The sequence below is a fragment of the Artibeus jamaicensis genome, unplaced genomic scaffold, assembly GCF_021234435.1.
Source record: "Artibeus jamaicensis isolate MK-2021 breed Jamaican fruit bat unplaced genomic scaffold, CSHL_Jam_final contig_465, whole genome shotgun sequence".
Classification (NCBI taxonomy): domain Eukaryota; kingdom Metazoa; phylum Chordata; class Mammalia; order Chiroptera; family Phyllostomidae; genus Artibeus; species Artibeus jamaicensis.
This window is the reverse complement of record NW_026521843.1, coordinates 3361204-3500595: the sequence shown is the minus strand read 5'-3', so window position 1 is coordinate 3500595 and position 139392 is coordinate 3361204. Positions and strand designations below refer to the sequence as shown.

General features: G+C 55.3%; 4 protein-coding genes across 7 annotated transcripts; 1 reads left to right on the top strand and 3 right to left on the bottom strand.

Annotated features, from left to right (window-relative positions):
- Positions 1-28199: 28199 nt before the first annotated feature.
- On the bottom strand, positions 28200-33290 carry RRM2 (ribonucleotide reductase regulatory subunit M2). The gene is made up of 10 exons (XM_037151829.2): positions 33040-33290; positions 32877-32951; positions 32431-32574; positions 32039-32155; positions 31443-31576; positions 31170-31264; positions 30910-31043; positions 30005-30109; positions 29808-29921; positions 28200-29726 (listed from the first exon to the last, which is right to left on the bottom strand). The coding sequence occupies exons 1-10, from the start codon at positions 33166-33168 to the stop codon at positions 29574-29576; spliced, it is 1200 nt and encodes a 399-aa protein (XP_037007724.1). The 5' UTR covers positions 33169-33290; the 3' UTR covers positions 28200-29573.
- Positions 33291-55301: 22011 nt separating this feature from the next.
- On the top strand, positions 55302-65456 carry CYS1 (cystin 1). Its single transcript, XM_037151781.2, has 3 exons — positions 55302-55840; positions 61695-61747; positions 63843-65456. Exons 1-3 carry the CDS (start codon positions 55526-55528, stop codon positions 63946-63948), a joined length of 474 nt encoding a protein of 157 aa, XP_037007676.2. The 5' UTR covers positions 55302-55525; the 3' UTR covers positions 63949-65456.
- Positions 65457-69827: 4371 nt separating this feature from the next.
- On the bottom strand, positions 69828-78826 carry KLF11 (KLF transcription factor 11). Its single transcript, XM_037151794.2, has 4 exons — positions 78617-78826; positions 76767-77036; positions 74713-75643; positions 69828-72263 (listed from the first exon to the last, which is right to left on the bottom strand). Exons 1-4 carry the CDS (start codon positions 78656-78658, stop codon positions 72067-72069), a joined length of 1440 nt encoding a protein of 479 aa, XP_037007689.2. The 5' UTR covers positions 78659-78826; the 3' UTR covers positions 69828-72066.
- A 17801-nt stretch (positions 78827-96627) lies between these two features.
- GRHL1 (grainyhead like transcription factor 1) lies at positions 96628-133862 on the bottom strand. 4 transcript variants are annotated; one of them, XM_037151853.2, is made up of 16 exons: positions 133721-133862; positions 130412-130598; positions 127683-127753; positions 125146-125536; positions 124043-124119; positions 121943-122099; positions 121649-121760; positions 120431-120525; positions 106254-106412; positions 104576-104663; positions 103213-103352; positions 102320-102357; positions 100750-100841; positions 100315-100400; positions 99226-99290; positions 96628-98222 (listed from the first exon to the last, which is right to left on the bottom strand). In XM_037151853.2, the coding sequence occupies exons 1-16, from the start codon at positions 133738-133740 to the stop codon at positions 98108-98110; spliced, it is 1893 nt and encodes a 630-aa protein (XP_037007748.2). In that variant the 5' UTR covers positions 133741-133862; the 3' UTR covers positions 96628-98107. The 4 variants fall into 4 exon arrangements, with proteins under 4 accessions (XP_037007748.2, XP_037007750.2, XP_037007749.2 ...); XM_037151855.2 differs by having other exon boundaries at positions 104612-104663; XM_037151854.2 differs by having other exon boundaries at positions 125146-125530.
- Between the last annotated feature and the right edge of the window lie 5530 nt (positions 133863-139392).

Genomic DNA, 139392 nt, shown 5'->3' with positions numbered 1-139392 from the left:
AGGGTGCAGGAGGAGAAAAGGGCTCACCTGCCCCCGAGGACAAGTCCCGGCTCTGCCTCCGACTAGCTGTGTGGCCTTGGGTGAGTTAATCAGCCTCTCTGAGCCCGCTTCTTCATCTTAAAATGGAGAAATAGACTATCTGCCTCAGGCAGCTATTAGGAAGATTCAACGGGACCAAGGGTGCTGAGGGCCTGGCAGGCGCTAGAAACTAAATAAATCACAGTGGTGTTCATTTCAGTGGTGGCAGGGGCTGTAAATATTGTATTAAAGCCCAGATGGCCAGTGGGGACCGAGGGGGAGGATTACTTCCCATCCTGGGAGGAGTCGGGCGGGAGTGAGGAGGACAGTCCAGGTGGGGAGCGTGGGGAGCAGGACCCAGGGGGCCCGGAGGCCTGGGGCCCCCCACTTTCCATGCAGTAAGAGTGCCGAACCCTTCCTGGGGGGGAAGCGGACGGCTGACATTTGAGGCCAGGGTTGAAAATACAAATGGGCCTGGCTCGCCGGCTTCCTGCATTATGCAGCCACGGTAAATAATGAATGACTTGGAATTTTTTTTTAACCATTTGGTTACTGATTTCTGTCCCAGATGTTGAAAATACAACAGTGTTGCCCTGGCTGGTGTGGCTGAGTTGGTTGAGCACCAACCAGCAAACCGAAAGGTGACCAGTTCGATTCCCAGCCAGTGCACATGCCTGGGTTGTAGGTTCAGTCCCAGTCGGGGCACCTGCAAAAAGCAACCAATCAATGTTTCTCTCACACATCAGTGTTTCCCTCTGTTTTTTCCCCCCTCCCTTCCCCTCTGTCTAAATTAAAAAATCTTGAAAGAAAGGAAGGAACGAATGAAGGTTAAGAGACTCTGTGGTTCAGAGACTGATTTAATTACAGTCATCTCCAGACTGAGACGTTATTTTCTGTTGCAAGCAAGCGAGCAAGTTTCCAACAGATGCAGCCAGCTTCTCCCGGAGGCAAGCTGGGCTCACGGGCTCTGTTCACTTCTGCAAAGGCCTCGGTCTCTGCAACAGGCCGCACACACCTGCATTTCCCCAGGTAAAGAGAGCCGATTGCGTCCACCCGTAAGCTTCATGGATCCGGCCTCTGGAGGGGAAGGGGAAGAGAGCCAGCGTGACCTCTGCCCAGGTCTTCAGGCTCCACCGCCAACTGGAGCGTGGTCGGTGGGGACCCTCTCGGAGGGAGGCCGGTGGGGTGAAGCGCCTCCCTTCCCTGGAGAAGTGCCCACAGTCCTGGGTGAGCCAGAGGGATGGGATCTCCTAAGGGACCCTAATAAAGACTTCAGGGTCACCGAAAAAGTTTGCATGGGAATATGTTATCGGCAGAGTGACCTATGACCTTGGGTGCCTCTAAAAATAGTTAGGAGGCCGTGACCTCCTGCCCCAGGAGCTGAACTCTTGTGCGAATCTATGTTCACACAAAAATCAGTACATGAATGTTCACGGCAGCTTTACTTGTAACCAGCACAAGGTGGAAACAGCCAGCTGTCCTTTAGCCGGTGAACAGTAAACACACTGGCACGTCCATGTCGCTGAACCCTGGTCACACCTGTCAGCAATAAAGAAACAAACGATCGACCCCCACAAACCCGGGGCGGATCTCCAGAGAACTCTGTCGAGCGCGCAAAGGCAACCCCAGAAGCTTCCATTTACGCACCGTTCTCAGGATGAGATGGAAGCGTGAGATGGAGAACAGACTGGTGGTCGCAGCCGTGCTGGGAGGGAGGGCGTGTGTTCGCAAAAGAACACCTGGTGGTGTGAAACTGTCGGTGTCTTTTTTTTTAAATTGATTTGAGAAAGAGGGAGAGAGGAGTCGGGGGAGGAAGAGAAACATCAAGTTGTCGTTAGACTTAATGACGCATTCACTGGTTGATTCTTCTATGTGCCCTGACCGGAGATCTAACATGCTGTCCACTATTTTTTAAAAGATTTTATTTATTTATTTTTAGAGAGAGGGGAAGGGAGGGAGAAAGAGAGGGAGAGAAACATCAGTGTGTGGTTGCCTCTTGCGCGCCCCCTACTGGGGACGCGGCCCACAACCCAGGCTTGTGCCCTGACTAGGAATCGAATCGATGACCCTTTGGTTCGCAGGTCGGTGCTCAGTCCACTGAGCCACAGCAGCCAGGGAAGCTGCCCACTGTCTTGACTGTAGTGGGGGAGCCACAAAGCTACACAGGTGACAAGATGCCTGAACTAAACACACACACACACACACACACACACACACACGGAGGAAACTGGGGAACCTGAAGGAGGTGGGTGGGTTGCGTGATCGGTACACTGACTGTCATGTTGCCTAGCATTTTGCAAGATGTCACCATTGGGGAAACTGGGTAAAAGGTTCACTAGAGTCTGGCTGCTGTGGCTCAGTGGGTTGAGCACCAGGCCACGAACCAAAAAGTTTCTGGTTCAATTCCCAGTCAGGGCACATGCCTGGTTGCAGGCCAGGTCCCTGGTTGAGGGCGTACAAGAGGCAACCAATCGATGTCTCTCTCTCTCTCTCTCATGCTGATGTTCCTCCCCTTTCTTTCTCCTACCCTTCACCTCTCTCTAAAAAATAAAAAAAAATCTTTTTTTAAAAAGAGCTTTACTGGATCTCTCCGCCTTGTTTCTTGCAACTGCACTGAATCTGCAATTATCTCCAAATAAAAGATTTAACCTGAAAGATTCGTGATGAGAATGCCGAGTGGACAGGGCAGACCCACCGAAATGAACAGTATGATGACCGTCCTGTGCGCAGACCTCAGAATGAGCGCCACCGACTCATGCCAAACAGCAGCCCCACCCACGACGCAGCGATGCCACTCCTGACGTATCCCCAAGACAAATGGGTGCCCGTGACCTCCAGGAGACAAGGGCAGGGCTCAGAGCTGGCCATCGGGACCAAGCTGCACGCCATCCATAGTAGAACTAATGGACTGAGTTATGTTTAGCCGAGCAAATCCTTAACGTGGCAATTAAAACGTGCAGTCCTGCACTCTGCAAAACGCCCGTGCATCCCTCTCCCCGCTAGGATGCCCCCGCACATCCCACACCTCCCAGGACGCCTGCCTAGTGCCCCGTGTGGGGGCTGTTGCGCTCCCATTTTGCAGATGAAGAAACAGCGCAGAGAGTGTAAGTCACTTGATCACAGTGTGACTCACTGTGATTACAGTGTGGGGACCTCACACTGTAACAAGTGGCAGAGCTGGGTTTGAACCCGGGCAGCAAGGGTGCAGGTGGTGAGCACCCCCAGGCACAGGTGGAGGTAGGAAGCAAAGTGGGGAGGGGGCGAGAGTGGAGGACAAGGGGAAGGGGGCGAGGAGGCCCGAGCATTTTGGACCGGTGTCCTGAGCACGTCCTACCCCCCAGGCAGTGCTGCAGGCCCCCGGCACGGTCAGGACGGCCCAGGGACATCCAACCTGTGTTATCGCCTGGGACCTGAGGCTTGATTTAATGTTCTGTGGTAACCATGTTGAAATTCTTAATTTTTGAACAAGGTGCCTACCTTTTATTTCGCAAGTGATGTCCCCAATCCCAAATGCAGCAGTGAAGAAAGGACCCCAAGTGTCCCCCTCCCCGGGATCACGGTCCAGCAGAGGCTGGAGCCTTGGGATGGGGGGAGGGGGTGGGAAGGGCCATCTGCGGGTCTTTCGGGGAGGACTGGGGAGAGGGCCTGGCCTGGCCTTTAAAGCAGGGAAGGTGTAACTCAATTCTGTTTACAATTTCATTTCTGGAACGATCTATTGGCCCCACGAGCATTCCGCTTACAAAATTGAACTAAAAACAAAAGGGCATCGGCTGGGTCTTCCCTAATGTCTGAGCTGAGCCCAAGCCCGTAAATCACTGACAAGCAGGGCAGGAGGGGGCCCAGCGCTGTCTGGCCGCCGGCCCCAGGGCCTCCGGCTGGAGTGGGCAGCGGCGCAGCAGCACCCTCGTGGCCGAGTGGGTGCCGGCGCAGGGCTGGTTGTGGGCTCTGCCCTCCCCACAACGGGGTGGGGGGAGGGATCAGCTCCCCCGTTTAGAGCCTCAACTGGTCCAGGGTCCTGCAGCGAGTGAGGGGTCAGGGCAGTCCAACCCTGGTGTGTCTGGCTCCAAAACCCAGGCCTTACGAACTCACCACGTCCCTTCTTTCAATATATTGGTACTAAAGTACAAACTAATCCCCTGCAGGAGCCGCCTGGCCCCCCACCTTTGGGACTTGGCGGATGGGGGTGCTCCGCCTGGGGCAGCAGCCTTCCTGCCCCCCAAAACCCCCCACCAGGTTTTCTTCCCTAGCCTTCAGCTACCACTGAAGCTGCCTCCCAGACCTGGGCTGGGTGGGGGCCCCCATAGCTCCGTGTGCTCTGGGCTCCCTGAAACTCTGCAGGGCTGGGGTTCCTGTTTTGTCTGCCCGGAGACCTGGGCCCAGACGGCGCCCGACACACAGCTGCCCCTCAGTGTGTTGACCGAGAAAAACAGCTCGGATGTAATGGGCCCTGGGCAGGCATCCAGGGCAGCTCCAGCCTCAGCCTGCTGACCTGCTCCGTCCTGACCTGAAGCCCAGGACAGCTTGACCATGGCTCCCAACTGCACCTTCGCTCAGCCCTTCCAACATTTACGGGTCACATTTAGGGAGCCTGGGTGCTACCTGGTTTTTTCACTGACAGGCCCCTGTTTATGATGGTCAGAGAGGCTTGGGGGCTGGGCCGGAAGGCAGACCCAGGCCTGACACCTGCCAGGACAGGCGGGTGCCACACACAGGTCAAGGCCTCGCCTGGAGTCCCAGTGGCCTGCCGGCCGGCTCCCTCCCCACCCTATGCGGCAACCTCCCTGGGGTCGCCTCAGACCAACAGGGACTTGCTTTTTCTTTCTCCCGAGCTCTCTCCCCTATTTTCCCGTTTAATCCCCTCACAGCTGTGGGGGCTCTAGGATCACGGTTACCTAAGAGGAGGCTGGGCCAGGCTGCCAGCCGGCAGCAGAGGGGCCAGGTCTTCGTGCCAGGCGCTGCCCTGCTGGGGACTCGCTGCCCGGGTTCAGTGCTCCCTGTCTGGGGCCTGTGCTCCCTGCCTGGGCTCTGTGTTGACCCCACGGCAGGCTCCTATGCCGGCTCTGGACAGTGGGTGCTCTAATTGGCCTCTCTCGCCTGATGAGGCCTGGGCCCCACCTCCCGAAGCAGCCGGCGGCCCAAGTTGCTGGCTTTTAAAGCAGCCTTCCTTCTGGCCCCTGGTCCCAATCAGGTGCTCATCTCCTGGACTTGCAGGGGCTGCAGCTGGGAGGGAACACGGGCCCAAGGCCCAGCTCTCTCTGCTGATGGAGGCAGCGGGAGCCTCCGAGTCCCGCTCAGCAGGGAGGCAGGGGCGGGCAGCAGGGAGGGAAGAGAGACCCAAGCCTTAAACGGCCCCCTCACAGCTGGGGCCTGTGTCTGTCCCCATTACAGCCCCAAACTGACAGCAGCCACCAAGGGCAGCCGAGCTAATCAGCAAGCCAGACATTTCCTTGGCATCATCCCCCCACCCACCGTCTTCTCCCTCTCTCTCCTGTCTCCCTCTCTCTCTCACACACCAGACAGGAAAACAAGACTGAACATACTCCATCTACACTGCAGGCCGGGGGCTGCCTGGCTCTCTCCCTGCCGAGATCAAAGCCAGCGAAGGGGTCACTCAGCAAACTGGCCAATGACCTCTTCCTGGGAGGGAGGACATTTGTTTCCGAAAGGGACGAGCCGACTCCTGAATTATGACATATTTATGTTCTGTGTCTCCTGCCACCTGCTCAGGCTGAAAAACAAATTCCAGGTTCCGACCTTGGAGAAAACGGGATTGTTAATTGGGAAAACTGCACACGGGTCCTTCGGGAAGGTGGAAAGTCTGACGAGGGACCCTGGCAGGTGCAGGAGTCTGGCGTCTCCTGAGCGCCCGTCCCCCCTTCCTGCCGGAAGGTCCTCCTGAGCTGGCCCGGAGGCCTGCAGGCCAGGGCCGGCCTGGTCTGGGCCCCCTGGGCACCACCATCCGGAGCCCACCCAATCTCTGTAAATCTCTGTTCCCCACCCGGGGCCACTCGGGCCGGGAAACCTGGCTGGAGTCTCCCTCTTCTCCCAGTTCAGGCCCCTGGGGCCACGTGTCGTCCCCCCCCCCCCGCAGCCTCAGCCTCCAGGCTCTTGCGACTTCCCCTCAGGAATCCAGGCGTGAAACCCTGCTCTCCTTCAAGCTCGGAGATCTTGAACTTGGCGTTCACTCACACGCAGGTTCTGGGTGTCGAGGGGACTCAAAGGGGAGTTTGCATGAGGCTGGGCCAACCGACCTCCTCGCCCGCTGCCCGGGGCGTGTTGGCCTCTAGCCCACCTGCCCAGGCCCAGCCCACCGTCATCACCCTGGCCTTTTCATCACATGCTGTCCCTGCTCTGTCCAGTTGGTGCCAGTGACGCCTAGGCCTCCACAGGACCCAGGAGGGCGTGTTTGGAAATCACGTCCCCTTCTTAAGAGCAGTTCTGGGCCTGGTAGGCTGCCCGCTAGCTCTTTTCCTGTTGTTGCGCTTCTGTGACTTCAGAGCAGTGCTTCAGCTTCAGGACGTATGAAGGGGAACAAGTGCCCAGACCCAGAGGCTGACTCCCAACCAGCGAATGCCCTGCGGGGCTGCCCCGAGGATCCACATGCAGCTGGACGCCTTGGCCGCAGAGGGGAGCGTGGGCTGGGAGGGTGATCGGGTGGGGGGAGAGCAGGACCCGTGAATAAACATGGCGGGGCGGGGGTCTAGGAGGTGGACCCCCCAGGCCGGCCTGGAGGTCCACAGCCTTAAGAGCTGCCTGAGGGGAGAAGCAGGGGACAGTGGTAATGGGGACCGGGGACCCCCCCATGCAGACCCCTCCAGGGCTGGCGTGGAAAGTATCTTAAACTAAAAACATTTGAAATTCGACACGGAAACCAGTATAATGATTACGGAAGGGAATGGGGGGGGGTAGAAGAGGGTGAAGGGTGATAAATGGTGACGGAAGGAGACCTGACTCGGGGCGGTGAACACACAATACAATAGACACATGATGTAATATAGATTGTATGCCTGAAACCTATATAATTTTATTAACCAATGCCACCCCAATAGATTCAATTAAAAGAAAGGAAAAATGTGAGCAGTAAAATGGCAACAAATACATAGCTATCAGCAATTGAATCTAAAAACAAAATAAACGGACAAGCAGAACAAAAACAGACTCATAAACACAGAGACCATTTCGATGTTGCCAGATGGGCTGGGGTTGGGGGCTGGGTGGAAAAGCGAGGGGCTAAGAAGCGCAAACTGGTGCTCACAGCGCAGTCACGGGCTGCAAAGTGGATGGAGCATGGGGGATGGAGTCCATGACATTCTAATAACTGTGTGTGGTGTCCGGTGGGCACAGGATTTCTCAGGATGATCGCTCAGCGAGTTATAGAATGTCTAATCACTGGGGTGCACTCCTGAAACTAATATTGTGTTTTACGTCAACTGTAATTTAAAAATAAGAAATAATTTTAAAAACCGTTCGCGATTCAACAGGTGCAGAAAGGAGCCCTCCGGGAGTTCCCTGAAGCTGAGCGAAGGCGGGCGCTCTGGAAGGGAGGCTGCTGTAAATCCCCGCCCCCCGGGAGCGCCCGGGAAGCCACCGAGGCCTGCCTGCAGAAAGACACCCCGCGGCCGCCTTCCCTCCCGTGGGCGCCCTCCGGGCCCATCGGCCTTCCCCAAAGCCTCCCTCCTCCCCGCCCCTCCTGGGTTGGGTGGGGATACCACCACCTCTCTCCAGTGAGCCTCACATGGAGATGAACACACTTTATCTTTCCTCCTGCTTGGCTGTCACCGCCCCTCGAGTTCCCAGGTTCCAAACGCCACCCCCGAATCCATGGGGACAGTCTTCCTCTCAGCAGTCACGGTGTTGCTATGACAGCTTCTAAGAAAGCCTTGAAGACAATCCCTCTGGACAAGCAGACATTTGGCCCAAGGGCTTCTCAAACCCCTGCCGCAGAGATGGCAGCCAGCATGGCCTCGTGTGGCAAGAGCCACCGTCACCTTCAGTTTGGGAAATGAAAAGGGCAGGCCATGAGGGTTTGAGCCGGTCAGCCTGCATCGTCTCTGGGGCTGGGGCTTCCCAGCCCCGCCTCCCTGCAGGGCAGGGAGCTGGGCCCTGAGCCGGCCGGGCTCCATCTGTGGTCAGCAGGGTGGGCCTCAGTCCCCAGCACCACCCAGCGCCAGCAGGCCTCAGTGCCTTCAGCTGTAAAATGGGATCCTAATTATCCACCTTGTGGGTAGTTGGAGGATTACAGCAGATGCGGACGCCGAACACCTCACCCACTTGCTACACCACACGCAGTGAGCAGCTGTCATGTCCCTGCTCCCCCCGAGATGAGGCTCATTTAGTTACAGGCTACAGCCTGGCGTTGGGAGGACGCAGAGCCTGATAGGAGCCGGCTGGCCGCCAGGTCTGCAGGTTAAAGGGAGGCAGGGGTGGGAGCGGTGAGGCCAGCTGGGCCAGGGAGAGGGGAACGGCAGGGCCCAGGAGGAGGGCTGCCCCCACCGAGGGTCTCTGACAGGCCCCAGCTGCCTCTCTCCCTTCAAGCCACCCTGTCCCGCCTCCAGGTCTCACTGCCCCTGCCCCCAGCTCTGCAAGTCCTGATTAATTCAGAGGACTAATTTTAATCAATTAGATGAAGTATAAAATAACTGTTCTGCTCTGCTCAGGAAGTGGGGCTTGTTGTCCTTAAGGCTTTATTGAAAAGGCATTAAGATGAAATTGTGTGTTCCCAGCAGGTAGGCAGTGCGGGAGGAACTGCTGAGGAGGCTTGGGTTGGACACGGCCCGGCAGAGCAAGCCCCCGTCCGCCCCACGCCACCCCTGCCACTGGGCCAAGCCCCAGCCAGAGGGAGCTGCAGGCCCACACACACGTGCACACACCCGCAAATCTGCCCCACCATGGGCGCGGTGACCTGTGCACAAGGCAGCGGCCGCCATTCCTCGTGGGCTCGGCTGCCTCTCAGCCTCGGTCTTGTAGGACAGGCCGCTCGTCCTGACAAGCTGTGAGCACCTGTTGGCTCAAGCCGATTCCAGAGCCTGTTGGAAACCATTATTTCATGGAGGCGCTACAGTGTTTGTGTCCCTGTGTCCAAAACGAGGACCCGCAGTCAGGCTCAGCTGGCCGGGTGGCACAGTGGCACCTGTAGTCAGCCTCACCAATGGCTCCCATGGAGCACTGCTCTGGGGGGTGTCACCAGGGTGAGCGCCGGCCCAGAAGTCAGGGACACAGGCTGAGTCCCAGTGCTGAGCCAAGTGGTCCTTCTGGGCCTCAGCGTCTCCAATCAGAGCCAAAGGGCCCCTCTCTCCCCAGGAAAAATACCTGCAGCCGTCTCCTCGGCTTGACCAAAGCTGATGCCTGCTCCAGCCGAGCGGGAAAAACGGTTTTCTTGTTGACTGGAAGACCTGACTCTTTCCTGGCCAAGATGACCACATGTCTTAAAGTGGCCATGTGGTCAGCACAAGGCAGGCACACCTGCCGGAGACCCTGCCTGAACCTGCCGTGTGACCCTGGGCCCAGTGTCCCGCCGTCTGTCCTCGGGCGCTCCAACGAGGCCCGGGACTTGCTGCTCTGGAGGGGCGCACCCTCCCCTGCATCAGCGCTGGGCTCCTCTGGCAGGCCGGGTGAGTAGCCTGCCGCTGCACCTGGCTCGGCCTGAGCTGGGAGGGGCCTCGGGCATGGCCACCCTACCCGGTCCCAAACAGCTGGTGCCCTGCCAGGTGTGGCTCAGGGAATTGAGTGCCAGCCTGAGAACCGATAGGTTGCTGGTTCGATTCCCAGTCAGGGCACACGCCTGGGTTGTGGGCCGCGTCCCAGTTGGGGTGTGGGAGGCAACTGACTGATGTATCTCTTGCACATCGATATTTCTCTCCCTCTTTCTCTCCCTTTCTTTCTCTCTGAAAATAAATAAATATTTTTTTACAAAGGAACAGCTGCCAATGGGGTGAGAGATGGGGTCTCGGTGGCAGACTGTGGAGGGGGCTCCCCTGCAGCAGGGCCCGGGGGCCAGAGCTAAGCAGGTGATTCCGAGCGAGCTTTGTTCCCACACAAAGGACCTCTCAGAGAACTTCAGAGATGCTCCGCTTCCTGGCTGATTAGATTTCTTTTTTCTTTTTTTCCAGAATAGGAGTGTGAACGCCAGGCTGAACCTGCCTAATTGTGCCTGCCTGCGAAGGCTATTCAGAGAGACCGTTCTTGGAAGAAAATCAGGACAATTAGCTCTTGGCTGCGGGTGGAGGGGAAGCAAGCTAATCATGGTGAAGGTCAGCCTGTTCCCAGGGGGACCAAAGGGCACAGACTTGGGAGAAGAAATGGGAAGAAAGAGGGGCACCTGCGGGGCCTGCCTGGGGGGGTGTGCCGGGGGAACAGAGCAGAGTAGGGCTGGGCCTGGGAGGGCCGGGCAGTGCTCCCCTCTGGCTGTGGGGGTTGGCCGGGTGGCCATGGGCAAGTCACTCAGCCCCTGGGGTCTCAGTTTCCCTGAGTCTGCACAAGGAGCGAGCACTGTGCACAGTGAGCAGACGGTGCCCATTCATCAGGGAAAGGAGCAGATGGTGCCGGTGGCTCGGGCTGGAGGAGGAGCCCCCGTGGCCAAGTGCAAGGCCTGCCCTCCGGCCCCTTCAGCCCTCCCCACTGCTGCTCCCTGCGCTCTGCCTGGACCGGAGGAGAATTTCTCATTCTAATTCAAGTGCTTCATCGGGCTTCCAAGTCGTGGGGGTGGAAATCGAAATCTCAGCTTTGCCTCCTCTTAGCTCTGTGACAATGGGAACGTTCCTAGCCTCTCTGAGTCACGGTTTTCTAACTAAACCCGTTACAGTGCTGTTAACCTAAAAATAAAAGCCCAGAGCGAGAGGCAACAAGCATTTATCTGAGATCCACGCGAAGAGCTATTCAGGAAGCACCAACTCAGGCAGAAGCCCAAACAGTGTTTTGATTAGAGGCAAAGCAAAAAGGCATTTATGAGGACGGGAAGGAGCACAATTACCTCCACAGAAGGAAGGCGCTTCTCTCGGGCAGCTAAGCTAACAGGGCCGCTAATCCTAAAGAACGTGTTCAATTTTCAGAGCTCTCGTCGCCAGCCCTGCAGACGTGATAGCTGCAAGCCTATTAGCTCAGCAAGCAGTCGCTGGGGACACAATGCTGCTTTAGGGGGTCCTGCCCCATTCCCACATCCCGGAGGCCTGGGGGAGGGTCAGATTATTTTTCACAAGGACCTTGTGGTCTGACACCCAGTCAGTGACACGTGCTCCTTGTCACTGCTGCAGTGTCAGGAATACAAAGGACATAGAAGCTCATTTTCTCATAACCGAAGTGTGTCTGTGGCTATTTGGTCAATAATGTTTCTAAATATAGCATGTGCTTTTACTACCTTTCTTTGAATGGAGCCCAAGGTGCATATTCCAATATTTGTTTCTTTTTTTCTTTTCTAAAGATTTACTTACTTTCAGAGAGAGGGAGCAGGAGGGAGGAAGAGAGGGAGAGAAATACTGGTTGTTTGCCTCTCGGACGCCCCCAACCTGTACACGGCCTGAAACCCAGGCACCTGCCCCGACTGGAATCAAACCTGCGACCTTTTGGTCCGCAGCCCGGCGCCCAATCCATTGAGCTGCACCAGCCAGGACCAGTCTTGTTTGCTTTAAGCAGAGGCAGTGGACGGCTGTACCCGAGCCCAGCCCTGGGGCCCGGCCCCCAGTCTGCATCCAGGGCCACCGCTTACCGCGTGTGTGTGATGACCACTCGGACCCACCGTTCCCTTATTTCTCGCCGTTTCCCAGGTGCATCGTGGGGCCTAAGCCCATCGATCCACTCAGAACGGGGACTGGCATTTAGTGAGCGCTCGGTAAATGTTCACCTCGTCGTCAGTGTTACATGTCACGGCTCAGAGTCACACTGTAGAGCCCACCTGTGCCGGCAGGGGGGTGGGCTCAATCTGTCCCCATGAGGCTGAGGGGGGGCAGGGAGAAGCTGGCCCAGGTTCCACCCGAGCTCAGGGCAAGGAGAGCAGGCCGGCATCTGCCTGGGTTGGGCCACACTTGGGCCACGCTAGTTGTTCACTGCTTTGAATGCCACCCCCGGGCAGAAGAGACAGACCCTCACAGCTGCCTCCAGAGGCAGGGGCTTCGCTGACAGGTGTGGGCGTGGCCAGAGCACAGGGCTGAGGGCTGGCCCAGCTGTGCTGTGAGGAGCTGGTGCCCCCAGGGCCGCTCTGCCTGCCTCATCTTTTCCAGCCCAGGGGCACGGCTGTGCCACAGTGGAGAGGAAGTGTCCTCATTTTACACTTTTACCCTTTCCCTTCTCGGTGGAAGGCTGTGTGTGTCGCACGCTCAGAGGGGCAGCACCACTGGACCCTTAGCCATCTTCAGCCCCTGCTCTGCAGGGCGCTATGGGGATCCTCACACGTTTCCCGGTCAGCAGATCAAGAAATTCCGGCCACAAGCAGGGCTGACAGCAAATGTGGGCCCCCCACTGAACGGCCCCCCCCACGGAGCGGCCCCTGTGGCTGACGTCCCCACTTGGCCCTTCTCAGAGCTACGCTGTCAGGCAGCTGATACAGGCCCTGGGAGTCCTGTCCTGCAGGGAGCGGGGCTGGTGGACCGTGGTCCCTAAACCTTGTTCCCGGCCCGGGCACGTGTGGAACTGACCCTGAGCAGAGACCTCAGGTGGGGAGGCCTCGGCGTCCTGAGAGGTGGACATAGGAGCGGACTCTGAGCAAACACCACCAGCCGAGGGGGCTGCCCTCTGGAAGAAACAAGGAATGCAGCGCTCACCCCCCGAGGAAGGAGCTGGGGGGGTGAAACGTAGACCTGGCCCCTGGGACCTGAGTAAGGGACACCCAGGCAGCTCCCCTCACTGATTCGGCCCCCAGGGCAGGTGATGAGCACAGTTCACAGCACTCCAGCCACTCACACGTGAGCCGAGGATGTCTCCACTCACGAGGAACACGGTTCTTGCCCTATTTGGGGCCACGGACCCCTTTGAAAATGTCCCCCACCCCCACCTTACCTCTCAGTTCCAGATATACATAAAAATAAGGGTGGGATTTGGTCCCCACCCAAAACTGACATCCATCTCAGGCCCTGGCCGGGGAACTCAGGAGGTTAGAGTGTCCTCCCAATAAGCCAAGGCCACAGGTTCGATCCTTGGTCAGGACACAGACAAGAATCGACCAATGAATGCATCAGTAAGTGAAAAACAAATCGATGTTCCTCTCTCTCTCTCTCTCCCTTCCAAAAAATAAAATACCCGACATTCATCTTTTGGCCCGAGTGTGATATAAACGACCAATTCGTGGAAGGAGCCAGGAGACTGTCCCATCCAGAGGGCTACAGCCCCCGCGCCCGGCTCTCGCTGGCTCTCAGAGGGAAGGTGCCCCGACGCGCCCGGATGCACTCTCCCGAGCTGCCGCAGGAGGGCGCCCCTTGAAAACGCAGAGCGTCGCTCTACTGGAGCTGACCGGCCTCGCTCAGGGCAGACCCTCAGCCCCAACTCCGGTGTCATGCGCTAAGCGGGTTATTATTTGAGTTTAAATCAGCCTAAATTGTCAAGAGGCCCTAGTACTGCAGACAGAGAACATGAGCTCAGTGGGGCTGAGACCACTACTACAATGCTGTTCTAACCTCGTCCTCGGTGAGGCCGGCAGAGGGAGGAGGGGGCGTGCCCAGTCCTGGGCGTACTTTGCACGGGTCTGTCTCTTCCCCACCCAGGGTGCAGCAGGCAGGGAGAGGGCCAGTCCCACCACCCAGACCTGCAGCAGATGCGCTGAGGTGGGAGAGCTGCGGCCAAGACCCCCTCGCCCCAGTCTCCCAGAGGCAGGCAGTGCTGGGGCGGTGGAAACTGTGCCGTGGGTGACGTACGGAGCACGGGTTCCAGTCCTGGCCCAGCCACTTACATGCTACGTAACCTCGAACCACAAAGGTGGACAGCAGCCCTTTTCTGGGCCGTCCCCTCAGCAGCCCGCTGAGGCCCGCTGTTGCCAGGTTGCAGAGGCAAGAACGGAGCCCACAGGAGTCAAATGACCTGGACCCCCTGAGCCTTGCGTTTTCACCCATCCGGAAAATCAGTGTCGCATGCCCACTTCAAAGGGTTAACTATGGGGACATTATGAAAATGACTGGCACAGAGCAATGATGCTCTTTCCAGAAACGCATCCACTCATTCGCCACTCTTTTCATTCACTCAAGCACGCGTGTGCTCATGCATTTGTTCACAATAGAGGGCCAGCCGAGGTGCCTGAGATTCCAACGGTAGGCGGTCTCACAGGTGGAGGCATCACAGGCCCCCCTAGTATCGCACCTCACCTTCCCCGCCCCTCCTCACGTCAAGCCCAGTCCCTGCGGGGGAGGGGTGGGCAGAGCAAGGAGCAGGGTGGAGCCATCGGCCCTCTGCCAGGGCTCTTCATAATTCTAAACAGGGAACCAACTCGTATGTCAGCCGGGAGGGGAGCGAGCAAACTGGGGCGCCCAGCGGAACCCTCTCTGTGGTGAGTGCAGCTCCCCACGGTGAATCAGTCCCCCACAAACATGATGCTGAGCTGAAGATGCCAGAGTGGACTTCCTGTGACCTGGTATCATTATGGTACCTGACCAGGTGAGCCCTGTCTCAGGGGACAGTTGGGACACGGCCACGGCCCTGTGCGGGAGGGGCTTCCTGGTGCCCAGGGGTCCCTTTCCTGATCTGGGAGCTGACACCCAGGTGCCTCCGCTTTGTGGAAAGTGTTGAGCTCCCATATGTAGTTTTCTGCGCTCTAGTATCTGGATTAAAAAACTGTCCGTGAGACTCTCCAGGGAGGGGCAGACGGTGGGACACCTGAGTGCAGCCGTCGGGAGGGTCGGGGCTGGACAGTGCCTGGGCCTCAGTGGGAGACTCAGACGGGGAGGAGGAGGCGAGGGCCAAGCCGTGGGGCCCGCTGGGGCCTGGGGGTCAGAAAGGGAAGAGGACACAGCAGAGGGGAGAGAGAAGGAGGGCCAGAGATGCAGGTGGGAACCCCAGAGGCCATGGAAGCTTCCAGGGGCACATGCTGCCAGCAATCAGGGAGGAGGCTCTTTTGGACCCAACACCACGAAGGTCACTTGGTTTGAGCATTTCGGAGGTGAGGAGGGGACAAAAGCCAGACTGCGGCCAGCTGCAGAGAGAAGACAGGTGAAGGAGGGGCCAAGACCTGAGGAGCCCTGCTAACCCTTCCAGACTCAGCTCGGTGGCAGGGCCCCCAGGAACCTTCCCCACAGCCCTCTTCCTTTTAAGGCCCCTTCACCGCAGTCACCACTGCTGTCCCCGCCACGGGAGCCGGGTGCTCCCCAAGGGCAGGGACGGTGCCTTTGCCACCCGGGCCTCCCCCACCCCCCCCACGCAGGGGGTGCTTCAGAATTCTTAGCTCCTCTCTCCCCCTTTCCGATGGCAGAAGGGAAGGCTGAGACGTTCCCAGAATCCCGTTCTCCCACAGAATGAATCACCCCTCCCCAGACAATTGTTGTTTTCGTACCGCAGCGAGGTTCTTCGTATTACATAATGATGAGAGCTAATATTGCATTAATTGGGTTGTGAATTACAGTATTTGTATTGTCACAGTCATTAACTCAGTGATTGCAATTTTGTTTTAATTTAATCTAGCTCCTTGTGCATTCTGTCAAAACTTCCCAAAACAATGTAACCCAGAATTGCATTTCAGAGCAGACTAAATACCAAATTTAAAGAATTTAGGAAATCTGGCCTGCGGCCACTGAGCTCCAGAGTGAGAAAACACATCAGGTGCAGACAGCTGAGCCCGGGCCCGGCCTGTACCCCACCCTCCCACATCTAGACCCCAAGGGCCTCAAGAACAAGAAATGGGGGGCTGAGGCTGGAGTAGCTCAGTTGGTTGGGCATCATCCTGCAAACCAAGAGGTTGCCAGTTCGATTCCTGGTCAGGGCGCATGCCCAGGTTGCAGGTTCAGTCCCTGGTGGGGGTGAGTGTAAGAGCCAACCAATCTATGTTTCTCTCCTTCTCTTCCCCTCTCTCTGGAATCAATAAAGTAAAAAAATTGTTTAAAGAAATGAGGAGGATAGTCCGTGTGCCCTTCAGGGATCAGGGCTCAGAGTGCAGGGGACTGACTCAACCCCGGCACCCTGCAGGAAAGGCTGCCTTGTCCCAGGCTGCAAGGCTGGTGAGAGCTGGGGGTGGCTGGACCCAGCAGGTTTTCCTTCACTGAGTCTCGATCTCTGTGCTTAAACTTGACCTTTTGTTTCCTAAGCTGCCGGTGGCACAAACTGGCTGGTTGTCCTTTGAGAGCCTCTTGAGGCACATGCACCCCTCAGCTGACCCAGCTCACTGCTGTGCCAGTGCCAGCATGGAAGACTCACATTGGCCAGACTCCCAAGGCTGATGTATAAACCAGGGCTGTATTTCCCACCAACAGGAGCAACTGAGCTGTGACAAGGACTGGACTGCTTCCCCCAGAGAAGCAGTCTACCTTCGTCTACCGCCCCTGCCCTCTCTCTGGACAGGGTCACAAGGCCTGGGAGTCCTGCAGCACCAGGCCCAGCGCCCTCCCCACCTGGCCTCCACGTGGTTCTCCTGCCCTGCACCCTGCAACGGTGTGGGCCGTCCAGCAGGTATCCCCCAGGCCAGGCCCAGCAGCTCATGGCTCAGCAGCTGCTGATGGCCAAATAAAAATTAGAGGTGTTGAAGCAGAAAAGAAATATTTCGACCTAAAATAGAAGTGGGGATGGAATCAGAAAAGGTGGAGGAAAATTCCAGAACCCAGCTGTAGTGTGGGGTGGGGCCCAGAGAGCCTGACTGCCCCTCGCTTTACAGTAAGGAAACTGAGGCCGGGAGGTAAGGGCCTGAGCTGGGCCAGGTCTGGCTCGGTTTGGCCCCGCCCCCCACCCCCACCACCATGTCCTCTCCTCTCCTCTGGTGGCCTCGTAGCTCACAGCTGTTGAATGGACAGAGGGACCAGGACCTTCCATCTGCAGATCAAAGCCACAGAGAGAAGACCCCGTGTGGGAAGTCTCACATAGCCAGGTTGCAATTTAACACATGACACTCGGATATTCAGCACATTTAGCATGTTTATTTCTCTGTAATTGATCTTACCATTTTCCCAAGACTCCGCTCGGCTGGAGAATGTAAACTTCCCAATGTCAGAAACCCCAGAGGGACGGCCTTGCAGCGTGAGCACCGCAGAGGGCTGGTGTGTCCTGGTGCTCTGTTCAGAAACCACCTCAAAGGGCCCTGACCAGGGAGCTCGGGCAGTTAAAGCGTCCTCGCTATACATACATAAGCAACCATACGCCAAGGTTGTGGGTTCTATGCCGGGTCAGGGCACACAGAGGATCCTCAACCAGTGAGTGCATAAATAGAACTAATTGATGATGTTACTCTCTCTGTCTCCTTCCTCTCTCTAAAAATCAATCAATACATTTTTTAAAAAAGAAACCAGCTCAAAGAGAGTCACGTGCAAAAGATAAGCCACGACCCCTCCCGCACACCATTAGTTAACTAGACGACGATCACAGGCCGAAACACAACAGTGGAAACTGCCGAGCTCCCGGAAGACACAGAGGAGGAACCCTCACAATCTGAGAGTCGGGAAGAATTTCTTAACCAGGACACACCAAAGACAGACTATAAAAGAGACCAAAAAACCCTAGTAATTGAATGCCACCAAAATTTAAAAGCTTTTGGTTTTTGAGACACTGAAGAGGGAAGGCAGAGACTGGAGAAACTATTTACAAACCACGTGTGTGACACAGGACTCTCGTAGTAGAGAGCCCAGTACCACGAGGGTTTGCAGGGAGGATTAACCAAAGAAGATCTGCGCGTGGGAAATAAGCCCACGAGAAGAAGCGCAGTGTGTTGGTCAGTGGTGAAGTGCACGCTAGAACCACAGGGGTACCCCGGACACCCACCAGCACAGCTGCCGTGGAAAAGACCAGCTGGGCCAGGCTGTGAAGCAACCGAGCGGTCCCCCCACCCCCGTGCTCAGGGACACGTGGAGGGCACAGTGACTCGGGAAACAGTTGGGCAGTTACCTAAAGAGTTCACCACACACACACACGGTATCAGCCGCCCCCTGCTCCCCCGCATTTCCCTCACTGGGAGGAAAGCACCATCCGCCACAGGCCGCCATGTGAACTGCCACAGCAACCTTGTGCACAACCACCCCAAAGGGACAGTGACCCGAATGCCCTGGAGCTGGCGGCGCATAAATAACCGTGGCGCCGCTCGGCGGAGGAGCGCTCGGCACCAAAGGGTGAGACCTAGCCCTACGCCGCCGGATGGACTTCCAAACAGCTGTAGTGGGAAGAAGTCAGATGAAAAAAGAGGCCATGCGCTAGTTCTGTTTATAGAAAAGCCTAGAAAATGCAAACTGACCTGCGGTGGCAGACGGCAGATCGGTGGTCGCCGGGGGACAGGAGGACAGTAAGGAAGGGCCTCAGGGAGAAGTGACACAGGGACACACGGAGACGGGGCGATGGGGATGCTCAGCGGTGGTGATTGTGCTGCTAGTTTCAGGAGTGTGCACGTGTGTCAAACTTAACACGGGCACGCATTAAACAGGCACCACGTACTGTCGGCACTTACACCTTGATGAAGCTGGGGGAAAAGAAATCACTCCGAAGCAACAGGGAGAAAAATCTCAGTAAATTCCCTAAAGCAGGAAGTAAGAGACGTAGAACATTCTCTACTCTCTGCGCAATCAAAGGGGAACTGCATGACTAGCTGCAGAGGGAAGACACCGCCCTCTGGCGGCGCGGGGCGGAAAGGCACGTTCTGCTGACTCGAAGTCTGAGAAGCAGCAGAGACCCGAACTGCAGGGTAGGTCGGCACAAGAGTAACGAAACACCACGTGTCACATTCCACGGGGCCGAGCCAAGGTGGTCCTCGAAGGAAAATCCACCGTCTTCAAGACGCCTATTTACATAAACAAACTGAAGAAAAGGAGACCGCTTATGTGTCCAAAGGAAAAAGTTAGAAAAGAACAAAATCAACCTAGACAAGCAGAAGGAAAGAGAAAGCCCTGCATTAGGAAACCAGGGCCCAGGCACTAGCTCCACGGCTGAAGGTGCCTGCCAAGCCCCTGCCAGTCTTCCCCACCCGGCCCCACCCCTTGGCTGCCCCACCCCTACTCCGCCCAGCTCTCCTGCCCTCCCAACCTGGCCCACCTGAGGGGAGGGGGAGGCCCCACCCAGCTGCGGGAAGGGATGGAGGCTGCCGAGATTGAGGGGCTGCAGGCCTCCAGAGCCTGTCACTCAAGCGCTCGCGGGCTGATGGAGCCAGTGAGGCCACGCCCACCCCACCCTGCCTTCCAGAGTAGGATCCCAGCCCTTACTGCACTTTAGGACTCCCCGGGGCTTTAGACACGCCGGACCCAAGCCCCTTCCCCAACATCGATGCCTGTCTCTCCGCTTTGGTCATCTAGTTGCAAAGACCAGGAGCCCCCGGAGCAGAGGCGACTCAAGACAAACATCACTACAGGTGGGCGTGGGGGCGGGTCTGCGGTTGAAACCCCAGCTCTGCCCTTTGCCAGCTGTGTGACCTCCCTGAGCCCCAGCGTCCTCGGGTATAAGAAGTGATCCTCCCGGAAGATGGGCAGGGACCCGCGGTAATAATGTATGTCACCGTGCAGCTGCGCGCATGTGCCTAGGAGTATGCCTAAGGGGGCTGTCGCCACCACCCCTCAGCTACCTCTGATTCCTGCAGAGCGGACAGGGGCTCCAGGACCACCTGCCATCTCTGGGGGCTCAATGAAGCCAGGGGGAAGGGCTGAGGCGGCCATGCCAGAGCCAGCAGAGGCTTGGCCCAATCACACAGCACCCCGAGAACACAGGTCCAACTCCACTTCCTGTGTGGAACGCTGGCTCCAGGCTCCATGGGCTTGGTCCCAAAGATGTAATTTCTATTTTGATCCCATGTGACATTTAATGAAATGACTTGCAGTCCCCCCACGCGGTGTCTGAGTTATGAAACTACAGCCTCCGGATCCCCAGCACGGCCCACAGTAACAGGCCCCTCCTGGGGCTTCGGGAGCTGCCCGTGTCTCCGAGGAACCCGCCCTCGGCAACAACCTCCATCCATGTCGCTTCCCCATGGGGCATCGACAGCAGCCTCTGCCTGGGACCCTGCCTCCGGCTGCCCCGCTCCAATCCAGCTCTGTTCAGAACCACTCAGGGGGACAGAAAAGCAATGGAGGGGGGTGCAGACAGCATTTTTAGAAAAACAAACGAAACAGAACAGACTAGAAAACAGGGGAATGCCTTGCACGTGGAAAGAGTGCTGCCGCGTCGTCACGCTGGCTGTGCGTGTGCACATGAGGTCTCTGGGAAGGGAATGAAAGATGAAAGAACGCAGCCCTGTCCGCCACCCTCGTTCCTCAGAAACACATGTGGTCATGCCACTCCCCAGCCTGGCACTGAGAGCCCCTCAAGACCTGGCTGGCCCTGGTGCACCCTCGCCCCCGACCCTCCCCACTAGAGAGCAGGGGGTCCAGGCAGACCCCCTCGGTGCTCAGCTTCCTGAGAGTGTGACGACACTGGGGTCATCGTTAGGTGACCCCACTCTGCCTCCTTTGGGCTAGGATGAGTTCCTGGATTCTACGGAAGCAAAGATATAAATTTTGGAAGCTTTCTGGAAGCTTTCGGTCCAGAAGAAAGCAGAGGCCTTCCAGTTTCTCAATATTCAAAATGGGAACCCCACCCATATGCTGGAACGGCTTGTCTGGGTCGCTGAAAGGCCCGGACCCTAAGACCACCCAGTGCTTGGGGCCGAGCAAGCTGCCAGGCCCCAAAGCTGACTGCTGCCAGAAGGCAGGCAGCTCTCTGCAGCTGGAGCCCCAGCCCCAGCCCCAGCCCCAGCCATCCCTGGGACCACAGGACCACCAAACAGCACCCTGCCGGCAGCTTCACGAAACTCACTTCCTACCATATCCTGTGCACGTCCGAACAAGCACGGCTTCCAAGGAAAACTGAAAAAGAAATAAAGTGTCCGTTCACTGTGGATGTGAGACCTCATCTCTGACCTTGGAGGACCCAAGGAGCTGCCTTGGGTGCAAGCGGCTGTCTCATTCCTCTCAGAGTCTGGGACGGGGCAGGCAGCCCGGCCCAGAGCTGGGGACACGTGTGGAAGGAGGAGCCAGAGTGCCCCAAGGATCTGCCCTCGGTTCAGGTTCCGGCCGGAAGGCCTGACACCCGGGGTCACAGACAGTCTCCCAAAATCCCTGTGGGTGAGCAGTGAGGCAGGACGGGAAGACGTCAGCCATTCGGTTAGCACCGGCGGCCACTCACAGCGAGTCAGGACAGGACAGGACAGGACAGGGAAGGAGCCGGATGAGGAAGTGAGCCCCACTACCAGCCATGCCTCAGGGGCCACGTGTCTCCACAATCACCAGCCCGCTCCCTCCCCAGCGGAGTGACCGTGACCGGGCGGAAGCAGCTTCCCGGAGAGCAGTCACTCCCTCAGGCATTCATTCACTCATCCTCTCACTCACTCATTCCTTCAAAAAACATTTTCGGGGAGAATGCCGAGTGCCACACCCAGGCCAGATGCTGGCTGATGATACTACGGGGACAGTAGAGCCTCTCACCTCTGGGACTCACAGCCTGGAGGGAAGGGAGGTCAGAAAAGTGACAGACGTGACCCTGCATGATAGTCCCTGGGAGCAGGTACTACTGGGGGCGCCCGGGGCAGAGGGGACCCCTAGTCAGTCTTGCTGGGTTTTGGGGAGGTGCCTAAGGAGGTGACCTCGGGGCTGAGACCTGAAAGAGCAGGAGAACGAGGACGGTGGTAACCCAGGTGAGATGCCCACTGGAGCTCCACCAGGATGGGGCTGCCCTGGAGCGCCGTCTGGGAGTGGGTCAGCAGCTCCCCCTCCAGGCCACATGTGCAATAGCAGATCCCCGCTGTGCCCCGCTCAGCCTGCTCCGCCCCCCGTTTCTGACCTAGTCCCCAGAGCTGGGGCTGCCATTCACTGAGCAAGGAGACAGCAGACAGGGAGCACGCCTGGGGCGCAGTTCGGAGCGGTGTCTGTGGGACACTCAGGTGAAGACGTCTCCTTGATTGTTAGGTCTGGCGCTCAAAACCTGCATTGAGGACACAGTTGCAGTTCCACAGACAGCGGGGAAGAGGCTCTCGGGGAAATCTCTGCAGAAGCCGAGAGAGGAGGGGGGCGGCCCAGGACAAAGGATGCAGAGGGGGCGCCAGAGCGCTAGGTGTAAGCCAGGCAGGGTGTGGGATGGGGGAGCCAGGTGGGTGCGGTGAGAACAGAAGCGGGAACACTGGCCACAGGGCGCGGCACGATGGACGGAGGGACGTGAAGGTACAGAGCGACACCGGAGCGACTCTGGGACTGGGCTGCCCCACTCCCTCCCCTTGCCATCTGTGTGACCTCAGGCAAGTCACTCACCCAATCTGTGCCCCAGTCCCTTTCCTATAAAGATCTACTGTGAGAGTATTCGAAAAATGCTTAGGGCGGTGCACGGTGAAAAGAAAGCAAAGCGCCCTCTTGGGGGCAGCGTCAGCGGCTGTGTCTGGGAGGAAGCCAAACGGCGGGAACTGAGACTTGAGGGTCTGGAGGAGGCGGCTGGAACCACTGACTCCTCCCAGAGCAGAGGGCTGGCTGGGCGGGACACTCGGCAGACTCTAGGGGAACGGAAGCTGCCTTTGGAGAGCGAGAACCAGGAAGGATGAAGAGAGAGAAACGAGAACCGGGTTTTCGGAAACCTCCGCGGGACCCGCGCACACCCCGCACCCGCCTGGTAGTCTGGCACCGCCAGCGCACATGTCCGGTAGGAATCTTCACCGTACTACCTTCTCCCTCCTCCCTCTCCTGCCGCCTCCCCACCCCCAAATTAAACCATTCGGGCCCAAACTGAGTGGCTTCCCAGGAAAGTGGACTCTCAGACCCGACCCCACCAGGATCCCTGGGGTAAAGGAGGGGCGTGACTTCTCCCCAAGTTCCCTCGTGCCCCCTGGGCCCCTGCCTGAAACAGGCTTTCCTCTGCTAGCCGTGGGTCTGTCCCCACTTCCTCCTCCAGTGGCCGTCCTCAGAGAGCCACCCTGGACTACCCCCCCCCCCACGGAAGCGCGCGTGCCCTTCCAGTGTGCACCCCCCTGCCTTTGCTTCCTCGAGCCGGGGCACCATCCGACTTACTGCACCCCTGCACGCAGCTCAGTCGGCGCATCTCTGGGTGGGTTTCTGTCTCTCGGTCCACGGGGGCTTGGGCTTCAGCAGCGTCGAACACTGGTCACGAACCTTTCCCTGGGCACCTGGGCAGGGCAGATGCAGAAGGGGCTCTCAGAGCTACATGAGTTCATGTCCTCCCAGCCCCAGCCTCAGCCCTCCTGGCTGCTGGGTCTGCTCACCTGTGCTCACTGTCTACCCTCCCACTCTTCCTTCCCAACAAGAACAGATGGGGTCCTCTGCCCTCCATCCCGCCCTCCTTCCTGTGGCCTTGGGGCACGTGAACCTGCACAGACTGCTCCCTCAGCTCCCTGAGCCGGCCCCAGGCCCAGCTCCCTCCAGCCAGCCGGTCACCAGGGTTTGTCTGCTGGCAGTGACCAGGGATGCAAAAGAAGATGGGTCCTGCCTCTCCCAGGGGAGGCCACATTAATACAAGGGACATCATCCTAGCACAGCCCAAAGGCGTGTCATTGCGTGTGGCCCCGTGGCACTAACTTTCTGAAGCTCCAAGGGGGACATGGTGGAGGGTGGGGAGCCCACACCCCCAGATGAGGTCCCGGTCCTGCCACCAGCAGACTTGATCCCTCCCAGCCCCTGAGCTCAGCGAAGATTCCAAAGCCCAAGATTCTCCGAAATGAAAGTGGCTTCAGAACTGCCCACAGCCCACCCTCTTGTCCCGAAATGACCAGCTCTGAGTTCCCAGCACAATTCGGAGCCGTGTAAGCAGCACGCAGAGGTGGCAGCAGAGCAGTGGGTGCGTACACACGAGTCACCAACCGGCCCTGCGGGGTGCACCCCACGCCTCTCCAGGCCCGGCGACCCCCTCAGCCCTGACCTCTTCCGTACCTCCCCTCATTTCTCCAACCGCTCTGCAGTGTTCGTGACCAGAAAACCAACTGGGAGCCGCAGAGCAGAAAGCAAAGCCACAGCCTCCCCGCACCCGAGAAGCTGCTGTCACTGTCTGGGACGCCTCCTGTCTTTCCCCGATGTGCACAGGGCCACGTCACTGTGACCACAGCATACCCAGAACCTCGCTATGCCACCTCAGCAGCCCACATCCTGCCCGCAGCGCCCTGCGGTGCTGCGGTCACCCTCCTGTTTACCTACCATTTGTAGGCACCGGGGGCAGGTCCACGGTACAGGTGCCTCATAATCTGTCTTAGCCCTTACCCTTTGGCTTGACATTAAGGCTATTTCTGGCTCCAACTCCCAAGTGGAGATGGACGGCTGAGTCCCCTGGTAAAGCTTCCCAAGCAAGTGGGATGGTTCAGCCACTCAACATGTGTTCACAGAGAACCTTCCACCTGCAGAGACACAGAAGGGACAAGTCACCCCAAGCCCCAACCGCTCCCCCTGTGGGCAGCCAGTCACCACCCTCACCACCCTCCCCCTCCCCCTCAGGCTCTCTTAAAGAAGTAAAATCTTTCTTAAAAAGGGGGGTGGGGAGAATATTGTAGCTCCAGGCAAAAATACAGTGCCTGTTGCAATAATTCAACTCTGCCTTGTAGCACCAAAGTAGCCTCAACGGCACGTAAACGAGAGACGTGGCCATGTGCCAATGGAATGATTTTACGGGCTTATGGGTGCCTTGGGAAAGCAGCCCAAGAGGCTGCAAAGTGGAGTCCCTGGTGCTAAACCCCTAGGACCTCCTGATCCAGGGTGGCCGGCAGCCTGCCTGATAAGAGCCAGCTAAGACCCACGTGTTCCCCTCAGGGAAGATGTCCCTCCCTGACATAATCCACTCCCAACTTCCTCGTCCCACCCTTCCTGCCTAGAAAAACCTTCCATTTTTTTGGAAGCTCCTGGAGCTCCTTTCTGCCTGCTGCCCTACTCCTGAATCATCTAATAAGCCCAATTAGATCTGCAAATCGACTCGGTTGAATGTTTTAACCACTGAAACACAGATTTTCATGTCATTTCCACGTGTCACTAAATATTCTGCTAGATTTTAAAACATTCGTAGCTTGGAGTCTGCACAGAAACAGGCTATGGACTGGATCCCACCCCAGGACCAGCTTCCTCACCCTTGGCCAGCTTTCTGCCTTGCCCGCAGCCATAAAGGAGGGCTGGGCTAATGCTTGATAACAAAGATCATCCATTTCCCGGGCCAGCAGTGGGCAAAGTTCCCTCCCAGGCACTGTGTCACCTCTTTCCAGGCATTTGTCTAATACGCCAAGAAAAGAGAGCTTTCGGCAACGTAAACCCAATCTTTGAGGCGGACCCATCCCCTCGCTGTCTCTAGCATCCTAAGGATCTTTCAGAGACAAAGTCCAGTGTGGCTTCCATGAATAACTTCTACTGAGTGGGTGACCGGGAAGTGTGCCAGACTGAACCTACGGAGAAAGCCACTAATTGGGGCTGCTGGGGGTGAAGGCTGGCCAGGGAGGGAGGCCAGTGGGTGCGGGGTCCCTCTGGGGAGTGAGAATGTTCTATAACTCTGGAACCTGCTAAAAAACCATTGAATCGTGCATCTTTAGTGGATACATTGAATGGTATGTGAATTATGTCTCCATGAAGCTGCTTTTAAAAAAATGCTCCAGGCACTGGTCCCCTAATTCCTGCCGTGGAACCACTGCTCCGCAGCTGGGAGTCGGGTTGGCCCAAGGGAGGCTGGCCCAGCCCTGGGTGCCTATTCACTGGCTTCCGGGGCACGTCCCTTTTCAGCTTGGTCCTGGGGCCCCTGCTATGGAGGGTCAGAGAGGCAGCTATTATGGCTCTGGGTGCTTTTCAGGAAACAGCTGTAACTCTTATTGCTCCCCACCCCCATTACTAAGCCTGGGGTTCCAAGCAGTGATTTAGGGGCCCAGCTCCCTCCCCAGCCTTCCCAGGGAGTGTGTGTGATACATCACGGGAACCAACTGGAGGCACGGACCAGCACACTGAAGGCCCAGTGCCTGTCCCCTCATAAAGGGGGTCATCTGGTAAAGGGACAGGACTGTGGCCATGGGGCCAGCACCCCAGTGTTCTAGTCCCGGTGGCCCATTATCGACATGAGTGAGGAGGTGCTCAGCAAGGCATGTGCCCTCCCAGAACCTGTTAGCTGCACCTGCACAGCTCAGGGCTGTGGATTCTGTCCAGATTTAGCTCTGTTGCAAGTGGCAGAAACATCAACCTGATTCTGGTGGGAATGTATTAGTTTATAGAAGTGAGAAGTCTGGGGTGTGGGATTCAGGCACAGTTGGATCCAGAGCACAAACTCAGAAGGGCCCCATTTCCTTTCAGGTCAGCTTTCTCCCTGTGTGGACCCTACTCCCAAGAAAGGCCTGCCTTCGTGGCTGCTGCAGCCCCACGGCTCCCTGAAGTCCAAGGCCAGGGAAAACAAGCTTCCCCCAGCCTCAAACCCAAAACAAGTCCAAAGCCTGGCTCCGGTGTGCAGGATGTGGGTCCTGGGTGCAGGGAGTCTGGGGTCTGCATTAGTTTTCACCCTACTAGCCTTAAGTTTGGGGATCCTGGGGCCCCTTGCTCCCCATAACCATGTTCTATAATTTGAGACTGAGCTCCGCCTATGGAAATTCCATGTGGCCAGGCTGGGGTTATCTCCCAGGGGTTCCTAGATCACAAATCTGGGGTCCAGAGAGATGGATGCCCTCATCCTCTTGCTCAGGTGGGCGGGATTATTTCCTAGCCCCCGTTTCCCTGGGGAGAGGTGAGCAGGTGGTAACCAGCTTTATACAGAGGTTTGGGTTCCGACCCCTGCCCTCTTGCAGGCCTTCCCCGCCTCCCTCCAGATCCAAGGGGATGTTGGGGGTTTTCCTCCCCAGGGACTGACTGCCCAGGACTCCAAGCTCAGGCTTCCCCGTCTCTGCATCGGGATTCCCCTTTCCTGGGGACTCACTGCCCGGTTTACTGATTTATCACTGGTAGGTGTTTGGAACAAGAAGGCTCTATGGGGCGTCTTACAGGAGCTGTTCAGGTCTTTGTGGCCACACCAAGGTGGCTGTGGTTACTCAATCTATATACACAAGAGGCTCAGCCATTCTCATCATAAAACCCCTGACACAAAGAACCTGGCCCCAGGAGTGACAGGAGCCACCACGGATCACATTTCCTCTAAAGCCCGAGGCACACCCAGAGGGCGGCCCTGCTACGGAGGCTGGGGCAGGGCCCTACCCAAGCCAGGCAGTCTGGTCACCTCAGCCACACAGCTCCTCAGGCCAGGACTGTCCTACCACAGGGCAAAGCCACCAGTGGGATCTCAGACACAGGCAGGCCTTTGGATCCTCAGTGACACACTGACACAGCCCCCAACTGGCCGGGGCTAACAAACCCCGAGTCCCAGCCGCAGAGCCAGTCCTCAGGGTGGCTGCCAGACCAGGCAGTGTTTGGCAGGTGGGGAAGGCCCTCAGGGCCGGCTACCAGTCACCGGCATGGCACACGACTGAGCAGACACCGTGTTCCCATGCAGGAAAATGCACCTCTAAGTGGTGGGGGCTCATGGCATCATGAACATGGATCAGGTGCAACAGGAGCATCTTGTTAAAACCCTGCACAGGGCTGTCTATGCAGAGCGGTCCAAACACTGGTCACTTATAGAAAGTTGGGGGGTGTCATGATGCATCTCGAGCTGAAAACCACTGGCCGGAACCATATGAGTCCATCCTGCCTAGATGCCGAATGTCTGACATGAACCGAGGGGAACTCAAGACTGCCAGCTCCCGGGTTTCACCCCAAATGGACTCAGTAGGCCTGGGAGGCCTCTATCGAGTGCCCGAGACACTTCCCACACGGTCTGAAGCCCTGGATCTGAGGCAGGTCCTCTGAGAGCATTGGAGGTGTGTTCTGGAAAGAGTGCAGGCAGCTGCACAGGCAGGAGGGGGCATGATGGGCACCCCCACAGGGAGGCTGTTCTAATATTCCGTGGTCCTTGGAGCCTGGCTGCCCTGAAGAACATCCCCAGTGGTGTCACCAGCCCAGTATTAGACGCACCAAATGACATTCCCTGAGTGCAAGGCACTCAGCCTTGGGCTGAAGCTGATTGGAGACGGAATCCTAGCTGAAGTACATAGCACGGCTAGAGCGAGGCACAGTCCTAACACCTGCTTCCGACCCCACCTGCACCAACACGCACGGCAGCCTTTATTTTTGTATCACACAGTGTGAGGGCCACATAACCTGGGTCAGCGTCAGTTAACAATAACTTAAAAGGTAGAAATGGGTCGCATGTTACAGGAACCTTTAAATGGACAATTTGACCATTTGTACAATAGGTGACAGAAATCTGACAGCTGCAGAGGCCGGGGGTCAGCCAGTGCACCTGTTAACAAGTGGGGCCGAAGGACCGATCTGTGTCTTAGTTTACACTGGCTTCTGAAACTGGTACTTGAATGGAATGTGCGTAACAGCACACAGAACACTACTTCCCGAAGAAACTGCACCAAAGACTATAGACCAGTTATGAACTGCAAGCTAAGGCTGGCTGATTATTTCAAAGGATAAACCAGCGTAAAAAGGATGGAGTGTTAAAAACACTTTCGAATGTACGAGGTATGTAGTAGATAGAAATGGAGGTTACCTATTTACACACAAGTTATACAAAATCAGAAAAAACGCAATTCCAGCAAAGCCAATCTAAACCCTGGTTTCACCGCTAAATGGGAGCAAGACCTTAGCTGGGTCATTTTGTTCAAGGATAATTTGAAAATCAGTTTACCGTCCTAGCCTAGATCCCAGCTCCTAAGAACCTTCAAAGATCTTTCACACTAACTGAAGTTGGGAAAATGCAGCCTGAAATATAAAAAGGCCCCCACCCAGGTTACGGGCAGTCTGCACAGACCAGACTCCGTGCTTAAAGATTTCAGCCAGAAGTGCCTCCATTTCTCATCCTGTGACACTGGACTTGTGCTCCTGGATTCGAGACCTCACCTGCCTGTGGGGCAGCCCTGGCTAACACGTAGGTGTGCACAGGACTGAACTGAAAGGTGATGAAGAGGCACTTCGGCTCATGAAAGAAAATGAAGGGAAATAACATGCTTACATTACACAATTTAACTTATCTTGCTCACCTGGTAAATTCTGAGGTGGCTCATGTTAGTGGTTAACTGAACACTTTGCATTTTGGTGTGCAAACTACCCAAGTTAGGCTAAACAGGGTCCTCGTGTTAGCACCACAGACTATGAAGTGCCAGTTTTACACACAAGTAAACTGTCAAGTGCGCTCTGAAGCAGGGAGGCCGGTGTCTTCTGACAGCCTTGTGGGAGCCAAACTGGGACAAGAACTTTCATAAGAAGCTTTTGAGGACACTTTGTCCCAGGTGACAGCCCTAGCACCATAAACATAAGGATTAACAGTGTGGTAAAGGTCATTAACAACATTATGGGTAACTTGCAATATAGCTGGTCGAGACACCAAGCAGCCAACTTTGCTTTTGCAAAGGAAAAAAGCCATCAGCAAGTAAGAGCAGACCTTCGGTTCATTCAGAAGTCAGCATCCAGGGTGAACGAGTTCTCTGTGGGGCTGGACATCACTCCCATCCTCTGATATTCGCCTACTCTCTTCTCAAAGAAGTTGGTCTTCCCTTCCAGTGAAATGTTCTCCATGAAGTCAAATGGGTTTTCTGCTCGGAAAGCCTGGAAGGTGCACAGCAGAACGTGAATACAGAACACCAGCTTCCAAAGAACCCGCAGGGCCCCGACCTCTCTTTTGTTTACCTTGCTGAAACCCAGCTCCAGCAGGAGTCTGTCGGCCACAAATTCGATGTACTGCTTCATCAAAGTACAATTCATCCCAATGAGCTTCACTGGCAAGGCCTCGGTGAGGAACTCCTAGGAACCGAAACACAGTCTCAGTACACACTAGGCATGAGCGTGGCTTCGTCGGGCGAGCATGGGTCTCGCGAGTCACCCACCTGTTCTATCCTGACGGCGTTGATGATGATCTCCTTCACTCGCTGCTCCGAAGGTTTGTGTACCAGGTGTTTGAACATCAGGCAGGCAAAGTCACAGTGCAGACCCTAGAAGAAAAGGTTGAAGGTCACTATAAAACCAGAAGGCACCCACCATTAATGTGCAGTTGGAAATGCCTGTATCTTTTTCTGCATTCTCTTTATATATCCCGCTTGGCCATACAAAAAGCATTAACACTCTCAAAAAGGAAGACAAGTTTCACTGCTGTCTACTCTGCATGTGCCACCGACACATGCTCAGCCCCAACCAAGGCTCAGTGCTGCCACCTAGACAGGCCAAGTGTGGTCCTCAGCGCTCTGTGATGTGGCAATAGATGGTACAGTACTTCCGCTCCAGCATCCTTCCGCTCCAGCATCCTCCCGCTCAGAGCATCCTTTCTGTTCCCCAGCCACACGCCCTCATTTTGCCCATAGTCCCAGCAAGGGGCAAAACTCTGATCAGGTTACGTTTAGATTTACACTCGAGTGGGCAGAAACTTGGTAATGCAATCTCAAGTGAATCAAGTCAGTGCATGACGCCCCGAGTAATGCTGATACAGCCTAAACCAGAATACCTGCACCACCCCTGCCTCTCCACAGCTTAGTCCAAGCATCCAAAGACACCTGCTGGACCAGAATCCCTATAAAAATCCCATCACCCACAGAGAAACACCTGTGTGTAAATGTACTGTGGTATACTGAGAATACAAGTATTTAAAGTATTTCATTCCCTGCCCAAAATATGTAGTTGAATTTCACATGTGAAATGTGGATGCGAGGCAACCTGATATCCTGGGTTCCCTTCGGTGAACACGCCTACGAGCCGGTGGCTTGGGTGCAGGTGAGCCTGTTACTTGAACTAGACTTACCTCATCTCTGCTAATAAGTTCATTGGAAAATGTGAGGCCAGGCATCAGTCCTCGCTTCTTGAGCCAGAAGATGGATGCGAAAGATCCAGAAAAGAAGATTCCTTCCACTGCAGCAAAAGCCACGACACGTTCTCCTAGTAAGCATCAACACCAAAAGGTTTCTGGTGAGTCAAGGTGCATGGTCATAGGAAGGGCCAACAGACCAGTCCCATCACTTAGAAAACGAAGCACGGGGCTGAGGGGGCGTCAGGCGCCCTTACCATAGGCGGCGTCTTTGTCCCCGATCCAGCGCAGGGCCCAGTCTGCCTTCTTCTTGACACAAGGCATTGTCTCTATGGCGTTGAAGAGGAACTCCCTGTGGACACACTGAGCGTCAGCCATCCCAGCAAAGACCTTCTGTCACCAGCTTCTAGACTAGAGCCCAGGGACCCCAGGCCTCACGAGGTCATTTTTCTATCCCTATGTGAATTCAGACGCTTGGAATAAACAATTAGTGAGTCCTCAACATGTTGGCACACTACCCAAACACTCACCTCTCCTGGGAATCTTTAATGTAAGTGTCGATGAGGAGGCTGTACATCTCAGAGTGTATGTTTTCCATGGCAATCTGGAAGCCGTAGAAGCAGCGGGCTTCCGTGATCTGAACCTCTTGGCTAAACCGCTCCACCTGGTGGCGAACACATGCAAGGTCAGCGTGAAGAACAATGACCGTGGCCCTGGGGCAGGCGGTGCACGCTGGCTGCAGCACTAAACCTTTTGGGGGACCGGTTTAAGGTTTGCTCCCCTGTATAGTTCTTCACTGTTCTGTGATAAAGCTGCCCATTCTACGTCACATGTTCTGTGTACGTATGAGGAGATGACTAAACCTCTCTTCTGTGAACACTTGGCTAAAACTTTTTACAACTTAACATCGTCTTTGAGCTTTTCCAGCCAGGGACAAAAAATGCCCTAAAGAAGAAAAAACTGCGGCGATGGTTACAAATCAGGAAACGTCACAGCAATGTTAGCTTACAGACATATGTATATGTGTGATATGTATGTATATGTACATGCGCACACTCGGAATGCAAGAATTCGTCCTCCCTCCAATCTTGAGTGGGTCAAGGCAGACCGTGTGGGGGCAACTCACCAAGTTTTCATTCACGATGCCATCGCTCGCTGCAAAGAACGCCAGGACGTGCGAAATGAAGTACCTCTCCTCGGGCTTGAGGGTCTCCCAGTGTAGCAGGTCCTTGGAAAGATCCACCTGAGCCCAGAATTTCACAGCCGTCAAGCCCGCAGGCAGCACCTCGCCCAGGGGAGAAACCCACCCTTCCCTCTGGGTTGCCCAGCAACCCGCTGGATTCACAGCCCCCTCTCCCCCGGGTGTGAGAGTCAGAGCCCGAGGCAGTCGCAGGGGCCCCAGAGGGACAGCGAAGAGCACTCCACACGGGTTGTCGCTGCTCCCCAAAGGGGTCTGGGTCTCCAGCCCAGGGCAATGCCTCCACTTTCTGAGGTGTCCCAGTGCCCGACTCCCACTACCTCCTCCGCTGTCCAAAAGGAAGCCTCGGCCTTCTTGTACATCTGCCAGATGTCATGGTACTCGATGGGGAAAATGACAAAGCGGCGGGGGTTCTCTCTCAGCAGTGGTTCGTCCTGCACGCTGGGGGCTGGTGCCTTCGTTTTCTGTTGGGGGAGAAGAAGATGTGAAAAATTGCCGTCACCCCCGGCCAAGGCTGGGCCGGGGTCGGTTATTTCATGGGGCTCGGAGCCTCAGCGCTCGCTGCTGCCCCGGGGGCACTGCATCCAGAACCAGCGGCTATGGGGCCCAGGGCCCCACCCTGGGAGGCACCAAGTAGCGAATCGCTTGGCGGGAAAGGGCCTGCAGGGAGGAACCACGGGGTGGAGGGGAGGAGACAATGAATCTCCCGGCGCCTCCTACCAACCTCTACCGCCTGCCCCCGGCTGCGCACCCCGAGCCCGCTCACCGGCTCTCTCGGCTCCTGGAAGATCCTGCGGGCGGTCTTGCTGGCCAGCACGCGGGTGCCACTGAGGGCCGGCGGCTGCGGGGAGGGAGACGCGCGGTGAGGGGCGGCCCCCGCCTGCAGCCCCGGCCCGGCCCCCGGCCCCCCGCCCGGCCCCTGCACCCACCGTGTTCTCCTTGTCTGCTAGGCTGAGCGCCTTTAGGGGCGAGAGCTGCAGCTGCTGTGGGTCCGGGAGAGTGGCGAGCGGGCGGCGGACGGAAAGCATGGCGGTGGCGGCGGGTGGGATGGAAAGCATGGCTGCGGCGACGGGTGGGCCCTCAGGTGAGGTGGCGGCGGCGGATGGATCTTCAGGTGAGACTGCAGCGGCGGGTAGGTCCGGTGAAAATCTTGTTCCTTCCCGCCAGGCCTTTTATCCCCCTTGAATGGGCGGGAAACCCACCGTAATCTCACCAACCAAGAGCGCGTCCGGGCTTCTGCAAATGAGGTGCAGGGACTGAGAAACACCCCCTCTGACCTCCCCCCCTCCCCCCGCCCATTCAGACATCGTCCCTCCCCTAGTGGATGCCGAGCGACCCAGAGAACAGGGAAGTGTGCGGGATGCTGTCCTTGGGTGAGGGCTGCAGGCCCCTGGGGCCTGCGGGGCAGGTGCCCCGTCTCTAGGTCACGTCAGAGGGCCTGAAGATTCGGTAAAGGAGCACTTGTGATCGTACCTAACCCGTGGGGTTAATATTGAGATTATTCCTGTAAAATTCTCAGTCCTTTGTGGACCTTCCAGTTAAACAAAGGACGGAGAGGGCCTTTCGCACAGTGTCCCACCGAAAGTGTGGCTGCTCTCAGGCCACTGTTCCTGTGTGGACAGTGTTTGAAACACTGCAAACTGAGCAGAGTCCTGGGAGAATTGTTTGGGAAATTGCAAACTGAGCAAAAAGCCCTGAGAAAGTTCAGAGGAGGGCGAAAGAGCCAGGAGATCCGGGACTGCCGGTCTGACATCAAGTAGCCTGGAGAGGGGTCAAAAATCCCCAGTGGGGTGCGGGGGCAGACACCAACTCAGTGAGTTTTCATTTTACTTTGCCTTTGCTTTTTTAAAATTTGCCACGCACATGGCGAAAAGCCAGAAACCAATAAAGAGCAGCTCCTCTTTACTCTGTGTGCAGAAATCAAGGATAACTGTGAGCCAGCCAAAAACTGGCAAAGTTTTTAGTGGAAGGTTTTTTCCTGGTCACCAAGAGAACACATGGGCATTGGGAGGATGAGCAGTGCCACGCGGCGGGCAGAGGCCACCATCCCCCTGCCCTGCCTCCCAGCTTTGAGTCACTGGGACTGCCCCGGTCTCCCGCCTACAGTGTATTTTTTTAAAAAGCTCTTACTAGACAAGTAGCAGCAGGCCCAGAGCTACTTGGTTCTGCCCCACGGCGGCGCCCTAAGACCGCCGGAGCGGGATTCCGAGCCACAGCGCCCTGTCTCAGACCCTGAGGACAGAGCGAGAACGGTCCCCCCGGCCGGGCGCGGGCAGTGGGCGCCCCCCGCAGCTGCCGAGCATGCATCCCCCCCCCCCCAGGTTGTTCAATTACGCGCGTTTTTTTAAATCGCAGTGTCGTCACTGGTTGCGTTGACAGCGGCCCTCCACGATTGGTCCACAAAAGGTTCCTCCCATTCAAGTCCTGGGCGCTCTGAGCTCAGATTCGCTCTCCCAGGCCCCACTTCCGGTGTTCCCAGACCCCCTTATGGTGCGGTAAGCCTGGGGCGGACCGCGCTCTGTCTCGTCCGGCGCCTGGGGCGGCGGAGAAACAGACCTGGGGAGGTTTTTCCCAGAGCCACTCATCCCTCCCTATACCTGACACCGTGCTACGGATTGTCACAGTAACACTAGTGACAGTGATGCTGCAGCCACTGGGTGCCCAGAGGGGTCACTTCCACTTTTAATCCAAACCGCGGTGTCAGGCAGGTATTCCAGGCTCGGTTCCAAAGGCCTGAGTGTCCAGCTTGAGAGAGTCAAGGACACTGGCGGAGGTCACACAGCTCTTTAACCTGCACAGCGAGCACTATGCTGCACGAGGGTCTTCCTAGGAATGTCTCAGCAAACAAAAGTGGGAAGGGTTCCACCGCCCTGGCTACTGCGGCTCAGTGGCTGGAGCACCGGCCTGCGAACGCAAGGGTTGATCGATTCCCAGTCAGGATACCTGCCTGGGTTGGCCAGCCAGATCCCCAGTAGTGGGCGCGTGACCGGCAACCTTGCATCTATGTCTCCCTCTGTCTAAAAAAAATTAAATAAATAAATAAATAAACAAAACTTTTCTTTTTTTTTTTAAAGTGGGAAGGATTCTACAGGCTTCACTATTCCACCCCAGATTCAACAGTCATTTCCATGTGGCTGAATTTGCTTGATTCCCCTCTCTACCCAGAGCCTTCCAGTCCCTCTGCCAACCCCCACAACCTGCCAAGAGACCTCCCCCTTCACACGATTCTTCCTGCAGAAACACCCCCATTCACACACACCCCACCTCACCCCAGAACCCGACTCATGTTCCTCCCAGAAAGGGCGGAGGCATTTTAAGCTCAGATCCCCATGGAGAAAACCTCAGGACACAGATGCAGAGTTTCACCCATTCTGAGGCCTGGACCAGGCAGACAGCGCCGTGCAGCCTGGAATCTGATTTTCCTTTTGCTCAAGCAGCCCCTAAAGTGATGTTGAAAAGTAGTGTGCCCCTTTGCACACATTTAAGTTGAACTTTAAACCATTTCATCACGAGATTAAGTAGTTGCAAGGGATGTAATTTCCACCAAGTTGCAAATGTTAGCTTTTTTTAAAGCAGGAGGTTGTCATTCCTAGAACCTCAGCTCCTTAGACAGATATCTGTGTGTTTGCTACACTTACTTTAAATTCCGGGTCTGTCCCTTCTAAGCTCCAGCTGCTGGTGTTTGTAATCCAGTTTGTGGGTTCTCTTTTGAAGTAGTTTTACTTTGGTGGGTGATGTCATGTTCCCCCAAGGGGGTATCAACTACTGGAGGAAAGGACAGCCCTGGAGAGTGTGACCCACCACCTCCCCCACATCAACACCGACAGGCTCTTTCAGGGGGTTCCACCCTCCAAGAAGGAGCCTGGTGAGGACAGCCCCTCCCTGGAAGGAAGGCCAGCCCCCGGCAGGCATAGCGAGGGAGCAGAAAGTGGGGGAGCGGGAAGCAAGTACCCCAAACTATTCAATATCTGCAAGAGGTGTTTCTTTTCTTTCTTTGTTTTAAAATCCTTGGCCTATTACCTTTAAGGATCCTTATTGTATAAAAGTGATACATTTTATTGTAAAAAATGCAAACAATATAAATATGCAGAAACAAGTGGGTAAATGTTTTCCATAATACCATGCCCCAAAGCTAACCTGTCGGGCCTTTATTTTTTTGTACACACCAGGGGTACATAAAACGCTATACTCCCACTTTGTGTCTCCCCTTTCTCACGGAATGTGCCTGCGGGGCCCTCTGGTTCAGCACCCTGTGTAAGGTCAATGCTGCGGGCTCTAGACCAGGCCGCCTACGTGCAAATCCCTGCTCCCCCACTCACTAATGAGTGTCCACGGCCCTTTGTAATAATGGGGCCTAGAACCGGCCTCACAGGACTGTCTTGAGGATGGCAGGAGTCGATGCATGCGAAGCACTTAGGAAAGTCCTGGAACCTGGGTAAATATTAGTCGCCACTATTCTTAGCCTGACTGGTCCTCTAGTTGAGGGCAAGGGCATCAGCCCTTGGACAAGTCTAAACAGAAAAGTGTCTGCCCAAGAAAATAGGCAGGCCCCTGTCCTGTTTCAAACACACAGGGGTTCCTGCAGTGGGGGGAACGCAGAAGCAGCGTAACAAAGTTCTTGTCCTGTTCCTGTATTTTCCTGTGTTTTCCCGGGAGAGTGGGGAAAGGACAGGGACTTCCGGGGTCAGCTTTTCACAAAGGATTCTCAGGGCCAGAGGATCAGCGCCCGCAGCGCACGAGCTCCTCTCCCAGGGGTAACCTACATCCGGAGCCAGGGCTCCGGGCGTTTCCTCCAGCGGGGGCGGGACGCCAGGAGAGGCCGCTCAGTGAGTTCTGCAGCCCGATTGGCTCTTTGCCAGGACTCCCGAGGTCATCACGTAATCAGGCGCCTAGTCTCATGCCTTTCAGGGTGCGGTTTGAAGAAGACCTTGAAATGTCAGATAAAGGAAAGCATTTTATTCTTTCTACACAGATTTAGGTCCTGTCCACTTTTTTCGCTACTATAAACAGTGCAGCAGTGAACATCTTGTATTCTAGAAGTAGAATTACCGTGTCAAATGGGGTAAACATTTAAAATTTGGACAGGCACTGTCCGGAAGCCCGTAAGAATGGTGGTCGGTTCACACTCTCGCTTAGCCGTGCATTGGTCAGATCGCCACTTTCATGGCCCGCGGTCTTTTATGAGTGGAAACTAATATTCCCATGTTGCCTTATTCTGAATTTATTTGATTATAAGTGAGATTGAATATGGACGTTTGTATTCTCTAAATTTCTTGATATGTGTCCATTTATTGGTTGGGTTATTTATCATTTTCACATTGATTTGTAGGTGCTCTATATATCTTTTGGATGGTATCTCATTTTCTATTGTATGTTTCCGTTACGTTGCCTGGTTTTTCACTTACATCTTCTTTTCTCTTTTTTTAAAATGTGGCGTTGTCTTTGGAAATAGCTTAAGACACAGCAGTTGCAAAATTAGTACCAAGAGTTCCTGTGTACCCTTCACCCAGGTTCTCTCCGCGCCTTACCTAACCGCAGTTCATTGTCAAAATCAGGAAGCTGACCCTGTTGCAACCGGGTTAAGTAAATTATTAACCTTATTGGGATTTCACCAGTTCCCACATACATTTGCGGTTATGTTCTTGGTCCTTGGAAATGTTATCAGACGTGTAGATCCGAGTAATTAATGATCACCAAATCAGGATGCAGAGCTCCATTGCCGCAGAGAAAATTCCTGTTGTTTCTTTGCAGTTTCGGCCTCCCTCGACCCCAGCTCCTGGCAACCACCAACTGGTCTCCGGCACCGAAATTTTGTCTCTTTCACGCTGTGGACTCACATGCTGCGTAACACTCAGAATTTTAGAATTATAATAGTGTTTATTTTGTAGATAACTTGGGGAGGAAATACTGCCTCACACAGTATGTCTTCCCATTCACGAGCACAACGTATTCCTTCATTAAGGTTTTGTTCAGTGACCACCAGCACAGTTTTAGAATAGTCTTGTAGATTTTGCACCTTACTGGTGGGATTGAATTCTCAGTATCTTTAGAGTGCTTGGTCCTTCCTTCCGTTCTGTCGCCACCCCGAGGTGGCTCCCAGACAGAGCTGTTCTGTTGTCGGGGCCTGAGCCACCCTTTCTCCTGGCCTGTTCCGTGGCTGGCGAGTTTTTCTCTCTCAGGACCTTAGCACAGTGTCCCGCCCCCCTCTCTAACCCACCACCGTTTCCATGGTTTGCAGAGCTCTTACCGGTCTGTGGACTTTGTTTATCATTTAGAACCAAACTCAGGAGAACCAGACCCCGTGAGCTGTGTTTCTGGCTGACATGCCCGTGTGTTCTCGACAGACAATCACTGAGTGAAGGACAGGAAAGAGAATCCCCGACCCGGCTTCTTACCCAGAAGGATCTGTTGATGTTTCACACGCCTTCTTTATTATGTTAAATGAGTTCAGTACATCCTAGATCACAGAGAGTTTTAATGAGGAATGTTGAATTTAATCAGCCGCTCTTTTGGCAGCTCCCAATGGAACTATGACTTTTCTCCTTGAATCTACGGATGTAATGGTAACAGCCGACTCGCATACACACTTAGGATGTACCAGGACTGTCCCAAGCACTTTTTGTTTTCCTTTTTATCTTTTAATTCTGACCCAAGCATTTGTTTACTGGTTTTAGAGAGTGTGGGAGGGAGACAGAGAGAAACATCAATGTGAGAAGCCTTGATTGGGTGCCTCCTGTATACGCCCCAACCAGGGATCAAACCCACAACCTTAGGTATGTCTTGACCATGAATAAACCGCAACCTTTTGGTGGATGGGAGGACACCGCAACCAACCGAGCAACTAGACCAGGCCTTGTACGGACCTATGGTAACATAACCCGTGAGGTAGGTACTGCAACCAACCGAGCAACTAGACCAGGCCTTGTACGGACCTATGGTAACATAACCCGTGAGGTAGGTACACCGTCATCCCCATTTCATGCCTGAGGAAGGTGAGATTAAGCCATTTACCCAAAACGAGACAGAATCCAAGGTCTGCTCTCCACAGTCTTGTTCCTGAATCTGCACTTTCGGCCCCAGAGGCGGCCCGTCCGCCACAGTCTCTGTTCTGTTACCGCGGCCCCACCAGAACCAGCAGTGCCCCTTAGACTCCCCGCCATTCGAAACAGAATTGCTAACCACTTACCAGGCTCTCTGTTCTCACATTTTCGGAACACAAGTAGTTTCCTTAGAATAAAATTAAGGATGTTTACATTTTTTTCTTCACTCTGATATGAATAATCTGTCTCTTGTAAACTTGGTACAATTTGCCTGTAAAAACTGTCAAGCATGAGCACCTTTTTTGTGTGGAGGGAGGTAAATATTTGACAACTTTTTCACTTCCTTCTTTTTTATGTATGTATGTATTTATTTTTAGAGAGAGGGCAAGGGAGGGAAAAAGAGAGGGAGATAAACATCAATGTGCGGTTGCCTCTCATGTTCCCCCAATGGGGGACCTGGCCTGCAACCCAGGCAGGTGCCCTGACTGGGACTCAAACCAGCAACCCTTTGGTTCACTGGCGGTGCTCACTCCACTGAGCCGCACCAGCCAGGGTCACTTCCTTCTACCATGTGAATATATTCGGTGTTTCTATCTGCATACGAGTTAGGGGTCATTTGAGAATGACAAACTACTGCAGCCAACTTCAGCAGAAGGGATTTACAGAAGAGAGTTAGTGCTTAGGAAATGGTTGGAAGGCCTAGAGGGGTGGGCACCTGGTGGGGGTTCCAGGAGCAACTCCCCGAACACTGGAGCCACCCCCAAAAGGGGTTACGACCAGGTTTCTGGTGTGCAAGGCCAGCACCCCACTGCCGGGCCCACGTGCACAGTCCCCAGCCAGTATCCTGACCCCCAAGTGCACGCTCTGTGCCTTTCCTCTTGACACCCAAATGGCTAGAAACTTCTTTTTCTTCAGACTTATTTTGGCATAATTTATTTTGATTGGCCGAAAAATTACAAAGATGTCACAGAAAGTCCCCATATAGCCTTCATTTATCTTTTTCTAGTATTAACACCTTATATTCATTTTTAGAAATCTAAAGAAATTAACATGGGTACCAAACTCCTAACTTCAGACTTTCTTCAGATTCCACCCGATTTCTCACTGATGTCCCTGCTCTGTTCCACGATCCGCTCCCCGATCCCACTTTATTGCTTTATTTATTTACAAGTGGAATCATTCGACAAAAAAAAAGCAAAAGCAAATGAGCTGGAAAAGGAGCCAAGCTCTCATCTAAAAGCCCTCAGAACATCCGGTGCCTCCGTAGCGAAGCAGCCCTTGCACCTGGCTGGCATGGCGTGTTTCTTAAATGAAATCATTAATGCTCTTGCATGTTCTTTTGAGGGTGTTTTGGCCCAATCCCACAGGTTTTAATAGGTAGTGATCTCATTTGTGCATTAAAAAAAATAGTCTGAATTTTTGGTTTCGATTTCTACCTTGATCTGAGTTACTTGGAAAGGCATGGCATATTCATTATCCATGTGGTTGGATTTCAGTGTCTGATATCTCTTCACTTCTACTCTGTTATTATTGCACTAGGATCAGAAAATGTGTGACATGTACTTTTTCTTTTCTTTCTCATTTTTTGAAAGTTAAAGAAGTATGGAGAATAATTTTCTGAGGAACGGCTGTATTATTTTCCATAGCGGCCACACTATTTTACATTCCCAAGAGTGCGCAGAGGTTCCAATATCTCTGCATCCTCGACAACGCATTATTTTCTGGTTTTCTTTAAAAATAATAACTCTTGTTTTGACTTGCATTTCCAGCACTAACTTTTGCAGGACTATTTTAATAGGCTGACAGTGCAGTGGGAAACAAAAGCGATACTGTCACCTGCTGCGTGTCTCGTGACCCTGCTCAGTGACAAAGGCTGGAAACGTCAGACACCTCTGGGCTCTGTAGCCCCGCAAGCTGCCCTCCCCGAGCTTCCCCTCCCTCCTCTGGGTGGTGGGGGGTGACTACTTCCAGGGGATGCATGAGACCTTGACCTGGCGGCAGACCTAGCATGGTGTGTGGTAACCCTCAGTAAGTGGCAGCTAGTACGATGGTTGTGGGCTTCTGGGCTTTGAGGGTCTCCCCACCTGTACCCGCTATCCCAAAGCCCCCCCCCCCTTGTGGCCTAATGGGACCCAGGGTGGGTGCCCTGTTCCGTCTGTGCCTGTGCTGGATGGGCTGGCCCAGGAGCCCTATCTCTGAGCTGCCCCAGGGGAGTTCAGGGACTTTGGAGAGTCCAGATGCTCATTATCAAAAACCCACAGAATCACACAGATGATGAGTTGACCTAATCCAAAGTGGCAAGAAAGTGTTCCAGGAAGTCGAGGGGCTGGGTGGAGCAATGGGCAAAGCGAGGCAGGGCCAGGCTGCCTGGGTTCCACACTCAGCCCTGCCTGATGCACTGACTTCCTGCTCATCTCACACGAAGCAGAAGCCCAGGGCCTTTCGGGGCCACAGGGCCCAGGTGACTTAAGTGGGTTAACTCCCGGTCGGCACCCCTTGTCCCTGAGGGTCTAGGGGCAGGATGTGAGCCCTGCACTTCCTAGTCTCCTGACCTGTTAGGAATGTTGTAGCGGAAACGGAGTCGGTCTGGCTCCCTCACCCAGGTGCCTGGGCAACTAGGAGAAACGGTGTTCCCATAACCCTGAGATGGGTCTAGTAAATGGTTCCTGTAGCCTTGAGTGGGCTCCATGCACAGAATGAAGCTCTGTTGTATAATCTGTTGGCTCCCTGCTGGCTTTGTCTGTATCTGGTCTATAGGGGAGCAGGGACTTCCTGCTGGGAGAGAGGGGACAAGTGACACGCAGTGACACACCCAGGGACATGCAGCCTGCAGCACGCGTGGATCACCCACCCTTGAATAAAGGCACGTCGAGCATCCCCACGGCTCTGTGCATTTTCTTCTGTCCGATCCCGTGAACCTTGGCATAGATGACAGGATTCACTGCAGAGCGGCAGGAAGGAGCCTCCGGGGTCCCCCAAGGAGAGCCTGCATGGGCAGCAGACACCAGGATGTAACACCCAGTGGTGAGCCTCCTGGCATCGTGGGCCCAACCCCGCTAGTGGCCCCACGTCCCCTCACAATAGAGAAAGCCTTGCAGGTGGTTGGGAAGACCCTGGAGCAGCCCAGTCCCCCTGCGCTGTGGGGGTCCTGGGCTGGGTGTTTCAACTTTACAATCTGAGACGAACAGTGTCCTTCCAGAAACAGCAAATTCCCGAGAGCCGGGAGAGGGAGCAGAAGCCCTGAAAGCTAGAGAAGAAAAGACTGCACTTCCCGGCGCGGGGAAGTTACCTGAACACCCAGGCGGAAAGCAAGCCTGAAGGCTTGAATCCGTGCCCTGGCGAAAAGCCTCGGAGCAGCAGGCCTGCAGCAAAACCGCTCCCCATTCGCACAGATCATTCAGGGGAGAGGGTGGGGGGAAAGGAACTGAGGTCCCTGCGGGCTGGCCCAGCATCAATACAGAAAATGAAACCACTGCCGCCTATGGCACCTGGGGGCAGGCCGGATCTGGGTAGCCCGGGGTCCCCTCCCTTGTCCCACACGAACAGAGAATGAAGTTGCAGAGAGTGACTGGGAGGGAGGACTGCGGCGTGGGTCGGGTGATTGTGCCGCGCGGCACTGGGCCGGCTGCTCTCGGTGCGCTGCTGCAGAGCGCACCCTGCTGGCGGGTTCCGCGGCGCTGGGCAGCAGGGCCCTCGCGTTCCCGGTGGTCGAGGTGCTGCCGGCCACCGTCAGCGGAGGAAGAACACTGACCCTGATCCCGCGCGCTCAGGCGCCCAGCCGCCGGGCCGTTGCTCACTTTGTCTGTGGCCTTGCCGCTGCGGGAGCTGCTGGAGCTGGGGGCGCGACATGGGCGGCTGCTGGGGAGCCGTTACCAGTGGGAGGAGAAGCGGGAACCGGTAGAATGCGCGCTCTGGCAGAGCGGGGCGGCGACTGCAGAGCGGGCAGTCTTCGGTGTTCCCGCGCGAATGTGGGGGCAGAGCTCAGGGCTGCGCCCCAAACCGCGCCGGAGCCGCGCCCTGACCCACTGAGAGGGCGGGGGCGGAGGCGCTGGCGGCCCGGCCAGGCCCTGCTGACTGGGCCTGAACGCACTGGAGGAGGCAGTGCAGCCGCGGGAGGAGCCAAAACCTGCGGCCAGCGTGGGTCTCCAGGTACCAAGTCCTGTGCCAAGTGTGAGCTCCTGGTGCCCGTGCACGGGTGTGCAGTGCAGGCCTAAACGATCTGTCAGAAAAGTCGGGGATGTGACCCGAGAGGCCAGTCCTGTGCATCCAAAGGGCCATATGACTGCGCCAACCTTCCAAGGAAGTACCTTTTGAAAGTTTAAATAGGGGAAAGGGCCAAGACCCCGTCTACAGGGGATGGGCGGGGACCAGAAAAGGTGAAGGCCTGTGTTTTTCCCTGAACACTGGGCAACTGCCTCCCCCCAACCCCCCACTGCGAGTATAGTGTTTAGGTGGCCCCATTCCTAAGTGTATCCTGGGCCCCGTGTGGGGGCCTGTTGAGGCTCTTTGCGGGCATTCGCTAAACACCACCCTCCCCATTCAGTTGCTGTCCCCACAAAGGGTGACGACATCTAAGCAGACACTATCTGGTTGAATACTAAAACAAACAGGTCAGAGTGTCCAGTAAACAGAACTGCGCGCCCTGTGGCTTGTGGGGGCCAATGAAGCACCGCCCCCCCATTTGCACAGATAGTTGGGTGGTGTACAGGGGGGCTAACACTGTGAATCTCTACAAGGCATGCAAATAAATGGATGGTTACACATAGGCCATTATGGGGACAGGCCTTGTGGCAAGACCTATGGGAGCTAGGCCCCCAGAAGCACATCACAGTACACCCTGCAAGCTGCAGCTGATATTCCTACGCTGGGGGCTGGACAGAATGCTTATGGACTGTCCTCCAGACTCTAAATGAGAGGAGTCTAAGGTGGGCGGCCAGCTCTGGTGGAAGCACAGCTCCACCGGTCTGCAGCTCCAATTCACCTGGAGATTGCAGACTAAGGATGCTTTGCTGAAACCAAGCGTGGGAAACAGGGGAATATTCTCTTGCCTGTTCCTGAGGGCCCAGAGCGAGGGCAAACAACTACTTGCACATGGCCTTGGGGACATGCACTGGGTGGCTGTTGGACCCACCACTGTGTCTAGGGACAGCCTTATTGGTTGCTTTTTGCTGCAGCCCAGTCTGCGGCTGTGACAGCTGGGTGCAGGGCTCTGCCCTCCTCATCAAGGGATCTCCCGGAAGACCCCCTTGCATAGACTGTGTGGTGAGGAGCCCAGAAAGGGTGGATGGTAGGGTAAACGGAGTCAGTCTGGCTCCCTCACCCAGATGCCTGGGCAACTAAGAGAGGCGGTGTTCCCATAACCTTGAGATGGGTCCAATAAATGGTTCTGTAGCCTTGAGTGGGCTCCATGCGCAGAATGAAACTCTGTTGTATAATCTGTTGGCTCCCTGCCGGCTTTGTCTGTATCTGGTATATAGGGGAGTAGGGACTTCCTGCTGGGAGAGAGGGGACAGGTGACATGCAGGGACATGCAGCTTATAGCATGCATGGCTTGCCCACCCTTGGATGAAGACATGTCAAGCATCCCCATGGTTCCATGCATTTTCTTTTTTTAAATTTTATTGATTATGCCATTATAGTTGTTCTATTCTCCCCCTTCATTCCCCTCCACCCTGCACACCCCCTCCCCCATCATTCCCCCGCTTTAGTTTATGACCATGTGTCTCAAGTCCTTTAGATTCTATATTTCCCATACTATTCTTGCCCCCCCAACTATTTTCTACCTACCGTCTATGCTACTTATTTTCTGTACCTTCTCCCCCCTTCTCCTTCTCCCACTCCCCTATTGCTAACCCTCCATGTGATCTTCATTTCTATGTTTCCGCTCCTGATCTAGGTGTCCTTTCAGTTTGCTTTTGTTTTAGGTGTGGTTGTTAATAACTGTGAGTTTGCTGTCCTTTCATTGTTCATATTTTTTATCTTATTTTTCTTAGATAAGTCCCTTTAACATTTCATATAATAAAGGCTTGGTGATGATGAACTCCTTGAATTTGATCTTATCTGAGAAGCACTTTATCTGTCCTTCCATTCTAAATGAAAGTTTTGCTGGATAGAGTAATCTTGGTTGTAGGTCTTTGGATTTCATGTCTTGGAATACCTCTTTCCAGCCCCTTCTTGCCTGTAAGGTCTCTTTTGAGAAATCCCCTGACAGTCTGTTGGGAACTCCTTTGTAGGTGACTGTCCCCCCTTATCTCTTGCTGCTTCTAGGATTCTCTCCTTCATTTTAATCTTGGCTAATGTAATTATGATGTGCCTTGGTGTGTTCCTTCTTGGGTCCAACTTCTTTGGGACTCTCTGAGCTTCCTGGATTTCCTGGGAGTCTATTTCCTTTGCCAGATTGGGGGAAATTCTCCTTTATTATTTGTTCAAATAAGTTTTCCACTGGTGGCTGTTCCTTTCCCCCTTCTGGTACCCCTATAATTCGGATGTTGGAGCGTTTAAAGATGTCCTGGAGGTTCCTAAGCCTCTCCTCATTTTTTTGAATTCTTGTTTCTTCATATTTTCCTGTTCAGCCATTATTTTCTTCCTTCTGGTTCACTCCCTTGATTTGAGTTTCAGTTTCCTCTTCATCACTATTGGTTTCCTGTGCAATCCCTTCATTTCAATTAGTTTAGCCTTTATGTGTTCCTCTAATTTGTGACTAAAATCAACCAGTTCTGTGAGCATCCTGATCACCAGTGTTTTGAACTGTGCATCTGAAAGTTTTGCTATTTCTTGGTCACTTAGATTTATGGGCTCTGGGGCTTTGAGATCTTCTTGAGCCATTTTTGTTTGGTCTGTTCACGCCTGTTAATTATGAGGAGTGGAGCCTTAGGTGTTTACCAGGGCAGGGCCGCCCAGGTCACTGGGTTGTGATGCTGTATGTGGGGGCGGGGTCAGAGCGGGGATATGGTGGCCCCCTCTGTTGCCTCTCGCTGCAGGGGCCTGCTCAGTCCCGTCTCACCACCGACTCCCTCGCTGGTCTATCTGTGCACGAATGCGGGACCACAGTCAACCCGCCGCCCTGCCCCCTCACTGGGTACGCTGGTCGCTCACTGGGTCGCTCACTGGGTCCGCCCTTTGCAACCCCACGCCTGGGATCCACGCGCCTGAGTCCATCTGACCGAGTTTTCCTGTGCAATCCCACTCCGCCAGCTGCTGGCTTCGCCCCTCCTACCGGTCAGGCTGAAGAATTTGTTGTTATCAGACTTCCAAAAAGTTCAATTTTCTGTGTTCTGGCTGTGTTTTCTGTTGCTAATATTTTGTTGTCTCTAAACTTGGTTGTGGAAGAAAGCACGGTGTCTCCACCTATGCCTCCATCTTGGCGGAAGTGCTCCATGCATTTTCTTCCGTCCATCCAAATCCTGTGAATTTGCCAGGCCTTGACTGGTTGCAACACAAATGGGCAACCACAACCAACTCACGTCTTCCTAAAGAAGTCTTTCTTCAGGCCATTGGCTGGCCGTGGAGGAAAAGGTGAGCTCTGACTTCTTGCTGCATTTGCAGCTTGGAGAACTAAGCTGGGGACTTGTGGGAGCCCAGCTGGAGAGTGGACTCAGTGCAAAGGGAAGTGGAACCAAGAGGTGGAGAGAAACTGCTGTTAGGACTCTCGGTTGCATGTGACAGACACTTAAACAAAAAGGGTGTCTGTTGGTTTATGTGCCTACAAAACTGGGAGCAGCTCTCTGGTGTGTCTGCCCCACCCCCCTGCCCCGCCATCACCTTGGCACGCCTTCCACCTCTGCCCCGTCCAACCTTCTAACATGTGGCTGCCCACCTGCCCCACCCTCCCGCCCCTCCTAAGACGAGAGGGCATGTGGGTGAGACCCTCCAGGTCTGCTCTGATGCAGAAAACCATTCGGAGGGAGCTGAAAACCAGTCTAGGAAACATCTACACTTGACTCAGTGTTAGCTTGGTTAGAAAAAAATCCAGCTGACACTTAGTTCTTTAAAATCTGAGCATTTTGCCCCAGCTGGTGTGGCTCAGTGGATTGAGCACTGGCCTGTGAACCAAAGAGTCACCAGTTCGATTTCCAATCAGGGCATATTGGTTGTGGGCCAGGTCCCCAGTAGGGAGGGCGTAAGAGGCAATCAATCCCACATGAATGTTTCTCTCCCTCTCTTTCTCCTTTCCCCACTCTCTAAAAATAAAGAAAATATATATTTTAAAAATCTGAACATTTTACTTCGTCATGAAAAGAGTCTAGTGATTAATCTAGGGCCTGACAACAAAAGGCATCTCTCCTTGGTATTTAGACAATATTCCCTTTTTAAAAAAGATACATGTGCACGATACATACACATATATAAGAAAACAAAAACTTAGAAAGTATATGCACTTAAACACTTGGGTGAGGCACTTTCATCGCACGTCTATGGGACTTCCCATAAGGGGTTCAAACCGGGTTCACTGTGCCCACTCCCGCAGGTGCTGCGCTGGCCCTGCCCGCTGCCCCCGGGATTGCCCCTGCCCTGCCCCACCCTGCCCTGTGTGGGGACAGCCTCGGAGAGCCTCTTCCTGTCTGGCTTCCAGGGAGGAGCTGTCTGGCCAGTGGAAACAGCACCAGGCGGCCGGAGGGCAGTGGGGCGGGGCAGTTCTCTCCCTGGCACTTACCCTGAAGCGTCACATGGGCTCTTAGCACCCTTGACCAAGGTCCCACCTCCTGTCCAGCAGGCTTCTCTGCAGGTCAGACAAACGAGGCAAATGCTGTATGTTCTCTCTTACATGTGGAATCTTTCAAAAACCCTCCTAGACACACGGAGCAGATGGTGATTACCAGAAGCCGGGGGTGGAGGGTGCGTGAGACGGTGACGAGAGTCTGAAGGGGCCGACTCCTGGGTTTCAGTCCTGGGTGTGACGTGCAGCTTGTGGCCATAGTTGGGGCTACTTTCTGCGCTAGGGAACCAAAGCCCACAGACAGACAGCTGGGTGGGGTGGTTGGCCTGTGCGTGTCCGTGGAGAGTGTGGCCCTCACTGTCCTCTCTCACTAGTCGCCGGTCAGCAAGTGGTCCTGTGGGCCAGGCAGTCTTCCAGGGGCTCCGGTCGCAGCGGGAAAAGACGCAAAGAAATCCCTGCCCCTGGGAGCTGATATTCCAGCAGCAGAAAAGGAGAGGCCAACGACAAACGATCAGTGTGTGGAGGTTACGTCAGGCCTGTGTGGCTCAGTGGGCTGGGTGTTGTCCACAAAGTCAAGGGTGGCCGGTTGGACTCTGGTCAGGGCGCATGCCTGGGTGGCAGGCTCAGGCACAGAAGAGAGTCATGCGACTGACATTTCTCTCTCACATTGGTGTTTCTCTTCCTCCCCCCTGGATAAAAGTAAATAAATAAAATATTTCAAAAAACTGTATGTCAGAAGGAGAAAGGCCATGGAAGGAGACTAGACAAACTAAAAGGGAGCTGAAGTGTGTGTGGGGGGTGGTGCTTAATTCAGAATAGGCCTCCCTGAGCCGATGCAATGGAGGCAAGCAGGCTGAGACACGTGGACCACTGTGAGCTCTGCAGTTTCTGTCAGTCACAGACATGCTCATGCAAAGGCCCTGGGGTGTGAATGTGGTTGGCTCAGTTGAGGATGGGCCAGGAGATCCCCAGGGGCTGGAGAGGAATCAGAGGGCCACAGAGGAAGTCAGGGAGGCCAGATTCTAGACAGGAAGTCAGAAGGCAGAACTAAGGAAACTGCTGATGGTTTGAAGGGGGATCTGAGGGGGAGGAGTTGAGGATGACCCCAGGGTTTGGGGGTCAGGCATAACGGGAGTAAGAAAGAACTTAGAACAACGCTGCAGCAAGGGAGAGGATGGCTGTCCTTTTTCTCTTTCCCTGTGGCCTCTGTGGGCCTTTGCCCAGTGGTCTGGGTGACAGGTCTGTGCCAGACAGGGACAGCGGATGCAGCAAAGAAATCAGGCAGCGTGACAAGATTATTTTACCATGTACCAGGAAATGAGAGCCAGTGTCTCCCTCCATTTTACTTGATAATTACTGTATTTATTTATTCTTTACAGAGATGGAAAGGGCGGGAGAAAGAGGAGAGAAACACCCATCGCTGCCTCTCCCACAGCGCGCCCCGCTCCCCCTACTGTTAACATGTGGCGTAAGCAGAGCGCAGTTAGGAAGGAAACGCCGCGAACTGAACTGCAGACTCTATTCCGGTTTCCTGAGTTTTCCCATCCTGTCTTCTCTGCGACGCAGGGCCCCTGCTGTGCTTTGTTGTTTTGTCTCCTCGGCCTTCTCCAACCTGAGACAGTTTCTCTGTCTCTTATGTAGCTGCCTGGCACCTCTCTCGTTGCGCGCCAAGTCTGGAACCCGGGTGCAGTTCTGGCCACGCCCACCCGCGCTTCGGGAGCGAAAGTGAAGCTGAAGGCTGCACCAAGAGGGGAGTGGCTAAAACTAGGTCTCCCGCCCTGGCCCAGGGCCATGCAGCTCGCCCCAGCTCCCCACAGCTCTCAGCCTCCGGAACTGCCAGTGCCCGGTGACCATGGCCGCTTCTGATGGACAGAGCCTGGTCTGCTAGGCAGCGCCTGCTCACCCAACAGAACACAGAGGGCCAAGGGAAGGGCCGGGCCCTCCTGAACCCCACCAGGATTGAAGTACCGACGCCCCAGTTTGCTCCCGAGGCCGCAGAACGCTGCAGCCAGCATGGAGAACCCCTCTGCCCCACTTCACCCCCACGGCCCCCACCCAGAGTTCCACAGCGTGGGGCCAGGGACACCCAAGGGACCGACCAGCTACACTGGGAGTTTCTGACCCAAGACCACAGTGGGGGGGGGGGGCACTGTGGGAGTCAGGAAGAGCTGATGCCCCAGCCACCGTGGACACCAGAGTCTGCGCAAAGGGCAGCTGGAGTTCAGATCTCATTTGGACTTAGAGACACGAGAGAGACTTAGCGGGTGGAGACACGACACACATTCAGATAAATCTGCAGATGGCCGCTGGAGGCGGGCAGGCCGCTGCCGGGTTTTGCAAACTAACACATGGACTGGGATCTTTTTAGGGGGCGGGAGGCGCCGATAAAGCCCTGGTCTGGGAGAGAGGCTCCTCAGAGGACAGGGACACGTGCTTTATAAGCGCCACCAAAGCCCTCTGTGCAGCTGCTCTGCTAGTTGGGGGGGGCTCACTAGTGAAGCACGCCAGGGGTCAGCATTCACGGGCTCTGCTGGGGGCCCGAAGCTCCCACGCCGATCAGCTGTGTGGCTGAGGGCCAGGGTCTTGGGCGCCCTGGGCCTCACCGCCCTGTCCGTCAAAGGAGGGGCCACAGAAACTGCCCTAGGAAGCTGCCGAGAGTAACACCGCCAGAACCTCACAGCGCGGGACCCTGCGGCGTCCCACCAATGGTAGCTCTGACTTCCGGGTCCTGACCTGGGCAGGTCACGTTTCCTTCTCCGGATCCCGCTGTGAGCATGCGCTTCCCGGTGCCTCTCCCACCACCGACTCTGCTCCCTGCTGTTTGGTGGGTGCGCACGCTGCCTGGGTGTCAGCCCAAAACCCTTTTAAAAAAAAGATTTTATTTTATTTGTTTGCTTTTAGAGAGAGAGAGGGGAAGGGAGTGAGAAAGAAAGGGAGAAAAACATTACTATGTAGTTGCATCTCTTGTGGCCGCTACAGGGGGCATCGCCCCCAGCCCAGGCATGTACCCTGACTGGGAATCGAACCAGCCACCGTTTGGTTTGCAGGCTGGCACTCAATCCACTGAGCCATACCAGCCAGGGCCCAGAGAAACCTTTTTTTACTTTAGGATTTTATTTCATTCAAACTGCAGGATTCTTTATAAAAAAAAAAAGAGAGAGAGAGAGTGCTTTCCCCGCTACTGTACCAATAAGCTAAGTACCTGAGGGCCTTTTTCTTCCCTTGCCCGGGGCACACCTAGCACAGAATGTCCCCTACCTGCCACATCTCAGCACCTTCCTGTCTGCTTCTGGAGACTGTCCTCTTTCAAAGCCCAGCTCTGGTGCTCTGTGACCTTTATTGACCTTTCCCAGAGTTTTTAACTCACGTTAATTCTCCCTCTGTATTTTGTGCCTGTTCCTTCACATCTCTCTCTAATTATTTCACACAGCCCTCCTGCTTGTAGAGTTGAATCACATGGACTCTATGTGGGTTATGTACTGTTCAAACAGATTGAGTTGCTTTTCTGATGATTTCGTTTTCCTGTAAGTTTGCTTTCAGTTTAAGTAATCAAAGCACATTTGGATAAGTACTCTCGAGTAGATTAAAATAACTTTTACTATGTTCCCAGTGTTCATCCTCGTAACTCTGGTTGCTGAAAGCTTTTTCCCTCTTATCTGTGTATAAGAGAAGAACAAGGGAAGGGAAATGCGTTTAACATTTTATCCGTAAGGAAAGAAGGAAACTGTAGAAGTAGAGAAATAAACATGACTTGCAAATCTAGTTTCTGTCTCATACAAAAGAAGGAACTTGGAAATTGGGAAGGCTGATTTGTCTACAGGAACCTCTTTAGTTTGGGTTTCAGAACTCAACAATCTGGCCTGGGGCCACCGGTGAGAACGAGAGAGTCAGGTATGAAGGCAGAAATAAGTTACTAAAACTTGTAGGTGGTTAATATTAACTTCCTTTCTTTCATGAATAAACCATATCCTCTGGGACTAATGGATAAAACTCAGCTTTCAAGTAGACTGGGGATGGGCAAACTTTCTGGAGAGGCCAGACGGCAAATATTTTAGGCTTTGCAGGACAGACTGAGCGTCTCTGAAGTGGGTACTCAGCCTTTGGTTAGGTAAATGTCATGTAGGACAGGGTCTCAAGGTCTGTGTGGTCCTAAAAGTTACTTCTTGCTAAATGTTAAAATGTAGCCTTGTATTTTGCAGGTGCAGCTATAAGCAGGAAGAGGTGGCAGGAACTCCGTGGGATGAAAACTCCCAAATGGGAAGGAGAAATCAACACAGAACTGACCAAACAGGGTAGGAGCAGCTGCTAAGCCTCACTGTTGCAAAGGCAGAGCTTGGGGTGTGAGTCCCTTCTCCTTGACTTGCTGCAATGAAATAAAATTGCCTTTGTCACAGCCACATCTTGTGTTTGGGTAGAGTACCCCTAACCCCTTGCATAGGGCATCAAAATCAGCCAGAGACCCACAAATGGGGCGTGGCTGTGTTCCCGTCTACCTCATTTACAAAAAACGGCTTGCTGACTGCAGGTTGCCAGCCCCATTCCTAGGCCCGTAGGAAAGGAAGCCATGTCTGCTGTGTCATGAGGTCATTATGGCATTGTGACCGCTCGTTATGTTAACACTGATCATCAAACTATGAGTGAAAGGAAAGGCACACCTCGTGGGGCTGGGAGGCCAGATTCGTGGGGCTGGACGGCAGTTTCAGAGCCAGAAGGACGACAGGGCTCCTGCCCGGGCAGCGCTCCCCGCCTGCTGTCCCGGTCCACTCCTCCCTCCCTCATGGTCTTCTAGGCCCCTCTCGCCAGGAAGACTGCCGGCTGTGTTGGTGTCCTTCAGAGTTGGGAGGGGACCAAACCCCCGAACCTTGGGCCGGCAGCACGGCACAGGGAGCAGCAGACTGTGTAAACTTTCTAAGAAAGATAGGAAAACAAATCTGCTGCTTCTACTACTCGTTGGTGTCGTGTGACAATGCATTAGGCAGGGTTATCCAGAGAGTCAGAACCAACAGATACATCGTCAGAGAGGGGTTCCGACCCATCGTGATACGTCTGTGTCAACTCTGAGGACGTAATGCTCTTTCTGAGTAAAGGGTTCTGTAATCCATTAACTGCCCTTAGTAAAAGCTATTGTTGACTCTGGTAAGGAACCATGAAACCAAATGCAAACCTCAGACAGATCCGGGCAGTCACCTGAGCTACTCGCCCCATTGGTCAGCAATGACCAGTAGCACTGTGGCTCTCAGGTTACTGAGGAAGCATTAAAAATAGAAACACACTGGCCTATGTTTCAAATGCTGTCTCCTTTTTCATCAAAAAATAATCACTATCTTCCTGCATAGTCATCATAACCAGCGCCTACACAATATAGCTCTCCTTGTTATGACCAAGCAGGGGTCAGGAATGGTGGAAATTATGAATGTTCTGAGCAGGGAGAGGAGATCTGGGGCAGTCTCCGAAGAAAGGTACTTGAGTGGAGCTTTGATGGGGGCTGGGCTTGGGGTCCGCTGTAATGGGGGTGGTCCGCTGTGGTAAGGGGTGGGCCCCCTTCATCTCCAGGTGCCAGGACAGGCCTGTTGCCAAGGAAAACATTCCCCAGGACACATTTCCTGCTCTGAGTGCCAGCATCCGCAGACCTCTCCCAAAGTGTAATGTGTTCGTTGCAAGCAAGTTCTTATTTCCCAGGAGTTAGGCGGACTACTTCCCAGCTGGGCCTCACCTTCAAGCCCCCTCCCCGGCCGCCACCACAGTCCCCGCATAAAGAAGTCCCTTAGGGGGAGAGGTGTGGTTGCCGGGGTGCTTCCTTAAGAGGGATTAGACCCTATTTTCAGTGCCCCAATACTCCTGGGGCTTTGCCATCCCTTCAGGACAAAGAAATTCTTGTTTATTTCTAAAGATGATCTTAGGCAACCTTGATCACCTGGGAAAGCTTGGCTTGTGTGCTTAGGGGAGCCCCTAATAAACTCAGATGGGGACCGGCACATCTGATGGGAGCCAGGCCTCCAGAGGTAGCTGATTGTAAGTGTGCGCTCACAGTGGGAGGAACGTGGGCTTGGCACACCTCTCCCTGGGGTGAGCAAGGCATGACTGGGGAGACAGGCTGGGAAGGAAGGGGGTCAGAGAAAGCCGCTGCCCTGCGAGGTGAGCACGGGGCACTGCGGAGAGAGTTAAACTGTGAGTCACCCGACGAGGCTGGACTCGGCGGGAGAAGAGCATGTTTTTCTTTAAATGATTAAACTTAGTTGAACTTAGTTCAAGAAAAAATTTTCCATCTGAACACTTTTCTCCAGGCTTAAAGAGTTTCAGGAGGAGATTCGTTTTCTTAAAGAGAAAATTTATACCGATAGCTTCCAAAGTAGACACATCTGCGGACTTAGAACACCCAAATGGCATCAAATAATGGATTTGGCCTGGCTCCTGGATCTGGATGGTTCCAACAACACATCCAAAAAAGAAAAAGAAGGAAAAAAAAAAAAAAGGAAGGCGAGTTCTAAATCCCCCCTCGGCCTCTATTGTTAGTTTTGTTAGTTTTAACAGTAAAACTAAATGGCTGTTTTAGTTTGAGTCCATTTTAGTTTATTCTATTTTCTTGGACATAAAGTTTTTAATGCCTACTCCCAAAGTGATAAAAATAGCAAAACCTCAAGTGTGTGGTTAGTAAAGATTAGCCAAAATTTCATGTGAACAACTTTTCCGCAAAAATTGTCAAGACATGTGTGTAAACCCCAGGCTGTCTGCGTTGTCCAGCTTTGGGAAGGTGCGGCTCGTCAGCCGTGAAGGGAGAGGAAGTGAGCAAGTTCGAGTACAACCCCAGCGGGACCAACGGTGACCTCACCGGGTGTGAGCTCGACAGCTTGGGAGCCTTTCCTGCGCTGATTCTGGGGTCAGTTCACTTAAGGAAGACGCCTTTTTCTTATTTCTTTCTTTTTTCTTTTTAAACTATCCCACGACCAAAAGCTGGAATGAGTTAGAATTGGTACCTACTCGGATTTTCATAGTTTCCTTTCTGGGGGGATAGGACTCGTTTTCTGTCTCCCTTTCTTAATTTTTTTTTCCCTCAAATGTGATGACTTCTTGGTGAGATTTTGGATCTGGCATCCACGCTCCAGACCTCTGATGGCGCAGACAGGAAACCGCGGGGGCCCACTGCCCGGGGCTGCCCGCCCCCCCCCCGCCCCGCGTGGAAGGCAGGAGGGGCCGTCGGCCTCCCTCCTCCGTCCCGTCTCAGGTCTGTCCCTGCACGGGAGGGAGCGGGCAGACACCTGAGGAAGGGGAGGTCACAGAGATGCGTGGCCCTGCTCATTCTTCATCCCACTTGGAGGTGCCTTTACCGCCCGCCCTTCCCCAGTGTCACGTTGGAGCAGTGGTGAGGTCGCCCACGTCCCTCTAAGCTCCAGCAGGGCGAGGCTGCAGGGTCACCGGCAGACAGTTCCTCCAGGTGGCAGGACCAGCGAGGAGGGGACCCCTGGCGGGGGCGTGGGCGCAGAGCCAGGAAGGAGACAAAGGAGGGGGTCGCCACGCCCCAGTGCCCCCCAACCCAGTTGCCCCGCCCCCCATACCCGGGCTCCACCCACCACCGACCGACCCGGGTCAGCACCCGCCCGCGGAGTCCCCAACTCCAGCGCTGCCCCCACGGCTCACCCAGCCGCGCCCCCTCCCGCGTCCCCGCCCCGGCCGCTCCCCAGCCCCGCAGCCACCAGCCTGCTCGGCCGGCCACGGCGCGCCATGGGCAGCGGCAGCAGCCGGAGCAGCCGGGCCCTGAGGCGGCTGCGCGGCCCCGACAGCCGGCCCGCGGGGCCCAGCGGGGCAACCCCGGAGGGCGGGACCGCTGCCCCGGAGGAGGAGGCCTCCGAGGCAGTGGGGGCCGCGGCTGGGGGCGCGGCCCGCACCGACCCTGGCCCTGCGGCGCCCCCCGACGGCCGGGATGAAACCCTGCGCCTGCTGGACCAGCTGCTGGCCGAGTCCGCGGCCTGGGGTCCGGGGGAGCCGGCCCCGCGGGGCCCCACGCGGCCCCGACCTGCCGCAGGCGCGGGGAGCCGGGTGAGTGTCGCGCTCCGAGTGCGCCCCCGAGTGTACCTCCTCAACCGCTTTTTCCTGTCCCCTCCCAGGCAGGCGATGTGCGTCCTCCCACCCCCTCTGGTCCCCAACGCTGTCCCTGGGCCCGCCTGCGCGGGTCACCCACCGTCTCGCTGTCCACCCCCAATCCCTCCTTCCTAACACCGCTCAGGTTTTCCCCCGTCTGCCTCGTCTGGGTGCTGGTTTAACTGCCTCCGTCTGGGGCTGACAGTGCGGGAAGCAGCCTTGAAGGGCAGGGGGACAGCCAGCCCCTGGCAGAAATGCGTCTCCCGGGCTTGCTTCTGGCCAGAGCTCGCCTTTTCTTCCTCTTGGAGCTGCGTGACTGCCCGCTGTGTGAAGCATCCCGGGCGCCTTCCAGCCCCGGCGCGAAGTGTCGCGGGGCCCCTCCCCCAGGCAGCCCCTGGGGACACCCGTGGAGGAGGCGCTAAGCGGCGGGACCGGTAGCCAGACAGTGGTTCAGGGGTGCCCTGCGTGTCACTCCCCGGGATCTTCGCCTCGCCGGCCAAGCGGTGCGCGCAGCACTGCTCGCTGTTTTTAAGGGTCCGCAGAACCTCTTCTTGGCTCCCCTGCTCTCTCTTCCAGAACGCTTGTAACAACAGCCCTGCTGCTTTAGAAAAACAGTAAAAGGAGCGCTCCGGTTTGGCACAGCCTTCACTCCCGCAGAGCTGAACGAACGAGATCTTTAGCCGCAGCTCCCGGGCTTGAGGAGGAAGCTGGAGGCCGCCCCTGCTGCACGCCCACCGCGGGCGCTGCCTGACGGCCGCGGACCTGAGCGGAGTGTCAGCCGGCAGCAGGATCCCGAACACGCCGAGTGAGCGTGGGGAGGGCTGGCCGACCCTGGACAGCGCAGGCCTTTCCCCCTCCTTGGGCCCGGCCCGGCCCAGCCCCTGGCCCTCCCGGAGCGAGCTGCAGTTCAGCAGACCGAATTATGTAACAGGATTCCTTCAAGGCCGCGTCAGCCCGCCGTTATATAACTCTAAACATGGATAAACAGTTGAGAGGTTTGGAGGAATTCTGAGATGGCGTGGAAACAGTATTTTTAGTGTTCAGTGTGCAGTTGCTTTGGAAACTTTAGATGTGACGGTGGGAAAACGGCCCGGCCCCTGGGGCTGTTGGTTGGAGCGTCCTGCCCCCTCCCAACCAGAAGGTTGCAGGTTCGATCCTCAGTCGGAGCACATTAGGGAGGTAACTGATCCATGTTTCTCTCCCTTCCTCTTTCTCCAAAAATCAATAAACATATCCCCAGGTGAGGATTGAAAGAAAAAGAAGATGAGAAGATGGGGTTCCCCCAATCACTGAGTGTCCCAGAGGCTCAGGGTACAGGGCCACCGTACTCAACCTTCCTGTCACTTCTCCAGTGTGGTCTGAGCTCCCGCGCCATGTGCCAGGCACCTTTGTCCTAGAGAAGCCCACAGTCCAGTGGGGGTGGCGGGGTGGGGGCAGGTCTGCAGGCAGAAAAGGGACCCAGTGTGGCCTGGGTCCATGCAGAGTCCACAGGAGGAGCAGCTGAGCCCCGGAGAAGCCAGGACAGCCGTGGACCTGAGTTGGGAAGGGCCTGCGGCATCAGCCGAGCAAGCCAGTGGAGACGAGCTTTTGGGCAGAGAGGACCCTATAGGCAAAGGCGATGGTGGCTGGGAACACCCAGGTGAACATGGGTGTCTGCTGCTGTCATGCTGGAGGAGACCAGCGGCGCAGGTGTTGGAAGCAGAGTGGCACAGGGCCTTGCCAGATGCCAGGCCTTAGGGGCTGCTGCCCAGCACTGGGTACAGTGTGGGGGGTGCAGAAACGAAGCAGATGGGACACAGGCTGGGACCCTCCCTGGCCCAACTCTGGGGCAGAGGGTCTCGGTGCTTTGGCCAGAATGGAATGGAGGTCCGCCCGCACCGAGTACCAGGTGCCTGTCACCCACAAGGAGGGCACCCCAGCCCAAGGCCGGCATCAGGTTCTCACTGGACTCTGCCTGGCAGCCATGCCCAGACCCCTTTCATTTCTGGACACTTGGAGAACCACAGATCGCTGGACCCAGGGAATCTTAGCCACCACCAGGGCTGCCTTCTCACACTGGAGGCCTTTGGGCCCAGCACACTGACTGCCCAACACCCGGCAGGTCTGGGAGCTGCACCAAGGCACCTGTCCATGGGAGCAGGCCTGGGTCAGGGGGACAACCAGGGTGTCCAGTGAACTACTCAGGATCTGTTGAGTGGAAGTTTGGAAGAAGTATGCGTGGCTGGATGTAAACATGCTTTATAAAGTGGTAAGACTTGGTACAAGTGTAGTTGATTGTCCTTTTCCTCCAATCCCACCCACTTCAGCTCCTCCGGGTCTCCCTGACCTTCTGTCTCTTTGGAAACACTTTCCTGAAGGCCAGACCTTGTGAGGGGAGGTGGAGAACCTGGGACTGGTGGTCTCAGGTCAGAGGCTCCTGTTGAAAAAGTCCTTGGACGTTTTAGCCGCATAGAGCAGCTCTCATCTGGACGTCCTGCTGTTGCTCTCAGCTTTTGCTGCCTGGGAGGCCCTTAATCGCGGTGGGCAGCGCCCTCTGGTGGTGAGAGGATTGACCTGATGGGCCAAAGACTGAAACCGGCGCGCCTGGGAGCGGAGATCCATTGCCCTGTTCTCTGCTGTGTGTGGTCTTCAGAGTAGTGAACTACTGTCCCAGGCCACGTGGGTGGGCCCCAGGACCCTGGTGCCCAGGGAAAGAAGCCAGACGGGAGGGTGCGAACTGTGCAATTCCACTACCCAGGCTTCTGGAGTGTGCCTGTGAATGGAAAGCAGGCCGGCAGCTGCCTTGAGTGGGAGGGGCGGGCGGGGGGGGGGGCAGCACAGAGCAGCTGAAGAACCGATTAGGATCTCCGTTGTGATGATGGGTTCACTGGCGTATCTACATGTCAAAACCTACCAAACTGTACCCCTCAAAACACCTGGGCTTTGTCTGTGTGAGTATGTACGTGTGCACACACAGGGTGGGGAGTGGGAGTTTACAGTTGTGAGTGTGCGAAACACTAATTCTGGCGTTACTGTTTATTAATCGTGTTATTTTCCATAAGACCAACTGTAAACCTGCTTTTGCCCTGCCCTGTATATTCATATCAAGCTGTTATGAGCTCCGAGAGCCCTGGCCAGGTAGCTCAGTTGGAGCATCATCCCCAGGTGTCAAGGTTGCAGGTTCAATACCAGTCAGGGCACATGCAGGAATCAACCAGTGAGTGTATAAATAAGTGGAATAGCAAATCGGTGTTTCCCTCTCTCCCTCTTTCTCTCTGAAATCAAAAAATAAAAAGCTTAAAAAGGGAGCTAAGGAGAGAATGCTTTAAAATAGAAGTAGCAGGATACAATACATTTTGCTAAGTAAGATGTGTAGTTGGGTTTTCTAAAAATTAACTTGATATTTTACTCTCCTATTAAAAACCCTTTTTATGAGAGTCAGAGGAGACTAAGAGATCATCAGACTCAATTCCTTCTCCCGTTTTCTGTGCCTCGTCCAGCTGTGGTGTGGGTTCTCAGAGCCCCGGTAGGACCTCCAGTGCCGACATGCCCCGGCCTGGCCCAGACCCTCAGGCCTCCCAGAGCTCAGCCTGGCCCATGGCTTCCGCCCAGGCCGGGCCCTCCCTGGAGTCCAGATGTCTGACCGGCAGGCTGTAGCCTGCTGGCTAGTGGCGGAAACTCGGGTCTGCGCGAGACCTGGAGCGGCCACCAGGGGCCGCTCTGTCTCTGCTTTTCATCTGCGATCCCCTGGCGGCTTCGGGGAGCGGTATTTCTGGGAGGGCGTCTCCCCCATTTCCCATGGGAGGCGATTCAAGGTGTAAACAGAGTGATGAGAGAAGGGATCACACATTCAAGTCCCAGGCACAGAAAGAAACATGAACCCGGAACAGACATAACAAAGAAACGACTGAAGAGAGGGCACGACCTACCTTTTGAACGCAGCTTCCAGGTGTGCGGTTCACAGAGGTGACAATGTCATGTTGTGCCTGCCCCGCGAGGCTGGCGGTGTGTCCCCGTTAGCAGGAGGCAGCGTGGTGCAGAGAGGCAGAGCCCGGACTGTCTGTGCAGACGGACCTGTGACCCCGGTCCGGTGCTCTTTCACTGCCCTCCTGGCGGGAGAAACCGTAACTGTAACGACCCTTACAAAATCTGGCCATGACAGCAAAAGCCACGCCAGGTGGCAGCAGAGGCTGGTTCCAGCAGCAACAGACAGGAGAGAGCTGGGGTTCCTGCAGGATGACTCCATTAGAAGTAGCCGAAGGGTGGCTGGGGAGAAGTATCATTGTCTTCTCCGTGGCCCCTGAGGAAGGAGCAAACTAGGAGAGACCCCAGGGGACCAAAGCAGGTCTCCCAGGGGCTCTGTGTGCCCTGCGTCATAGGCGCCCCCATCACAACGCCTATGGCGGAAGCAACCCAAGTGTCCATCTGATGGACTGGTAAACAAAACAGGTAAAGGAAATGGGTAAAGGAAATAGGGTGCAGTCACAGTCTCTGTCACCTCACACCGATCAGAATGGCCATCATCAGTGAGGCAGCTGACCGGTGCTGGTGCGGACGTGGAGAAGAGGAAGCCCTGGTAACTGCTGGAGGGAGGGCAGGTGGGTGCAACCACCGTGGAAAGCAGTGTGGAGGTTCCTCAAAAAACTAAACATGGAACTGCTTTATGACTCAGAGATTCCATTCCTGGGTATATATCCACAGAAACCCGAAACACAGATGTGAAAGAATATATGCACCGCTGTGTTCACTGCAGCATTATTTACAATGGCCAAGCTCTGGAAGCAGCCCAAGTGCCCACCGATAGACAAGTGGATAAAACAGTGGTGGTACTTCTATATGGCGGAATATTACTCAGCCGTGAAAAAGAACAAAAATCTTAACTATTTGCAACAGCACGGGTGGAACTACAGGGTATTATGCTAAGTGAAATAAGTCAGAGAAAGACAAATACTGTACAATTTCACTTACGTGTGGAATCTAAAGAACAAAATAAACAAAACATGAACAGACTCATAGACGCAGAGAGCAGACTGAGGGCTGCCAGGGTTGGGGCTGGGTTGGGGGACTGGGTGAAAAAGGTGAAGGGATTGTGAAGTGCGCATTGGTAGTCGCCCAGTGGTCGCGGGGATGTAAAGTACGGCTCAGGGAATGTAGTCAGCAATATTTCGAAAACCAAGTTTGGAGGCGGGTGTGCGCTGGAAATACCCGGGACCATACTCGGTAAGGTATGTGATGGTCTAACTGCTGTGCTGTACACCAGAAACTAACGCAAAATAACACTGAACGTAAATGGCAATTGGAAAAATATAATTTTAAGAAGAAAAACGTGGTGCATCATCCCTCGGTATCCACAGAAGATCGGTTTCAAGACCCATGTGGGCCCCAAACCCTCAAATACTCAAGTTCTGTATTTAGAATGACGTACTGTTTGCCTGTAACTACACACAGCTTCCTGTATACTTTAGATGGTCTCTGGGTAGTTATTACAATGCAAATGCTGTGTAAGTGGTTGTTACACTGTGTTGTTGTTCAGAGAATAGTGACAAGAAGAAAGTCTGTACGTGTCCTGTCCGTAGGGACCCAACCATTGTAGGGTTAATCACAGAGTGCATGCCAGCCACAGTGTTATTAGTATTTTTCCTACTATTTTTGAGTCCTGGTTGGTTGGATCTGTGGGCGCAGAACCTATGGATACAGAGGGCGGAGCGGAATACAGTGGAATATCATTCGGTCCTGGTTAAACGCGGTGGCCCGTCTGTCAGCAGAACGCCAGAGTATTTGGACACTCGGCCATCGGTAACCTTTGATGCCTCTTCCTTTTGTCCTTCTCAAGGTGTCCCCAAAACAGAGTGCCGAAGACCACCCAGAGGGCAGCGGCGGCTCTGAGTAAGTACCATGAACCCCATCTCCGGTCAGATGCCCTGGGCGCTTCTGTTGGCTCCCAGAGCCCTGGGGGGACCCCATTCTCCTGGGGTTTCAGCTCTTTTCCAAAGGCAGCTCCCTCTTGAAATGCACAACTCTCCCGCTGGGGGCAGGTCCCAGCCCTGGGCAGTGCAGAGGCCTCAAGGCTGCCAGCAGCTTCGACCTTCCTCCTGGAAAAGGCGCGACCCTGGTCACACCCCTCAGATCCCAGCCTCTCACATTCCCTCCAAGTGAGACACCTCCTGGGCCTCCCGGAGTTTGCTGCCCAGAGGGGTGACAGATGGCCCCTCTAAGCCCCGGTGACAGCCTTATCTGGAAAACACATTCCAGACCCCTGGGCGGGTCAGCTGAGGACCCCAGGCCGAGACCCCAGGCTTCCTGCATGGCCCCGAGCCACGGGGTTTCCAGGATGCTGGCAGCCAGCAGTAGGCTTGGTCGGCTCTCCAGGATGACCTTGGACGCCAGGCCCGCCCCTACATTGCCTTTCTCGTTTCTAATGAGGGGACAGTGACCTGCACCCATCGCTGGGATGCTGGTGACTGTGGTGCTCAGAATCGTGGATGTGGGAAATTTCGAGAATTCTGGCCTCACAGCTCTTTCCACTGCCCATTCCAAACGGTGTCCTGGCAAGGGCCTTGCCGATTCCCTTCCTTAGCGAACCTTTGCAAGGTCCTGTTGGGATGAGTGAGGGCTCGGAGGGCAGGCCAGAGGCTCAGGGCAGTGAGCAGGGATGGAGGCAGCCAGGGCTCCAGGGGCGGGGACCTGGTGTCAAAATGGTCTAGGGGACCCTTAGGAGTTGTGGTCCTGGGGGAGAGCGGAGGGAGGGAGCTCTCCTGCGGGGATGGGGGTGGGGGACGGGACCGAGGAAGCTGGGCTGCACGCAGCTGGTGGCGGTTAGCGCTGGGTGTGTGGGAGGGAATGGACGGAGGGACATTGAAAGGTGAGGGCCGGCCTCACCTGCCGCACCAAAACCCCGGCCATTGCTGTCAAGGAGGAGAAGGCTGGGGCTCTGGGACACCACTGCGACAGTAGAGGGTGACGCAGTAAGAGCGTTTCCTCGGGTGGGCTCTGACCCCTCGCACCGGCAGCCAGGTCGGCAGCCAAGGTCGGCAGCCTGACTCAACACAGCTGCGAGTCCTGGTTCTCACCCGTTAACGCAGACAACCCCCGGCTCCGCCGTGCAGGCCAGGTCCCTGTGTGAGTGTGGGAAGTCATTTATCCCCAGAGAGGTCTTTTCATTCCTGCCGGGTGGTCCCTAGGCCCAGCGTGGTTGCCCTGGGACAGCCTGCAGGACAGCTGGCTTCCTGCTCGATCCCCTGACTCCGCCAAGAGACCCTGCTGCCCTTGAGGGTCTGGCAGGTGGCTCACGGCCGTTCTGAATTCTGCCCCCATGGCCACCCTCAGGGAGCCCCCAGGCTGAGGGGGGCGGCGGTCAGGGCAGGAGGACTAGGCAGTAACATTCACGGGGCCCTGCCTCCGTCCCAGGGGCTTTTCGGGAAACTTTCTGCACAGTGCTTCCTGGTGCCTGACCAGGGCATTCAGCGCCCTGTGTCACCTTCAGGTCGGCCTTTGGAGAGGCCCCATCGCGTCCCCAGGGCCCAGCAGCTGCTCCTCTGACTCTGCCCACCCCGAGGCGCAGGTGCAGGGAGCCAGGCAGACCCTGTGGCGCCACAATTCATGTTCACTGAGGGGGAGTCCGTATCCCCTGTTGTCCATACATGGTCTCACTACTGTCCCCGAAGGCACTTGAGAATACTTTCAGCTCCTTTTCAGAGAAAGAATTGTCCCCAAGCTAGTACGTGGTGGGGCCGGGATTTGAACTGGGCCCTCCCTGCCTCGGGGCGCTCGCCCTTCCCAGCAGGCCACTCCTGGGCAGATAAGGCCGGAATGAAGCCCGAGGACAGGAATGAGGCCTGCTCAGGCCGGAGACCAGGAAGCTGTCCCCAGGGCAGAGCGTGATCGGAATTCTGCAAAGGGCCTGGCGGCTGTCCAGCAGAGACCCTGAGTTCGAAGGTGACATCTTGCCTCCTGAGACCCTGTCTGTGTTTCTGGCTGGTAGGGCCCCTGGCGGCACCCACAGGAGTCCAGAGAGGCAGTCGGCCGTCCTATACGACGGCTCCGAGGAGGAGCTGATGGCCAGCATCGAGCAGGAGTACGGCCGCTGACCCGCCTGGCCGGGCGTCCAGCACCCCCCACGCCGCCCGGCTGGACCTGAGCTGCTGCCACGGCACAGCCTCTCACAGATCCTGCCCACCCGCCTTCTCCAGCCCGCACTCAGCCAGTCCTGACCGCGGCCAGCTGCTGGCCAGAGGGGTCAGCTGTGCAGACCCAGGCCAGAAAGAGGTGCAGGTCTTTGTCAGGCCAGAGACCCCTGACACCTGGCCTCCCCTCGGCCTCAGGAGGGCCTGTCTATGAGGTTCTGCTGGAGCCCGAACGCTCCCCCTTCCCCGCCCCCCACTCTCCACCTGGGCTGGGGGAGGCCCCTGAGCAGACTGGGGCTTAGGCCCGGTGCCTTGGGGCCTCTCACAGCGCTTCAGGCGGACCCTACGACCAGGGTGGGCCAGGAGGTGGGTCTGGCCCAGCTGGAGGGGGCCGCCCTGAGTGCCACAGGTGAACCTCCTGGAGACGTTACCCAAATGCAGGCTCTGATGCTGTGGGTCTGCAGGGGCCCGGGGCTGCATTTCTGACCAGCTCCCAGGCAAGGCCCACGAGGCTGCCTCCCAGCCGCAGCTGAGCTGCAAGGACAGGGCACGGCTCCAGACTGCTGCCTGGGCTGGAGGCCGCCCGGGGCCCCAGCCACCTGGCTCCCCGGGGATGGCGCTGGGCTGGCCCTGACCCTCCACTCACACTCGTTAGCAGTCACTCTCCCTCTCTGGGCCTCAGTTTCCCTCTCTGGCAGATGAGTCCTGGAGGCTCTGCCCTGCTCCGAGGACCTGGGATCACTCGGTCCCAGGCTCCCTTTTATACTTGTATTTCCACCGAGTTGGCAGAGAACTGCTCCCCCGCCAAGGGCGCTCGTCTCCCCCACCCAGAAGGCCCTTCAGGGGTCCCCCACCCCCCCAACCCCCCGCTCACCTGTCCAATGCCCGAGAAGGCAGACAGTCACAGAGGCAAGACAGAGGGGCCTGAGAGCGGTCCCGGCTGATGACCGGCTCAGGGCACCGGCTCATCAGGAGGCCGAGGGCAAACCGGGAGCCGGGCCTTCTGTGGGGGCCCAGGTGTGGCTGCTCTGGGCAGTGCAGGGTGAGGAGGGGTCCAGGGGTTGGGAGAAGCCCCTCCGGAGCAGCCAGGGAGGGTATTGGCCCACGGAGGCCACAGCCGTGTTTGCCGAAGCCAGAACACGTCCCAGCTTGTCTTGCGTTTGCCACCAACACGACAGCCTCCCCGCGTCGCCTGCAAAGTGCGAGAGCATCTCCAAAACGGGCAAGGGCCCCTGGGCACCAGCCCCAGACCCACAGGCCTGCTGCCGTCACAGGGTTTCCAGGAACTTCCCTCGTTGGACCAGAGTGCCTTTGATCAGATGCCCCGCCGCTGGGGGGGCTTCCCCTACAGTCAGGACGGAGCCATGGAGCCCCGGGAGGGGCGGCTCAGGGGCCCCCCAAAACGAGAGCTGCTTCCTACCCAAACCCAAACCCTCCCTCCTTGTGGAACGATTAAAGACATTACTATTCTAGTAATACAAATGCTTCTCTTAAAAAGAAGTTAACATTTTATTTCTCACAGCCAGACAGAGCAGGCCTTGAATTTAATGATAAAAATGTTTATAATTTCCCATTATTTTGTTCAAACGGAACGTGTCCAGCTGGTTTTCCAAGAGAAGGACGATGTCTCTGCATCGTCCAGTGGAAAACTCATGAAACCCTCAGTGAGAACAAGAGCGGACGTCCTCCCAGTCGCAGCCCCGACCCTGTTTTCCCAGCTGAGAAGGCACAGCAGTTGCCTCTCGCCACTTTGTTCATTATCATTGTTCCCTAAAATTGCCTTCTGGACAGCACCCGGCCAGACGAAGCCCAGGGCACCCACCCCCCAGTTCCGTGCGGGTGAGATGAGGGCGCTGGTCTGGGGGTGGCCCCGGGGGGCTGCACACGCAGGGACCACGCAGAGCCCCACCGTGGGCCGGGCGCTCCTCGGTGGTGCAGCTGAGTTTTCCACTCTGGAGCCGAGTGTGGAATCTGCTCATGGGCGGGGAGGAGCGTGGCTGGAGCAGAGGCAAGAAGAAAACATCTCAAAGTCAAAACTGGTGACAACCCACGTTACTGTCTGCCATCGAAGCACCACACGTGTGTCTCTGGTCTCCGTGTGTGCGAGTTCCTGAGTTTCGGAAACACGCTCCACCCCAGCTCTGAGACACGCTGCGTCGGCTCCCTCGGGGACGGGGCAGAGCCACCGATGCTGCCTTCTTGTCCTCAGGCCCGTCCTCCTGGCCCAGCTCCAGCGCCCTGCTCCTCACGGAGAGATGAGCTTTTCTAAGCCGCCTCCTTCTGAACTTCCAAAGCCTCTGTGCCCCTCGTCCCTGGCTGTGCTGAGACCCCTGTGTGCACCCCTGGGGAGTTTCCAGAGCCCTCTCCTCCCCTGCTGCCCTGCACCTGGCCCGTGCTGGGTGCCGGGTGCCGGGCTTGTGCGGAGCGACACTTGGTGCACACCAGTGAGGACAGGCCGCTCTGGCGGCACGGGCACAGCCTAGACGTGTGCTCACCTGGAGAAGGTAAAGGCCACCCCTGGTCTCACTTGTGTGGGTGTGGGGTGGGGCTCTTCGTCCGCTTTAATGAGCCAGGAGAAAGCCTCCGTGGCTCTTGTCGAAAGGCTAATTCCCAGCTGGGGTCTCGAAGGTCGGTGCCCTGGGCAGGGAGAAGCACCGTACAATGAGACGTGGTGCCGTTCACATACCAGGGACAAATCTGATCTTGACAGGCGTGTGGGGTTCGACTGCCCAGAGCCATGAAACCTCTCAGTGTCCAGAGTTGGGAAGGAGAGGCCACCTGTTCTGTGGGCTGTGGACCAGAGAGGAAATGACACTGAAGGGAGTGGTGGACGCCCCGTGGAGCTAGTCCGGGGGTGTGGCCACACCAGAGACCCGGGGAGCACAGGGTTTCGTGTGGCAGTGATGGTACAGACCTGTCTGTCCAGGATCCAGGCTCCTCCAAGGTCAGGGGCCCAGGGAAGCTGTCAGCAGTAGTGTCACTTAGCCGCAAGAATGTCAGCCGGGACCTCACGCTCTCTCCCCGGGGAGTGGCAGTTGTAAAAACTCTCACTTGGCCCAAATAAGCCCTGAGAGGTTTCAGACAACTTGTAGGAAGGGGAGAAACTTCGGGGGAGGGGCTGACCTTCCCACTCAGCGGGTGGGAAAGGATTTGGGTGAAAAATAAAAATGATCAGAACTTAGTAGCACCTTGCGTTAGTGAAGCACAGTTTATGGAAACATTCTTTTTTGACAAACTCACACAACAAGGACTTGAAAGGGGCTCGCACCACCCCGGGCTCTGTACTGGGCGGGGCCTGGAGGTGAGAGACCAGGGGAAGCAGGGATGAGGGTGCTGCCTGCCCCCTGCAGGCCCCTCTCACACCCCCAGAGGCTGCTCTGCGGGGGCGGAGGAGGTGGCTGTGGGGGGGGCAGGGAGCTGGGACTCCCACCTCAGCCTCACTCTCCTGCGTGTGATCGCGGGGTCTCAGCTTCTCCATGTGTTCAGAGGGCAGGCTCGTAGACCTTTTCCTCCTACAGCCTCGCCCACGGTGAGGCCGGCATGACGGCAGCTGGCTGGGCGCTCTTGTCACTGCAAGGCCCATATAAGTAAGAGGTGGGGGCCTGGCTGTGGGGAGTTGGGAACTATTGGGCCCCCCCACCTTAGGCAGGGGAGCTAGTCTGTGCCACAGGAGGCTTGCTGGGCCTGGGGTGTGGGGTCCAGTCTCCCAAGAAGCACAACTCTCCTCAGGGACCCCCATAGAGTATGGATGAAGACCCCTGGCTTCAAGCCCCACCCCACTTGCTAGCAGGAATTCTGCATTTTTCTGGTGGTCTCTATAGCAAAGGTATTTCCATGAATTCTGGTCACCGGTCCAGGGAGCGGATGCTCACTCAATTGTACCCCCTTGCAGCCAGGCCTGCCAGTGAGCTCTGTGGCTTCTAGGGCCCCAGCAGCCGCCAAGGCCGGGATCCCAGGGTCTTTAGGGGCTCAGGGCTGTGTGTGTGTGGCCATAACTGAGCTCCTCTTGGTGGTGTTTTGGTAGGGGTGTCCCTCAGCAACACCGCCTGGGCACCGCATGTCATTGTTCTCTTAATTCCCACAGGCAGAAGCCCTGCCCCCAGACTCATACCCTGAGCCAGGAGGGCAGGCATGGGGCCCTGGGCCAGTGCACCCCAAGTCCCAGAGCCAGCCCTGTCCTGCCCCACTGTGTGCGCCCTCCGGGCTGGAAACTGAGGTGGCACCTGACAGCAGTCATCTCCATAGTCCTTGTTTTATAAATAAGGAAAACAGTTTGGTTCAATGGGTGGATGGATGGACGGATGTGTGGACGGGTGGGTGGGGGTAGCTGTGATACAACCCGTCATGGGGACCCTACATTTGAGCAGGGGGATTAGACTTGCAATAACGTTCGATAACACATGGCAAGTTCTCAGCAGCGGTCAGAACCTGCGGGGGGGAGGAGTCCAGAGCAGCGGGCCCCAGGAAGGCGCCCCAGAAGCCGCCTGCAGAGCTGGGTGAGAGCCGAGGCGGGAGCTCGTGCCCTCGGCTGCCGCTGCTTTGTGTCATCCTCTCGTTTGGTGTGGGTGCCTCCTCCCAGCACGTGGCTTGTGGCATCTTGTCTCTTCCGTAGCCCCCACCTCCAGCACGTTTGTCCGCTGAGCTCAGCAAGAGCCTGCCGGAGAGAGGACGTCCACTTCAGGGCCGGCCAGGGCAGTCCTGGGGCGCACCAGGCCTCGAGGGCAGTGGGGAGAGGCCTTCAGGAGTGAGCCCCCGACTCAGAGGGGACCGAGCGCGTCTCTCTCCTCGGGGTAAAGAGTCCCTGGTGCCTGGGCTTCCACCCAGGACGGGGCCCAGCTGTTAAAATGTCTCAAGTTCCTCATCTCAAAAGTCCCTGAACAAAGAGGTGGGTTGAAAGCAAAGGAACAGTGGTATTAGCGCTAGAAAGTAGACCTTTGGTGACGACAGACGGAAGACGACAGGCACAAAGTCACCAGCTGAGTAACAACGTTGTGGCCGTCACCCAGAAGCAAAGGGATGAGGGTGGGAGCTGGAAAGTCCTCCAGGTGGATGGCTGGGTGCGGAGTCCATTGTAATCACCTACTGCCCCTCCCCACCTGCTCACACGCGCGTGTGCACATGATCACTCACTTCCCCCCGCACTCACACACACGGACGGGGTCAAGAGCAGTGTGACCCAGGAATCAACGTACAGATACTTCTACCACACCCCAGGACGGGCGGCTTTGGAAGGCAGTGTCAACAGATTGAGTGGATGGCAAGCGAGGCAGCCAGGGTGACTCTAAGCCTTTCCACCTGGACTTGCTGTTCTTTTTAAGACGGTAAGGTTGCCCTGGCCGGGTGGCTCAGTGGATTGGAGCATTGTCCGTGCACCAAAAGGTTGTGGGTTCAACTCCCCATCAGGGCACACACCTAGGTTGCAGGTTTGATCTCTGGTCAGGGTGCACATGGGAGGCAGCCAGTGGATGTTTCTCTCTTAAATCCATAAGCAAACTTAAGAGCAGGAGAGGAGCCTGGGCTGGGGGCAGAGGGCACAGGGCAAGGGGCCTCCTCCCATCCCGCCCCTCGGCACAGGAAGAGCTCGAGGAGCAGGGACACGGGTCCCCAGCACCCACAGCCCTACTCTGCTGGGGCTGGACCCAGCATCAGAGCGGCCAGTACAGAAGCTGCCTCTTCCTATGTTTCGATCAACCTTCCCCAGAACTGAAAGGGCACCCTGGGAGCAGAGCAGACCCAGAAAACAGAGGAGGAGGGTGAGGCTGGGCCAGCCTTCCGGGGATCTCGTGGGCTACTTTCGGAGAAGCCCCTGGGCATCCTGTGGCGCAGACTACACAGGACACAAGTTGGTTTGCAAATCAGAGACGTTTTATGTGAATCAAAGAAAAAACTTACATCACACATATCCATTTGAATAAGAAGTCAAAGTCTGTTACACAAAACGTGATTCCAAAACAGTTTGCATTTTATCGCTGAAACTATTGAAAAGGCTCAAAGTCAACAAGAACCAAGAAGACTGCTCAGGAAGTCAAGTGCACTGGGAAGCCTGCGGCCCGCGCACTGCCCTGACGGCCCCCAGGGCCGCCCGCCAATGGTATCTGCGCAGAACGAGCCACGGGGCTCTGGTTCTCGGGGCGGAATTCTCCAGACAAAACTGGTTCCCGACTTACCATCTCTCGGTGGGCACACAGAAGACAAAAAAACCCACAAAAGTTTGTTTACTGAAGGCATTTCTAAATCTAATCAGGAAATGGAAGTGTACACAAAAACCATTTTTAACACATGTATTCTTCACAATGCCACTCAGACAATGAAATTCAGGGTGAGCAGCAAGCACTCAAAGGCCTTGTACTTGTACACCACGTTCGGAGGACCACCATTATTCTGTGTGATGAAGAAAAACATCCCAGTGTAACATCATGCACACGGAAATGTTTATGCCGCTCCACAACCCGAGTGGGAGACAGGACAGGGTGGCGAGGAAGCATGAGCTACACGCCTCCAGTGACTGTTCTCTTGCACACCAATTTGTAATCCCCTTGTATTTGGTCTCGACCAGGAGGGATGCTAAACCAAGGCAGGGCCCACAGCAGGCGGCAGCCTCCTGCACACACAGCCAGCACTCGGAGACCTGCATGTCGGGTACCAGTTTTTACTGAAGGGCCACTTGGTGGGTATCAGCTAACGCCCAGTGAATGACCAGGTGAGGCCAGGCCTGAGACCTGGACGCAGAACCCGATGACAATTCACCCTGCCGTCATTTTAATAAGGGCGGAAGCCAGAACTCACGAGGCCAAGAGAAAACCTCCACACACGTGGCACAGAGAACCGCCCGTGTTCCTGCCATGCATTCTGGGGCCTGGGTTCGCGGTGCCACCTGACACGGCAGCCCTGGTGGCTCCAGCCAGTGGGGTGGCACGGCCGCGGCAGAAATGGCACCTGTGCTCACCCAGCTTCCAAGTGGGGCCCACCTTCTGTTTTCTGTCACGACTGCAAAACACCCCCCTTCCGGTGATTTTTGTTTGATCGTGATCTTCAAACAACAGGAACAGAAGGGCTGCTGGGCGGTACTTCTGCTGTTCGGCATAATCTGCACTCCCTCCGGGGGCAAAGCTGGGCTTGGGTGGGAAGTCCCCAGACCAATGGGCTGCTTCCTTTTTCTCTGAGGAGCTGCCCCACCCACAAAACACTGGAGAAGGCCACAGGACAAGAAGTCAACTGACAATTGACAAAGCAGTGGGGCTGGTGTGCTGTCGTCACCCCTATTTTTGGTGGCTGAGGTACAAACAGGAAACCGGCAGGCAGGCTGCTCTCCGCGGAGCACAGTCACTCAGGGCCTGCAGAGGCGCCCTGCTCACGGCGGGGCTACCTGTCCAGCGTTCTTACGTCGCCCTCTGGGTGTCTCCTCCGCGAGTCACACCACGGACACAGGCGGCCAGTTCTGCACCAGAATGTGAATTCCTCGGCTGGGGCTGCAGAGGCACGGCTGCCCGGAGCACCCCTCGAAAGTGTTGCAGGGACGCTGACTGCCAAGTCCCCCCACACCCCACCAGTGCCGATTCTAAAAATTCTGAGATCTGAAAGGCCTGATTACAAACCTGATTTTTTTTTTTTTTGGCTGAATGATGTACCACAGTTACTACAAAGTAGGGTTACTATAAAAATGATATTAAACATTGAAAAGAAGACCGTAAAACCATCTATCTAGAAATTGGTGGAGTACCAGTAAAATAAATATTTTCATAGAAAACAGTATAAAGTTATATACCCTGTCTCATTTCTACAAAACGTGACTAGAAAGGCAGTAAAAACCCGGGTTCTGTGAAATTTATTGCCGAAATGCTTGGGTGAATGCTGGTGACCTAGACTGTCGAACTGCCTTCAGTTTGAACTATAAAAGCCTCGGAGCAGGACCCCAAACGAACTTGCGCAGCCCCCATGCTTCCACCAGAACCAGCCCCTGCTCCTCCCCAGACCCCAGACAATGACTTCGGGAGAGAAAACCATGGTCCTTTCCTGAAAAAGAGTCTCTGAGATTCCCACGGGTGACTCCGGCCGACCTTCAAGCAGAGGCTCCCCCGCCGGCTAGCTGGGGGTCTTCTTGGTGGCCATGTGGCGCCGGGCGTGCTTGGTCAGGTGGTCGCTGCGCATGAAGCGCCGCTCGCACACCGGGCACACGAACTTCTTCTCCCCGGTGTGCGTCCTGCGGTGTCGTGACAGTTCGTCTGAACGGGCGAATTTCCTGTCACAGCCGTCCCAGCTGCAGCTGAAAGGCTTCTCTCCTGATGGTGAGAAAACGCACAGTAAAGAAAACGTAAACGCTCGGCTCCTGCTGGACAGGCTACTCCGCACCATCTTCAATTTCTGTCACCAAAGTCGAAGACAGAAGTAGTGCCCTGTTACTCTGGTATCAAGGCATTCAGAAGTCAAGAGATCCTCCGAGATCCGTTTGTCCTGCCACACCCAATACATAACATTATGTGATAAGACCTAAGATGTAATATTTATCTTTCAAAAGACAAATACACCTTTAAATAAACTTTGCAGTGGGGGAAGATTCTTGAAAATACTAATTATGACTTTCTCAAGAAGCTGCACATCTAAAAACATCCCTGCCAGGACCTGTAAGGCTCCTTGGAATCGTTAACTCCATCTTCCAATTCGTTGGTCACCGCACCTGGCAGGTGAGCCAGGAGCCCCTGCCTGCAGGTCACGGCGGCTCTCTTCCCACCGACGCCAGGGAGTGCCAGTCACACACTTGTCCCCGTGACCTCGCACTGCCTGTCTAGGCCACCCACCCTCCTGCAGCTTCGCCAAGCACAGCATTTCTTACAGCAGGCGGCAAATGAACGGTTTTGAATGAATGTGTGTCGAAGAGATACCGACTAAGTCTTGATGTTTTTCAAAACTGAACTGACTGCAAAATTCAGCATCGCAATGCTCTTTACAAAGCCATTCTAAGAAAAAGGGCGTAAGCTTTGTGGGTTTCAGAGACCCGTGCTGCAGCATCGGGATGTGCACCTGCTCCCCAGAACCCGCCACCACCGCGGGCGCCCCCCCAGCACAGCCAGGTGATGAACTGCCCGCTGGCATGGGATATATGGTATAAAGTGCCCTGTTTTTAACATGTCAAAAATACAGCTTTTGCTTGCTCCACCTTAGTCAAAAAAATTTCAGGTTTCTAGAAACATAAAAAAACTACCTCATTTAAGGTAAAATTACTCAAAGTTTCTATTTCTTACGAAAACTCCAATTATTTATAAAATAGCACAGGGAGCGGATTCTTCAGACCCTTCATGGCTATTTAAAGGCAGTGTTTTGGGGAGCCTGAAGGTAGCCTGCTCTGATCACCTGCTTTTGCGCCAGCCCGTCAGCACCTCCGCCCAGGTAGCAGGCTGAGCAGGGCACCTCTCCCCACTGCCACCCCGACTGTGGGCGCCGGGTGTGGACAGGGTCGGAGGGCTCAGTGCACAGAGCTCCCCCAGGCAGCAAGCCCTTCAGAGGCGCTCCCCGCCATCGGATGAGCCGCGACAGCCACCCTGGGCACCGGTGACCAATTGCCACTTACCAGTGTTGAGCTCTTGAGTTACACAGACCCGAGTTTATATCCAGTCAGACCACTAAAAATGGGAAACTAAAAATCAAAGAAAAAAGTGGCAGGAAGTAGAGCACACCACTAGGGTCCCAGAAGGCGTGATCAGGAAGCACGTGTGAGCGGAGACGGTGGGAAGGCCCTTAGCGGGGTTCCCACCAGGGGCGGAGGGCAGACGTGCGGAGCTGGAGACAGAAGTAAAGGTAGAGCCCAGTGCCTGAGGCCAGGTGTGGCGCCTTGACCTGCAGCAGAGCCCCCTCTGGGGGTCGGAGGAGAGCCGAGGCCCTTCGTCACACCTGCCCGCTGCAAACAGAGCTGTGCCCCCCTTACCACACCCAGGTGCTAGTGAGAAACCACCCAACTGAGCCCCCCTAGTTCAGCCCCCCTGACCCTGCATCCCACAGCACACTGGGCCCCTGGGCCACAGCGGATGCCCTGGCGGAGGGACTGTGTGACCGAGAGAGCTTACGGGACAGAGCTCCACTGCAGAACCTGGGGCCTGTTACGTGCTTGTGTGTGTGTCCGTGCGAACCCTGAAAGGCGACAGGACCCTGTAGAACGGAACGGCCTCAAATCGGGAGCGAACCACAGAACCCCTCGGTGCGGCCCGCATCGGCTACAGCTGCAGCTCTGCCAGGCCACCCTCAACCCAACGCTCACGCAATGGGGCAGTGTCAGCTTGGTGAAAACGTGACATGCGGTGCCTTCGTCACACAGTCCCCCTCTCAAGTGCGTGTGGCTAGTGGCTACCCTAATGGACAGACGAGAGAAAAGTCTACCAAGCACAGCAATGGGACAATAAAGACATCACTTAAGTTTTCATAGTTATTAGTCCATTGAATTTCAAATATTCTAGAATTCAAACTTTCCCGCACTTCAGAGACCTTGACCCACAGTAAATCTGAGTCATGCTGGGATTTACTGAACGGCGTGCGGTTGTCTGAAATGTGAACAGGTGTCCACTGCCGTGTGAGGAGAAAAGGCCCCACACTCGCTCCCGAGAAACCGCTGGAGGCTGTGCTGACGTCAGCCCCTCCAAGGCTTCTCAGAACCACCCGCTCAGCGGGTCTCACGCTTCCCTCCCACTCAGAGAAGGTTCAAGGTGAGCCTCCCAGGGCCCCACCTGCCTCGGTGCTTACCCGTGTGAGTACGGAGATGAGCCTTGAGGTGCGAACTTTTGAAGTAGGTTTTCCGACAGCCTGGAAAATTGCAAACATAGTTCCTCCTTCGGAAAAAGTCCACCTGAGGGGCACAGCTGTGGCTGGAGGTGATGAACACGGGGGCAGGGGCGAGAGGCAACAACCTGGCATTGCCAGCGGCCATGACCCCAGCTGGGGAGCCAGGTGCGGGCTGGGGGAGCGCCCCCTGGGGCAGGACCAGCATCACGGCCCCCGGAGGCACAGACTGTCCCATGACCACGGGCTGGGGCCCTGGAGCAGCGTGGGGCAGGACAGGGGGGACAGACCCGGCAGGTGCTTGGGGAGGTGGCTTCAGAAACGCTGGTAACATACCACTTTGTCCAGTCACGGGAATCATTTGGCAGAGGACGGGGGTAGAAATCAGAGGGGTGGCTTTCCCTGGCAAGTCGTTTTCATGAATCTTTGGTAAGCAGGTTTGAACTGCAACTGGCCAGCCTGCCTGCTGGCCTTTGTGAGGGGGGATGAGGTCGCCAGACTTATTCAAACAAGGTGGACAGGACACTGAGCTCACACTGAGTAAACTGTCTTTGAGGTGAGTGCCCTGCAAAGCTTCAGTATGTCCCAGATACTGTGCGTCTCCTCCGCTGTTATTGGAAAGTCCGTGTGTTGGCATCTGGATGGCAGGAACGTGGGGGGCAGCAGGGGGCACCGTGGTCGCCACAGCCCTGCAGGGAGTACTAGGGGCTGGCTGCCCCAGCTCTGAGTTTGCACCAGGCAGGCTCTTATCCCTCCTGTTCGGCAAGCTGGCTGCCCCAGCACAGGCTGCAGAGGTGGCCATGACCACGTGTGCTCTGGGATCGGTGACTTGAGAAGGAATGACTGTCCCCGTCGATGGCTCCATGAGATCAGGGCTATGAGGAGGAGTCATACACTTGAAAAAAAAGAGCAATGGGTGAAAAGGTTGTCTCGGTTCGATTTTCAAAGGTGCGTACTTGGATAGCGCTGCCCCATAATGCCTTTAAAAAGAAGTATCTAGAAAAACCTGGTCTAAAAGCCTGCTTGCAACAGCAGAGGACTGCAAGGCTGCACAAGGCATTTACTTTCTAGTCTTTTCCTGCGGCTGGGGCTGCAGGCTGCAGTTACTGCAATACGCATTTTAAGCATTAGGACTGCAAAAGAGAAACAAATCATATAACACACGCCTAGCCAGTGCCTACTAGATGAGACCAGGTACACCTACTGAAAGGACCCCCAAAGGCCACGCGCTAACCACTGGTCTGCCTAAACCAAGCCTCTTTGTACTGCACCCAACAATCCCCACTTACTGCAGCCTCTCCGTGATTGAGCCCAGTGCCAAGGGGCGCTGAGAGAGGCTCTGGCGGCCAGGCCGGCGCTTTACAACCCTCTCTACTGCCTACAAGTCCCTCTCATCCCTCTCCAAGTGGCTTTCCACACTCCCCTTCCAGTGCAAGCTTCCAACCCAGGGCAATCTGATTATGATTTTCACTTCTGTTAGCAACCGACAGCTTGCAACTTCTCCAAACTGAGAAGCCCTCTCTCCCAGCAATTTAACTGTAACAAGTTGAGAAAACAAAGCACAGTGCTTAACTGCAGCCAACTCACACAAGTAAGAAGCTGGCTGCCACAGGGAGGCAGAGAGGCCAGCATTTCCACCCAGCTAGCTCAGGGCGTCTGGTGCCAAAGCACAGGCTTGGCCCGGCTGCCACCCACATGTCCTGATCCTGGAAGCAGTCGTCCAGGGAACCTAGTCCCCACCCTGCAATTCCACCAGGAAATGAGCACATTTTTCTTTCTTAAATCAGCCTGCAGATTTTGTCCTCTGGACATTTTAACCCCGTGGCTGCAAGCTGTGATCGACTGATGGGAAGGACTTGTTTCCAAGAGATAAAAGAGGTTGCATCCTCAGGGCGTCCACGTGGGGAGGCTATGAACACGCCTGCCAGCATCCCAGGGAGTCTACCCTCGAGTTCCTCTGCACACCTGTTGAAGGTGCACTAGCCACCGCACAAAAACACCCCTCCCCCACCTCTTACCAGCGTGGATAAAGAATGGAAGCCCTTTAGCAGCTCCGGTGTACCTTCCTCTACATGCACGGTGGAGGTGACATCCCCAGAGTCAGACACAGGTGTGAGGGGCCTTATCCTTAACAGGTCACCTTTCTGGGACCTGTGACCCCAGGAGCTCATGCAGACAAGAGCCTCGACAGCTTCGATGTCATTCTGTTCCAAGATGTTGCAGGCCGACCTTTCGCTGTCATGCCACTTCCTCTCCAGGATGGACTCACATATGTCCACGATGTCAACCTACAGGTGACATAACAGCTTCTCAGTCCAGGGGACATGCCTATCAGGAGCCTGTGTCACACACACAACACATACACAACACTCCACACACGACAAGCTATGTTCTAGGAAAAGATATCAACAGAAGGTTCATGACAATTTTGCTTTTAGGCTGTCATCCTATAGAGGGAAGGAAGATGACTGAACATGGCTACAAATGTTTCCAGAGGAAATCCTGATTTAAAAAAAATTTTTTTAGAAAGTCCTGATTTTTAAAAAGGTTATTGATATGAAGTCTATCTTCTTTGGTAAACGATTAATAAGACATTAAGTCCAAGGGTGTAAGCCAAAGCCACCCCGCCCACCTCAGGAGGAGCCCGCGGCAGACCTTACTCAAGTTCTCTGATTGGTTGAGATGAGAGCCTAGCTTTCGAGTTGGGGAGCCAATGGGAGAGTGTCCCTACCGATGCATTTGGGGGCAACTTCCAGAGCAGCGCCTACAGCCCTGCCAAGTCAGGGCTTACCCAGCAGGGTCTGGGGGGTGGGAGGCTGAACACCACGGGGCCCCAGGAAAGTAAAGCCTTGTTCCTCAGTCTTTACTGAGGAACATAAGTCACTCCCTCGTACCACCAGGTCCGTCGGGGGCGGGGGGGGGGGGCGGGGGGAAGTAAGAGGAAGCATTTGTGTGATCGCCCACAACCTAGGAGATGCTGTCTCCCCTGGTATCACACTGGCTCTCCACGGGCAGGGAAGGGCCCGGAAGTGAGTGCTCTCTTCCCAAAGTCACTTCGAGTCCATAAAGATCAACATTTCCACTTAGTGTGCCTGGGTATCACACCCTTCTGTCCCGCCCAGGTTCCCCGCAGAGCACAAAGGTAATGAGGTTGCCTTCACAAATGTCACTCTGACCCAGTTTCGACCTGGTCCTAGCACAATCTGTAAAGTCACAGACATGGGGGCTGGGGCTGGCTCTGGTCTGCCGCCAAGATCCTAAACTTAAACAGATCAGGACGCACAGTTCCCAGACCCCTCTCTCCGCCCCTCAGCAGGCAGCAAGCCCGCACGACGCGACCACCCGGTGCCAGTTCAAGTCCGAGTTCTCCCCGCAACCCTCGAGCTGCGACTGCAGGAGCCCTGGCTGGGGCGAAAGGCGCCCAGCGCGCCCCGCCACGTGCCCCTTTCCCGCCAGGTGCCCCTTTCCCGCCAGCATGCGCACAGGCCGCGTTCCCACAGACCTGGCCCCGCCGCCAGCGCCCCGCCCCGGCCGCCCGCAAGCCGCGTTCCCGCCAGCCTCTCCCCGCCCAGTGGTCACCACCTCCCAGGGCCTGGTGACGTCATGGCCTGGAAATAGACCCGCGCCCGCAGCGCGCTGGGCGGCGCCGCTGCGGGGGCGCGAGACAAAGCTGCGGTAGGGCTCTGCGGAGCCTACGCCCCCACCTAGCTTCACGCGGCCGCTGCCTCTCCTAGCTCTGGAACCTATCCCGGCACCTAACGGTGCGACCGTGGCGAGACGCCTCACCCCCGCGCCCTCCTTGGCGCTCTTGCCCCGCAAAGGCGGCGCGGCCCCGCCTAGCCCCTTGCTCCGGGGGGTGGCCACTTACCGCGCGCGTCTCGCTGGAACCTACGGAGCCCGGCGTGTGCATGGTGCCGGTAGCTCACAGGCAACAAAGCGGCTACCAGGCGGATGCTCAGAACACTGCAGCTGCTGCACGTGCGTGGCGGAAGCAGCTGGCGATCCGAGCTCCAGCAGCCAGAACGCGCCTCCACCCTCCCGCTCAGCTCTACTTTGAGGCGGCCGTAGCGATGCGGGAGGGGCGGGGCAGCTGCCGAGGGCGCGGCCGCCGGGGCGGGGCTCGGAGGCAAACCAAAATACACCGCGCCCCTCAGGGGCGGGGACTGGCGACGGACAGCCAATCCGCGCTTGATACAAGTACGGCGAGCCAATGGGCGCGGCGGGGAGCCGCGTGATCAAAGCCTGGCCGCGGCGTGATGCACCAGGGCGGGATATGGCACGTGTTTTGGTAGAGGCGAAGGGGCGGGGTCTGAGGTCTAGGAAAGTAGGGGAAAGGTCCAGGCGGCGGCCAGGCGGCGTGGGCGGCGTGGGCGGCAATGCTGTAGCCTGGGAAGTCCCGGGTCTTGGACGCGCCGGCTGGGGCGGTGATCACGCTTAAAGAGGCCGCTTCCCGCAGCTTTCCGGACCTGGAGGCCTCAGCCTGGGTAGTGCTCGTTTGTGGGGCTTTTTTTCTCTCCTTTTTATTAATCTATTGTCAGCTCTTAGGAGCGCATCACTGATCAGTTTTGAGAGCCTGCTGGCTCCAGCTGACTTGCCGGTGTCTGCTTCTTCCTGCAAGTACCCAGAGCCCAAGTTCCCAGGTGTTGTCTACCTCCCACACCCCTCCTCCAGGCAGCTTTGGGCCGCAGTGGCCACTCTTACGTGAGGTTAAGGCTCAGCCAGGACAGGTAATCACCTGAAACATGCCTGGTGAAACCCTCTCTCTCTTCCCAGCCAGTGGAAGCCACACCCCCTTTGAGGAAGTCCTTGGGTCTGAATGGCAGAGATACCCAAAGCGCCTTTCTTACCCTCAAACTGAAAAGGAAACAGGTGGGGCCCAGGGCTCTGGCCCGCAGCTCGCTCCTCAAAGGCCATTTCACTTTGCTCAGGTCCTCCACTGCACCTTTGATGCCCCATAACTTTTGTTTCTTTAGTTATTTGTGAATTGGCTCCCCACCACACACAGAGTTAGGGAGCTTGTTTAATTCACTGCTAACCCCCAGGGCCTGGCTCACTGCAGGCACACAGTAACTGTTGGATGAATGAGTGGAGGTGAGCACCTGCTAGGCCCCCTACTTGGCTATCCTGCAGATACCTCCAGTTCAGTGTCCTTGAATCTGAACTCAGTTCTATCCAAACCTGGTTTTCTCACCTCCAGTTACCCTAAAATCCGAGGGTCATCTTTGACTCCTCCCTTTCCTGCACTTGTTTTCTTCTGTCAATTGCTTAATGGCTTTCTGCCTAAATGTCGCTCAAACTATTAACTTCTGTCACCCACTCCTGCCTTTGTCCAGAATGCCATCCTCTCTCACCTGAATTATCGCCATTGCCTCCCAACAGGTCTGCCTACCTCCTGCCTCACCACCTGCGATTTGCCCCATACATCACTGCCAGAATGGTCTTCCGGACTCAGAGATGGCATCAAACTCACATGGAAGCCCTCCATTGGAATCCAGGCACTCTGGGACTAGGACCGGGACTGACCCTGGCTGCCCGGGCAGTAATCCCCGACTGTGTCTCCAGACCTCAGGCAGTGCTTCCGGCTCAGTTTCCATCCTGTTCTCCAAGGGCAGAACTCTGCGCCTGTGGCATTTCCTCTGTGCAAAACGCCCCGACCTCTCTCCACTCTGAGTCTTAGAGACTGCAGTGCGGCTCCTCAGAAAAGCCTCTCCTGACCTCCAAGCAGCCAGGCCACTCGGCAGAATGCTAAGCTCAGGACTTTGGAGTCAGACTTTGATCCAAATCCCAGCTCAGCCTTGGTGGCCAAGTCGAGGCTGGCTGTGTCTTGTTTTTGTGGAGTCAGAAGTGGCAGCAGCTCCCCGGGAGTCTGACGCCCATGCTTCTCTCACTTAGGCAGCAATACCCGGAAACTTGGGCCGAAGGCTGGCTCAGGGCTCTTCAGGCACAAAGCTCTGTTCTTTTCATGTCTAGCCCATGTGCCAGACAGATAGACAGACAGGTCTTCACTCATGCCGGTCCCTCCTCCATTCTCCCCCATGTCTACCCAGAAACCACTTTTCTATGAAGCTTTTCTACGCACGCATGCACACACGCACGCATGACAGGCTGTGGTTGCTGCCAGACCCCGACTTCTGGTCCTGCCTGTAGTCAGAGAGGTATTGACAGGTTTCTAAACTAAATGCAGTGGTGGGTTATTCACAGAGGCATTCCTGAGGCCCTCGGCAGCACCAGGTGCCACAGCCCCGCAGTCCAAGCGAGGACCAGCAGGCAGGCTGGCACAGACGCACACTGTCTCCTATGTGAAGTACATGCCACCAGCTAGACTGCCACCACTTTCTCGTTGTGTGTCCTTCCAGAGAGAGTCTCCGTGTCTGCAAATGCACCATGACACAGGACAGTGTTCTGTGCGCCTTCTGAGCTTTTCTCACTGACTTTGTATGTACCAGCTTGGTGGCTGTCACCTATCAGTAGGCAAAAATCAGCCTCGTGCTTGGTAATGGTTAAATAGCATTCCACTACGTGGATGCGCGGACGGGTCATAATTTATCCAGCCACTCCTGCTCACATCCCCAGGCCTTGGCTGTTTCCACCTTGCAGGACATCGAGCCCACACGTGTTTCTCTGCATGTGAGGATAAGCACAGGTCACTTCCTAGAGTTGGGGTTGCTGGGATTGCCGAGTGACCAGCCCCCCAGATCAAGAAACAGCGTTGGCCAAACCCAGGGGCTCCCTCCATGATGCCCTCCCACGGAAGTCCTCCTACCTTTCGCGTGGGTTGAAACGTGTACACAGAGAGTGGCTGGCATACAGCTTCTCCTGCGGGGCTGCCACATTGTTGCGCTTCCGCTGGGATTCATTCACTCTGGTGGCTACACTGGCCCGCTCTGCACCGCAAGCCGTCGTCAGGGCTGTTTCCAGTTCAGGGCGGTGATGGGTGACGCGCCATGAAAGTTCTGACACACAGCTCTGTGTGCTTTTGGTTTAGAGAGATCGTCAGGTTGCCCTCCAGACGTACCTTTATGCCTGTTTGTCACTCAGCAGTGGGCTGTGGCGCCAGGTCCCTACTTCCTCAGTAACGAGGGCCTTTTTCAATCTTCTGACCCTTAGTAAGCTAAGTGGAAAACAGAATTCATAATGTTATTTTGTATTCCTTTTTTAAAAAAGAGATTTTATTTAACTTTAGAGGGGAAAGGAGGAAGTGAGAGCGGGAGAGAAACATCAGTGTGTCAGAGATACGTGGCTTGGTTGCCTCTCACACGCCCGGGATGAGGGGCGCAGTCCCCAACCCAGGCATGTGCCCCAACCGGGTGTCCAACCAGAGGCCTTTTGGTCTGCAGGTCCAAGCCCAGCCCACTGAGCCGCCCCAGCCAGGGCTCATTTTGTATTTCTTTGATGGAGTTTACGTGAGAATTTTCACATGCATTTCAAAAACCATCTTGATTTCTCTTTCTGTGACTTTGGAAGGAATTTTAAATGGCAGTACAGACACTGGAGCATGTCCGCATGGTGAAGGGAAGGAGGTCAGCGGAGAAGAATGACGCAAGACGTTGGGAGGGCGATGGGGGTGTGTGTGAAAGAGGAAGGAAGGACCTGCTTCCCGGGAGAATGGGGGAGGGAAGAGACGGCGCCTGCTGATCCAGGAAGTTGCTGGGTTAGCAGAGAAGGCCAGAGTGCTTGCATGTGACCCACCTTGTTGGTGACTTGGGAGGACAAGCCACCTGCTGGGGAGGGGGCCCTGGCGAGGTGGGCAGGGCTTGGAATGGACTCAGAAAGAGACCCGTGAAGGACTGTGGCAGGGAGGGTGACAGCGGGGGCCCCTGCCCTGAGGCCCCACTCAGCATGGTGGCCCTGGACAGAGCATTGAGTTTTTGTCCTTGCTCCTGGAATTAAAGTGCCGGGTCCCCCGGGGCAGGTGTCTTTGTCATCGCTGAGCCTGCTTTCTGGCCTGCAAACATTGGAGCGGATTAGCTCAGTGATTCGAATCAGTCCTGAACTATGGTCAGTTTCTTCCCATGGCTTTGCTTGGAGAAAAACAAGGACAGCGAGTGCATTCTGTCTCGGGGTTAAGTACAATCTGAGGACTAGCATTTATTCAGAGTTTGTATCCTCCGTTTTTCCTTGTTAGGAAAAGATGCTGCCAGCAGATGGTACCTAAGGCCGGAGCAGGGAAATAAAACATTGGCAGCCCTGTGGCAGACCCGGAATTTGTTCCGACGCTTTGTGGTCAGTGCAACGCCTGAGTCTGGGACTCCCGGAGCGAGGTGGTTCTGGAGATCTGTTCCATCTCTGATAGCCAGGTTCTACAAGGGCGGGCTTTCCACATTGAACTTGGAGGAGCTGACTTCAGGCCTGGTCGGAGCAGAGGGCTGATGCTGACCCCACTCCGCCTTGAGCCTGGCAGCTGCTCACCTTGGGTGGACTAATTTCTCTGCCAGACCCTCAGTCCCCCCTTCCTGGGCTCAGACAGGCTGGGCCAGGCCTTGGCAGCCCTTGAGTCTTCAGTCCTTGGTCAGAGCCCAGCTGTGTAGCCGAGAGGGACAAAGTGTGGCTGGGGGCTGCCCGCCCCACTGCCCCCCTTCCGCTGCCTGCCAGGCTGGGTGGGAGGGTCAGGGAGCACACACTTGGGAGGGAGAGCAGGCTGCCTGCCCGGCCTGAGTCCAGCCCATCCTTCCTGCCTTTCTCTTTTTCCCTGGATCGAGCTCACTGGGCCAGAAGCTGCACAAGGGCCAGATGGGCAGTCCAGATGACCTAATCAATGATTGACTAGTGGCTGGATTAATGAATCACCGACCCGCTGATCCCCCAGCTGTGCAGTGATTGATCTATCAACTGCCTGGCCGTTGGCATCCATCACTCCTGACACCCAGGGCTCCCGTCTCCTTCCCCTGGGGCACTGGGCGGTGGAGGGCGGGAGGAGAGCAGAGGGGCTTGTAGGGGCAGTTGGGCACATCCACAGCAAGCCATTTGCTTTACCGATGGGGACAGTAGGCCTGATGAGTGCGCACAGAGCCTCAGGGCTCAGGAGAGAAATAGTAATGACCCCTCCCTGACAAGTTCGAGTTACAAAGGTGGTTCAGCTCACAGGACACTTGTTAAACACCAGACGTGGCCCAGGAATTGTGTGAGGTGTGAGCTCTTCATCCCTTTCTTATCCTGATTTTCGGCCCCATTTCACAGATGGAGAAACTGAGGGTAGACGGCCCATTGTCACTGGCTTGAGCTGGTAGAAAAGGATCGGTCTCTCCAGCTCAAGCCCAGGGCTCCTTTGTCCCAGTTGTCTTCTGGAAAAGGGCAACGACAGCACCTGGGAGTCCCTCCCTGTGAGTCCCCAGAGGTGTTCAGGGATGGTCGGTACGGGGGCTGGGCAGCTCCTGTGCCTCCAGGCTGGGGAGGGGGGAGGAAGGAGGCAGTGCTTTGTTCCTGTGGTTGCTCCTCAGCCCCCCCGCACCCCCACCCCAGGGCTCCCTCGTGGCTGCTGTGCTCTGCGTGTCTCTGTGTGTCTACAGGCCCCCAGACACGGGGGAGGGGCCCCCCACATTTTTGCTAACAGAAAGCCCCAGGAGGAAGCTGTGGGCATAGGGGACCCCTGGAGGCTTCTCCGAGGGAACCGGTGCTCAGGAGGGACTCTGCCGACAACCTGAGATGCAGGAGAAGGAGAGCCCTACTATGTGCTCGGTGCCATGGGACCATGGAGGGTCAACCCTACCCTTCAGGACAGACCCACAAACAAGGGGATGTGGTTACAGCAGGGGCCAGGCGGCAGCCCAGGGGCAGGACGAGTCGGAGACCAGAGCGCCCTGTGGGCAGGCCTGGCGGGAGGTCGGTCCGGCGAGGTTTCCACAGCAGACAGCACCGCAGCCGGCGGGAAGGGCCAAGTAGGCGGCGGCCATCGGGGAATGGAGGTGACCTCTCAGTGTCGACGACACACCGCCCCACCTCTGCACGTGCAGCGGGTGCCACGGAGATGCAATAAGCCCCAGAAAAGCCCTGCAACAGCCCGGGCCGGCGTCTCAGACCTGAGGAACAGGGGCCCAAAGGGCGTGAGAAGACGCTGCCGGCCTCCTGAGAGCTTCTGTCCCTGGAGGCGGCGAGTTCTGCGTTTCCAGCAAGTTCCCAGATGCTGTCAACACCTCAGGTCCAGGGACCCTGCTGTCCACTAGAACATGGCTGATCTAGTCTACCCCCCCCCCCAGGTGCAGGAAATGGGACCAGGGAACAGAAATGCCTCACCCAAGTCACCCTCTCAGTGTGAGCCCGGGAAACACCAGCACCCACGTCCCTGACGGGACCCCAACTCAGCGCCCTGCACCCCCTCCCGCGGCCCCCGGGTGGACACCCCAGGGCCCCTGTCATGAGGCCAGCCCAGAAGCAAGCCTTCAGACACCAGGGAGGCGTTGGGTGGGCAGCGGCACACCCTGCCTGAGCCCGGGGAGGGCGCCCTTCCAAGTGTCCCTGTGGCCTCCCAGCCCCTCCGCCTGGCCGAACTGCCTGCCGCTGGTGAGCTGCCAGCCCGGCTTCCCCAGTGACCCAGTGTGGCCAGAGCCAGCCCGGCTGGGCAGCAGGGCCAGCGGGCAGCTGCTCAAGGCCTCGGTGGAGAGGCCAGCGGAGGCGGGTCCCACAGGGAGCTTGGGTGGGCCCAGCAGAGGCTGGACCTGTCAGCAGCCTGCTCCCCACCCCCTGGGGCTACATGCTGGCCAGTCTCCTGCCTCGGCCCCAGAAGTGGATTTTAACCCCGAGAGGTGCCAGCCCCTAGCTCAGCGCTGAGCACCGCGGTGCTCACCCCCAGAAGGGGCCGCCCAGCTTCACCGCAAACACTGTGAGTGTACAGTTACCTGGACAGTAGCTGCGCAGACTAAACAGAAAGCCCACGGGCCACCGTTTGTCCTGCGTGGCGCACCAGACACTGCTGACACACACATTTTCCCATGGTCTCAGTGGAACTTCTGCGTGGACTGTGCCTTGCGGGTATCACTAGGGACAGGATGGGGGTGAGGAACCTGCCCAGATCATACAGCTGTCAGGGCGGTGGTGACAGCTCACCCAGCCCCAGAGGCCCCGCTCTGCCGCCTGCCTCCCCGCCCCCTCCCTGAAAGCAGTGGGTTTAGGCTGTCAGGCACCGTGTTGTGGACAACAAGGGGCTTTGTATTCCCAGGTTAGATCCTTAACCAATGTTTTTGAGACTGGTCCAATTGAAGATTTATTTACATAATAACTTAAAGAAAGTTTAATATTACCATTGCAAAGGCAGTGTCATTGGAGAAAAGAGAAATTTTTCCCGAGCTCTGAGATGGGAGTAATGGGACCCCCCTCGCTGAGCTGTTTGAAGAGTTAGAGATGGCGTCACCCAACTCATGGCCCTTGCGGGCAATCGAATGAGCCCCACCTGGAGCAGGGGTGGGGTTTTTGTTATGTTTCGTTTTTTTTGCTTAACTGGACCCAGTTTTCCTCCCCCATCAGCCTGTGCATGTGTGGTTTTGTGTCTATGCCCCGGGGAGGGGGGAGGCAACAGGTGAGACCTCACACTGCAGGACTGCCTCAACAGCCCGGGATGTGACCTGGGACCCCGGCGGGGCAGGGGCCAGGGTCCCGCAACTCTGGTGTGTGGAAGCGCAGTTTGCAGGGCCCAGCTGGGTGGGCCCCGGGCTGTCAGCATGCTCCCCTGCAGCCAGGCCTGGGAGCGTTTTCGGACACACCCCCACCACGCTGGCCAGAGGGCCAGAGCTCGGCTTGGAGACCATTCAAGTTCCCAGCCCTCTAGCTTCCTGGCTCCCGTGACAAGCTCTGGGTGGAGAAGGAAGGGAGGGGACGAGAGTGTCACAGGCCCATGGGTGGAAGTAGGTGGGAAGGGGCTCTGGAAGCCCCTTGTCCTGCCGGGGCCTGCTGAGGGCTCTGTCTGGTGCCTGGAGAGCAGGATACCCCCACCCTGCGGAAAAGCCCTCCCCAGCCCACGGGTGGGCCTCCCACCACTCCCTCTGCAGAGGGACCCACCCAGGCTGTGCCTCGGGGGCCAGTGGGGAGAGTGGTCACCGGGAGGCAGGTTTCCTTCTCGGCTCGGAGAGGACATTGTTGGTGTGGTAGCAGCGAGCTGGCAGGTCCCAGTGAAGCAGCCCAGGGGCTCTCACCAGCCTGGGGTTTCCAGCAGGTGCCCTGGGGGCCGGATCGGGGGCTGGGCACCTGGAGGCCCAGCTCACGTGCGGCTGCCACTCCTGGAGGACACGAGAGGGTTCAGTGACCCCCTCCACTCCCAGAAGGTGGACATGCTCTTCATTCATTCATTCCAACAGACCTTCCAGGGCAGCCAGCCCTGAGCGGGTCCCAGGGATCCTGAGACAGCCAGTTCTTACTGCTGCCCCGAGTACACAGTCTCGGGAAGAAAGGGAACACACAGGTGACCAGGCAGTGGGGACAGGCCACAACTGCAAACTGCGCAGGAAGCTGGAACCCAGAGGTAAACAGGTATTTCATCTTAGGGCCTGGCCATGCTGGAGCGGAGCCTCAAAGCGGAAAGCAGAAAGGAGGAGAGAGGGGTGTGTGTGTGTGTGTGTGTGTGTGTGTGTGTGTGTGTGTGTTGGGGGAGCAGGCCTATGTGCCTGGAATGGGGATCACCCCACAACTCTATGTGCCCTGACCAGAACTGAACCCACAACCCTTCGTTCCATGAGGCAATGCTCCAACCAACTGAGCCACCTGGACCAGGACTTTTTACATACATTTCTTCCAGTTTCTAAGCTGTAGGGCACGGGCCCTTCCGAGACACCCCCATGGCCATCCCTCGGAGAAGCCTTGCCACTCTGCAGGCTCTCGAAATGCAGATCCGCACCCTGTAACCACTGTCAGCGATCGCCAAAACATTGGGGTGAAGAGGGGGGCCCCTCTGTCTGCCCCGAGCCAGCCCACGGGCCTGGGCTTTTCTGTTCACCTCCCTCAGTGCCCAGTCCAGGCCCTTGGCCTGCCCTGCCCTCCGGCCTGGAATTCTCCAGAAGCCACGCTCTGACTGCCCCGGCCTCTTGCAGCCCAAGGGCCCGTCCCCAGCTCCCTCTCCACTGGGTCCCATCCACACCCAACAAGCTGGCGTAGCATCAGCCCCGCGCCTACATTTCCCGCCAGAGTTCCCGCTTTCTTCCCTCTAACCCTTCCACCTCCTTGCTCTCTGTCAAGGTGGGGGCTCTGGGCCCCTGGCCTTAGAGAGATACAGAGAGGGCGCACCTTCCCAGCCCTCCCTGGGGGAAGAGAGGACTCAGGGCCCAAGGTGGCCATGGAGATAAGGCCCTTCTGCAGCACCCAGTTGGCACCGGCACCATGGGGACAGCCCAGCCTCGTGCTCCTCAGAGGCCTGCTTTGCCCCAGTGGTGGCTGAGGGGCCGCACCCAGGACCTGGCCCTGCTGAGGCCCACCCTCCAACACAGGGTTCCAAGCGACCCCACCCCAAGAGCAAGGCAGGGCGGGTTCTGCCAGAGAAACAGAGCCAGAGGGGGGCGTGCGAATGTGTGCGTAGGTGTGCGTGTGTGTACGTGTCACAGGTAGTTCATGCTTGTGTATGTACACACAGATATGCATAGATACGTGTGTGTGTGCTGTAGAAGCCAATTCCAAGTCTTTTTGGGCACATATGTGAGATTAACATTAGGTAGACAGAGTGATTGGCCGATTGGGGGAATGGACTTGCATGGATCTGGGCCGAGCAGGCAAGTCCGAGGGGCAGGTGCAGACCCTCTGGGGCTGGGCTGCCACCGCGGCCCCACAGGCGGGATCCCTCCCGCTTCAGGGACACCTCCACTGTGTTCTTACGGCCTTTCCCTGGCTGGGGGAGGCCTGCCCGCATTCTCAAAGGTGCTCTGTACCTCCAGGCCCCTGACTGTCGAGCTGACCACGTGGACGAGGTCCCTTCACAGCTGACACCTGGGGACGAGAGCCTGGCCGAGGCAGCCTGTAGAACAGGCTGCTGCACGCTGGTGGGCAGAGGCGAGGACACGTCTCAGCCTTGGAGACCACCATCTTCAGGCGCCGCCAGCCCCGCCCGGGCCAGCACTCTGGTTGTGTCCTCGCTGCTCTGGCGCCTCACTCTTTCGGCTGGTTTGGGGGGTGGGTTTTGGGGCTGCAGATCAGGCTCCCAGTCCCAGGGCCTCACAGAGACACATGCCCTCCACTCCTCTCTGCTCAGGACTCAGCCGAAGGATTTCTGATCAAACCCAGGGGTCCCCTGTCCTCTGACCAGCCTTTGCTCGTGGCCTGCAGGCCAATGCCTTCACCTGCCCACATGCGACCAGCAGCCAGGGCCCTGTCTGCTCACGTCAGAGGAATAGAGGACGGGGGTGGGGCTGGACTCCAACATCCTTCCCTCCCTACCTGCAGCCCTGAGGATGAAGCTGAGACCGAAACTCATCCCCAAGAGAAAGAATGCTTCCAGTCACACACGTCCCCTGCCTGGGCTTGCTCTCTCATCTGAGCAGCTGACCTTCAGTTCCTGCAGGTTGTCACGAGCCAAGGGGAGGGATACCTGGCGGTGGGCCGGAGCCAGCTCCCACCGGCTAACTGTGCACCCCGCCTCAAGTCCGTGTCCACTGGTGTCACGTCATAGCTTGAAGTCAGCTGCGATGGAGACACACCACAGAAATCAGCACAGCCGACGAAGGAGCCCCTGCCCTCACCCAGAGGGACGCTTGTCAAACATGCCCGGGACACCACCAGAGAGACTCAGAGAGCACGTCCTCTTGCAGGCGGGGAGGTGGGTCAGTCATCTGTTGTTAAGTAACAACTCCCACCCCCCAAAAACCTTAGCGACTTAAAGCGACAGTGGCTTATTGTTTCTCACGATTCTGTGGGTGGACCAGGTGGTTCTCCTGCTCCATGCGGCGTTGGCTAAGCCCACTGTCCCAGCTGGACTCAGCCCTTCTCTCCAGCAGGGCAGCCTGAATGCCCGGGTAATGTGTTCCAGGGCAGCCGGATGGCAGAGGCCACCGGGTCTCCCAAGGTCAGGCCCGGACCTGGCCCTGTATCTGTTCCACCATGTTCCATTGGGCAAACGTGTCCCAAGTCCTGTCCAGATCCGGTAGGTGGGCCCTACAAAAGATCACGGGCAGTTGTGTTCCCCAGGACCACCACACAAAGGCTGAGCCCAGACATGAGGGGAGGAGGTCCCCAAATTCCGCACAGCACAGGCACGAGTCCAGGTGCAGCTCCAGCCCAAGGCATGAGGGTTCCCCCACGTCCCCCAACCTGCTGCTCACGGGAGCCCGAGGCTGTCGTGACTGGGTCCTGTTCGCAGGGGAAGGAGCAGAGTCTCAGAAGGGTCCGGGGACCTGCTCACAGCCCCCCTGCTTCTCGGGCAGGCACTGTGAGGGGCTGGAGCTCAGGGACAGGGCTGGGGGCCTCACCACGAAGACTGTGGGCCCTGTGACCCTGCTCCAGCTGGTCCCAGCCCCACAGCCAGTCCCAGTCTCAGCCTGGTCCTAGGGCTGTGACTGGACCTCCCTGTTCGATAGTGTGGCTTTTCTGGCCCAAGGAGAAGGGGTGCAGGGAATGACCTGGGAGGCTCTGTGCCAGCCCCGTGTGACTCCTGTAAACCTTAGGGGACTGGGATCATCTGGAGGCCACAGCCGGGAGTGGGGGAAAGGCCATAGCGTCTTGCCAGGGGTGGGCTCCGGGCCAGAGCCAGTGAGAACAAGAGAGCCGATGTCCCACTGGGCCAGACACGCACAGGCCGGCCCCTCCCTGGGAAGACTGCCCAAACCTGTGCAGGCCTGGCTGGCTCCTGGTCTCCTGGGCTGGCAGGCTGGTGGCCCCACTGTGGTCACCTCCCCCTCCTGCCTCTGAGCCCTGCTTCTCCAGCTCGGGCCAGGCTTCCTAACACGCAAGCTACCTGGGAGCGGAGAGCAGGGCAGAGGGGTGGTGGGCTGGGGTCTGGTGGGTGCGGGGCCTCCCAGGGGCTCCCTCTACTCCAGAGGAAGAGGGCCTCAGGGGAGAGACCCAGGGACAGGAAGGACAGAGGCCCACGGGGCACACACTTAGTTTCAGCTCCATCACCCCCAAAGCTCCCTCGTGCCCCTTTGTGACGCCCCTCCTGCCCCACCCACCCCAGGCAATCACGGGTCTTCCTTCCTTCCTTCCTCCCTTTATCTCCCCACCTTTCTTTCTTGATAAAAATGACTTATTATTAACGTCAGCATTACACCTTAGGACGACAGAAGCCGGTCCGAGCACAGGGGTGTTGGACTGTGCAGTGGGCCCAGTTAACGCCCCCAGCAGGTGCTAGGGTCCTGCAGACGGCCACGTGGTGCTTCCCGGTGTGGAGGTGACACTGCACCCGTACCTCACGCTCTGCGCCGAAATTCAGGGCTCGCTTCCTCCCTAGGTTTTCCGTCACTGTGGAGTGGCTCGTGTTTTCTAGCACTTTCTGTGAGTGGAGTCGTAGGGCGCACACTCCTTCCCGCCTGGCTTCTTCAGCTCAGCACAGCTGCTCTGTGGTTTATCCACGTTTCGGGTGTGTCGATAGTTCTTTCCTCTGGCTGTCGAGCGGTATCCCAGGGTCGTCTTCAGCTCTGCGGATGTCCGGACCCACAGGCCCACAGTCGGGGACAGACAGCCGCCTCGATGCCCACCGCAGGGGCGGAGCGGGCAGCGCGGCCTCAGGGCCCCGGGCCCAGGCCTACCTGGTGCTTACCGCAGGCCCCACCTGCAAGACTGGCTGGAGTGGGCCCGACTCAAAGCTGCCCAGAGGGGAGTGCTTTCCCGAGGGCACTGGCCACGAGTATCTGAAAGAAACCATCCAGTGTCACAGCTGCCGGAGGGGGAGCGACAGCTGGGACAGACGGGGGCCGAGCCAAAGGCCGAAGCGAGAGGCCGGGCAGCGGCAAGTGCGCAGAGGCTGTGAGCGGCTCCGTCTGACCTGCCCCTGGGCGCCGGGGGCGGGGGGTGCGCAGGGACAGGGCTGTTCCCTCTGCGTCTCTGCCCTGCCCGACCTGGGGCTCCGGCCAGCAGGGAAGCCCCCCACCCCACAGAGCCCCGCACAAAGACGGGGACGCTCACCAAGCACTTCCAGAAGTCTGTGTCCAGCCACCGCCCACCACTACGCCGAGGAGGGGTTTCAGGTCTGTGACCATGAGATACGGACACTGCACAGTCACACCCTCTCACACCCCAAATGCAGCCCTGGGGACGCCTGTCCTGCCCTTGGAAAGCAGAGCTGGGAGGCACCAGATGCCCCGCAGCCGCCCGGCCTCGTGGGCAGCGGGACTGGAAGGAAAGCAGCCGGCAGCCAGGCCCCTGAGCTGGGGGGAGAGGAGACCACCCACCCAATGCATCTGAGCTGAGTAGACAGATTCCACTCTGCTTGGAAGACAGATTCTCCAGAAGAAACATGGAAAAAGGGAGTCAGCTACTGGGACTGGGGTGGGAACTCGAAGGGACACCCAGAGACAGCAGGCGGCTGGCGCCACGTGGCTCTGGGAAAGGCTGGGGGACACCGTGGCCCTGTGTGTCTGGGCGCCAGCCGCTGAACCTCTCTGAGCCGTTTTCTTTTTAGCGAAGTGGCAATCGTGACCCCTGCCCCTCCCCAGGTTTCTACCCCAGGGCCCTCCCGAGGAGGGGCTCCTGTCCCTGGGCCACCCTCACCCCTGAGCCACAGGCCCCCAGCCCATGGGGGTGCGGGAGGTTTGCTTCCTCTGAGCACTGCAGAGGCCGACAGGGCGGGAATGCTGGGTGTGGGCACCAGGGACCAGCCTGTGTGTGGCCAGGCTCACCTCGTGCCCCCTCCACGGCCGAAGGACAAGACTGTGGGACTTGGTCTCTGGGGGGGCCTGAGACCAAGGGCAAACCCAGCTTTTCCAGAAGTCGGGGAACCGCAGCAGAGGGAGCTGGCAGGCCATAGGTCCTAGCAGGCCGGGAGTGATGGGTCCACCCGGGCCGCGCCTGCAGGACTGAGCCCGGGCTCCGGGAAACGGGCCACTCACATGCTTGCCTCGGGGACAGAGTCACCTCGGGGACACTGCCCAGAAGCAGAACCCCCCAAGGTCAGAACCTTGGGTTTAGGCACCCAAGGCAGGGGTGGACGGCGGACTGGGCTCTCACAGGACATCAGGCATGAAAGAGAACACGCCTGTACCTTCGTGCAGGAGCAAATTTTTTAAAATTAGGACTTTATGTTTTTAGAGGAGTTTTACTCGGAGCGTGTCCATGTTCCCCTCCCCCCACACATGCGCAGCCTCCCCCGTGATAAGCGTCCCTCACCAGGGAGGGACATTTGTCATGACAGCCAAAGGCCGTGGTTTACATTAGGGGTCATTCTTGGTGTTGCATATTCTGTGGTCGGGCTACTGAGTGACGCATGGGCGTGTATCCAGCACAACGGCCTATGGAGTAGACCCACCGGGCTCCACCTGCTCCTCCGGTGCCCTGTACACCCTGGCACCGCTGACACTGCACTGTCTCCGTGGTCTTGCCCTGTCCAGATGTCGCAGAGCGGGAGTCACAGACCCTGTGGCATTTCCAGACCGGCTTCTTTCTCTCAGTGACATGCACTCAAGCTCCCTCGGTGTCTGCAGTTGCCTCACAGCTCCCTTCTTTTCAGTGCTGCGTAATATTCCACCATCTGCACGGACTGCAGCCTGTCCATCCCCACCTGCGGAAGGGCGTCTGGGCTGCTTCCCAGTTTGGGCGAGTAGGAATGAGGCTGCTGTGAACATCACACCCGTGTGCAGGGGTTTGTGGGGACAAACGTTTTGGGGGCCTTTGGGTAAATGCCACTAAGCAGGGCTGCTGGGTTGTAGGATAAGAGCGTGTTTAGTCTTGTAGGAAACGGCCAAGCTGCCCCCCCAGTGTGGTCACACCAGGTCGCATCCTCCCCGGAGTTCCTGCGGTGGCTGGTGTCTCACTGGTGCTTGGTGCTGCCGTGTCCTGAGTTCCGTCACCTTAGTTGCTGTGTAATGGCACCTTATTGCGTTGAATTTGCATTTCCCTGATGACAGAAGATGCGGAGCATCTTGTCCTAAACTCAGGCACCATCCACATGTGTTCTAGTGAGACTGGAGATAAGCAGGGAGGCCATCGGCCACCCCAGAGAGAGCATTTTCCATGGACACAGCAGGCAGACGTGGAAAGAAGCGGGGCTCTGGGCTTGGACGTGCTCGTCTCTTCCCCACCGTGTGGTCTCCCAAGCCTGAGTGTCACCTGTGCAGTGGGGTGACCTCCCCCCTTCACTTGACCATGGATTAATGGAGGTGGCCCGGTGCCTGGGAGAATTCAGCACATGCTACGGCAGGGATGCAAGTCGAACAGCCCTGGACTGATGTACTTAAGAACTGAGAAATCGGGACGATGAACAGATTATGTTTTCAAGGACATAAACACAAGAGTTCACAGAATGGCCACTGACCATGAACTTACACTTCACTCGGGCAGGAAAACAAATGCAAATCAACAGGGTGCAATGTCGGGAGACACACGCACACTCAGTGGGTGGGAACTCGAACCGGCCGCTTGGGATGGCCATGTGGCCCTGTCTACAGGGCACTGAACGTCATCTTCTGCTGAGAACTCCTGTAATTTCCCCGTATGGGTACATAAGGGCAGGTGCGGGCGCATTTTTAACAGCGATCAGGGCACTGCTCAGAAGATGCCGTCTGAGTACCGGGATTCGAAACAGCCATTCAAGAGATACTACGTCCAGAGGAGAGAGACAAATGAGAACACTCAGGGGAAAAAAAAGGAGGACCCTGTTTGCAAAAACAGTGGGAAGAATTTGTTGGAGTTTGCGCAGCCGGGAGAAATGATCAAAGGTTATCTCTGGGCCATGAGACTGCGGAGGCAGGAATGTTTCCCTCGGAGAAATGGTCTCACGGAGCTCTGACAGTCGTCCCAATGGCCTCTGCCTCTTCCTCACATGTGGTACATTCACAAGAAGATAAACCTTTGCCTCAAAGATCTGAAGGGGGTGCTGGCTAACGTTCAGGACCCAGGGGGCGTGTGTGTAAGCCGGAACCAGAGCAGAGGAGACCACCTGCCGTCATGTCCTCCCAGCAGGGACTGCCCCTGGGCCCCCAGGGGGGCAGGAGGCAAAGGGACAACACCTGACTCTGTGATGGACCGGGTGGCCTCCATTCACCCGTGCTGATTCGCACTTGCCAGTGAGATGCAGCTGATGCTAATACGGGGTGACGCTCACACGCTCCCATACAGGGGAGACGGGCGTGGCGGTCACAACAGGGAGCACACTGCAGTCCTGCCTGGCTGCGGCCCGCCGGCTCACCTGCAGGTCCTCATTCGCCTGCCCCTGGGGCTCCTTCCCTGCAGTCTCACGGGCCCCAGAAACCAGCTTTTCCCGAGCCCATGGCAGGGACTTTGGCTCCACTGCCTGCTGCCAAGTGAGAGATGCTTCCTACTCCGCAGCCTATGGCTCCAGGTCCTGCTCAGACTCCTCGCTGAGCTGCTCACTTCCACAGCCTCCCGGCGATGCCTTGCTGGTGAGTGGGCTCAGCGGCACCGACCACTTAGTCAGGACACAGTCACACCCGGCATCTGCCACGCAGCCTGCGTGGGGCCGAGTGCCAGTGGTGCAGGGAGATGAGAGGCACGGGGACAGCCAGGAGGGCTTTGGTCACACCTGGAGCGCTGGACACCAGGAGAAGGGGTCTGGGGTTACCCACTGGGAGAGCATGGGAGGCCCTCACTCCAGGGGAAAGTCAGGTTTTGAGGCAGAAATCAAGAGCTGATAAAGGGAGAGAAATGCAGCAGGACGTGGGGAGGCAGCAGGTGTGAGGACCCGGGAGCTACTTGAGGCCTTGGCAATGGCAGAGCCCAGGCAGGGACCCCGGAGGGGCCTGCTGAGAGGCCAGGAGCACCACCCACCAGGATGCTTGACCTGTGGACCAAGGGTCAGAGTGAAACACGCAGATTATCACGGGCAGGCTACCGAGGAGCTTATTTCATCTATTTGTTAGAAATATTGGGCTTGGCCAGAAAGTTCATTTAGTTTTTTTTTCTGTACACTGGCTACAGTAGTGCTCAGTGGTCTTTAACTCTGAGACGATTTTGTTAGTGCATCATGACAGCTGCCGTATCAGCGTGCGCTCAAGAAAAACTACTGGTGAATTTCTGTGCAGCCGTTTTAATACTGAAGATGGAAGGAGACACACAATGTTTTCAGTGTATTATACTTTATTATTTCAAGAAAGGTAAAAACACAGCTGAAATGCGGAAAAAAAAACGTGTGCAGTGTGTGGAGAAGATGCTGTGACTGACTGAACGTGTCAGAAGTGGTTTTGGAAGTTTCTTGGTACTACTGACATTTGATCAAACAATTCTCTGCTGTGGGGCTGTCCTATGCACTGGAAGATGTTCAGCAGCACCCCTGGCCTCTCCCCACTAGAAGCCAAGAGTGGAAGAGAGCGGACATACTAAAAATATCAAAATCAATAAAGTTAATGGTAAAAATGAAAAATGTGTCTCCTATTTTAGGGGAAAAAAGTAAACGGACTTTTTGGCCGATCCAATGTGTGTCCATGTCTATCACCGTTAAGCTCCAGATGACCTGGGTGTGCTCACAAGAGGTGTTTGATTCAGAAATTCTGATGAAACGAAACATTATTGGTAGGTTTTCAGTCCATTCTGTTACACTTTTAAAAACTAAGAACACTGAGGTCTTAGGTCTAAAAGCATTCGTCAAACTCCTGTAGCAGGTGGGCTCCCTACCCGAACAAGTACTTGGGTCATCCCGGACACCTTCGAGGGGAAACTGAGGCCGGGAGGGAGGGGAGAGTGCGAGGGAGCACCCTTCCAGCTCTACAATCTCAAAATCTGCCTAATGAACGAACGAAAGGCACAATCACACCGAATAACAGGAAAGGACATCTTATGAAATAGACATATAAAATTTAATTCCTTTGGTTTAAAATACATCTTCAAGGATGCAGTTAAAAACAGTAACAAAATCAATCTCATAAAACAAAATAGAAAATGCTGTTATATGACCCGTGTCCCACATCTTAGAAAGCCAGCGATTTAGTTCACACACTTCATCAGAATATTCTAACGTCAGACTGTAGCTACAAACCCCACTCTCCCAAACCAGCACCCTGACCCTGAGATACCCGTGATTTATGTCAGAAGACTGCGCTTTTTGGCATGTCACCTGTGGGAACACGTGCACAGAAGGCCCCCCGCCATGGCGCCCAGTCTCGCGAACCCGCACACGCCTCCTGCAGGTGCCGCACACCAGACGGTTAAGGTGTGGAGGCCCCGACACACAGCGGGACGGCCGGGGACCCCGCGGGCCGCGCCCCTGCAGTGCGGTGGCTGTGGGCTGCGTCGGGTGTGTGTAACTTGCCCGTGTCCCTGTGTCCGCACACACGGCACACGCGCCTTGCAGCAGTGTTCCCTTTACTTCATTTGTTAGTGCAGAAATCCAGAAGCGACACCCACAAAAGCAAACCCCCGGCCGCCGGGGAAGGTGTGGTGAGGCGACGGAAGGGCGGCTGCCGCAGGGAGGTGACCTGGTGGGTTTCGGTCTGCCTTGGGGGCACACCGCCAAAAATGACCTTCCGCCTGGGCGACGGCTCCAGGTGGTCCTCACCGCGGCCCTTCACTGTGTGCACGGACACCGTGCTCATATATTACCTATGTAGAGGATGTGTATGTACACATTTACAGACACCGGCCTTCAAAATGTATTGCACTTATGTACACTCGAGCGTCAGCTTAGCTAATTCACACTGTGACCCACTGACATTCTTCATAAGGCAGCAGTAGCAAAAGAAGACTCAGTAACATGCCGTCTTTGAGTAAACACTTGGGTGGTGATGGAGGCTAAGGGAGAAAGGGTGGACCCTGTCTTCTTGGGGCCACTCCCACTGACCTGAGGCAGGTGGTCACACTGAGTGAGAGCCACGCCCACCGCCCTTTCCGACCGGCGCTGGCCCGCAGGCCCACCACCACGGGAGGGGGGAGTGGCCCCCTATTCTCAGCCTGACCACTGTGCTATTCACCTGAAACCAATACAAAATAATATTGAATGTAACCTGTGATAAAAAAATAGTTTTATAAATAACAGCAGATATCCTACAGGTTCCCAGAGAGTCTGTTAAATGTTGGAACAAGGTTTTCACTTTTAACCCTAAGCAGCTGTATCGGAAAACTCAAATGTAGTAACAGTCTGTGGAGGTCTGTCGTCTGCAAGCCGCCGGGGCAGCGTGATCAACACCATCTCCGCGCCCGGCGTGGCTCCCAGTGGAAAGGACACCCTTCCACCGGCGCCCGTGGCACCTGCGTACCGGGAAGGTGGCTAACCAGCATCCCGACGGCTGCGCAAACAACAGGACCTACGTGGCACCTTCGCTGAGCTTGTGGGTACCCGGGGGCCGGGACGGCCTCAGATCTCCGTGAGGGTGAGTCGGTAGGATCCGCCCACCTCCTCCACCTGCAGCTGGAAGGTGTCCTCGTTGGAGTAATGCTTCACGATGTTGTCGTCCATGTTGACCAGGATCCTGGAAGGGGGCGAGACAGACGCGCTCAGTCCCGCTCACTCCGGAGTCAGGCTCAGTTCGCGGGTCCTGCTACTAACTAGCTGTGACACGTGAGGCAATGGCTGAAACTCGCTAAGCCTCGCTGTCCCCAACTGTGACATGGGGTGGAGAATAGCGCCTGTCTTACAAGGCAGCTGTGAGGATTAAAGTGCTGGTAACAGTGCGGGGTGTGTCCTTGGCACAACACGCCAGCTTGGTCCCTGCTCTACTTCGGCACGGAGGCGCCACCCAGCGAACAGTGGCTACGGTGATAAACACAGACGCAGAAGCAGCCCTTCACCGGTCCAGCTTTGGAAGGCATGTCAATAAAATGAACCTATCTGAAGACACAGCCCCCGACAGATGACCTTCCTGGCACGTTATCCTCCAAGTTTAATCGCATCACCACTAGGTCCAGCCCTGGCCCCCGGCCCATCCACAAGATTCCGATCAGGATTTGCTTTAGAATTAAAACAAAATATTTTTATGCGATACACTGCTTACCCATACCAAGCAGCATAGACGCTTAAACAAAATGGAACTAAACACGTTAATTTCTGGACAAGGATGCCCTGTCCTGGGGCTGTAAACGGGGCCCAGGCGGGACAGCAGAGCGGCAGGAGCCGCGGCCCTGCAGCTGCTCGGGGCGCAGCCTGACCGGAGCCTCCGCACCAACCTGCTCTGGCCTCGGGCTGTGGGCCTGCGAGGCCTCACCTGCCCACTCTGCACGGTGGTGCCCACGGCACAGGGCAGCTCGAAAGGCAACATGTGGCGCGCCCGACGCAGGGCCGGACCCTGACCTCTACAGAGGTGCAAATGCAAATTTTACTTGAGAGAAAACCCACGAGGACGTCTGAGAAAGGCGACCGAGGTTCTGGGGGTAGTTTTCGAGGAAGCCCGTTCTCCCATCCACGTCTGTTCCGGACGGGGCACCCATGCAGGGGGACAGCAGTGAATCATGGGACACCAGACAGACAAAACTCACCCTTTCTTACACTTCTTGAATATTTTCCCAATCTTGTCATGGGGAACCTCGTATTTGTCGGAGATCTGAAAGAGGGATGAAAAACAACCATAAAATGCCGTTTCAGCGGCTTTAACACGGGAGCTGCGTCAACATTGGTGCGGCAGCCACTCAACTCTGCTTTTCAGAAGTGTGCGCCCAAAGGCCCACGTGAGCCCCAGTCCACTCTGGGGCAGGGGCGGCACCTGCCTGCGGTGGAGCCTGGAATCGGGGGCTTTATCTCCCCCTAGTTTACAGGGGCCCACTGATGATTATGTAGTCAGTTTTCAAGTAATAATTTGCAGAACAGTTTTCTAAACATTTTTGTGTTCCACAGGCAGAGGAGGGAGGTGGTGCAGGAAGGGAGTGAGAGAGAGACATGGGTCAGCTGCCTCCCCCACACACCCTGACCGGGACAGAACCCCAAACCCAGGCACCTGCCCTGACTGGGGATCAAACCCGTGACCTTTTGGTGAATGACACCACACCGGGGAGGGCTGCAGAGCAGCCGTGATTCACAGAGGGTCCGAGCAGGGGCACAGAGATGCTCGTCGGCCGCCCCCAAGCGCCCGGCTGTTCGCCGACACTGCACATCCGTGTGGAGCGCTTGTGACGTGCGGGGACCCGGCGCTGCCACCACCTCGTGAGCTGAAGGCCACCATTTCCACCAGGCTCCCTCCCTGTGTTGCACAGGTTCCGACAAACGCACACTGACATGTACCCACAGTCACAGACGTGCATCCCAGTCACGCGTGCCAAGACCTCACTCTGGAGTCAGAAGATTCCAATCAGCTCCCGTTCGCTTACAGAGCAGGCGGCCTCTCTGAACCATAGCCCACCCCCCACTCAGTAACTCCCCACAGGCAGATGTGAGGTGTACCGCGTGTCCAGCACCACGCAGCTGTGACCTTCAGATGTGGGGTTACGGCGTGGACAGAACAGTTCAGTGTCAGAGCCTGAGAGGAGCGCCCGTGTCCCTGCTCCCACACCAGGAGCCGCAGAGGCCACAGAGGGGGCAGCGCCTGCTCAGCGGGGCTGCGGTTCCGGGGGCGTCGCAGGCGCACGACTTACAGCTTCCACCAAGCCCTTCAGGGACGGACTCCTGAGCATCAGGGCGTCAAAGACCTCCTCGGACTCCTTCCGCACGTACAGCAGCACTGATCCGCAGTCGGGAGGGCGGGGTGGGTGAGAAAAAGGGACACGGTTCACTCGTGGGAGCAAGAGGAGAAGACGGACCCCGCGTGCCGGGCAGAGCAGAGCAGAGCATCCGTCCGCCCCGGGGCGGCAGCCTGCACCAGTGCCACGTCCGGCCCGGGGGACGCAGCTTTCAGCCTCTCGGAACTCGGCCCCCGTGCGCCCCAGCCCACGCCCAGGGCTGGTACAACAGAAAAATACTCAGGAAGTCAAACCGGGTGACAGTGGTTTGAGCCATTTCTGCTTCTGACAGGTGTGGAGCTACTTCCAATTTTAACCCCCCACCCCCACCCCGAAACCAAGCCAACACACCTCTCTTCGGTTCCTCCGTCCGGGCCAGCTTCGCGGGAGTCGGGATCACAAAGTCATCTTCGGACCCGAAGGGCCCCCTTTTCAAGCCTGATCTGCAGGAGCAAAGGTGCAATCAGTGACTTTGACTGAAGGCGTTGGCAGGGACAGAGAGACTCGGGGTATGCCACTGAACTTCACAGGTAAAACAACCTTCGTTCTGCATCTGCTCCAGCTTCCTTATTTTGCGGATGCCAGTCTGAGGCCCAGAGAAAGATATGGCTGACCCGGCCCCCACTACTCAACGGCAGGGCTGGGGGCACACCCAGGCGGCCGGCCAGACACCCTCCCGTGCTCTGACACTGGGCTTAAGCTGCCTTCCCAGAACAAACAGTTCCTCTTCAGGAAAACTTTTATGGAGGCAGAATTTGAAATGTACGTCGAGGTGCCAAGAGAGTAGAGGGCGTGCCAAGGAAAGGGGAGACTGTGAGCAGGAAAATGCAGAGCCAGGCGGGCGGAGGCCGACTGCGCCACAGGAAGCCAATGCCAGCAGGCGGGCGGGCGGGCTCGCTGGGGTAATTTCTTGACCACTCGGCCCTAAGGAGCCTCGGGTTTTCTGTTGTGGGTGTCAGGGAACCCGGGAGGCCAGAACGCAGTGATCACAGTATGTGGGCACGGGCGGAGGGGCTCCGGGACCCCCAGGCAGAGGGACCAGGGAGCAGACTTTGGGGACAATGACAGCACAGGGTCCCCCGGAGGGTGGAAACTCAGGGGTCGCGGACCAGGCACACTGAGGGAGGGTGGGTGCAGGCGTGGCTGGCCGTCACGGGCGGACGCTATGAATAAGGGTCAGCCTGGGCAAGCGAGGAAAGCAAAGTGAGTGGCGGAACTGGACTCCAGCTCACTGCCTACGAAACTGGAAACTAGGGGCCCACACTGATACAAATAAATGAGCAAATCGCAAGTCTGACAGGCGCGAGACATCTCCGAAGCCACAAAGCACCTTCCCCACAAACGGAGAAAGTGTGACCTCACAGCAGGGAAGCCTGGTGACATCACCTTCATCGAGATAGCAGAGGGACACCCTTAGCAACGGGGTGGATGGACGAGGCTTGGAAAAGACTGACACTCCTGCCTGGATGCCGAATCGAATTGAATCGAATCAGAGCACGAGACAGCAGTGGACAGACCCAAACTGGGGGACGCTCTACAAAACAAGCGGCTGGTAATCCTCAGGGCGTCAGCTCAGGAAGCTGAAGGGGCTGAAGGAGAAACGGCCCCTAAACCCATGACCGGGCTCTGAACCGGGCCCTTTCTTGACGTGACACTGTTACCAGAACAGCTGGCACCATGTGAAGGGAGTGCGAGAGGGCTGGCTGCAGCCGGGGCCTCGGGGTCCGTGTCCCACCCTGGACAGCGGGGCGGCAGAGCCCCGGTCGCAGGGAACTTGTGCCAGGTACACAGGGATGAGGGTCCAGACACCCACCAGCTCGGGGAGAACTGAGTTCTCTGCACTCAACTTGCAGTTGTTCTGTGCATTTCCGATTGTCCCCAGATAAAAAGACTTAGTGAACGAAAACAAGACAAATCTTACCCTTCGCCCTCGAGTTCTTCTGAGGCAATGGGAAGGACCTGAGAACAAAAACAGATTGCTTTTCAAGTGCGTGCTCAGACTAGGTCAGACCACCACCAGATTCTTCCCGAAGGGAGACGGACCAGACCGAGCTCGCACAAAGCCGGTCGCCTCGTTTCCCACTGGCCGGACGGATCCTCAGGACCTCCGAGCAGCTCGGGCGGTGGCCCTGAGCCGGCCTGAGAAGGACGCTCCTCCTCCCCGCTGCCGAGCGACTGGCCGGCGCTGCCGCTACGGACCGCAGAGCGGAGGAGTCACGGCAGAGGCCGGGGACCCCCGCACCTACGCTATTTATTATCTGACCTTTGTAGGGGAACCTGCCGAAGCTTCTCATTAGAACTGAGAACACGGCAACGGCTTCCCCCGAGAACTCTAAACCCCATCCGTTGGTCCACACAAATCGAAACCGCTGTGTGCACTGCATGGCGGTCGTTCACGTCAGGCCCCTCCGCCTCGCCCCTGCGGCTCTGCTTGTAGCCCAGCCACGCCCCTGCTCGGAAGGGTGCCCCTGCTGCGGGGACACAGCTGTCCTCGGGCCAGGGATGACCCTGTGTCCCGTGGGGACACCTGAGCCCACGCACTCCAACCTGTGTTACCTACCACTCTTGCCCCTTGTAACTGAGCTGAACGTAAATAAGCAAACCCAGAGGACCTAGCTCGTGGGTTTGGCGCTGTGTTTCTGAGTCTGGCTGCCCCCACGGCCCGTGCTACAAGGGCCTCGTCGCCCCAACTGACAGGCCAACGAGCCGGCCCTGACGCCACTCCCAGCTCCCTAAGTTCCAGCTTCCGGTTGCCGAAGCCCGTCTGTCTGGAGTCTGCCCTCCCCGCGGCCACCCGGGACCCCGGTTACGCACGTGCGGCCCCCGCTGAAGGTTGGCGAAGTGCACGTCGGGAATGAAGAGGACAGGCTGGGTGTCCAGGTCGACAGAGGGCTTGAAGACCGTGACGTCCATTCGCTTGTGAGAGGGCAGCAGCGGCACTTTGACGTCAGCGACTGGGAAGGCAATGGGGACACCACAGTCAGCAGCCTGTGGACGCAGGTGACAGTGCATTCCTAAACACTGACACATGGAACTGGGCCCCTAGGAGACGCAGGTCACGTCACCCGAGCTATGGAAAACCACGTCAAGGAATGCGTCACTTTTGGTTACTGCCCTAAAGCCACTGGACATCTCGTTACAACCAGAGGAAGGAAGTTCTACACACACACACACACACACACACACACACACACACACACACACACAGACCTGGAACGCAGGCAAAGCGCGGTGAGCATTTGTCTGAAAGGCTGAAACACAGTCTCCATGTAGACATAACTTGGGCTTCACCTTGGCTCCAGCCTCGTTCAATAGCTCCCATTCTAACAGCAATGCCCTCCCTACACCTTCACCCTCAGACCTGACCCGTGGTGGGACTCAGAGTTCGCGCCCCTGCCCGGGTGTCAGTTCATGAAATCACAGCGTCTGTCCTCCCCCACCGTCCTTCCTCCCCCACCGCCGGGCCCTGCGGCACCCAGGGTGCACTCCCCTGGTTAGCTGGCTGCTCTCTGAGCGCGCTCTCTTGGGCGCTGGCCCTCTGCTGCCATGGGCAACCCTGGCTAACAGGCTACAGGGCAGACACACGCTGTGGAGTGTGGCAGAGCGTCCAAAGGCCAGAGGCCAGCGGCCCACGTACTGCAGATGAGGCGCCGAGGCACAGAACCCCATTCTTTTCCTTTTAGTGGACAGACAGGGTTTTGTGAAGATGGGCATTGGGCACGTTAAAAAAAAGCAAGCAAGCTTTCATGGTGAAATGTCCAAATAGAGATTCTGCAAATATTAGAATATGATGTGTAAGAAAATTGCTCGCTTGGAATTAAGACATCCTGAATTCCCAAGGGCGCTGTTGTTCTTAAAAATCCAGGCAAGTCCTGATTTTACCATCAGCTATTCAGGAGGGACAGGTGCTGTTGTTCAGGACGGCAAGCAGCACCCTGAGCGAGACCTAACAGCCAAAGCAGCCCAGACTCCGGAGAGACGCAAGGTTCCGCCCCGGGGCACCCCAAGAACGTGACTTAGTGCAGCTGTCCCCCTGGTTTGAGTCTCGTAAAGGGAGCAAGGCCACTGCTCTACCAGAGTGAAAAACGGCCCCTGTTTTTCCCACCTCCCGCCGAACCCGCAGCCACCGTTCTGAAGGGACAGGGTCTGAAACGGCCAAAGCGACAAGGCTACTCACAGGCGTTCAACTGGGAGCTGGGGTCAGTGCACTTGCCTTTCCTTTTGCTCTGTTTTCGCTCTTCATCCCTGATTTTCCGTTCGGCTCCCTGTGGGTCAAGACCAGACGGGACAAAATGTGATTCTTTTGATCTGACCCTCTTCACGATATTTAACCCTGACCCCTGACACGGGGTGGGGACGCCTCCTCTGTGGAGACGGAGTCCGTGACCTACTGCATTCATGGCCTCATCACAGCAGCTTTTTCCAAAAAGCCTGTTCTTAAAACCATCTCTCTCTGCGACATCACGGGGAGGAGACACACCAGGCGCCCCCCCACCCCGTGGCGGGTGTGGCCGGGCTACGTGGGCCCTGAGGAGGTCTGCTGGGGTGCCCCACCTCCAACACGTGTGTTAGAGGAGGACATGCGTGAGACTGCTCCTGCTGCTCGGGGACAAGAAGGTGGGGACACACCACGGACCCGACTGGACCGTACATTTTTACATGGGCCGGTCAGTGCCACGGGCTGGACTCTCTCCTGGGACTTGGGGTCAACCAAGTGACAGGTAAGACCCGTGACAACGCACGTGCTGAGGCCGACCCGGAAGATGGCAGGAGCGCGCAGAAGGGAAGCGGGCACTGTGCTTGCGGGGGGGACACACGTGCCACCTGTGCAGAGGGTCCTGCCACCTTAGAGAGCCACAGGGCGAACGGGCCAGGTCAGTGAGAGACGTGACCGGATGGGGCGAGTGTAACAAAATGCACACGGGGGTCGGTCGTCTTGCTCGGCCTCCTGGCACTCATCTCTGGGTGGTGCAGATTTCCTGACAATGGCACCCCGCTAAGCAGGAACCGGTGGCTTGTTTTTCTGTAAATGCATCCCCCAATACCAAAGAGAAGCAGCAGAAACCACTCCGTGACGTCGGCACCATGACAGTCACAGGACGTTAAAAATCCGCACACAGAACCACCCCAGCCTCTTCGAGAAGGTGCCGCCGCACTGACATCTGCTTATGAAAATCGCCGACACCGACACAAACACGACACCGTCCCGGGTGGCCCAGCCGCCGCTGGGTGGCACTGGTCTGTTGTTCTCTCTCTCTCTGTCCCCCACCCCTGCCCACCGAGGGAGGCTGACGAGACTACTGTCCTCCTCGCGGGTCGGCCCAGCCCTACAGGACGGTGAGCAGCTTCTGCTTCCACTCGGAGGAACACAGACCAGATTCACCCCCACCCAGAAGCCGCTGAAACATCGACCTCCACAAGACGCAGGGAAGGATTTCTGAGGCCCCGGCCACCGGGCCACGAACCGCAACCCCCGAGAAGAAGGGACAATGAGGTGAGCTCCGGGGGTCCCATGGACACTGTCTGATTTTCAGGCTGTGGCGGGGGGTGATGCCCGGTGGTCTCGAGCCAGGTTCCCTGCGCTGAGCAGAGGGGGCTCCAGGTTCAGAGATGGCCAGGCAGCGGCCCAAGTAGCACGTGGGAGCCGCACCCTACCAGACATGCTCAACGAAGTGTCCTTTTTCCATTAGAAAGAGATGCTTTCTTCTTCCCTACACAGTGGGACCGTGTACTGTTTTATATTTACCGTAGCACGTTCATGTCAACCTCAGTGAAAAGACCCTAGGCTTCCTCTGGGGGAGGGTCCACCTCCCACGCTGTGCTCCAAGAACCCCCGCCCGATCGGACAGTCTCACCTTGTCACAGAAGACCTTGATCTGGCAGTAGGCCCGGTGCACGGGCTTGTTGCTCCGGTTGTTGTAACTGTAGGTGTCGATCTGAATGTTGAGAGGCAGCCCCTTCACGCCCTTCTGAGAGGAGAAGTCTGTGCTCAGGCAGTTCACGGAGATGAACACCTGCAAAGAGAAGGTTCCGTGAGTCCGGACACGGAGTCAGACACCTCAGCCCCGCTCGTAGAAATGACAACATCGTTGAAATCCCTCAAGTTTCCTCTGAATGAGCGTGCAGCTTTGCATCTCAAAGAAATTCTGCAAAAGCAAAGGGCTCGTTTTAAAACTCCCTTCAGTCACTGCAATGGCAGCTTTCCAGGCAAACTGGGCGGCAGCTTTGAAACGCCGTCTGCTCCAGCCTCCAGAACCCGCACCCAGCACCCCGCAGCGGGCAAGCCACCTTCGACGGCCCTGGGGACTGCTGGCCCACAGCCCAGGTTTTCTTTGCAGCTGTTGTACAGCTTAGTCTGAACTCTCTGGGAAGCTGTCTGCATTCAGGTCTGTACCACCACTTAGGGCCACTGGCTGAGCCTGATCGATGTCTGAATATTCTGGGATTTATGAAGTCAGTGAGCAGCATTACTAGAGCGGTACCCGAGAGTCGCAGGCAAACCCTCGCACGGCGAGTAAACACACTGCGTGTCCCCTCCCGTTTTCATGATTCTGGATTTAACCTCCCCACACACAGTCACGATGCTTTAGAGCTCCCGTTCAACTATTCAGTTTTTTTTTTTTAAGACTTTATTTATTTATTCTTGCAGAAAGGGGGAAGGAGGCAGAAAGAGGGAGAGGAACACCAATAGGTTGCCTCTTGCACGCATCTCAACCCCAGGCTGTGCCCTGACCAGGAATCGAGCCAGCAACCTTTCTCTGTGCAGGAAGATGCCCAACCACTGAGCCAGCCTGCCAGGGCTCAACTATTCAGTTTTAGAATTTATTTCTGGTGTGCGAGCACCGCGCAGTGGCTATCACTGGAATTACAGTTTTTAAACCCGGTTGGCACATTTCAAAGCCCTGAGACCTTCCCGTCTCATGGCTATGTTTCAGGGCTGTGTTCCTTCCTGTCCTCAGGGCCACAACCCCTCAGCCCTGACAACCAAGAGCAGATCCGCTGCAGCAGAGTGGGTGCCCTGGCTGAACCAAGGCCCAGCCAGGGGTCAGTTTAATTAGGTTAGAAAAGGGGGAAAACATAAGAGAAGGGACTGTGAAGAGAGTAAGGAGATAAAAAACATATCGTCACAAAGACAAAGAATGCTCTCTGGAAGGTATGCACAATGCTGACAGTTTTTATTCCTGCTCCAGTCTCTACACTGCTTCTAACTAGGACATGGCTAAAGTAAAAGGCTGAGAATTTGTTCAATTCAGCGGAAGTGAAATTCACTGCCTGTCTTGCCTCACTCGCTCTCCACCCAGACTGTTGACTCCCCATTCCAGGAACACCCTTCGAAGGTGTGGTCTGCCCCGCCTCTCTGGTCACCTCCACAGAATGTCCCCGTCATGGAGTCAGGGGCCAACAGCAGTGACCCCACTCGCTGAGCCCCTGACGTGGCTGGGCCCGTGCCGGCAGGTCACCCGCAGGGTCTCATTCCACATCACCGCGACCCCGAGAGACAGCACTATCCCTCCTCTTAGATGGCAAGATGGAGAGATTTTTTGTTTTTAAAGATTTGATTTAATTATTTAGTGGGAAAGGGAGGGAGAAAGAGAGGGAGAGAAACACTGATGGGTTGCCTTTTGCGCACACCCCAACCCAGGCATGTTTCCAACGGGGAATTGAACCGGCAATCTTCCCTTTGCAGGATGATGGCCAACCCACTGGGCCCCACGAGTCAGAGCTACGTGGAGAGATCTTCTAAAACTGTTCTCAACGTAGACAGCACGGGGCCAGGATGTGTATCGGGGACTCCCCCCTTTGCACCCTGCTACCTCTTTCCCAAATCAGCTTTGTACCCCGATCTCCTGGCTCTCCTTTGCCACAGGAAGTGGCCGGCCGTCTCTCCACCGCACCTGACCAGGCGGCAGACACTCAGCGGGCCAGGTCTACGCTCTCCGCAGTGTCCCCTGCTGGGTCCCGAGCACAGAGCCTGATCCGGGTGGCCTTGTCTCACCTGCCGTGACTTTCCTTTCCATGTAACTCATTTTTGTTTTGGCAAATAAGCAAATTGACTTAATTTTTAAACACTTAAATCTAGGTATATAGGCAAAGAGTGGTACACACAAGTTTCAAATCCATTATAAAACTTGGTGCTTTTGCAGTTTATTTCTAAAGAACACATTACGTAAATTCAGAAACTGGAATCAAGGAGACTGGAGTCTATGGAAGAGATGAAAGGAAAACAGAAAGACAGGGAGACAGGCAGGTGGACAGACGGACAGCAGTCCACGCCAGCAATGGAGAACGTGAAGCAACCAAACCACTATGCTTTCCTCCTACAACCAACGGAAAAATTAAACTTGTCTCTGCCATTCTAAATCACAGGGCTCAATTCCTGATGCAAAAACAGCGGCCAGGGAGACTCACTTCACCCTCCACAATTCCAGGAAGTCTTTGACTCAAAGCAATATTCCCTTTACAAGAGTTTCCAACCTGAAACCTAACATCCCCTCGCTTCCCAGTGTCAAGTTTCTGTTCAAAACAGAAACAAGCAGGAGCCAAGTGCAAACCCCAAGCCTTCGGAGAGGCATCGCCCTCCCCACGGCTCATGGTTACTATGGCTCCAGAACTGAGACTGTTAAAGCAAGTCCCAGTACATGGCTTCCTTTCTTTATGAGTTCGGATACTCTTACATGTAGTTATATGTATCCCATCAGAGTTTTTAATGCATTTTTTACAGAGCCACAGCCCTATCATATAAGAAGGCGATATATCCGACCATTTAATCGGTAGATGGACACGTACTAAAGGAAATGCTTGACCTCGCTATTTAACAAGGTCACGCCGACCCCAAGAACTCATTGTTCACAGCCCTGTGACTGCTGGGCCCGCCACAGTCTGTTTCTGTCTGTGCCTTCAGTGGGGTCTGCAGGTGAGGGGCACGTGCGGTGAGGGTGTAAGGCGTCTCTCTGTGCGACAGTGCGAGGCTCATTGGTGCCGCCCGCCCCCACTGAGGACGCAGACAATGTTCAACCAGCCCCCGGGGCCTGGGATGTGGCTCTCTCTGCATGATGCACGTTTCCAATACAGGAGGAGAGCGCAGAGGGATTTGTGCATAAACACAGCTACGGGCTCGTACAGTGCAGACACATAAAGCAGCTTTCGAGTGTTTATCTGGACCCGGAGTTGGCTGACTCTTCCTGTGAAAGGGACGCAGGCGACCACTCGACTCTGCGGTCGCAGTGCACAGGCAGCTGGACGGTAAGTGAGCAGCTGGGCGTGGGGGCGTTTCCGTGGGACCTGCAGGTGGGCAGCTGGCCAGCCAGGCCGAGAGTGGCGGCTTGCTGACTTCGGCCAGCTAGACTGTTGTCCAAGTTCTTGGACAGAGACTTGTCCTTGCATCATCCCGATGGGGTACACAGGTGGGTTTTTGCAATTCGGTATTTTCACTCCCCCCTCCCCCCCCGGGCAACTTCCTGAGAAGACAGACACCCAGGGCGGACTCCTTGCTGACGCGTGCTTCACCTGGGAACCGCATCCACGCTGGGGTGCGGGTGAGCTCCGCGGGACAAGCTCGGGGCAAGCTCAGCGTCTGGGAGTCTTTACTTAGGGAGGTGATGGCCCTCGATCAGACCCACCCAAACAGACAAGAGGGCAAGCAAAGGGGCGCAAGGCATCCCTCTCCTGTGGGTCCCGGGGCAGCGTGAACACCTACGATTGGTCCCACCCAACTGCAGCCCCCAAGTGGGCGGTTCCACAGGCCAAGTCACCCAGTCGGGGCAAGACAGTGTGCAGACCACCCACATCACGGAGAGAGACACTTTCCATAACCTGTGTACAGAAAACCCCAGCACCTTCTATGGAGGGCAGGAAAGAGGTAAAAAGTATGATGGATTGTTATACCTTCAACTCCTTGTCCATGAAATACACACGTGTGCCCGTGTGAGCGCGCACATGCACGCACGTACACACACACCATTACTTCTGAAGGCTGAGGGTAGGCTGGACGATACCAGACCTCTCCTCTCTAGAACGATGCTAAGAGCTTTAGGACCTCAAAAAAGATGACCTAGTCTGTTTTCATCCTTTCCTGCCACCGATTTCAAGGAAAGGCTTGATTTTATTGAAATAATTGTCATATAAATCTCAAAAGACAAGTAACTAATGCTCCTACCCCGAGTCCCCAGGAGAGAAAAACCACAGGGACAAACTGCCAGGCAGGTTGAGGGAGCTGGGCAGGGTTCCCTGCCCAGTGCCGGCCCATCCGCCGAGACAGCGCCTCGTTCCTGGGTGAGAGCTTGTGCACTCACAACTTTTCAAAAGAATTCGTTTTGTTTTCAAGCCTCAGTTTGAAAATGAGAGGAAAACATGAAAGATTTACCCTATCAGAGGATTAACCTGTACAGACTTTCAAATCCCAATGCTCACATGCACAGAACCAAGAAATAAGATCTTGAACTGATTTATAATGATTCTCCCAGGAAGCACGGTGGCAGACCCACAATGCTGTTCGCACAGCCGGCTGCTTTCTACACACTTACTCCTCCCAGGGAAAAATGGAGGGGGAGAAAGACACAGGGAAACGGTGTGTTCAAAACACAGGCGGTCCCCTCCCCAGCCAAAGTGAAGGCAAACTGAGGACTAAGGTGACAGCCCCCACTCATCCCCCACCCACGAGCCAGGGTGCGGCGCGGGCAACGTGCTGGCCGCCTGCTGGCCACCTGCAGTCTGCTGTGTGGGCTTCAGCAAGTGAGTTTTGTTTGTGGGGAGAGATCATAAACCTGGTTTTCACCATCTGATTCACAGGAAGAAAGCATTTACAGAGCACTTGGAATTCATCAGTCGAAAGTTACCAAAACTGTGAGCGGCTGCGCCGGAAGCTAGATGACAACACTAACTCACTAAGCACACAGCACTGGGTCACTTCGTGCACCAGCACGCAGGCTGTCCTTTCCAACACTCGTCACGACCGTCGTGCTCCATCACTGTTCACGTGTGAGGACCCAGACAGCAGTCTCAATTTCCCCCAGAGACATTTAGATAGAATCTTGCATGTTCTTTAAAAAAAAAAAAAAACATTGCCTTGGCTGGCGTGGCTCAGTGGACTGAGTGCTGGCCTGTGAATCCAAGGGTCACTAATTCGATTCCCAGTCAGGGCACGTGCCTGGGCTGCGGGCCAGGTTCCCAGTAGCGGCCACATGAGAGGCAACCACATATCGATGTTTCTCTCTCTCTTTTCCTCCCTCCCTTCCTCTCTCTAAAAAATAAAATAAATCAAATCTTTTTTAAAAAAGAAGTCCAAGGAGCTTCCCTGACCTTCCCATTCCTCTGTAGTCACCCCACTGGCTGCACTTCACCCACTTGGCATGGCAGTGCCCCCACCAAACCATGAGTTCCCGAGAGCTTGGCCACAGCTGACCGTCCGTGCTTCCAGAGCCTCTCAGCACTGTGCCTGGACGGTAAGAAACTCACGTCCACTGAATGACGGACCCCACACTCCCAAAACCCAGCCAAAGGAAACCGTGTGGCGCCATGAAACTCAAGCCACGGGTACCATGTTCTCGCAACGGACCTGACTCTTCCACCCTCAGAACCACCTATGAAATTAGTACTGTTCTGACCCCATTTCCCAGAGGCGGAAACCGAGGCCTGGGGGTTAGGGAACCTAGACCATCTTGGTAGAGCCTGGAACGCCAAGCAGCTCTCTGCAATGCTGGGCATCAGATGAGTATTTGCCGAGCGACAACTAAATTGAATGCGCACACTCTCTCGGTGATTTGCAAAGGCCTGTGGGACGTGGAGGCGCACTGGCCCATGACTGCACGGGGAGACAGAAGGCGAGCTCCAGGGCAGAGAGAAACCCACAGAGTGAGCTACGACGTGCTGCTCCATTCGCTTTTACATCATAAAGCGTCATCTATAGCAAGCATCGTTCCATTATGGAAACGGCCGGTCCCTAACAGTTCTGCACTTCACCGAGCACGTCACCCATGCGGCCGTGGCACCCTGCAGCAGCGGCAGGTGTGGGCACGGCCACGGCCTTCAGGTCCCAGGGGGCTCTGACCAGGTGCAGCCATCTGCTGCACCCAAGACGCCCAGGCCTCCGCCAGGCCACGTGCCTCTGCAGACGGACTGTCCCAGCTGCCTCTTTCCCACTCACACTCACAACAGCCACTCAGTGGAGGAGGACAAAAAGGAAAAGAAAAAGGTCCCATCAGACAGACTTGGCAAAAACACTCTGTAGGTCCCATCTTTCAAAGAATTGTGTTGATTGCTCTCCCTTCCCCAAAGCCGTCTCTCACTCCCTGAACTCGAAGTACCCTACTTCCCGGAAATCGGGGGAGCACTTCCTGAGCCCCGCTTGTGGCCTGAGCCTCGCACGAAGAGGACACTCCTCTGAGGACTGGCTTCATGCTCAGATCAAGTCTTCAGCCTCTCGTAGAGCAGCTCACGGAATCGGCTGCTGAACAATGAATGTACAGTGAAAGTAGGCAACGTGACTGTTGAAGCTGGTTCTTCCACACGGCAGCGACAGATTGATTACCTTGCACGGAATTCCCATGAGGATGTTAGAAACGAGTTAAACTGATGAATGACAGCAGGAAAAGAAACTGAGGGAAAATGGTGCTTTGGTCTTGCACACGTCAGGTTGTGCGCGGCAGACTTTTGGGAAGGCAGGTGTGTGCAGGGCAGAGAGCCTGCCTGACAACCGGGGTCACCCTCACAGACTGCGGACTGTGCACTGTGACGCACGACTGTCAACCATGTGAGGTCAGTAACATGGCTTATTCTCCCCCGAATCCAGCAACTCTGATTAAAGAGAATAAACTGCCATCTTCCACTACAACCGTATGAGGTTACAAACGTCAGCTGAGGCCAGTGGAGTGGGAAGCAGTGCACGTGAAAAGAGCCAATCCCTGGCCCAAGTCTTGCCAGACAGCAACGGCCCGTGCACAGCACACAGGAGGCACGCAGTCTGATCAACACCCCGACCCTGCCCAAACCACAACCCTGCTCACGTTAGTTCTCGAGAGCCATGACGTCCCCTACGGCTCCCTACGTGCCAGCCTGATTAATTAATTCATTACGCCCCAGAAGGCACCAGAGGCTGAGCCAGCAGCACAGGAGGGTTCAGTTCTACTGCACGTCCCTCAGACGACCCTAGGGAGGTCACACTGGCCGCTGCTCAGAGGTGTCGAGGCCATGGGCAAAACCCGAGAAAGCCACCGGGCTGGGCTGAAGGCCTTCAGGTGTGCAACTAGTGTTTGTGTTACTTCTCAGACACCCTAGTGGCCATGAGGTCAGAAGAACGGCAAGGCAGGGGAGAGGGAGGAGCGGGACACGGGAGGGGCCAAGCCCTGGCCTGAAACCAGCTCCCACCTCGGAGGGTGGTTCCCTGCAGAGAAAACAAGGACGGAGTCATCATCGCCCTTTCTGTTGCCACAGCCCGGTCTTCCTACCCCGCCCACACACCGCTGGGTTTCTGCAGAGCCAGGAACAAGTGCCCACGGCGGGGAGCAGAGGCGGGGTGGGGCGGGGTAGGCAACAGCGACTGGCTGATTCTGCAGGTCTCGGCATGCTGCCATCCCCTGTCACATCCTATAAGCAGGACCTGGTGAACTTAAGGACACTTGGCAGAAACAGTGATTTGGCACCTGTTGTCCCAAATAAGTAGAATGTTTGTCCTGAAATATGCAGACCTGGGCACAGGTGTGTAACAAGGCAAACGGGGCCACATTCCAGCATCTGCAGGAGCCGAGGTGGGTCACGGGGGACGCGGCGGGCAGCCGACTTCCCGTCACAGTCTCCAATGACATCTCCCACTCCAAAGAAGGCTAAATGAGTAAACAAAGTCTTTTAAAAAGGCTAAGGAAAAAGTCCCCAAGTGGGTAATGGATGTGGAAAGGTCGCCTGCACTTTCTTCTGGGTCTGGAGGCCCAGAAGCAGATGTGCCACAGGGAAGAAACCAAACTCCAGAGCCCCGCACGGCCCGGGTCTCCGTTCCGGGGGGGGGGGGGGGGGGTTCAGTCACCACGGAGGGGTCGGGTCAGAGCCAAAGCCCCGCCACTTAGTGAAACTGGGTGAGAGGACAAGTTTGGACCGCCACTTCACACGGCACTCCAGGAGAAGGAGGGCCGAAGTGACAAGATGTCAAAGGACAAAGTTGTGTAGAGGAGCTCAGTTTTCGGCAGTGGCGGGCGGAGGGTGGGAGGACGGAGGGAGGGAGGGGAGGAGGGAGGGGGGAGAGAAAAAGAAAGAGAAAAGAGAGGAAGACAGACAATCTCAAACGACTGCACAAATCCTGGCTACATGGATATGGAGCTTCAAACCTGTTTCACAAGACGCAGGTTTCACGACCAAGGCAGGGCTTTCTTCCACTGCCAAGTGTCTCCCTGGTCCAATGAAAGCCGCAGTGCACTTGGCCCTCACCCCCAGGCGTGTGCAGTGATAAATGCTTGCTATTGTTACCTGCCGAGTCCGAGGCCCCCGGGGCCGGAGTGCATTTTATTTCACGCCGGGTCAGGCCTCTTGCTTAGACACCAGTGTACACTCTAGGAAACAATTTCAAGCCAGAGTCTAACAAACTTTGCTTTAAAAAAAAGTAAAAAGTTTCAGGGAAAACCCTTTCTCCCAATCAGACCCACAACAGTGTTTGCAAAGCGAACTTTCCGATTGCCACGTGAAGACTTTTTTCCTCACCAGCTAATGAAAGGCAGTCTCCACAAATTTCCCATCAAGAAAAGTGTCTTGTCACCTCCAGTGCTGATCGAACTCACTCCAGTGAGGAGACAGACTATCGTTCTGGCACCAACATTTTTTCATTTTTTTACTTTCACAGGTAAGTATTTCAAAATTGCACGAAAGGCAACCCTAGGAGTGGCATGAACGTCGTTCCAGAAGCTTCCACGACCCCCCTGAGGCTCTCTAGGGGTGGCGGATGGAAGCCAGATGACCCCACTTGAGCCGCGCAGCCTCATGTCTGCTTGGGCTTGAAGAGTCTCCCTCCCTTGGTTTAGGGGTGAAGATGCTCCCAGATTTTGCTCGCTATTGAGGGCAGGGAGTGTACACTTTTGTTTTAAATCTCCTGCCTACATTGAATTGCAACTGCAAGTAGGATATCTGACTCACTTCTCTCCCTCCTCCCTCCCGTTCACGCTGGAACCTCAAGTTGTGAAACAAACCAAACCTGTCCCTGCTCAATGCGGCCACACACGGCAACACCTTGTTTTAATGGCGCACTTGGCTGATGCTTCACTAGAATGGAATCCCGGCAGATGCAAGCAACGCGCTCGGTCCGAGCAAACTGAAAACTGCTCTCACAACGAAGTCCAGATATTATGCTGCGACCAAACGACAGACCGGGATTAAACTCATCACCTGCATCCCAAAAGCAAAGACAGCAAGTCTCCAGTCCCAGTCACCAGGTGGTCACTGCCCTCGGACAGAAGGAACTCTGCGAGCCCCCACCACCCGTCCCAGGGACTCCTGTGTGCTCTGCCCCACAGGAGACAAAGGGACAGATGCAACAGTCCTGCCGCCAGACACAGGACCCTCGTCATAAAGCGTCTCCGTACCCACAGTTGTAATCGTTTTTTCTCTGAAATACGAGCCCCCGCAGGACACTCTCTCCCAGCATCTGGCTCAGAGGGACGGCCTGCAGGGTGCCGGGGGTCCTGCTCTGAGCTGACGGGGGAGTCAGGAGGAGGCACAGGAGGCTCCCTCGACCAGAGCTATCCCATCTGTGCCTGCCCCGAGTCCTCTCCACGGGCCAACCGTCACACGGACGGTCAGAAACTAAGGGAGCCGTGAAGACACAGATCGTGTGTTGAAACTCACTGTCACCCCCCAGAGAGAAGGTCTGCCACCGAGAAAAGGCGCAGCTGCATCTGCCCAAGACAGAGCCGAGGCGAGGCGAATCGAAGTGTTTGGAGCAGAGAAGCACGCAGGTCCCGCAGCTGCCCTGCAGGAGAAACGTGCACATCTGCCGCTTCTTTTCGGCCACGGAGGCACGAGGCGAAAAAGCAAACCGAGACACCACACCTAAGCTCTCCAGGCCCAGCTCTCCGGGCTCTGGGCGTGCTCCAGCAGGAGCACGTGGTGTGAGGCTCCCGCACCCCTGGGGTCACTACCTCTTTAAAAGGCTCGCTCAGTGCTCTCGGAGGGCACAGGCACTCGCCGTGGACCGAGAGACACCAACCTGCCACGCTCCTGCACGCCACGGGTGCCCTTTCCTACCAGCGCTGCCCTGGACGAAGGGCTCTCTCAGGCTTGGGCGTCCACACAGCTGTTTTCAGTTTATAATTTCCACTGCTCTGTACTGAAACATCACTCACCCAACAATCAAGAAAAATTACTTCCTGGTGGCAAAAGTGCCCTTCGATGGCGGGCGTTTCACCGGAGAGTCCAGGATGTGACTCTGCTGATGAGACCCCTGTGTGCTGAGACAGGCTCCCCTGCCGGGAACGCTCTGCGCGATTCGAGGTCCAGCCCGATTTTTGCACCGCAGGTGGCCTCATCCCGATGCACCGATCCTCGGTGCCTCGATGCTTTCTGGGACCCCCCCCCCCCAGCACAGGGAGCACAGCCTTGCCAGGTGTGAACACAGGCAAGGTTTCTTGCCACAGTGCCCAGCGCAAAACAGGCGTTCAAGAGCTCATTCTCTCTCGGGAACTGCTTTTCCTCTATTTATTTTAGATCTTGAGGCTTTGAGAGGCCCTCACTTCATATCACTAACCAAATTTCAATGCCGTTGTAAACTCTCAGACTTACAATCCAAGCAAGACCTAAAACCCCAGGCTGAGACGTGCAACGTATCCAGAACTGCGCCCTGGGTTTTGGCTCCCAAATGAGCAGAATACATAATCCCAATTACGAGTTATTTGTCTCCGCAAATAATTGTGTTATATTTGGGACCCCAGGCTCGCCCATGGAAGCCTACATAGTACACCCGCAATGCACCTGACCACAGTACCGGTGTGTTGGCCGTGGACGGGGGGCCTGCAGGTATCTGCCGGGTAAAGTCATGAATTCCTGCCGTGGGGGCAGGTGCACCGCCGCCTCTGCGGAGATCTTCAGGGTCCCAGTGTGCGTTCACCGTCCTCCTACCTCCTGGACATGACCCCTGTCTCTCAGTCCTCTCTCCCCAGAGGGACACGTGCCCTCCTGCCTTACAGATTCTCAGTGCTGGCGCCGGAGCACCAAACCGTAAGGTTTCAGAGGGAACCATTTCTTCTGCCAAAACCACCTCGAGCAGCTCACTGCCGCTCCACATCAGGAGGGGAGGTCTGGTTAAGTTAATCCACAGTGAAACGCTGGACTGTGACTTGCCCAGAGGTCCCTGACTCTTTAGAAGAAGCCGAGTACCCAAACGACCCAGCCTCGTGTGGAGCACAGAAAAATGAATGGAGTAGCTCTGCCTTTCTAAGTGATGTTCTTCTCTGCCATCACTGTGAAAACTCATGGCTTCTTACAAGTTTCATTACTTCCTCGAGTTCCATGGTGGCAGTGGGTATATGATTAGCTGAAGGACGCGTCCAGGGACAGTGTAAGGTGAGTCTGGCCTTGATGGCGTTTTCTCCAGACTGGAACATAAGCTGACTCATGTGTCCTCGAAACACAGCGTCACCACCGAAGGGTGCAGAGGTCAACACCGGGCCAGAATTCTGAGTTTCCTCATCCTGGTGTCGCCAAAAGGGTCTACTGGTTATCTTGTTAAAAAAGTGTGGCGGGGGGAGGGAATGCCTCCGATCTCCCATAAACCCTCGTGTTTGTGGAGCGTGAGCTGGGACTGAGAATCCACAGACGCATCCTACTTGGAACGAGAAAGTGGTTACTTTCAGAACAGGAGCAAAAAAAGTCTGCCAGGATCCCACACATGTGGTACAGTGTGCACCCAGCGGCCGATGGCCCCCATTTTGCTCAGTGTGAAAGCAGCAAGCGTCAGCCTGGCCAGGGAAAGCAAATGCCCAGACCCTCAGTCCCAACACACACTTGAAATGGGGGCCTAACACCAGCTTCGAAAGGCAGAGCCTCATTCAGAACAGGCACAGCCCTGTCCCCCAGCAGGACGGCACCAACAAGTCAAGTCAGCCCCTGGGTCTGGAAGGGGAAATGAAACCCAATTTACCTGCAGCAATTGACGATGCTATTAAGGCTACTCGAAACACGCCTCTAACATTTCTCTTCCACGCGAATACGCTGAAGGCCACACACTAAAAGCAGCCATTATCCCCACTGTCATCTTGGCTTTCGTTCCTCCCACCCGGTGACACATCGAACAAACAAAGGGCCCTGCCCATGTGCCGCGCACTGCTGCCAAGTTGTCCACGCACCCAGACAAGTGTTTATTGGCCCTGACGACGCTGAGGCACAGAGGGAGCTGGCCACTGCCGCCTTTCTACTTTCCTAGGGGCGCAAGGGGAGAAAAGCAAGCCCGTGAACCCAAGGGCTGGCACAAGGTCACCAGTCCGCCGGGAGACTGAGCTCAGGACTTCCGTGGTCTCACTCACCGCCCCCACAGCCTCTCCGGTGGCCCTAACGGCTGTATTTCCCTGGTGTTTCCTAAGAACAGAAGCACCTGGGGGGCACAGGGCCAGCTTTCCTAAAGGCTGTCTGTAGCCAGCACACCGAGTCCTACTGTGACATTTAACTTCAAAACCACTGCAGCGACAATGACATGAAGTTTGCTTTTCCTCTAGTAGCTCCCCTGTGGTGAATGCACTGTTTAATCCAGTACCCAGCTCGGGACTGAGCGGCCTGGGACACCTGCCCAGGATCCAGGGGGTCAGCAAGTGCCATGCCTGCAGCTTCCTCACAGATGGGGGGGACCCCAGTACTGCACCCTTTGGTCCACAGACACACGTCTGCCTCAGACATGACGGCCACCGTAGGAAGGGAAAGTGGTTGTAGCTAAACTTGATATAGTTCTCAAGAATCCAGCTATATAATTGGATCCCAGGCAGTGAAAAAAAAATTCTGCAGTAGTTAGCATCTAATACAGTGTATTTAAACTAATGAGCCCCAGCTGGTGTGGCTCGGCGGCTTGAGCACCAGCCTGTGAACCAAAGGGCTACCGGTTTGATTCCCAGTCAGGGCACATGCCTGGGTTGCCAGGTGCCCAGTAGGGGGCGCATAAGAGGCAACCGCACACTGATGTCTCTCTCTCTTCCCATCTCCAAAAATAAATAACATCTTAAAAAAGAAATAAATACCTGAACTCTAATCATTTAGTGAAGAGAGGAATTCTACTAAAAGGGAAAGGCAGAAATGAGCTAAGAATATGCTTAATTTTTCTTAGTAGGAACTATTCCAGTTAGCCAATTGACCACCTGAATCGGACACAATTCTCCACTCGTAGAAGCCCGTGGTGGAAGAATCTTAAGCATGCTGTCTTCTAAGGTGACAACATGAAACAGACCGCGGCCTACCATACTTGTATTTAAGGGCCTTTGTGAAACAGCCCCAACAGCTACGGGCACTGTTCCAACAACCTCACGCAGGCCGGCGGGAGGCAGGAGACGTCCACTCCGTCCACTCCGTCCCCTCCGTCCACTCCGAACGGGGAGCCAGACCCCCGTTCCCAGCGAGTGCGCAGGCTCCGCCCCCACTTGGGGCCCCACGCGGATGGTTCACGCACTGCACTTCCCATGTTAAGTAAGGCGTGTGGACAAAAACGGTCTTTTCTGGAGGAAGGAGAGGACAGAAAGGGGAGGAAGACAGTTTCGTGACATCTGGGAAAACGGTATACTTTCAGAAAATGTGAAGTGATGGAAAGACAAACAGTAAAAAATCCAGCTGGCACTGACAAGTGGGAAGAAAGCACAGGGCCGAGGAAATAGTAGCTATTTCTTCTCCAAAAGTCCTGTCCCTTCACACACGTCACGATGTATGGCTCTCCCCCATCTTCTGGGCCGTGCCCTTTCTCCCTGTTCCTCGGCAAAGAAATGAAGACACGCAGAACCGCACAACCCAGCAGCTGTCAACTCCCCAGGCCCCTCCCACCACCGGCAAAGCACAGGCAGCGCGAGCGTCCATGGACTGCATTACCTACCTTTGCTTCATCGTTAATGTCCCAAGTGAAGGAAATGGCATTGTAAGCGATCTCCTCGATGTTACTGATGGTGTTGAAGCTTTCTTTATAGTCAGCTACAAGGAGACAGAGAAAAAGCATGTGATTTCTCATTCCAACACGAGACACAGCAGTTCACAGTAGGACTATCACCTGTGGGTAACTCACATTAACATTCTGTTGGGTGGGAAGGAGTTTAAAAAGGAAAGACAATAGCCTGGCTGGTGTAGCTCAGTGGATTGAACGTGGGCCTGCGAACCACATGATCATGGTTCAATTCCCAGTCAGGGCACGTGCCTGGGTTGCAGGCCACTCCCCAGCAGGGGACTCATGAGAGGCAACCACACATTGATGTTTCTCTCCTTCCCTTCCCCTCTGAAGATAAAATAATAAAAAGGAAAGAAAAAGAACTTTCCTAATAGGGGCACGCTTAGGCGTATTTAATTTTACCTCACTATGCCAAAATCGGGATATTCAGGTCTACGGGGGATCAAACAATTGTACCAAGGCCACAAACTAGTCCAGAGGACCCAGCGTACAAATCGATTCTTTCAATTCCCTTGAAAAGAGAACACGAACATTCCAAGAGGGAAAGAAGAGTGACACTCAGATTTGGGGCCACCTGATGACAGAGATGACAGTTTCACACGGGGATGAGATGTACAGGACGAGAACGGGGGCTTCCACGAAGCCACTTCACTGGCTGTGCATCTGCTCGGTCTGCCGCCACCCCCGGGGTGGGGGTGTCTCCGGGTCCGTGTCCAGGCTCCGCAGGTAAGGTAGGGAGCCTGCCAGGTGGGTGCCCCTCAGCCCAGCTTCTCGGACTTAGGGACTGCTTTTTTTCCCCTCTACCTCACTTTTGTCCCCAAATAATCAGAACGTCATAAAGATGTTACCCTGCAAAAAAGTTGCAGATCAAAAAGCCGACCCTCTTAGGGGAACTGGCCATGCAGCTCTGGCCCCAGCGGCACAGGGAGAGCCACTGGCAGGGCTCGGGGGACCGGACACCTGTCCCTCTGAGGGAAGTAGTATCGGGAGCACTGACTCCTGGGGGCCAACGGCAGTGTTTGGAGAGGGTCAGTAGCTGGCATAAGAATTCAAATGCTTTCGGCAGGAAGCTGATCGCTGCCAAAAATAATCGGATTTAGAGAAGGGGACACCGCGCCTCCGGGAACGAGGCCGTTGGCTCGGGCTCCTCACCGATGTCAATGCATCTTTGTTTGGCCGTGTGCTGCCGAGAGTGCCAGTACTTCCAGTGCCTCAGCTGGTCCTCCCTGCTCTTGTCTTCCGCAAACACCACCATGATCACGCTCTGCGGAGGAGAGTCCGTCACAACACAGACAAGGCGGGCGAGCACCTTTTGGAGGGCTGACGCAGGGTCAGACTTTACAGGGAGGGCTTAGAACTGCCCCGACATCATTCAGGTTGGCCTCAGAGCTGGAGCTGGTGAGCCTCCAGGGCGTCCCCCGGGGCAGCACGGACGGCAGGACTCACCCGCACTTTGTTGATGGGGTGGTGGACCCCCTCGCTGCTGCTCACTTCCTTCAGGGTGACCGGGTAGAACTGCCCTTTGTTCAGGTATGTCATTGTGCTGTCTCCCGGCTTCTGGCGAAGTGACTTGGAGGCTTCCAGCGTATATTCGAAGTTGTTCCTGAAGAACAAGAAAGTTCCCAGACATGTAACCGGCTCCCTCGAAGCTTCCTGGGTGCTCTAGCTCGGCTTCGCCCTGCTTCGGTGTGGACTTAGGACACGAGCAGGCTGCCAGGAAACCTCCAGCTGACCACTGGCTACTGCTGCCGTGATAAATATAATCTGAGCAACACGCAAGTCTCCACCCTCACAGATGTGGGACAATTAGATGTCGGAGGCCATGGGCACCACAGACTGGACACTAATGAGCGGGAGGAAATCTCGCGGATGCGCGGCCAGTCTGGTGTTTACCCAGCAAAGGCTGCAAACGGGTGGCTAGCAGCCCTCCGATTAGATTCGATGGAGTCTGCACAGAGCTTTTTGGTTGTTTTTGCCTGTGATTTAAATGGCTTTAGAGGGCACTCCAAACTCTCTACATTCCCTACCAACTAAGGGCACCGTCCCTATAGCCCCCTGAAGTGGTTTAATCACCAGGGGTTGGCAAACTCCCCCCATCTTTATAAATAAGTAGATTTCTGTAAATAAAATGGGAACCGTACTGGAGGCCAGCCTCGCCCTTTGGTCGTGTGCATCCACAGCCGCGTCGGTGCCCCAGCCGCGGAGCTGGGCGGCTGCAGCCTGTGCCATCCGGCTGGCCCTCCGCAGACAGCATCCGCCCCGGCCCACACCCTACAGGCACTGGGGCTTGTGACCTCAACACCTTGAGACACGCACATCTCTAAGGGAAGTCTCGATTCCCATAAAAGCCTCCAGTTTTAAATAAAACTTTTTTTACTTCAAAATATAAACACATAAAGATACACAAAACAAAATTATAAAATGAAATTCTTAAACTCTTTTCAGAAAATCTGAAGGTGTTTTTATACTGTATTTTGTCATGCATAATCGATGTCCACGGTTTTGGCCCAAACTTTCAGGAAAAAAATCTTTAGTTTTAATTTTTTAATTCAATTTTTTACTTTTAGATACCTTTTTGTATTATAAAGGAATTTTAGGATTTGTTTTTTTTTAACATATTGTGGAACAAGAAATTCTACGTAACAAATAATTACAAAACACAAGAACAGACACAGAGTACGAAAAATTTTCTTTCTTTTTGGCCCCGTGTCTAATTTTTATTCTGAAATGTAAAGCTCTTCTGAGTTAAAAGTACGGCTGACAGACAATATTGTACTCGTTTCAGGTACAGGACATGGTGAGCTTTCACATTTATAGACCTTACGCAGTGGTCACCACGATAAAGCCCACTGCCATCTGCCACTGTACGAAGTTACCGTGACATTATTAACACTCACGTTGTACTTTATATCCCCGTAAGTTTGCGGTACAAGAAATTTTATGCACAGATGACAAATCAGTACTACCCACGTGAATCCGCATCCTTGCTTTTCCCCTCAAAATTTTGGGCAAAAATGTGCACATTATACATGGCAAAATATGGTATGTTCGTGATTAATTTGGTAACTCTTCATACTCCCGGTGTGAGATGCCATTTTGTGAGGTTTAAAAGAAGCTATCAGGTCAGAAAAACATTGACTTTGTTTATTTTCCTATTAGTGAGGCTACCGGAAAAATAAAAGCCTTTACTGACCTGATGTTATTCTTAAATGCTCCCAGAATTATACACTTTTGGAAACAGACTCTGGGGACCTCAGAGATCTAACTTAATGCCCTCACCTCTTCTTTTAGGTCCCATCCTACGACCATCACCTAAAGAGAAACCAAAAGAAAGAAAGAGCCCGACACCAGGAGTGAAGGAACGTGGAGCACAGCTCGGAGCCCGAGAGTGTGGGGGGGAGAGGCCCTGCAGCGCAGCAGCCGCAGCGAAGAGACACCAGTGAGAGCCCGCTAGCGCCACCGCAGATTTTCCAGCATCCAGTTAGCAAAAGAGAACTGAGCCATAAAAGCTGAGAGGTAAAAATCAAATTAAAAGGCAACTATTACCCAGCAACATTGTCAAAAACATAGTCCTCTGAATTCATGCCAGGCATCCGCAGACTGAGGTCCGAGGGGAAGAAAACCTGAAATATCAATGTAAGGAGCCACAACTAGTTAACTGGTTATCAGCTCTGCTGCCGGCCGACGTCAGGCACAGCAGAAAGCCCGTGGCTTACAGCCACCCATTCCTCTTTCATCATTCATTTGTAAATACAAATTTTAACTCTATGAAAACAAAAAAAATTACAAAGAAAGAAAAAGAGCTATTGTGCATACCACTCAGGTGAACTAAAACACTCTGCATGAGCACCCCCACAACGCGCCAAGCCCCTTCCCATCTTTCCCACACACCCTGACTCTGTCCACTTCTAGAATCTGCAGCCAGACTCTCCCGACGTTGGGAGTCGGCACCATCACTGCACCAAGTTCAGACAGGGCACCAAGTCCACACACGGATGGGTGCACTTGCCTGGGAGAAGTGACTTCTCTACTCCTGACCCCGTAAGTGGAGGGATACCCCCCGCCGCCCCATCCTTAAACAGCCTCAAACATTTTCAGGGTCTTACTTGGACCTGAAAGAGGTCCAAGTGGACCTGAAAGAAGACTCAGGAACATTTGTGGTCACTTGTGAATTTCACGCCACACACCTGTGAGCCAGACCCACCTGCCTCCCTGACGGTTCTGCAGACCAAGAAACACCAAGCACATGCGCACAGGGCCCACCATGTTAGATCAGGGCCAGTGCCCTGAGCTCGTTTTCGTCCAGCACAAAAGCCGACAACAGACTATGTGGACATAGCTGTTGCTGACGGAAAATTATCTACAGGGCTCTCTTTCTCCTTCTCCAGCAAATCACTTAGCTGAAATCGTTAACTGTGAACTCAGCTGCTGGTAAGATTAGCCGTGTGCCCTTGGTGATAATGTCTGGTTTTATAGGTTTAGCTTACAACTGACACCCATGGGTCTTTTCTCCATTAAAAAAATCCCACTTTTGTTCCTAATCCATTTGTTTCAGGCTGAGTTTCAGGCTTACATAACAGGGACGAGGTGGAACCCGACACTTAGACAAACACACAGCCGTCTGAGGAAGACGCTGTTGCTTCCTGTACCTCCTGCACGCCGTCCTTGAAGGTCTCCGAGAAGGTGGAGTCCGGAGTTCGCCTCTGCGAGTTTGGGGGTTGAGCGCCAGAGCCGAAGTGGTCGGTGGCCAGGTTGCGGTCAAACACCAGCACGCGATCGGCGGGCTCTGGGTGGTACACGGCCGGGGGGATCCCCACGGCAAAGCCGTGGGACTGCGTTTCTGTTTTGATGGAGTGGGTAGGCATCGTCGCTATGGAGACGGTGACTGTCGTATCAGGGACTGTTAGGTGGCCTCTCTTATCAACCCCCAGCTGGTTGCCGTGGGGAAGGACGATGTTGAACGGCATGTTTTTCAGCACCTGCACCCTGTTGTCGCCAGCGGGGACGAGGGGCTGCTCGGCGACCTGCGGTATGCTGTTTCTTTCGGAGAAAGAAAGAAAACTCTTTCAGTGCCGACACAGTTCTTGGACAATTTGTTTCTAGTCCCCACCTGAGGATGTGCCCATTGCTTTTAGAGGGACAGGAAGGCAGGGGAGAGAGAGAGAAACATCCATGTGAGAGAAACATCGGTCAGCTGCCTCCCGTATATGCCCCACGCAGGTACCAAACTCACAGCCGAGGCATGTGCCCTGACTAGGAATTGAACCCGTGAACTTTGGGTACATGGGACAATGCTCCAAACAACTAAACCACCCAGCCAGGGTGGACGATTTTTATGCTCCTAATGGCACCGGGCTGTTGGGTCCTGTGCAGCGATTACAATACGCGTGGCAGAAACTAGACACAGATGCTGGGGAACGAGAAGATGGCTTCGCGGCAACAGGTCGATAAAATCCAAAAGCGTTAAGTGAGATTCCACTTGAACACCGAGACCTGAGAGCTCTGGTCTGATACCCTTCATTCCCAACAATTCTAACAATGCTCCCAAAATTCACGAGAACCCTGAAGCTACAAAGACGTCTAGTCGGGTCAGTCCAGAAGGGCGGCTCCTACAGCCTCTGAAGTCAGGCTCCTCTGGTTCAAATTCTGTGTGACCTTGAGCAAGTCATTCACCTCTTCTCCGGGATGGGGACAACAATGGTGTCTGTCCTCAAAAGGTTCTGATGAGGGTAAATTCGTGGACACTGACATAAATGCGTGCAATAATCCCTGGCACACAGGGCTCAAGCCGTGTGAGCTGTTCCTAGTACTTACGCCTGTTTGGCCCTTCTCTCTCACCAAAAGGAAACCTGTGACTACATTGTACCTGCAAATACATCTGCATAAAGTTACTTTGCTCTAATGAATATCCTGGGCGATGTAAGATGTCGTCTGGTCTGGAGTAAAATTCATAAGTTTTCAAAGCCACCTCAAATCATAGAGGCTGATACTTTTAAGAAAAAAAGCAATTTGGCAACTTAGTACATTTCAGGATTGACAAAATGTCAAACTGTTTAAATTCACACCCAGGAATGTTTCCTAAGGGAAGAGAAAAAGGGAAAAACTGCCCAGAAAATAGATTACTGAGGTTCTGTGCCAGTAAGAAAACACTGTGCTGCCTTCGTGTGAGGTACAGCCAGTTCCGGGGCAAAGCGTGAGACCCTGACCCCCACCAGCTCATGTCGTCATTTGGCTCGGAGAAATGCTCATCAGTGGCTTAAAACAAATCATAGGAAATAAAACAAAATACTCCAGCAAAGACGAATTTAGGCAATCAGTGTAAAAGTTGAAGAAGGCAGAAGAGTGGACCGAACAAGAGAATTACACTGGAAACTGATGAAGCTGGTAACGGCCCGCAAGGCTTTATGTTATCCCCCCCGCTTTTGCTGTGTTTGAAATGTCCATAATAAGAAGCAGAAAATAAAAGCCATAAGCCTTTTGCCAAAGGGTGATTATGAAGATTAGAAGAGCAACACCAACATGCTTAGGAAGCACATTAAGTGGGAGCAGGCTTGCTGCCAAGCCCCCCCCCCCGACAGGCACACAACTGCAAGATGCGCAGACCGGAGTGTGAGCCCCTGAGTGCACACGGTCAGGGCGGCGTGGTCCTGGGCAACGCCTTGTCCCTTAGCGGCCTTTCATTCCTTTATAACTGACAGAATGCCGCAAGGCAACTATGAAGGTATATTTTCAATCTTTTCTTAAGCCTTAATTAATTTTTTTAAAGTTTTAACCTGAAATATTCAAAAAGTAACTTCAACAGGAATTTGGAAAACAGCTAAATGTACTGTATTTACTCAGTATTTCCGAATGGACCGCACCACTGCCCTCGGCCACACCCTCCTTAACAGAGCATCAAAGACAAATAAGCTTGATGTTATTACTAAAAACACCCCTTTGGAGGAGGAGGAAGTTCATGCTTTGTTTCGTAGAAAATGCAACCACGTCTAAAGGAACTGGCACCTTCTCAAAGCCACAGAATCATGATGAGTAAGCGGCAAATCAGTAAGGAAATCTGAATTTAGATTTTCGGAGCCCCCACAACCTATCTTCCACATGCACTTCCTCACTGAACAAACTCCTGTTGTACTTTCAGACACCGGGCATTTTTCAAGAGAACCATTTCATGCTCAACACCGGACTTTACCTTTTGCTGGGGTCCGCCTCCGGGTGCTCCAGGTCGGCCTTTGCTGTTGACGACCTCCTCTCTCTGGGGACCTGAGACAGTAACACACACGACAATAATTTAACCCTTACGCAGGGAGGCAGGGATCCAGCCTATTCTTTCCGGTCAGTCCAGGCCTTCATCTCATCTACTAAATGCCTCCAAAAGCCGGGCTCTGGGGACAGGGTGAACGAGATAGCGTCTGCCCCGCAGAGCCGACAGGCTGGTCACCAAGTGGCAATGTAAAAACCAGCTACTACTCAACTGAACAAACTCAGGGCCTCGCACACCTTCTGTCCCCAGGGCTGGGTTTCATCTTTTAAAGGAAAATACCCATGGCCTGGCTTTACCCACTCTTCTGCACAAGGCAACGGACCAGGAGCTCCTGACAACACAGCGGGGCTCTCTCCACCTTCTTGCCGCTCTTCTTGGCCACCCCTCCTCTCAGACCAAATGCACAGTGGCAAGGATCGGCCACGTGAACAGCGCATTCCCAACAACCAGATGCCGGTGTCAGGGATATGTTTCTTCAGATACTGTGGAATTCTTACGGTCCATGACGACACACAGGACAAATAGCACTCAGGTTGCTCTAACCCTTCTTGGACTCTGCTCTTCTCTGCACGGGAGGCGAAGGCAGGCAGACACCGTAGGGTGCGCTGCAGACCCCCCACCCGCTAAGCCTGCTCCCAGCGCCTCATCCAACGCCGCCTCGGGGTGTGAGACTGGTTTTCAATGTGTGTGTGTGGGAATCCTATTCCCACCTTCTTACTTTACCCGTAAAGAAGGAAAAAGTATTGTTTCATGTATGAACAATGTGCTTTTAAAGCTTCACTGAAGCTGTTATGTGAAAACGACTAATGGTTGCACCTAAAAACCTGAACCACTTAAAACCTGGTCATTTTAAAACAACAAACAAACAAACAAACCCCCTGCACCTGTCAAAAGCAGCTTGACACCGAGAATTGCTGAGACTGTCTCCCTAATGAACAGACAAAAATCTATCCCCTCCTATGACCTAAAACACACCCAGAAGACTGTTGGAAACACGCACAGAGCCACTGCAGTCGGGACTGTTACGTCACCTTCCTGGCACTGACCGTGCGGGTCTTCTCCCACCTTCCAAAGTGTCAGTTACAACTACGCAACTTCAAACTTCATAATTGATACTTAGGAACGTAGGGTTTTTACACTGACTTAATAAAACGAGCCATAAAGAAAAGAGATTATATAATAAGTTCCACTTCAAAGGAACGTTAGTGGCTGAACTTCCCCGACAAGGGTCTCCTCCAGCATCATTAGTTAGGACGAAGGTTTCCATCCATATTCAAAGAGAAAAGATACTTACCTCCCTCTCTGAAATATGAGCTGGCCACATGACCTCCTATCAGAAAATAATTAGGCCTTTTGTCTAGGTCCCATCCTAACTATCTTCTTTGCTTTTTCCCTTCCGTATTTCTTGTATTCAGTAAAGAACACAAGGCCAGAACGTAATGCAATGCAGGCAGTCGGGTGACCTAGGACTCAGGGGTGTCCAACTCATTTTCACAGGGGGCCATGTCAGCCTTGCGGTTGCCTTCAAAGGGCTGAATGCAATCTTAGGACTGTATAAATGTCACTACCCTTAACTGCTAAGGAGCTGAAATTACATTCAGCCCTTTGAGGCAATCTCAAGGCTGATGTGGCCTCCTGTGAAAATGAGTTGGACACCCTGATCTAGGTGACAGTACTAAGGAGTTACTTTAAGTCTTCTATAAGTGTGGGAATTTTAAAAACAAAAAGATGACTAAATAAACTGGAATATGGAGCCATCCTCCCATATTAACCGCCGGTCAGAAGGAGGAGCTGCCATGGTGTGTCTGGCAAGCAAAGCGCAGCCCACAGCCGACGCGCGACACAGCGCGGCGATGACCTGTGCACAGACCAGACCAGGCCTGAGATCCGGGCAGCAACACGCACTCGCTGTGTGGCCTGAGAACTTAGCTTTTCTAATTGGCAAGTGAGAGGTACCACCACAGACTCTGCAGGGACTCTGGAGGTGTCGGAAGTGGTGCGCACACTGTGACCGGGCCCAGCGCAGCACCGGCAGTCAGTGAGTGGGAGCTAGTGCTGCCAGGACAATGACGATGACATGAGTCAGTGGTGTTGTGTCCATGGACACCACATGAAACTCCAGGCAGGGGACAGACTATATTTAATTAAGACTCATCTAGATCTTTAGAAATAGGCAGCAAAATGTATCCTGATCTCAGATCTAGGAAGTCCAAGATTGAAAAATAAGGTTGGTTCGTTTTTCATGAATCCTACAGTCAAATCAAAGCAAAGGCTCTATGATACCGGTTTAGGGAAAAGGCCATCACTCTGACTACACAGGGACGAACCACTGCGCCCTGATGGTGGCGCTGGGGACCACCTTCGGGGGAATGTTTGGTCTCTACAGCACACAGCAACTGGCTTCTTTTATGGGCATTTCACCTTCCACCTGGAGCTGGAGCAGCTGGCTACTCCACACGTCTCAGAAACAACCCTTTGATTCTATGATCGTAGATTTTCCAGCTTTGAACCATAGTAATTCAAAGTACTCATTAAACTATTATAGTCACTACAGAAGCAACTTGCATTACCCTCTCCCAGCAAATTACTGTTTTCCATGCGGTCCAATCAAGTGCGGGGGGGGGGGGGACCGCCGTCTGAAGAGCAGGGCGACCTACCTTGTAGTAGTCATAGAGCAGGCCCAGCGCGGCCGCGCTGTCCTCGTCCCCGTTGATGCTCATCATCGCCTTGGTGGCCGCGGTGAGGGGGTTTTCCAGGAAGGACTTCCAGGCCTCGTCCTCACTCGTGTAGGGGCGCCGCTGTGGGTAAAGCGCTTCATTCTGCAGAACCAACACTGGCCGTTTGCTTCAGAGAAAAGAACAATACTTACGTTAGGCTTTTCTGCCGCAAGGTATCATAAGCTAATTTTTAAAGCCAATTTTAATGATGTCGCAATAAAACTGCCCACTGTTTCCCCAACGACCCTATAAGGTAAATTAAGACAAGGCCCTAAGTCGGCCCCGCTAATGGCAGGCCAGGGGCCACCCAGTGAGATATGAGGCACTGAGGCCACCAGCGAACCTGCAGTTCAACTACACAGGGAACCCAGGATACATGATTTGGGAGGGGAAAAACAAAAAGACAACACTCCAAGAAGACTCGGGCCATCCAAACACCTCACAGACCCAAACACAAGGACAAAGTGAGATGAAGCAGCACACGCAGCCAGGACGGGGTCCTCTAAGAGGCCACCACTCAGTCGTCATGCCGCTACATGTCACTTCCCCCTTCCTCCTGCTGCTGCCGGCCTCCAGCGCCCTCCTGCATGCACACAGGGGCAGAGGAGGAGGGGGTGGAGAGCAGAGAGAAAAGGGCTGCTTCATTCCCCCTCCGGGGTATGTGAGAAAGTTAGAATATTCTACTGATTACCAGCAGATTGAGCGTGGAATGTGGCCACGGGGGACTGTAAATCAATGAGGATGCTCGACTTTCTGGAAGAGGAGCCAGCTGTTTATCTTAGAGATAAATACTTAAGAATCTATGACAATAAATGAAGACACTGGATAAAAGGATTTGTAAGAAAATAGGAGGGAGGGGATCTGTTTTTAAAAACCTTTTACCAGTTTTCTACGCTGAGCAACAACTGGTTCATTTTAACTGTACTTTGGTGGGGAAAATTCCAGAAAAATCACCATGGATGTTAGTAAACTCTTATGGAAGATTTGATTCAAAAGATTAAAGCAAACACTACTGATTCCAAAACTTGAAATGTACAGAAAAACTTGAAATTAAATAGAACAACTGTTCTATTTAATTAAATTTGAAATTAAATAGAACCAACTGTGCAGTTGGTTCTATTTAATAAGTCAATATAAAGAAAGAGTGGAACCCCAACTCCAGGAAAGTGAAGCAGTTTTTTTTTAAGGAAAAAAATGGAAATGTTTAGAACTACTCTGAATTATCACTATTCTAAGAAGCAAATTTCAGGATCAGTTCTCATTGCAACACACAAATGAAATATGTAAACTGCCTAAAGGTGACCTACCTACTCTAAAAGTGAATGTAGAAAGACCGATTATCTTTTCAAGTAATCAGCAAAGGTTAGGGTTTGGCAGTCACCCAGGCCCTTTAAAAACAGATACACATTTTAAAAAATGGAGAACATCTTTGAAGAAGGGGCTCGGGGAATCCAACAGCTTCATGTATCCTCAGCCAAAACTAAGTCTCAGTTCAAAGCCAGCGCTCCTCAGCTGTAGGCATGAAGTCTTAGGAGCTTATATTTGGTAGAAAAAAAGTCTTGAGGTGGTGTGCTATTTTAACACAAAACAAACACTGTGGCACTGTTCAAAAGAGGCAGTCTGTTTAGATATGAAAACTATTTGTACAAGTCTCGAATCAAAAAAGTCCATCGACATACACAAAGGGGTCCTCCCAGCGCCACCAGCAGAGCACAGCAGCAAGGAGTCAGTGGCGGGCACCTGGGTGATTTGTTGGTGCTAAGCTGTTATTAATAGTGTAATAGCTACTTGCACAAGATTATGACAGCACTTGGCTCACTCAATTCCCATAATGCTCGTGTTTCGGCTTCCCTGCTCCCACGCCTAGCCCAAATCTGTCGAAACTACAGAAAATAAAATATTTTTTTGCAAATCGTTTAACTAGTGATCTCCCTGAAGGTGTCTTTCCATTTCCCAAGTGTGCCTAAGACCCAGGTTTCAGCTTTGGAAAGTTGCCTTATCTAAGCTGCACGTTTGAGAAATAAACTCGAAGCCAGCTGCCTTTGTCTACTTCCTCCTGCGACAGGCTGCCGCTAGTCCCTGAAGGCGCATCACTGCCTTGGGGGACTCTCAGACCATTCCTCAGCCATCTCTCCGAGACTCCCGGGAGACTTTATCCCAACGGGTAATTCAGCTGCATATTCTACAAGGGAAGATGAATCTATTTGAGAAATTCTATACATAACATCTAACCTACTCAACCAGAGAAAGCACAGCCACAAAATGATCCCAGGCAAATAACTCTAAAACTGGGAGGGGACCTGCCCGCCCTGGACTCACGGTCCAAATGGATTTGGTGTGCTGCAATCTACTTTTTAAAAAAATACATTTTTAATGATTGAACAATTTTATATTGACAGGAAAGTTGCCAAGAAAATAGAGAACTATCCCTCACCCGGTGTTCCCTAATATTAACGTCTTAACGTTACCACCTTACATTTTTCAAAATGTTTCTTTCATCACAAACTCCAAAAGGCACACAATAGTGTACTTTCAAGAGTATCACCCTGATTTCGAAGTTTCATCCCCCGGATATTCTGAGCGTGTTTAATTACAGTAGGTGTAATTACCATCAATGATGCAAGTGGTAAAGGAACTCCTACAGCGAGTTTCTCACTCACACAGCCAGCCAGGGAAAGAAAATGCCAGGACCCCGCAGCACTTCAACTTTTGCCTGGATTTCTGCTTTCGGAAGTTCTCCTGGGCGGCCCGGTGACACGGCCGCGCACCGAGATTCCCCGGGGACCTCTACCTGTCCGGCCGCAGAGCGCGCGTCGCAGGGAGCTCCAGAGTTCCACCGAGCAGAGCAACCGACGGCTCCCGGTGGGAGCACCGCAGCGAGGGGCGGTCCGCGAGTAGAGCCGCAGCCCTCGAGGGGCGCCCGAATCTCGTTCCGCGCACCAGGGCCACCAGGGAGCAGAGAGGAGGGCGCTCCCCGGAGGTGGTCCCCCTGACAAGGACGCTGAGGCGGGGGAGGGGGACTCTACGAGTCCAGTTGCCAAAGCAAGGGTCCCCCCCAGGGGCCTTCGGTAGAACAAAGGCGGGGGGGGGGGCGCAGAGGGGCAGAGAAGAGAGCAGACCACAGGACGCGCGACCCCGGCTCGTTCGGCATCGCGCCCGCCCGCCCCCGCTCAGCCCGGCCTCCCGGCAGGTGCGGCGGCCGGCCGCCTGGGCAGCCCGGCCGGACTCGCGTGCCGGCGCCCCACTCACTTGTCGTACTCCTGTGTCATCGCGCTCGTTCGCCGCTGCCGGGCCGCAAAACTGGACTTTCGGGTTGGGACAGTACACCCGATCCGGGGGGAGGCGGCGGCGTCGGCGGCAGGTCCGGAGCGGCGGCCCCGACGGGTTGGGTTCGCTTTTCTCGCTCTGAGCCGGTCCGCGCGGGCTGCGCTCACTGGGCGTCTGTGCTCCGCCGCCCATTGGCTGGCGACACGCCGGCTCGGGGCGGGGCCTCCGGGCAGGGGGGCAGGCAGTGCCTCCTGATTGGCCGGAGCGCGGGGTACCGGGACCGGGGCGACAGTACCGAATGGCGGGGCGGGGATAGTATCCGCGTCGTTGTGGCCCGCCCCGCGCCGGGGGCCTCCTGCACGGCCGACTGGCATGGTTACGATGCTCCCGGCATTCACCTGACGCCCCTAGGCGTACCGCCGTGCACCCACGCGAGGGCGGCTGGGTGCTGTGTCTCTGCTCCGTGTTGCCGTCGCGCCCTCCGCCGCCCACCTGCGAAATGGGGCGTGCTTTGGCGCCGCCTTCCCGGGCGCTGGGCGCTCTCCTCTCGCTGCCGCCCACCCATGCCCTCTGCTCGCTGCCCGGCGTTGGAGACTCCCCACCCGCAGTTGCAGCCCTTCAGGCGGCTTCCCTTCTGAAGTTTCTAAAGCTCCCGGACCTCCTCCTGTCCCCTCTTAGGCCGCATGTACTTAGGAGGCCTCTGGCTTTTCCCCCTTAGCCTTAGAACTCCCATCTGGGCTTCAACTCCCCTAAGCCTAAACCTCCCCTCCAGAGCTCCGTCCCCAGGCTCAGCCTCTCCTACCCCTACGCTCCTTCCAGCCCTCGTGTAGTCTCAGTCTTTCCACCGCGCCTCCATTCCTTTCCACCCCAACCCCAGGCCCCGCGGTCCTTTCTGAGGTAAGACCCTTCTTATCCAGGGTCTGCCATTCCACAAATATTTGTGAACAGACCTACTATGTGTCAGGCACTGATCTAGAAGCTGGGGATAAGCCAGTGAACAACCCGACAAAAGCCCTGCCTTCCTCCAGCATCCTTCTGCTTGGGGAAACAGACCATTTTAAAAAGTAAATTATATGGTATGTTAGAAAGTGGCGAGTTCTATGGGAGAAAGAGCAGGCAGCTGGGGAACATGGGGTGGAGTCAGGGTGAGAAAAGGTGAGGAAGAGAGTCCCTCAGGGGGTGGGGGAGGAGGGGGCCAATAGTGGCGCAGCCTTGCCGCAGGTGGGGGCAGTGAATGGCAGCACAGGGGCGGTGTAGGCCTGTGTGTGGACTGGTTTTTACCGAGTGAGGTGGGGCAGCTTTGGAAGGTTCGGATTCAGGCAGGGATGTGATATCACTCACGTCTTGAATAATCTGGCTGTTGGGTGGTGGGCGGACAAAGGCCAAAGATAATGATGGTAGTTTGGCCTGGGGCAGGAAAATGGAGTGGTGAGAACGGGTCAAATTCTAGATCTTTTCTGAGGGCAGAACCAACAAGAAAGATATCCTGAAAATCAGATATGGAATGCAAGAAAAACGAGAGTTGGGGCAAATATAAGGTTTTCAGTTGAAAGCTGGAAGGAATGACTTGCCAGTCTCGAGCTGGGAAGACCCAGGGCACGGGGCTAGGGGCGGTTAGGAGTCCCGTTCTGGACATAAACTCAAGATTTTTATTAGAGATCCAAGTGCTTGTATCGGTAGACGATGGATCGTGAGTCTGGGGTGCAGTGGAGACGTCTGGGCTGAATGGACAAAGGGGAGACATCAGCTCAGAGACTGTGTCAGAGGCCTGTAAGTGGAATTGTTCCCTACCACGGTGAGGGAAGACAGAACAGGACTAACGCAGACGGGCTGGACGAGGAGGACCCAGCAGCAGCAGGGATGGAAAGGGGGAATCACGGATGTGGGAGAGAAGTCGAAGCTGAGAGAAGAAAGCGAGGCAGGAGAAAGGTGTGGTCAGCAGGTCACAGGCTGCCCGGAGGCCAATTAAGTGAGGATTTAGCAACCTGGAGGCCACTGGGGCCTTTATTCAGCTCCCGCTGTCCCTCATCTACCGTGGCAGCTTCCTGCTCCCTGTTCTCCAGGCCCCTTGGGACCTAAATCAGCAACCACAGACCCTTCTCACTGTCCCCTCCTGCCATTTTTAGGACCTGTCCCTAAGCCTGGGACAGTGCTGGAGCATGGAGCCTGCTCTTTTTTTCTAATTCACTTTTTTTCTTTTTGTTTGTTTAAATAAGTTATATTTTTAAATGATCTCTTTCCAGAAAAATGTTCAGTAAATGATAGGACAGGTGGTCCACAGGTACAATGCAAATCCTCAGTTATGCTGCTGAAGTGACTCAAGTTGGGAAACGATGTTCTCTCTCTTCTTCCTCTGACCCAGCTCTAGGCCTGGCCAGAGTAGCCTCTCAGATTCCCAACTTCAGGTCATGTCACCCTGTTACACTCAAAATGAGGCTCCAACTCCTTAGCAGGGCCCGTAAGGGAACAGCTCAATCTTAACTTTTTCGATTCCGCTCCTTCTGGAGCTGCTCAGGGCGATGCACCTCCCCACCCCCAGTTCCCTGCTCCTCCCCTTCCTGCTCGCAAGGTCCATTCAACCTGCCAGACTCAGCAGGACTCCCCATTCCCCCAGAGAGCTAGTACCACCTGGACCACATCCTGTTGGTGACATGAGATTCTCTGTTTGTCGCCACTATAGTGGGAACTTTTTCAGGAGAGGCCAGGGATTGTATGCTTTCGTGTTAATGTCCCAGCTTCCTGGTACACACAGAAAATATCCAATACTCGTCTATTGAGTGGGTACATTCCTTTGTGGGCATCTGTTCCGCTCCGATGTCCTTCTTCCCTCCTGTGCCGTATCTGGGACTGATTTACATGACCTTCTTGCTGCAGAAGACCAATGACCTCATGCCTGATACACACAGGCACACAATAAATATGGGAGGAATGAATGAATATCAAACCGTAAAACCAAAAACAAGAGCCATAAGGACCCAAGGTTATTAGACTTCATGTGTATTAACTTAAACAAAAACAGTTGGTCTGTCTCGTAAAGTGAATATAGGTTTATTTAGGGTATCTCTGAGGGCTCTTTAAAGCAGAAATTAAAATCCATGCCTATGAGGTGTTGGCATTATTTTCATTTTTATACTATTTTTTTAATTAAAAAATAATACATGCTCATAGTTTTATTTTTTTAAAGCAAAAAGAAAGGGAGAAGTAAAGGGGAGAAAAGGAAGAAGGACAAGAAAGTGAGAAATTTAAAACCACCCAAGGTTTAGAGAGTCCTTCTGTCCTCTACCCTTCCCTCGCCCCAGTCAGCCAGTGGTAACAGTTTGTGTGTCTTTCTAGATATTTCCAGTATATCTACAAGCACACAGACGTTTTATTTTCTCACACAAATGGGACTCATGCTGTGCATCTTCTCAGCTTGCTCACTTCACTTCCTGTGTCTTCACCGTTTTCCACCTCAGCACAGAAACAACTACTGCACTTAAAAAACACCCTGGCTGGTGTGGCTCGGTGGATTGAGTGTCGGCCTGCAAATCAAAGGGTCACGGGTTCGATTCCAAGTCAGGGGACATGTCTGCATTGCAGGGCCAAGTCCCCAATAGGGGACACATGAGAGGCAACCACACACTGATGCTTCTCTCCCACTCTTTCTCCTTCCCGTCCCCTCTCTCTAAAAATAACTAAATGAAATACTTAAAAAGATCTTTTTTAAATGGCTGTATATTATTTCTTTGTGTTGGTGTATGAGGACTTAGCTAGACTCTGTTGGTGAGCAAGGAAGGTCCTTCTCCCCATTTGTTGTAACTACGAACAGCCAGTAACAGCCCCCTAACTCTACACTCTGCACCCATGATCGAGGAGAGCCATGGGGTAAGCCTAGACCTGGAGCTGCCGTGAGAAAGGTGTGCACAGTTGCAGCTTTTATAGATCTTACCAAATGGTTCCCAGAAGGCTGCCCCACTTAGACTCCTAGCAATGGGGTGGGGGTATCAGACTGCCCAAGGGGCCCTCCCCCCTCCTCCAGAGTGGGGACTGACTTTGGAAGCCTCTCTGGTAGGGGACCATGTGGTTCTAGGAGACTGTGGAAGCAAAGAGTCAAGGGGGGGGGGGCGGTGAGTAAATAGAGACACAGACCTGGATTCCAGCCCAGGTTCCACTGACCCACAGGGTGACCTCCGTGGAGTCACTTCTCTCTGGGCCTCAGAGAAAGGAGGAGGTTGGACGGGTCATCTGGTCCCTTCCAGGTCCAATGTCCTATGTCTCCAAGAATGGTTGCTAAGAGTAGTTCTGACACTAACCACCCCCCGTTTACAGACTGAAGCTCCTTAGTCTGGCACCGAAGTGCCTTCTCCATCTGGCCCGACATACATTCCCAATTTTATGTCCCAGTGAAAAGCCCCAGTGCCCTGGGCCCTGTCACCGTGTCCCCTGAATGCACCCTGCAGGCTCAGGCCCCCGGTTGTCCCGCCATTCCTCCACCCCCCTGCGCCCCACTCCTGAGCCTTCTCACGGGCCAGCCCTGCTGCCGGCTCCTGCAGAGACCTGTCCGGTCCCACCCGAACTGCACCCCCGCCCCAGCACTCAGCTAGCCCCTGATTAAACCTCTCACCACCAGGGGCTCTGCCTTTCGGTCAGTTTCGTTCTGCGTGAGATTAAGAGAACGACTTGCAGTCAATCAGGCCGGAGTCAAATCTCAGATCTGCCTGCTATTTAGACGTCAGGAAGTCCACTTCCCGGCCAGCCTGCCGTTTCCCGGGCTGTGCACGAGGACACCAAGACCAAGCTCGGTGGCGGTAACTACGACAATGGAGTTGAACCCCACACTGTAGCTTGCCTCCGTCCTCTCCAGAGACCAGGAGGGCAGGAGCCCTGTCCAGTCCCTCCAAGGGCTCCCAGGTCGGCGTGTGACCTAACCCCAACCTGAGCAGCCATCGGCAGGGCCCTCACCCTGATGAGAAAGCCTGTACTGAAGGGGCATCGACAGAATAGCAGCCTCCGCGCCTGTCCTCCAAGGCCAGCTCGCCAGAGCCATCATGTGTCACGCTGCCTGGAGTGCCGGCTCTCAGATGAAAGTCGTCCACTCTGGAGAAATGGGGTGTGGAAGGGACATCTCCACCCTCGCCCCGCAGCTCTGTGACTCAAGAGAGTTATTCAACCTCTGTGCCTCAGTTTCCTCAGCTTGGAGCTATGGGATAATAACTCCTATGGCCAAAGGATTTGTTTGTTTGTTTTGTTTCATGAAATGCCTCAGACAATGCCAGGCCTGTTGGAGCTCAGTAAATATTAACTGCTTCGCCTCTCCATTTTTCCTTACTGTGCGTAAGAGAAACTGTCTCGTGTCAAAACTCCCTCATCTGGCACAGGGATAAGCGTATGATAGAGGATCCAGAATTGTTCTTCAAGGCGGTAATGATACGAACCTTCCTTCGGTCGCATTTCTGAGCTCCTTTGATTCTCACAACCCTTTTGGGTGGACAGAGCTGTGCCCACCCTGTGGATGAAGAAGCGAGGTCCCGAGAGATCCCATTGGAAGCCTCATTGCTGGCAAACTGAGGCCGTGACCCCGGCCTCTCGTTTCTGAATCCCACACGTTCCCAGGTGGTGGCACTGCCTGTACGTGAGCCTCGCTGCCCGATACTCTGGGTTTAGCCTGTGGCCCC

Excerpts from the sequence above, each read along its gene's own strand:
- RRM2 (XM_037151829.2), bottom strand. The coding sequence starts at position 33,168 with ATGCTTTCCATCCCACCCGCCGCCACCGCCATGCTTTCCGTCCGCCGC. Across the intron at positions 32,952-33,039 it reads TAGCAGACAAGGAGAACACG|CCGCCGGCCCTCAGTGGCAC; the intron begins GTGGGTGCAGGG and ends CCCTCCCCGCAG. Across the intron at positions 31,577-32,038 it reads GCATCGTGAATGAAAACTTG|GTGGAGCGGTTTAGCCAAGA; the intron begins GTGAGTTGCCCC and ends GTTCGCCACCAG.
- CYS1 (XM_037151781.2), top strand. The coding sequence starts at position 55,526 with ATGGGCAGCGGCAGCAGCCGGAGCAGCCGGGCCCTGAGGCGGCTGCGC. Across the intron at positions 55,841-61,694 it reads CCGCAGGCGCGGGGAGCCGG|GTGTCCCCAAAACAGAGTGC; the intron begins GTGAGTGTCGCG and ends GTCCTTCTCAAG. Across the intron at positions 61,748-63,842 it reads GAGGGCAGCGGCGGCTCTGA|GGCCCCTGGCGGCACCCACA; the intron begins GTAAGTACCATG and ends TCTGGCTGGTAG.
- KLF11 (XM_037151794.2), bottom strand. The coding sequence starts at position 78,658 with ATGCACACGCCGGGCTCCGTAGGTTCCAGCGAGACGCGCGCG. Across the intron at positions 77,037-78,616 it reads GTTCCAGCGAGACGCGCGCG|GTTGACATCGTGGACATATG; the intron begins GTAAGTGGCCAC and ends TGTCACCTGTAG. Across the intron at positions 75,644-76,766 it reads TCCATTCTTTATCCACGCTG|TGTATGACTCCTCCTCATAG; the intron begins GTAAGAGGTGGG and ends TTTTTTTTCAAG.
- GRHL1 (XM_037151853.2), bottom strand. The coding sequence starts at position 133,740 with ATGACACAGGAGTACGACAA. Across the intron at positions 130,599-133,720 it reads ATGACACAGGAGTACGACAA|CAAACGGCCAGTGTTGGTTC; the intron begins GTGAGTGGGGCG and ends TTTTCTCTGAAG. Across the intron at positions 98,223-99,225 it reads TTCAAGAAGTGTAAGAAAGG|GATCCTGGTCAACATGGACG; the intron begins GTGAGTTTTGTC and ends GCCCCCTTCCAG.